Source organism: Oncorhynchus mykiss, chromosome 3 (assembly GCF_057628025.1).
Source record: "Oncorhynchus mykiss isolate SJ-2025 chromosome 3, ASM5762802v1, whole genome shotgun sequence".
Classification (NCBI taxonomy): domain Eukaryota; kingdom Metazoa; phylum Chordata; class Actinopteri; order Salmoniformes; family Salmonidae; genus Oncorhynchus; species Oncorhynchus mykiss.
In genome coordinates, this window is record NC_143024.1 from 22,648,707 (window position 1) to 22,769,343 (window position 120,637).

Genomic DNA, 120,637 nt, shown 5'->3' on the forward strand with positions numbered 1-120,637 from the left:
AAGAGAGACAGACGGGAGAGAGAGAGGAGAGGATAGAGAGACAGACGTGAGAGACAGAGGAGAGGATAGAGATAGACAGACGGGAGAGAGGGAGGAGAGGATAGAGAGACAGACGTGAGAGACAGAGGAAAGGATAGAGATAGACAGACGGGAGAGACAGAGGAGAGGAAAGAGAGACAGATGGGAGAGACAGAGGAGAGGATAGAGAGACAGGCGGTAGAGACAGAGGAGAGGAAAGAGAGACAGACCGGAGAGACGGAGGAGAGGAAAGAGAGACAGATGGGAGAGACAGAGGAGAGGAAAGAGAGAGAGAGAAAGAAGGGAGAGAGGGAGGAGGATATAGAGAGACAGACGGGAGAGAGGGAGGAGAGGATAGACAGAGACAGACGGGAGGAGAGGGAGGAGAGGATAGAAAGAGACAGAAGGGAGAGAGGGAGGAGAGGATAGAGACAGACATAAGGGAGAGAGGGAGGTGAGGATAGAGAGAGACAGACAGACAGGAGAGAGGGAGGAGAGGATAGAGAGAAACAGATGGGAGAGAGGGAGGAGAGGATAGAGAGAGAGAAGGGAGAGAGGGAGGAGAGGATAGAGAGAGACAGGCAGGAGAGAGAGAGGAGAGGATAGAGAGAGACAGAAGGGAGAGAGGGAGGAGAGGATAGAGACAGACAGAAGGGAGAGAGGGAGGTGAGGATAGAGAGAGACAGACGGGAGAGAGGAAGAAGAGGATAGAGAGAGACAGGCAGGAGAGAGGGAGGAGAGGATAGAGAGACACAGAAGGGAGAGAGGGAGGAGAGGATAGAAAGAGACAGAAGGGAGAGAGGGAGGAGAGGATAGAGACAGACAGAAGGGAGAGAGGGAGAAGAGGATAGAGAGAAACAGATGGGAGAGAGGGAGGAGAGGATAGAGAGAGAGAAGGGAGAGAGGGAGGAGAGGATAGAGAGAGACAGGTAGGAGAGAGGGAAGAGAGGATAGAGAGAAACAGAAGGGAGAGAGGGAGGAGAGGATAGAGACAGACAGAAGGGAGAGAGGGAGGTGAGGATAGAGAGAGACAGACGGGAGAGAGGAAGAAGAGGATAGAGAGAGACAGGCAGGAGAAAGGGAGGAGAGGATAGAGAGACACAGAAGGGAGAGAGGGAGGAGAGGATAGAGACAGACAGACGGGAGAGAGGGAGGTGAGGATAGAGAGAGACAGACAGGAGAGAGGGAGAAGAGGATAGAGAGAGAGACAGAAGGGAGAGAGGGAGGAGAGGATAGAGACAGACAGAAGGGAGAGAGGGTGGTGAGGATGGAGAGAGACATGCGGGAGAGAGGGAGGAGGGGATAGAGAGAGGCAGACGGGAGAGAGGGAGGAGAGGATAGAGAGACAGAAGGGAGAGAGGGAGGAGAGGATGGAGACAGACAGAAGGGAGAAAGGGAGGTGAGGATAGAGAGAGACAGACAGGAGAGACAGAGGAGAGGATAGACAGAGACAGAAGGGAACAAGATATATGCTCATGGAACCATGTGTATTCATGTCTCCTGTGTGTGGCTGCATCTGCACTAGGACAAATCTGTGTGTGCATGTGTGTGTGTGTCAAATTAGAATGCTGGGAGCAAAAGAGAGAATGAGGACATAAGAGAGAGATAGCGGGAGAGAGGGCAGAGAGAGAGAAGTAGAAATTGGGTCAGTGATCTAAATACCAAGTACCATGTCAACGGCATTTCATTACCATCCATCCATCTCTCTCTCTCTCTCTCTCTCTCTCTCTCTCCCTTTGTTTATGCCTATTATTCATCTTTGGTTCTTTCCAATCTTACTCTCTTCTTGTCTTTATCTCTCTTTCATTGTGTCCCTCTCTTTTTCTCTGCCACCATTTCAGTCCCATCCCCCTTTCCTTTCTACATCCCTCTAGCCCTCTCTCTCTCTCTCTCTCTGTCTCTCTCTCTCTCTCGGTCAGTGTTAATGCATTGCAGTGTCCACTGCTGTTTGTTAATGTGTGTTTATTATTGACTCATTCTCCTCCCCCATCCTCTATAACTTCAGTACCTACCTCTCTCTCCCTCCCTGTTCCTCACCCTCCCTCTCCCTTCATTCCTCCTTCCCTCAGTATAGTGAGTGGTAATGTAAAGACATGTATGCCTCCTCCTTCCCTCAGTATAGGGAGTGGTAATGTAAAGACATGCGGGCCTCCTCCTTCCCTCAGTATAGTGAGTGGTAATGTAAAGACATGCGGGCCTCCTCCTTCCCTCAGTATAGTGAGTGGTAATGTAAAGACATGTATGCCTCCTCCTTCCCTCAGTATAGGGAGTGGTAATGTAAAGACATGAGGGCCTCCTCCTTCCCTCAGTATAATGAGTGGTAATGTAAAGACATGTGGGCCTCCTCCTTCCCTCAATATAGTGAGTGGTAATATAAAGACATGCGGGCCTCCTCCTTCCCTCAGTATAGTGAGTGGTAATGTAAAGACATGCGGGCCTCCTCCTTCCCTCAGTATAGTGAGTGGTAATGTAAAGACATGTGGGCCTCCTCCTTCCCTCAGTATTATGAGTGGTAATGTAAAGACATGCGGGCCTCCTCCTTCCCTCAGTATAGTGAGTGGTAATGTAAAGACATGCGGGCCTCTTCCTTCCCTCAGTATAGTGAGTGGTAATGTAAAGACATGCGGGCCTCCTCCTTCCCTCAGTATAGTGAGTGGTAATGTAAAGACATGCGGGCCTCCTCCTTCCCTCAGTATAGTGAGGGGTAATGTAAAGACATGTGGACCTCCTCCTTCCCTCAGTATAGTGAGTGGTAATGTAAAGACATGCGGGCCTCCTCCTTCCCTCAGTATAGTGAGTGGTAATGTAAAGACATACAGGCCTCCAGTTCATAATGGACATAAGCTGTATTAACCGTCCATTGTGTTGTGTTGTGGGGCAGAGGGCAGGAGAGGGAGCAGTAATAGAAGCTGTGTGATTGGCTGAGAGGGGTGAAGGGGAGGGAAAATAGAAAGTGTGGGTTATTGTTGGCAATAGAAACAGCGGGGGAAGTTTTGTAGTGAAGTCGTGTTCCGTGTCACAGCCCTATGGAACACATCTGGTAATGTGTGCCAGAGACATGAAAGATGGATGGAACAATTCCCTTTTCTCTCCACTCCTCTACCAGTACTTCTTCTCTCTCTTTCTAACCCCTTTCCTCCTCTCTTTTCCTTTTTCCTCATCTTTCCTCCTTTCTCCTCCTCTCTGCTCCTCTCTCCTCCTCTCTCCTCTCTGCTCCTCTCTCCTCCTATATCCTCCTCTCTCATCTTCTCTCCTCCTCCCTGCTCCTCTTTCCTCCTCTCTCCTCTCTTGTCCTCTCTCCTCCTCCCTGCTCCTCTTTCCTCCTCTCTCCTCCTCTATCCTCCTCTCTGCTCCTCTCTTGTCCTCTCTCCTCTCTGCTCCTCTCTCCTCCTCTCTCGTCCTCTCTCCTCCTCACTGCTCCTCTTTCCTCCTCTCTCCTCTCTTGTCCTCTCTCCTCCTCCCTGCTCCTCTTTCCTCCTCTCTCCTCCTCTCTGCTCCTCTCTTGTCCTCTCTCCTCCTATCTCCTCCTCTCTGCTCCTCTCTCCTACTCTCTCGTCCTCTCTCTTCCTCTCTCCTCCTCTCTGCTCCTCTCTTGTCCTCTCTCCTCCTCCCTGCTCCTCTCTCCTCCTATCTCCTCCTCTCTGCTCCTCTCTCCTACTCTCTCGTCCTCTCTCGTCCTCTCTCCTCCTCTCTCCTCCTCTCTCCTACTCTCTCCTCCTCTCTCCTACTCTCTCGTCCTCTCTCCTCCTCTCTCCTACTCTCTCGTCCTCTCTCCTCCTCTCTCCTCCTCTCTCCTACTCTCTCCTACTCTCTCCTCCTCTCTCCTACTCTCTCCTCCTCTCTCCTCCTCTCTCCTACTCTCTCATCCGCCCTCCTGTCTGTCCCTTTTCTTCTTTCCTCTTTTCCACTAGCAAGTTCTCTCTCTCTCTCTCTCTCTCTCTCTCTCTCTCTCTCTCTCTCTCCCTGCCTGCCTGCCTGCCTGCCTCCCTCCCTCCCTCCCTCCCTCTCTCTCTCTCTCTCTCTCTCTCTCTCACACTCTTTCTCCATCTCTCTCCCTCTCTCTCTCTCTCTCTCTCTCCCTCCCTCTCTCTATCTTCCCACCCGTCTCCGACTTCACGCCTGTGTCTGAGAGTAGATCTGTGCTCTTCCAGACAAGTGAGAACACAGGAAGCCTTTTATCTGTTTAAACATCTCCCCTGTCTCTCCACGTCTCCTCTATTCCCTCTCTCTCTTTTACTGTCTCCCTGTACACATGCATTCTCTCAAACACACCCACAGACGCACGCACACACACACAGACGCACACTCACACACACCTCTTGTCAACCTTTGGAGGTGGTAAATGCTGGTGAAAAGGTTATCTAAATAAGGTCAGAGGACATGAGTGGTGTTCACCGCAGCAGAGCACTCAGACCACCATGTCCAAGGACCGTCTCACACACACACACACACACACAATGACAGATATACACACACACACACATACACACACATACACACACACACACACACACACACACACACACACACACACACACACACACACACACACACACACACACACACACACACACACACACACACACACAATGACAGATACACATGCCTTTTTCTTTCTCTCTCTTTATCTTGTTCTGTGTCTGTCTCATAAACCCCCCTAGTTATCACCTAACATAATGAACAGACCATGCTAAAAGTGTTCGGGGGAATATTTTCAAGAATAAAAAAACAACGTTTTTATACGATCTCATATGACTCATAACACAATGTCTCTCTCGCTCTCTCTATCTCTCGCTCTCTCTCACTCTCACTCTCTCTCTCGCTCTCTGCAACAGCAGACTCTTATTAGACAGAGACATGCACTCTTCAAGTCTGAAACAGCATTCATAGACACACTTACTGTAGGTGTTCTGTTACTCTCTGACTCGTACAGACTCTGTCTCTACACACAGACTGAATCAGAACCGTAGAGACACTCAGGGCCTGACTCTGCTTGAGAAGACATGTCGTTCACTGTGCAGTGTGCACACTCCTAGGCAGAATCAGACACTGTCCTAGGCGATCTCAAACACTCAGGGCCCAGCTCTACACTTAAACACGGCCTTACAGTAAGTGCATTCTAGGAAACAAGGCAGAATCTCTCAGTTCAGAGAGAGCTACAGTATAGGCAGAATCTCTCACTACATTACCGTCACGACTTCCGCCGGAGTCGGTCCCTCTCCTTGTTCGAGCGGCGATCGGCGGTCGACGTCACCGGCCTTCTAGCCATCACCGATCCACTTTTCATTTTCCATTTGTTTTGTCTTTGTTTCTACACACCTGGTTTCAATTCCCCCATTACATGTTCATTATTTAACCCTCTGGTTTACTCCATGTTTGTGTGCGTGTTTGGTTTATTTTTCAGGTTGGTATTTTGTTGCCGGGTTTTGTTATTATGCCCGTTTATTTCGTGGTACCGGTGGTACCGGTATTTTTACCGCACCAGAGCATTGTGTTAATACTGGTGTTATCTTGTATTAAATACCTTGTCCACGCATCTCAGCTCTCTTGCGCCTGACTCCTTTCACCAGTTACCCACAGCCTTGACAATTATAGTAAGTTCAGAGAGCGCTACAGTATAGGCAGAATATCTCACTGCATGACAGTAAGTTCAGAGAGAGCTACAGTATAGGCAGAATATCTCACTGCATGACAGTAAGTTCAGAGAGAGCTACAGTATAGGCAGAATATCTCACTGCATGACAGTAAGTTCAGAGAGAGCTACAGTATAGGCAGAATATCTCACTGCATGACAGTAAGTTCAGAGAGAGCTACAGTATAGGCAGAATATCTCACTGCATGACAGTAAGTTCAGAGAGAGCTACAGTATAGGCAGAATATCTCACTGCATGACAGTAAGTTCAGAGAGAGCTACAGTATAGGCAGAATATCTCACTGCATGACAGTAAGTTCAGAGAGAGCTACAGTATAGGCAGAATATCTCACTGCATGACAGTACGTTCAGAGAGAGCTACAGTATAGACAGAATATCACACTGCATGACAGTAAGTTCAGAGAGAGCTACAGTATAGGCAGAATATCTCACTGCATGACAGTAAGTTCAGAGAGAGTTACAGTATAGGCAGAATATCTCACTGCATGACAGTAAGTTCAGAGAGAGCTACAGTATAGGCAGAATATCTCACTGCATTACAGTAAGTTCAGAGAGAGTTAACCATATTTTAAACAAGTAATTTAATGATTTTATCTGTCTATTATTCAATATTAAGGGCAGACAGTGGAATGTTGAGGTCACAAGTCACTGGTATATTCATAAAACAACACTCACATTGATATGACTGAAACTAGGCCACAAAATGACAATTGTGATTTATTAAGTCTAGCGGTTTTCTTTTGAAGCAGTCGTTTAGTCAGCTGAATCTTATTCAGAGTGTCGGCAACTAATAATGTTATATTTGGAATAGACAAGTAGAGTATGATCTGTACAGCATAAATACATTACATTTAATTTAATTGATTATTGTTCACTAACATATGTTGTGCCTTACTTTCTAAGCCCCTTTTGTCTCCCCCCTCTTTCTCTGTCTCTCTCTGACATCACTCATTCTCTCTATCTGTCCCTGAGACAGGATCATGTGTCAACAGGAGTTGATGAGTGCTGTTTTAATGTGTTGATCCTGGAACTAGTACTGACCCAAAAATGTGTCTTTCTCACTCTCTCTTTCTCTCTCTCTCTCTTTCTCTTTCTCGCTCTCTCTCTCTCTCTGTGTGTGTCTCTCTCTCTCTCTCTCTCTCTCTGTGTCTCTCTCTCTTTCTCTCTCTCTCTGTGTGTCTCTCTCTCTTTCTCTCTCTCTCTCTGTGTGTGTCTCTCTCTCTTTCTCTCTCTCTCTCTCTCTCTGTGTCTCTCTCTTACTCTCTCTCTCTCTGTGTGTGTGTGTCTCTCTCTCTCTCTCTCTTTCTCTCTCTCTCTGTGTGTGTCTCTCTCTCTTTCTCTCTCGCTCTCTGTGTCTCTCTCTTCCTCTCTCTTTCTTCCTCTCTCTCTCTCTCTCTCTCTCTCTCTCGCTCTCTCTCTCTCTCTCTCTCTCACCCTGTCGCTCTCTCTCTCTCTGCAGAATGTCCAGTGGGGTACTTTAAGTCGGTGTTGGGTTCGGTTCCGTGTTCAGTGTGTCCGTCTAACAGCAGGACCAGTCAGGAGGGATCGCGTGTGTGTGAGTGTCGCAGCGGCTTCTACAGAGCACCAGCCGACGTCAACTCCTCCGCCTGCACAAGTGAGCTGTGTGTGTGTGTGTGTGTGTGTGTGTGTGTGTGTGTGTGTGTGTGTGTGTGTGTGTGTGTGTGTGTGTGTGTGTGTGTGTGTGTGTGTGTGTGTGTGTGTGTGTGTGTGTATGTGTGTGTGTGTGTGTGTGTGTGTGCGACACAGATTAGCTACATGCACTAGCAGCATTACGTAACAAATAGATCTGTCTGATTGAAAAGCTATATATATATTGAGTCATTTAGCCAATGCTTTTATCCAGAGATAAGTATCTACTTCAGCACATATAATATACACAGTGCTTTCAGAAAGTATTCACACCCCCTGACTTATTCCACATTTTGTTGTGTTACAGCCTGAATTCAAACTGTATTCAATAGATTTTTCTCTCTCACCCATCTATACACAGTACTCCATAACGACAGTGAATTTTTGTAAATACAGAAATATGTCATTTACATAAGTATTCAAACCCCTGAATCAATGCATGTTAGAATAACATTTGGCAGTGATTACAGCTGTGAGTCTTGGCACAATATTTGAGGCTTATAATATTTGCACATTATTCTTTTTAAAATTCTTCAAGATCTGTCAAGTTTGTTGTTCATCATTGCTAGACAGACATTTTCAAGTCTTGCCATAGATTTTCAAGACGATTTAAGTCAAAACTGTAACTACACCACTCAGGAACATTCACTGTGTTCTTGGTGAGCAACTCCAGTGTTAGGAACACCTTCCTAATATTGAGTTGCACCACCCTTTTGCCCTCAGAACAGCCTCAATTAGTTGGACGGGGCATGCTCTCTACAAGGTGTTGAAAGCGTTCCACAGGGATGCTGGCCCATGTTGACTCCAATGCTTCCCACAGTTGTCATGTTGGCTGGATGTTCTTGGGTGGTGGACCATTCTTGACCACACACAGGAAACTGTTAAGTGTGGAAAAACGCAGCAGCGTTGCAGTTCTTGAAACACTAAAATCGGTGCGCTCGGCACCTACTACCATACCCCGTTCAAAGACACTTAAATATTTTGTCTTGCCCATTCACTCTCTGAATGGACTCTCACAATCTATGCATCAATTATCTCAAGGCTTAAAGATCCTTCTTTACACTGATTGAAGTGGATTTAACAAGTGACATCAGTGATGTGTTGTGTTTGCCCCATAGATAACACTTTGTATTCAGGACATGAAGTAATTTTTTTGCAGTTTTACTTTAGTACCTTGTTGCAAACAGGATGCATGTTTTGGAATATTTGTATTCTGTACAGGCTTCCTTCTTTTCACTCTGTCATTTAGGTTAGGATTGTGGAGTAACTACAATGTTGTTGATCCATTCTCAGTTTCTTTTCCTGTCATTAAACTGTTGTAAAGCCACCATTGGCCTCATGGTAAAATCCCTGAGCGGTTTCCTTCTTCTCTGGCAACTGAGTTATGAAGGATGCCTGTATCTTTGTAGTGACTGGGTGTATTGAGACACCACCCAAAGTGTAATTAATAACTTCACCATGCTCAAAGGAATATTCAATGTCTGCTTTTTTACCCATCTACCAAAAGCTGCATTGGAAAATCTCCCTGGTCTTTGTGGTTGAAATTCACTACTTGACTGAGGGACCTTACAAGATAATTGTATGTACGGGGTACAGTGATGAGGTAGTCATTTTAGAAATCATGATAAACACTATTATTGCTCACAGAGTCCATGCAACTTATGTGACTTGTTAAGCAACATTTTACTCCTAAAGTTTATTTAGGATTGCCATATAGGCCAGTGACTCAATTGTATACATTTTAAATTCAGGTTGAAACACAAGAACATGTTGAAAAGGTCAAGGGGTGAACTTTCCGAAGGCACTCATCCCTCTAATTTGCCCTTTTCTTTCCTTCCATCTTTCTCCCTCCCTTACTCTCTCTCCTTCCTTCCCTTCTTATCCATCTCTCTCTTCCTCTCTTCCTACATGACATTTAAAGATTATTATTAGATTATTGTTCACTAACATATATTGTGCCTTACTTTCTAAGCCCCATTTGTCTCCTCTCTTTCTGTCTCTCTCTGACATCACTCATTCTCTCTATCTGTCCCTGAGATATGATCATGTGTCAACTGGAGTTGATGAGTGCTGTTTTAATGTGTTGATCCTGGCACTAGTACTGACCCAAAGAGGTTCAAAATGTTTAATCTCTCACTCCCCCCCTCTATATCTCTCTCCCCCCTCCAGGCTCTCCCTCTGCTCCGACCTCTGTCTCCTGGGAGTATGAGAGTGGTGATGGTGGGGTGTCTCTTCGCTGGCGCCCTCCACTGGACATGGGTGGTCGTAGCGAGGTGTGGTATGGGGTGGTGTGTAGGATCTGTCCCTCGGCCACCTTCACCGCCCCGGGGGCATGCTCCTGGTGTGGAGAGGCGGTCACCTTCACCCCATCCCAGACGGGCATCAAGCAGACCAAGGTCACCCTCAACAACCTGCTCACCAGAGTCACCTACCTTATACAGGTATGACTACAACTCCCATGAATACTAGAGTTAACTATCTCATACAGGTAGAACTACAACTTCCCTAATCACCTAGCCCCTATAGACACTACATTTCCCATCACCTACATCATACAGGTATAAAACTTGTGCATTAGAGTCACCTACCTCATATAGATACTGGATTAAATGTACACCCACTTAGTTAACCTAACTTTGTCTTACGTTTTGCTGCTGTTGATTGACAGGTGCAAGCGGTCAATGATGTCTCAGCTCTGAGTCCTTTCCCGCCTCAATTCATCAGCATCAATTTCACTACTAGCCAATCAGGTGAGAGCATGAGTCAGGCTTAAAGGGCCCTTCTGCCACTTTTCATCTCCAGCACCAAACCAGTGTCTACATACATGAAAACAGCGTTTCTATGATCTGTGGTTAAAAGGCTTCTCTGTAACATTACACTGTAGGATTAAAAGTCATTTTCAAATCCTGCAAGAAGTTTCTAGTCTTGCTCCCCACGTCACCGTGAATCTCATAGTGTTTGAAAATCACTTTTTATTTTATTTTTTATTTTTTAAACTTTTTAGCTTCATATTTTTTTCAACAAAATTTAGAAATGCGCCGTTTTCACAAACTCAGAACCCTGTCTTTCAAAGATAATTTGTAAAAATCCTAATAACTTCACAGATCTTCATTGTAAAGGGTTTAAACACTGTTTCCCATGCTTGTTCAATGAACCATAAACAATTAATGAACATGCACCTGTGGAACGGTCGTTAAGACACTAACAGCTTACAGACTGGCAATTAAGGTCACAGTTATTAAAACTTAAAGAGGCCTTTCTACTGACTCTGAAAAACACCAAAAGAAAGATACCCAAGGTCTCTGCTCATCTGCGTGAACGTGCCTTAGGCATGCTGCAGGTAGGCATGAGGACTGCAGATGTGGCCAGGGAAATAAATTGCAATGCCCGTACTGTGAGACGCCTAAGACAGCACTACAGGGAGACAGGACGGACAGTGGCAGATCACAGTGGCAGACCTCGCAGTGGCAGACCACGTGTAGCAACACCTGCACAGGATCGGTACATCCGAACATCACACCTGCGGGACAGGTACAGGATGGCAACAACAATTGCCCGAGTTACACCAGGAACACACAATCCCTCCATCAGTGCTCAGACTGTCCTCAATAGGCTGAGAGAGGCTGAACTGATGGCTTGTAGGCCTGTTGTAAAGCAGGTCCTCACCAGACATCACCGGCAACAACGTCGCCTATGGGCACAAACCCACCGTCGCTGGACCAGACAGGACTGACAAAAGTGCTCTTCATTGACGAGTCGCGGTTTTGTCTCACCAGTGGTGATGGTCGGATTTGGGTTTTATCGTCGAAGGAATGAGCTTTACACCGAGGCCTGTACTCTGGAGCGGGATCGATATGGAGGTGGAGGGTCCGTCATGGTCTGGGGCAGTGTGTCACCGCATCATCGGACTGAACTTGTTGTCATTGCAGGTAATCTCAACGCTGTGCGTTACAGGGAAGACATCCTCCTCCCTCATGTGGTACCCTTCCTGCAGGCTCATCCTGACATGACCCTCCAGCATGACAATGCCACCGCCATACTGCTCAGCCATACAGTGCATGATTTCCTGCAAGACAGGAATGTCTGTGTTCTGCCATGGCCAGCGAAGAGCCCGGATCTCAATCCCATTGAGCATGTCTGGGACCTGTTGGATCGGAGGGTGAGGGCTAGGGCTGTCCCCCCCTCCCAGAAATGTCCTGGAAGTTTCAGGTGCCTTGGTGGAAGAGTGGGGTAACATCTCACAGCAAGAACTGTCAAATCTGGTGCAGTCCATGTGTGTGTGTGTGTGTGTGCGTGCATGCGTGCGTGTCTGCATCAGTTTCTTTGAGTATGGGTGTCTATCTCTCTCTCTTTTCTGCTCTCCATCTTTTCCGGTCCTGCTCTCTGAACTCAATATCACATTATGCTCAGAAGAGAGATATAAAGAGGGACGGAGAGAGTGGGAGAGAGTTTACAGACAGACAGTTTAGACAGACAGTTTATAGACAGACAGTTTAGACAGACAGTTTATAGACAGACAGTTTATAGACAGACAGTTTATAGACAGACAGTTTATAGACAGACAGTTTATAGACAGACAGTTTATAGACAGACAGTTTACAGACAAACAGTTTACAGACAGACAGTTTAGACAGACAGTTTAGACAGACAGTTTATAGACAGACAGTTTAGACAGACAGTTTATAGACAGACAGTTTATAGACAGACAGTTTATAGACAGACAGTTTATAGACAGACAGTTTATAGACAGACAGTTTATAGACAGACAGTTTATAGACAGACAGTTTATAGACAGACAGTTTATAGACAGACAGTTTATAGACAGACAGAGAGAAACCTGTAACTTTTAATTAGCTATTTTCCTCCTTTTGAAAATAAATCATTTCTTATAGCCAATTATTTTTAATTCCCCATACGGGCAGAGATCTGCTAATAAAGGTATTATTATAACCTCTATTTGTGTTGCCTTCTGTGAGTTAGAGAAAGCATTTGGGGTTGTGAAATGACATGAATTCTAATAGATATGACCATTGTAACCACAGAGTCATACTGAGCCTGTTCCCAGCCGTGGTGACACAGCTAAGTCTGGCAGGCAAGTCCATACCACAGATAGAACAATGAGACAGATATTTCAAAGTATAAATGGGAAGCATCTGGTTGGCGTTTCAACTCTACCAAATATGGTGATTTGAGTAAGCCCAGTGGCTGAGAATCTGCTCATTTTCTCATCGATTAAACATTTGATCTCCATACAGTTTTCCGTTTCCAAAACAATAATATGTAACAAACAGTGGAGTGCGTTTTGTAGACTTTACCCTTTGCCAACGTTTCTAAAAATTGCGTTGTTTAAGAGTGCAAGGGCTAATTTAGATATTACAGACAGGCACTTCAGAGTAGGTGTTCCCTAACATAAATATGCAAATAAATGCTAGAACGCTCCAATAGGATTTCACTAGCTTGTGCTTAGCTCTGCCTACAATGACCAATTTGCTCCCATTGGAAACGACAGGCTTTGATCTGTCTTGGGTTAGTTATACAAGTCTTTGGCCATACAGCACTCTACAGAGCTGGCTCATTCACTAGTCTGTGTCATGCTGCCCCCATCTGGTCAATGCCAGGTCGCAATTGTAAATGAGAACTTGTTCTCAACTTGCCTACCTGGTTAAATAAAGGTGAAATAAATAAATAAATACAGAAATTACATGATCTGGCAAGGCCAGCTTGTGTTCTCACACCTGTTCCTCTTTCTTCCTCCCTCTTCTTTACAAAACTCATATATCTCTCTCACCATCTCTCTCTCTCCCAGTACCCTCTCTGGTCCCTAGCCTGCACCAGTTGAGTCGAGCCCCAGACTCCATCACCCTGTCCTGGCCACAGCCTGACAGACCCAATGGAGACATACTGGAGTACCAGCTCAGATACTATGACAAGGTACAGGCTACACACACATGCATGTAGACACAAGTACATACACAAGTAAATACACCCAGAGACTGAGCCACCCCCCCCCCCCCCCCCCCCCCCCCCCCCAGGGTTCAGATGAGGACAGTGCAGTGAGTGTGTTCAGTGAGACCAACACAGTGACCATCAACTCTCTGGCTCCTGGCTCCATCTATGCCTTCCAGATCAGGGCCCGCAACGAGAGGGGTTATGGCCCCTACAGTCATACTGTCTACTTCACTACATTGGCCCTGGGTAACTCACACACACGAATGCACGCACCACACACACACTCACATACACACAGTCAAACACACCCTCTAAATCGCTCTCTGCTTCTCACTTTTTCTTTCTCAGAGGAGAGTTCTAAGCAGATCCAGAATCGGCTCCCTCTATTGGTTGGTTCTGTGATGGGCGGGGCAGCCTTCCTCCTGGTCGTTGTGGCGATAGTGGTCGTTTTTGTGTTCCGCAGGTGAGTGTGTCCTTAACTCCTATCCACACATACATGATCATGTCATACACACACACACACATACACACACACAGTGCAATGTTCTGAAACACTGGTTTGTTGTCTTTACTCAGTAAGAGGAGGGAGAGCCCCTACAGTGACAGACTCCAGAGGTACATCAGCCACAAAGGTGAGTCAGGGTGTATGATGGCTATTATTACCATTCTGTCTGTAATATTCTCAGCTGCACATACAGTATATGCTACTTCTATGGTGTTGTTGACATGTTGGTGCAGAGGAACGTGTCTAATGCCCATTACCATCATAACCCCAAGGGCTTGTGGGAGAAAGAGGGGGGAGGGAAAGAAAGAGAAGAAGAGAGGGACCGCATGAGAAATGTGATGTGTAGAGAGATAGAGGGAAAAAGACATGGACAATGAGAGGGATAAGAAGAGAGAAAGATGAGGAGAGGAAGAAATAAATTGTATTTTTATTTAATGAGGGTGCCATTATCCCTCTGGGCTCAGTGTTCTGCCATCATGCAGCATGTCACGCAGCATGGCTTGACCCAGACATGTCCAAGTCTAGGGCCAAATACTGTACATCAACACTCCACAGGCCCTATTTTGTAGTTGTACTGGTTCACTACAGTCATCCCTGCTCTGTGTGTTCCCTCTGTCAGGGGGGGTGAAGTACTACGTAGACCCTTCCACCTATGAGGACCCCAGTGAGGCGGTCAAGGAATTTGCCCGTGAGATCGACCCCTCTCACCTCAAGATAGAAGAGGTGATTGGTGCAGGTAGGGGTCCTGGTTTGATTCATGCTTGTAGGGATAGTTCTGTAAAAACAAAATGTGTTTTCATATGTTGGGCCAGGAGTCAAGCTGGGTCCAAACTCAACGCATAACATCTCTCTCTCTCTCCCACCCTTTCCCCCACCCCCTCCAGCCCAGTTTGGGGAGGTGTCTCGGGGGCGCTACCGGCCCCTGGGTCGTAGGGAGGTGCTGGTGGCGGTGAAGACGCTGCGCTGGGGCGTGACAGACAGAGAGAAGGCAGTGTTTATGACCGAGGCGGGGGTGCTGGGACAGTTTGACCACCCCAACGTGCTGAAGCTGGAAGGGGTGGTCACCCACAGCCCACCAGAGAGGATCATCACTGAGTTCATGGAGAATGGACCACTGGATGCCTTCCTCAGGGTGAGAGCTACAACAGCTACACCATGTTTGACAAAGAACTACAACTCCCAGCCACACCATGTTAGACCAAGAACTACAACTCCCACCTACACCATATTAGACTGAGAACGACACCTCCCATCTACACCATGTTAGACTAGGAACTACAACTCCCAGCCACACCATGTTAGACTAAGAACTACAACTCTCATCTACACCATGTAGACCAATAACTACAACTCCCATCTACACCATGTTAGACTAAGAACTACAACTCCCATCTACACAGTAACTAACTCCTCAGGGTGAGACTGAGAAAACAGTAGATTATGGTCAGTTAATGAAATATAATGTATCTCTCTCCATCTCTCTCACTCCCCAGGAGAATGAGGACCAGTTCAGTGTTCTCCAGCTTGTAGGGATGGTGAGGGGTGTTGGGGCTGGGATGAGGTACCTCTCTGAGAGGAACTTTGTCCACCGGGACCTGGCTGCCAGGAACGTGCTGGTCAACTCTAACCTGGTGTGTAAGGTGTCTGACTTTGGGCTGTCGCGGCTCATGAGGGGCCTGGACCATAACATGCCCACCTACACTGCCTCACTGGTACATGCTGCTGGGAAATTTCAGTTTTCATGTTGATATGCTTCTGTGTTTGTTTAATGATGATTAGTCTTGTATTTCCACTCTAAAAGACTACTTATGTTAATAGAAGATCACAACATTCACAGTCCTCAACCACTCAGCCCTCTCTCTCCTCTCTCAACCACTCATCCCTCTCTCTCCTCTCAGGGCAGTAAGATTCCTGTCAGGTGGACAGCCCCGGAGGCCTTCCAGCATCGCAAGTTCAGCTCAGCTAGTGATGTCTGGAGCTTCGGAGTGCTCATGTGGGAAGTGATGTCATATGGCGAGCGGCCATACTGGGACATGAGCAATCAGGAAGTGAGTTGTGGGAGGGTTAAGCGAGAGCCAAACAGTGACTAAACACACTGACAGCTGAACAGAATGGTTAATCATCTCTAAGTCCCTCTGTACTGATGGGACCTCTCTATATAGGGCAACTTGTTAACATCCAGATGGTTACTAATACCCTTCCTCCTTCCTTCTCTCTCTCTCTCTCTCCCTTTGCTTCTCTCTCTCTCTCTCTCCCGCTCTCTCTCTTTCTTCTTGCTCTTCCTCCCTTTGCCTCTCTCTCTCTCTCTCTCTCCCTTTGCTTCTCTCTCACTCCCTTTGCCTCTCTCTCTCCCTGCCCCTGTCCCTCTTCTTTCTCCCCTACCTCCTCTCTCTTCCCTCCCTATAATACAGGTAATGAAGGCAGTAGCAGACCAGTACCGTCTCCCAGCCCCCCATAACTGTCCTCCAGCTCTCCACTCCTTGATGCTGCAGTGTTGGCAGGCTGAGAGGGGCGACCGGCTAGGCTTCGACTCCCTCCTCTCCTCTCTGGACAGGCTCATACGACACCCTGCCTCCCTCAAGGCAGAGCAACCCCGGTGAGACTACACTTCCCATCTGCCTTTTCTTCCATATTTTACACAGCAGACGTAATGGATCACATTCCCAAACAGTGATCTTAGGAGAGCATGTATTATGTTATCATGTAAATGTATTGAATCATTGCTATGTTAGGCCAATCATTTTCGATCTCGATCTTTCCCTCTGCAACTCAAGCTCCACCCAGCCACTGCTGAGCCCCACCCCCACAGACCTGTCGTCGGTGGCGACGGTCAGTGAGTGGCTGACAGCATTAAGGATGGACAGGTATAAGGACCAGTTTGAGAGGGCACATTTGGACACACTGGACCGAGTCAGCAGGCTAACCATAGAGTGAGTCCTGGGCTTCCATTTCAATATAAATAAAGACATGTTCATATAATGCAAATCGTTCCTTTAGAAGCAATGGATACTTTTCTGAACTCTCTCTCTCTCATTCTCTCCTTCCCTCAGGGATGTGCAGAACCTGGGGGTGAACCTGTTGGGACACCAGAGGAAAATCACCAATGCGGCCCAGCAGCTCAGAACCCACCTCACCCAGGGCCAGGTGGAGGTCTAGAACCCACCAATCACCTGAGAGCTTCACAGGAAGTAACAGAGGTGCACTATTGAAGCTGTAGTCCAAGGCAAAGCGAGATCTGGGAGGAGAGTTGCTAAGAAGGAACAGGGAGATTTGAGGGAGAAAAGTCTGTGTTATTTCACTTGTTTGCTGTTTACATTCTCTTTCTCTTTGCCGGTCTCTACCTCTCTTTCTCTCACTCCTCCCAAATTGTCTCACTACTGTCCCTCTTTCACTCGTAAGTTTCACTACCCTTAGTAAATTAAAACAGTGAAAATGAGTTTTTTACCCGAACACAGGGATCTCCCGTCACAAGCAATTGCATAGACAATCAAATACTGTTTTTGCTGATTAATGTTGATATCATGAACATTGTTCATGATTATTTGTTAAGTTACACCTCTTTACTGAAATCAGAAAATGCCAACCCCTGTTGACTAAACATTAGCCAATGGTTTCTCCCATCGGTCACTAGCCTGGTCACATCTGGGGATTCCATTAGACTCAAGAAATGGGGGTGTAGTTCATGTTGTGACAGAATGGAGTCACCCACCATTGAGCAGCACCCTCCTCTGTGTATATTTCAGTTCACACTCCTTTTTTTGAATAGATAAAGTCACTGGGTCATTTGAGCATTGTGAATGTGAAATGGTTTAACTGGACTATGTGATCTGATTGCCCATTGAAGTAAGGAAGGTGATGTTATGCTTCGTGAGTGTTCTGTGTCTGTTTGTGTTCATGTATGTATGTATGTATGTTGTATGAGGAGTGGTGTCCACACTCCCAGGGTTCGGGAGGAACGTCCCTCCCCGGTGAAAGCCTCAGATAAGGTGTGTTCGACTCCTTTGATAGCCCACAGATGGTCAGCCATCCAAAGAGTGTCATAAATTGGAATTTTGTCATCACTCTGGACCTCGGCGCCTACAAGTCTCCAGTAATGAGTTTCACCTTCTCTCATTCTTGTGTGTGTGTATGAGTGTATCCACATGAGTAAGTATGTTAATTTGTATTTGTTCACCACTATTCCACTATTGTGCAAATTTGTAAAATAAAGAATATGATTTTATTTAAATCACTGCATTGAGCCTGTTATGTGTCTGACACATAAAAACAGTTTAATCACCAGGGGCACTGGTGATTTTAGCATGTAAATATTGGTGGGGCAAACTCAATTTTTATTTTATTTTATGCATGCCAGCAAAGCCACTACACAACACTAAGCAATACATGAACTGCACTATAACTGTGAAAAATGACACAAACTGTCTTTTCAGCACCATGCAGGGGATCCTTACCACCGCTACACCTGGCTATCAGCGGAGCCTTGTCTGGCAGCCAAACAGTTCATTCAGCCTCATTTACTGCCTTTATAAAAAACATAGCTGTTGTGGCTGACTTGTTTAAACAAATGTGGTTTCTACTAACAATTGAGATGTACAGTACAAACTATGGCATAAGGGAACGGTGAGTGGATCAGGGGGGCTAGCCGTAATTTTGATTATGACATTAATGAGCAAGCTAAGACGGACGTAGTCAATATAACTATTTGTTCAGCACTTTTAAAATGTACAGCGACAGAATTCAGAACATGGGCCGTTCTTACAGTATTCTCCCTGTACACCAAGTCAGGACCGTAGGATCAATTCATGGGGCATATAAGCAGACAATGAAAACTCTTACAATATTTGAAGACATTTCTCTAAAACAGGCTATAGGCCACATGTGCACCACCAAGTCAGAACAGTAGGCTAAGTTTAGAGGGGGAAAGGGACCAAATTATTAGGGTGAGGCAGATAGGCTGCTAACAGCCACAACATACATTTAGTATTACTATCTTATCTACAGTATACATATCTCCCTGGCATATTGCAGCAGCATACAAGACAGTTTAGGACTCACTGTTGTGCTGTGCTCACTTGAACAGGAAGGTGGCACGGCAGTCCTTCTTGTAGGAAAATTTTGTCATGAAGCTTTGTCATCAAAGTCTGGCATTCTTTGGATTTATGGTGCTTTTAAGACAACTGGGAACTTGGGAAAAAACAAGGTTGAATTATGACGTCAGTGATCTTCAGGTCGGAGCTCTAGAAAGAGGCCAGAATTCCCAGTTAGATGACTGCTCAAAATCTTTTTTTCCTGAGTTCCCAGTTGTGTTGAACTTACTGAAGTCTGAGATTTCCAAGTTTCCAGTTGTTTTGAACATGGCAGAAGTCATGCTGGATTGACAGCATGGCCAATGTATTCAATCTTCTCTGGCCCATGGTGTTGCGTGTGAATGTTTATCCTTTTAAGCTTGGAAAAGAAACGCTTAAACCCAGACTTGGACCACACACCCTCTCCACCGAATAGCAGGTAGGGGAGCAAAATAGTGATTGCTTTGCAATGCTTGCAGTTAGCCACTGATTCCTTCCAAACCACTCATTGTTGCATTTGCGATTGTTGAACTTGCTGTGTAACGTTTATGTCCAATGGCCGATGATCACTGATACATTTTATCTATAATTTCTCTTCATATGACAAGGATTGAAAAGGATTTGCCAGTAGACTGTCAACGTGATTCATGACAATGACTGCTTGTCCAACTTGCTAGCTAAGATTTTGAAAGTATGATGTTGACATGAGTCAGTCCAATCAAAGCTACGGTAGATATAACGTGATTTGACATCATTTTACCTGTGGCCAATGACCTTGAGCCTTCTTGGATGGGCATTTCTAATGTAAATCTATGGCAGCACCAAAGGGGGCTTGAAATTTCTAGCTCTCCCTGTAGATTTCAAAGTGACAGAACACTGAGCCAATCACGATGCAACTAGAGAAGATTACCAACCCCTACGCTCTGTATTGTCCGCTAGCTGCCACCACAGAAAGAACTGAGCTAAGCTGAAACACCTGTGTTTTGGAGCTGCCTTACTCAATAAACCTAAAAAGAGACCATGTTAATATGCAGCTTTATTAACTCAATAAATGTTTTAACTTGTTAGCAAACTGATATGCCCCACCTGCCCTGAATGACGGGTTGCCACTGACCAGGGGGCCTCAACTATAAACATTCCATATGCGCAAAATATGCCCAAAACACGTTTGCCAATTTTTACGCAAAAGTTAGCATTTATAAAAACTGAAATTGAGGTGAGAATGTGCTTATCCCCCCGCAAACTTTAGATCATGTGTATGCACAGTTTCTAGTGGTTGAAGTATTGCATTGCAAGAAGGCTAAAATAGCCTAGTAGCCTTGTGCAAATGATATCATGACTCATGATATGACCCAGATGCAGACACAGGAGGAGACAAAGGTCTGTGAGATGAAGGTTTAATCCGATGCTTCAGATCCGAAAACACCTGGTCAGCAGCTGGGGACCACGTGAACTGAACCTTGGGAGAGGTGAGAGCAGAGAGGGGGGGGAGAACCACGAAGAGTTACCTCAAGTAAAGAAAACAGTAGCTGCCTCCACTATACCAGCTCCATTTCAACCTAAACATCTCAACATCATCAAATCACCTATGCTTAGTCTAATACAGTAACAACTAAAAGATACCAAAAACAAATTAGTCCAATCAATGTAAGCTAAATGTGATGTGGCTGTCCATTGTACTGGTGTGTGTGTGTGTGTGTGTGTGTGTGTGTGTGTGTGTGTGTGTGTGTGTGTGTGTGTGTGTGTGTGTGTGTGTGTGTGTGTGTGTGTGTGTGTGTGTGTGTGTGCGCGCGCGCGCGCGCGAGCAAGTTAAAAAAAACATGTCGACTCACCCTAATTGTAGGGAGAGTCAAAACGGTCTATGACTGTCATACAGTACACACTTTTTGTTTCTTTTGTCCTAGGCTACCTGGCTAAAATGCTTGCTCGCTAGCCTAACTTCCTTTCATAGACAACGATGAGTCGGCTAGTTAACATTAGCCTACTATATCTAGCTACATATTGAACTTCCATCCTCTCAGGCCAGTGGCACAATGTATGAATTTATGGTTGGATCAGAATTTCTGATATAATCATTGGCCAGAACGGAGAATTACGTAAAACTACGGGTCCAAATCTCTATCCCTATCCATGGCTAATTTAGGAAAGGGACAATTTTAGCTAGCAAGCTAGCCAGCCACTGAAGGACAACGAAATGCAACAATTCCATTTTTTTCTGTCAATGACGTTTGGCTTCAGATGTGATGTAATTGGTGTGAAGCAATATTCAAACTGGCTTCCCTTGACACTTTATTTTTTGGTGTGCCCAGGACCATTCACAGTTGAGCTCTCTCAGTTTATCTCAACGCCGATTGGCTATTATTTTATTTAAAATAGGGATGACAAATGCTAGCTGTGTACCCTTGCATTCAATGCTATGGGTGGCAAAAATATCATACTCCCTTTGACCAAACAGAATCAGATAGATGGGCTACACATACAGAGAGAGAGGGGCGCTGTTTCGCTCGCTAATATGTTTTCTCCGGTGAGATACAGTTTACATACACTTAGGTTGGAGTCATTAAAACTCGTTTTCAAACTACTCCAGAAATTTCCTGTTAACAAACTATAGTTTTGGCAGGTTGGTTAGGACATCTACTTTGTGCATGACAGAAGTAATTTTTCCAACAATTGTTTACAAACAGATTATTTCCTTTATAATTCACTGTATCCCAATTCCAGTGGGTCAGAAGTTTACATACACTAAGTTCACTGTGCCTTTAAACAGCTTGGAAGATTCCAGAAAATTATGTCATCAAATCAAATCAAATCAAATTGATTTATATAGCCCTTCGTACATCAGCTGATATCTCAAAGTGCTGTACAGAAACCCAGCCTAAAACCCCAAACAGCAAGCAATGCAGGTGTAGAAGCACGGTGGCTAGGAAAAACTCCCTAGAAAGGCCAAAACCTAGGAAGAAACCTAGAGAGGAACCAAGCTATGTGGGGTGGCCAGTCCTCTTCTGGCTGTGCCGGGTGGAGATTATAACAGAACATGGCCAAGATGTTCAAATGTTCATAAATGACCAGCATGGTCTAATAATAATAAGGCAGAACAGTTGAAACTGGAGCAGCAGCAGGGTCAGGTGGACTGGGGACAGCAAGGAGTCATCATGTCAGGTATTCCTGGGGCATGGTCCTAGGGCTCAGGTCCTCTGAGAGAAAGAAAGAAAGAGAGAATTAGAGAGAGCATATGTGGGATGGCCAGTCCTCTTCTGGCTGTGCCGGGTGGAGAATTATAACAGAACATAGCCAAGATGTTCAAATGTTCATAAATGACCAGCATGGTCGAATAATAATAAGGCAGAACAGTTTAAACTGGAGCAGCAGCACGGTCAGGTGGACTGGGGACAGCAAGGAGTCATCATGTCAGGTATTCCTGGGGCATGGTCCTAGGGCTCAGGTCCTCTGAGAGAGAGAAAGAAAGAGAGAAGGAGAGAATTAGAGAACGTACACTTAGATTCACACAGGACACCGAATAGGACAGGAGAAGTACTCCAGATATAACAACTGACCCTAGCCCCCCAACACATAAACTACTGCAGCATAAATACTGGAGGCTGAGACAGGAGGGGTCAGGAGACACTGTGGCCCCATCCGAGGACACCCCCGGACAGGGCCAAACAGGAAGGATATAACCCCACCCACTTTGCCAAAGCACAGCCCCCACACCACTAGAGGGATATCTTCAACCACCAACTTACCATCCTGAGACAAGGCTGAGTATAGCCCACAAAGACCTCCGCCACGGCACAACCCGGGGGGGGGGGGGGGGGCGCCAACCCAGACAGGATGACCACATCAGTGAATCAACCCACTCAGGTGACGCACCCCCTCCAGGGACGGCATGAGAGAGCACCAGTAAGCCAGTGACTCAGCCCCTGTCATAGGGTTAGAGGCAGAGAATCCCAGTGGAAAGAGGGGAACCGGCCAGGCAGAGACAGCAAGGGCGGTTCGTTGCTCCAGAGCCTTTCCGTTCACCTTCCCACTCCTGGGCCAGACTACACTCAATCATATGACCCACTGAAGAGATGAGTCTTCAGTAGAGACTTAAAGGTTGAGACCGAGTTTGCGTCTCTGACATGGGTAGGCAGACCGTTCCATAAAATGGAGCTCTATAGGAAAAAGCCCTGCCTCCAGCTGTTTGCTTAGAAATTCTAGGGACAATTAGGAGGCCTGCGTCTTGTGACCGTAGCGTACGTGTAGGTATGTACGGCAGGACCAAATCAGAGAGATAGGTAGGAGCAAGCCCATGTAATGCTTTGTAGGTTAGCAGTAAAACCTTGAAATCAGCCCTTGCTTTGACAGGAAGCCATTGTAGAGAGGCTAGCACTGGAGTAATATGATCAATTTTTTTGGTTCTAGTCAGGATTCTAGCAGCCGTATTTTTTTCCGGGTAGCCGGAAAGTAGAGCATTGCAGTAGTCTAACCTAGAAGTGACAAAAGCATGGATTAATTTGTCATGAATTTAGAAGCTTCTGATAGGCTAATTGACATCATTTGAGTCAATTGGAGCTGAACCTGTGGATGTATTTCAAGGCCTGCCTTCAAATCAAAATAAATCAGCCAAGACCTCAGAAGAAAATTGTAGACCTCCACAAGTCTGGTTCATCCTTGGGAGCAATTTCCAAACGCCTGAAGGTACCACGTTCATCTGTACAAACAATAGTACACAAGTATAAACACCATGGGACCATGCAGCCGTCATACTGCTCAGGAAGGAGACGCGTTCGGTCTCCTAGAGATGAACGTACTTTGGTGCGAAAAGTACAAATCAATCCCAGAACAAACAGCAAAGGACCTTGTGAAAATGCTGGAGGAAACAGGTACAAAAGTATCTATATCAACAGGAAAACAAGTCCTATATCGACATAACCTGAAAGGCTGCACATCAAGGAAGAAGTCACTGCTCCAAAACCGCCATAATAAAGCCAGACTATTGTTTGCAATTGCACATGGGGACAAAGATTGTAATTTTTTGAGAAATGTCCTCTGGTCTGATGAAACAAAAATAGAACTGTTTGGCCATAATGACCATCGTTATGTTTGGAGGAAAAAGGGGGAGGCTTGCAAGCCGAAGAACACCATCCCAACCGTGAAGCACGGGGGTGTCAGCATCATGCTGTCGGGGTGCTTTGCTGCAGGAGGGACTGGTGCACTTCACAAAATGGATGGCATCACGAGGTTGGAAAATTATGTGGATATATTGAAGCAACATCTCAAGACATTTGTCAGGAAGTTTAAGCTTGGTCGCAAATGGGTCTTCCAAGTGGACAATGACCCCAAGCCTACTTCCAAAATTGTGGCAAAATGGCTTAAGAACAACAAAGTCAAACTATTGGAGTGGCCATCACAAAGCCCTGACCTCCTTCCTATAGAATATTTGTGGGCAGAACTGAAAAAGTGTAGGCGAGCAAGGAGGCCTACAAACCTGACTCAGTTACACCAGCTCTGTCAGGAGGAATGGGCCAAAATTCACCCAACTTATTGTGGGAATCTTGTGCAAGACTTATTGTGGGAATCTTGTGTAAGACCTGAAATATTTGACCCAAGTTAAACAATTTAAAGGCAATGCTACCAAATACGAATTAAGTTTGTGTACACTTCTGACCCACTGGGAATGTGATGAAAGAAATAAAAGCTGAAATAATTCATTCTCTCTACTATTACTCTGACATTTCACATTCTTAAAATGAAGTGGTGATCCTAACTGACCTAAGACAGGGAATTGTTACTAGGATTAAATGTCAGGAATTGTGAAACTGAGTATAAATGTATTTGGTTAAGGTGTATGTAAACTTTCGACTTCAACTGTACATTTAACCTCTTGCAAATTGAAGGAAAATGCAGAAACACAGAGAGACAAAAGATCAATTGTTTAGTATGTTTTTATTGTTTTTTTATACATTTTTGGGGGAAGCCTGGCTTTCCTTGGCATCTGTGAATACACGCCACTGGGCCTAAGCCTACAACAAGTTAGGATGTGCTACAATTCATCCCATCTCTCATTTAATTGGACCCAGTTCACAGTAAATAGATAAGCTATTTCAAGTATTTTGCTCTATGCAATATGCGATGCAGTCTGCAACTGCACATTGAGCGCAGTTTAACGGTAGAACAGACGGTTCACCTTTTCTGATGACTTACATAGGCTACGTCTGAAAACTGAATCAAATCAAATCACATTTTATTTGTCACATACACATGGTTAGCAGATGTTAATGCGAGTGTAGCGAAATGCTTGTGCTTCTAGTTCCGACATTGCAGTAATAACCAACAAGTAATCTAACTAACAATTCCAAAACTACTGTCTTGTACACAGTGTAAGGGGATAAAGAATATGTACATAAGGATATATGAATGAGTGATGGTACAGAGCAGCATAGGCAAGATACAGTAGATGGTATCGAGTACAGTATATACATATGAGATGAGTATGTATACAAAGTGGCATAGTTAAAGTGGCTAGTGATACATGTATTACATAAGGATACAGTCGATGATATAGAGTACAGTATATACGTATGCATATGAGATGAATAATGTAGGGTAAGTAACATTATATAAGGTAGCATTATTTAAAGTGGCTAGTGATATATTTACATCATTTCCCATCAATTCCCATTATTAAAGTGGCTGGAGTTGAGTCCGTGTCAGTGTGTTGGCAGCAGCCACTCAATGTTAGTGGTGGCTGTTTAACAGTCTGATGGCCTTGAGATAGAAGCTGTTTTTCAGTCTCTCTGTCCCAGCTTTGATGCACCTGTACTGACCTCGCCTTCTGGATGATAGCGGGGTGAACAGGCAGTGGCTCGGGTGGTTGATGTCCTTGATGATCTTTATGGCCTTCCTGTGACATCGGGTGGTGTAGGTGTCCTGGAGGGCAGGTAGTTTGCCCCCGGTGATGCGTTGTGCAGACCTCACTACCCTCTGGAGAGCCTTACGGTTGAGGGCGGAGCAGTTGCCGTACCAGGTGGTGATACAGCCCGCCAGGATGCTCTCGATTGTGCATCTGTAGAAGTTTGTGAGTGCTTTTGGTGACAAGCCAAATTTCTTCAGCCTCCTGAGGTTGAAGAGGCGCTGCTGCGCCTTCTTCACAATGCTGTCTGTGTGAGTGGACCAATTCAGTTTGTCTGTGATGTGTACGCCGATGAACTTAAAACTTGCTACCCTCTCCACTACTGTTCCATCAATGTGGATAGGGGGGTGTTCCCTCTGCTGTTTCCTGAAGTCCACAATCATCTCCTTAGTTTTGTTGACGTTGAGTGTGAGGTTATTTTCCTGACACCACACTCCGAGGGCCCTCACCTCCTCCCTGTAGGCCGTCTCGTCGTTGTTGGTAATCAAGCCTACTACTGTTGTGTCGTCCGCAAACTTGATGATTGAGTTGGAGGCGTGCGTGGCCACGCAGTCGTGGGTGAACAAGGAGTACAGGAGAGGGCTCAGAACGCACCCTTGTGGGGCCCCAGTGTTGAGGATCAGTGGGGAGGAGATGTTGTTGCCTACCCTCACCACCTGGGGGCGGCCCGTCAGGAAGTCCAGTACCCAGTTGCACAGGGCGGGGTCGAGACCCAGGGTCTCGAGCTTGATGACGAGCTTGGAGGGTACTATGGTGTTGAATGCCGAGCTGTAGTCAATGAACAGCATTCTCACATAGGTTCAGTGAGGATCTCTGAAATGTCACATTTCTCCAGTAGACTATTTCATTTATAAACAAAATACATTATACATATATCATAACCGTTGCAGAATAAATTCCTCATCAGTTCATATTCCCGATCAATACAACAAATTCCCATGAGCATCATTGATTGGGCCTATTAGATAGGCTATTATACAGTGCCTTGCGAAAGTATTCGGCCCCCTTGAACTTTGCGACCTTTTGCCACATTTCAGGCTTCAAACATAAAGATATAAAACTGTATTTTTTTGTGAAAAATCAACAACAAGTGGGACACAATCATGAAGTGGAACGACATTTATTGGATATTTCAAACTTTTTTAACAAATCAAAAACTGAAAAATTGGGCGTGCAAAATTATTCAGCCCCTTTACTTTCAGTGCAGCAAATTCTCTCCAGAAGTTCAGTGAGGATCTCTGAATGATCCAATGTTGACCTAAATGACTAATGATGATAAATACAATCCACCTGTGTGTAATCAAGTCTCCGTATAAATGCACCTGCACTGTGATAGTCTCAGAGGTCCGTTAAAAGCGCAGAGAGCATCATGAAGAACAAGGAACACACCAGGCAGGTCCGAGATACTGTTGTGAAGAAGTTTAAAGCCGGATTTGGATACAAAAAGATTTCCCAAGCTTTAAACATCCCAAGGAGCACTGTGCAAGCGATAATATTGAAATGGAAGGACTATCAGACCACTGCAAATCTACCAAGACCTGGCCGTCCCTCTAAACTTTCAGCTCATACAAGGAGAAGACTGATCAGAGATGCAGCCAAGAGGCCCATGATCACTCTGGATGAACTGCAGAGATCTACAGCTGAGGTGGGAGACTCTGTCCATAGGACAACAATCAGTCGTATATTGCACAAATCTGGCCTTTATGGAAGAGTGGCAAGAAGAAAGACATTTCTTAAAGATATCCATAAAAAGTGTTGTTTATAGTTTGCCACAAGCCACCTGGGAGACACACCAAACATGTGGAAGAAGGTGCTCTGGTCAGATGAAACCAAAATTGAACTTTTTGGCAACAATGCAAAACGTTATGTTTGGCGTAAAAGCAACACAGTTCATCACCCTGAACACACCATCCCCACTGTCAAACATGGTGGTGGCAGCATCATGGTTTGGGCCTGCTTTTCTTCAGCAGGGACAGGGAAGATGGTTAAAATTGATGGGAAGATGGATGGAGCCAAATACAGGACCATTCTGGAAGAAAACCTGATGGAGTCTGCAAAAGACCTGAGACTGGGACGGAGATTTGTCTTCCAACAAGACAATGATCCAAAACATAAAGCAAAATCTACAATGGAATGGTTCAAAAATAAACATAACCAGGTGTTAGAATGGCCAAGTCAAAGTCCAGACCTGAATCCAATCGAGAATCTGTGGAAAGAACTGAAAACTGCTGTTCACAAATGCTCTCCATCCAACCTCACTGAGCTCGAGCTGTTTTGCAAGGAGGAATGGGAAAAAATGTCAGTCTCTCGATGTGCAAAACTGACAGAGACATACCCCAAGCGACTTACAGCTGTAATCGCAGCAAAAGGTGGCGCTACAAAGTATTAACTTAAGGGGGCTGAATAATTTTGCACGCCCAATTTTCAGTTTTTGATTTGTTAAAAAAGTTTGAAATATCCAATAAATGTCGTTCCACTTCATGATTGTGTCCCACTTGTTGTTGATTCTTCACAAAAAAATACAGTTTTATATCTTTATGTTTGAAGCCTGAAATGTGGCAAAAGGTCGCAAAGTTCAAGGGGGCCGAATACTTTCGCAAGGCACTGTATCTGAAAGGGAGCAAGATGAATAACATACAGTAGAATTTAACTGGAGAACAGACAGTGTGTAGGCTACCACTGTAAATAGGCCTACTATAGTTGAGATTTATTTTTAATGAGTAGGCAATGTTACAGAATTCTCGGGCAGTGCAGCATATTTAGGTCGGGTAGATATAAAACAATATTGAATTCTATACGATCTGTTTACAGGTCCACAACAATTTGTAATTGTTTTTGTCTTTCAGAAATGGTCAAATAGGCCAACAGCAAATTTAACAGCAAAATAAAACATTCTGCCAACACTTCCAGAGACAGATTGTTCTCACGTTTGTTCTCGCTATTTCCTTTATAAAGTGCCTTGGCCTAATTCCAATACTTTCACTGTGTACAGCAAATAAGGACGTTTTAAATGCTTGTTCATGCGCACACAGTTTTTTAGGATGAGTCTGATTAATACCTGGAAACTTGCTATGTATGTGTGCGCCAAGTTTATAAATCTCTATCTGCAAATATTTGAAATGACATGTGGTTTAATGTAGTGAGCTTTGAAATTATGGATGTACAGTACCAGTCAAAAGTTTGGACACACCTACTCATTCAAAGGTTTTTCTTTATTTTTACAATGTAGAATAATCGAAGACATCAAAACTATGAAATAACACATATGGAATCATGTAGTAACCAAAAAAAGTGTTAAACAAATCAAAACCAATTTTATATTTGAGATTCTTCAAAGTAGTCACCCTTTGCCTTGACAGCTTTGCACACACTTGGCATTCTTTCAACCAGCTGAGGCAGTCACCTGGAATGCATTTCAATTAACAGGTGTGCCTTGTTAAAACCTCTTTATATTTTTGCCTAAACTTACATACCCAAATCTAACTTTCTGTAGCTCGGGCCCTGATGCAAGGATATGCATATTCTTAGTACCATTTGAAAGGAAACACTTTGAAGTTTGTGGAAAAGTTAAAGGAATATAGGAGAATATAACACATTAGATCTGGTAAAAGATAATACAAAGAAAAAACAACAGTTTTTTTGTACCATTATCTTTTATCTTTGAAATGCAAGATAAAGGCCATAATGTATTATTCCAGCCCAGGTGTAATTTATATTTTGGCCACTAGGTGGCAGCAGTGTATGTGCAACGTTTTAGACTGATCCAATGAACCATTGCATATCTTTTCAAAATTATGTATCAAGACTGCCCAAATGTCCCTAATTTGTTTATTAATAACTTTTCATGTACAAAACTGTGCACTCTCCTCAAACAATAGCATGGTATTACTTCACTGTAATAACTACTGTAAATTGGACAGTGCAGTTAGATTAACAATCATTTAAGCTTTCTGCCAATATCAGATATGTCTATGTTCTGGGAAATATTCTTGTTACTTACAACCTCATGCTAATCACATTAGCCTACGTTAGCTCAATCATCCCACAGGGGATCCACCAATCCTGAAGAAGTTCAAAGTTAATTGGTGGAATTTCTTTTTATTCTTAATGCTTTTGAGCCAATCAGTTGTGTTGTGACAAGGTAGGGGTGGTATACAAAAGATAGCCCTGTTTGGTAAAAGACCAAGTCCATATTATGGCAAGAACAGCTCAAATAAGCAAAGAGAAATGACAGTCCATCATTACTTTAAGACAGGAAAGGAAGACCCAGAGTTACCTCTGCTGCAGAGGATAAGTTCATTGAAGTTACCAGCCTCAGAAATTGCAGCCCAAATAAATGCTTCACAGAGTACAAGTAACAGACATATCTCATCATCAACTGATCAGAGGGGACTGTGTGAATCAGGCTTTCATGGTCAAATTGCTGCAAAGAAACCACTACTAAAGGACACTAATAAGAAGAAGAGACTTGCTTGGGCCAAGAAACACGAGCAATGGACATTAGACCGGTGGAAATCTGTCCTTTGGTCTGATGAGTCCAAATTTGAGATTTTTGGTTCCAACCGCCGTGTCTTTGTGAGACACAAAGTAGGTGAACGGATGATCTCCGCATGTATTGTTCCCACCATGAAGCATGGAGGAGGAGGTGTGATGGTGTAGGGGTGCTTTGCTGGTGACACTGTCTGTGATTTATTTTGAATTCAAGGCACACTTAACCAGCATGGTTACCACAGCAATCTGCAGCAATACGCCACCCCATCTGGTTTGCGCTTAGTGGGACTATCATTTATTTTTCAACAGGACAATGACCCAACACACCTCCAGCCTGTGTAAGGGCTATTTGACCAAGGAGGAAAGTGATGGAGTGCTGCATCAGATGACCTCACCTCCACAATCACCCGACCTAAACCCAATTGAGATGGTTTGGGATGAGTTGGACCACAGAGTGAAGGAAAAGCAGCCAACAAGTGCTCAGCATATGTGGGAACTTCTTCAAGACTGTTGGAAAAGCATTCCAGATGAAGCTGGTTGAGAGAATGCCAAAAGTGTGCAAAGCTGTCATCAAAAGCGAAGGGTGGCTACTTAAAGAATCAAAAAATATACTTGTATTTATTTTTGACTTTTTTGGTTACTACATGATTCCACGTGTGTTATTTCATAGTTTTTATGTCTTCACTATTATGTAGAAAATAGTAAAAAAATAAAGAAGAACCCTTGAATAAGTAGGTGTGTCCAAACTTTTTACTGGTACTTTATGTCCATTTAAAAGTGGTTACAATTCATGAAATGTTGATGACGGTAGCATGATAAACTAAAGCAAATGTACATTTTCATTAACTTTTTAACCTTTTTTTATATCAATTTTAACCAAAATACCCCAATATCTCATAATTGATAAGTAGATGCAAAAATGTAATTTTAGTCTGTGGTGCCTGGCCTTAAAAAGATACTTTGGGATTTTGGCAAAAAAAAAAGTCCTTTATCTACTACCCCAAAGTCAGACTAACTAACATTAGTGCAATTGCTAATTAGCATCAGCGCTATGACTGGAAGTCTGTGGTAACAGCTAGCATGCTCGTAGCGCTAACACTAGTTAGCATCGGGCTCACGAAGCTCCCTCTAACTTCCTTCATACTGGATGCAGAGACATAACAATGGTATCAATGAGCTCATCTGACTCTTGGAAAGTAGATAAAGGAATACTTCGGAATGCTGGCAATGAATCCCTTTAAGTGCAATGTATTACCAATCTAGGGTTAGTGTTAGGGTTAAGGTAACCCAATTTGACATAAAACAGAAAAGTATCCACACTAAAACCTTTCCATCAAACAGAATGAACTTCATGTTCTCCCATGTCTGATAGGATTTGACAGATCAGCACATTTCACCTGAATCTGTTGGAGATCTGTTGACTTCAGCATTAGAGAGAGGACAAGACACCTGTCTCCCAGATCTGGTGGCATCAGATAGGATCTGACCTGAGGGCCTCTTACACAACCACCATGTCCATTTCACCTGATCATCAAATTAAGATCTAATATCTGTATATAAAGACTCATCTAGAGACTTAAGTAAAAAAGAAAAACTCCTCTCATTCTCAACTCCTTGTTCCTGTTCTGCAAAATATTCCCAAGGTTATCATGTGTAGGGGAGACCGGAGTTGGTTGTCGCACTTCTTACTCTCATGTCTATTTCTCAGCACCAGTATATCTTACAAGACTCTTTTCAATATTAGGATAAAGACTAAGATCTTGGATTAAAATGAGGACCGTTTTTACTCTTTTTAACTCCAACATGGAGTTATAAATCATCAAACACACTGTATATCTTACAAGACTCTTTTCAATATTAGGATAAAGACTAAGATCTTGGATTAAAATGAGGACCGTTTTTACTCTTTTTAACTCCAACATGGAGTTATAAATCATCAAACACACTGTCCACTTGTGACAACCAGCCCAATCGCTGGGTTGGTTGTCACAATGTTCACTAGTAACTTATTCCTTTTGTATCAGGAAATGAAGAAAAATAACAAACAGCCTTAGAAATAGCTAAGCCTTTCTTTAATTGAACAAATTACAGCATTTTATGCCTTGAGAATAACACATGACAATTTGAGTACATTTTTGTGTGTATGCGTGCCTGCGTGTGTATGTATCTATGTGCGTGTGTGGGTGCGTGACAGGAAAAATATGTGTGTCAGAGAGAGGCAACACTAATGCTAGTTAAGATATTACTTACCACATGGCTTGACCTAGGAACTCAGAAATTGGTTTGAAACATAGCTCTCCCTTTTCTCTGTTCAACAAACATAATTATTTATGGATACTCCCATAATTCAAACATTTACAAAGAAAATACCAATATATATAATTTTTTTACTTTCACCTATGAAAATCACATACATTCCCCTCACCTCAATGTTTTGTCATGCTGACATGAATTGACCAGTTGTGACAGCTAACCCATGAGACAACCAACCCAGGTCTCCCCTACTGAGCTTATAAGGAGAGCCAGTCCAACACACACACACACACACACACACACACACACACACACACACACACACACACACACACACACACACACACACACACACACACACACACACACACACACACACACACACACACACACACACTGCAATGGAACCTTGTTATTGTGCCTAAATAAAGACATTATGACAATTGAAACCACTGGTCTATATGGCAGCACTCTGGTGTCTCACTACAAGGCGCTGTAAATAGCTATTATCAAGACAACACAAGATGACTGGCTCAGTCAGAACCATTACCCAGGCCTGTCTGATATAAACCTGCATTGAAACCCTTTAACACGCTGTGGGTAACCAACATGTTACTCACGACCTATACATGGTACACACAAACACCTGAATACACACACCAAACCATGGCATTTGGAAAGTGTTTTGGGTGTCTGGGTTGTTATGTATAATAAATAGATGGTCATCAAATATGTGGAAATTAAAATACTGTATATCAGTTTAGACTATTTGCTTTACTGCAGAAGAGGTTTGATTCGTAAGAAATCAAATGTACCATCAAGTCTTTTTGTCAAAAGGAAAAACATAATGCTCATAGGATTACACTAAGTACTCAAGTATTATAGTCTTTGTATAGTAACAATTATCATGTTCGTGAGCAATGCTGTTGACAGTTCAGTCAAACACACATTGTGAAAACATGATTTACCCCAACTAATTGGTTGAACAAGAACCCTTAGATTAGCATGTACTGTAGGTGTTGACTGGTGTCGGACTAGAATGTACTTCTAGATCACAGCCAGTCAAATCTAGTTTCTATAGACCTGACAGGTAAGGTGTCTATAGGATCGTACAGCTGAATCAGCAGATACTTGTCCAGGTAGACAAGCTCACCTCAATATGAGCTTTTTGATTACACACCAGCATTGAGACAATTGAAAGGTAGGCGACTTTCGAACCAGTTATCTGGACGGTTCACTGAGAATAAAGACCAAAAAGTGTTGACTGTCATGATGTTGACATTTTTTACATGGGGGTGATGCAGGGGCAGAGCACTCTTTAGTGTTCGAGACATTTTAGAAAAATGTCAAACGGCCTTGGTATACTGCAGTAAATTATTCCAATAAAATGATGGATCTTTCCAAAAGATAATGCTCAATTTAACTACTACTCCTTTCCACCATTTGTCCCCTCCCTCTCTCCTCCCTTCTCTTTCATCCATCCATCCTCCTCTTGACCTCCTCTCCTTTATCTCCTCCCTCTCTTATCTGTCTTGTCTGCATATATATAGATCCCCACCTGTGAATCCTCCTTCTGTTTCTCAAATCAGCTTGGTGTCACATGTTGTCGTAGTACCTGATTGTCAATTAGGAGTAAAGGACTAACTGTTTTCTTTCATAAAGGTAAGTGGGTCACTCCACAAATTCAGTGCCTGTTGAAAAGTGTAACTTGGTCTAATTGTTTGGGGGGATTTCACCTAATATTAGCATTCTGTCATAGAATGCAAGCTTCACAAAAACAAATGCATTGTTATCTATGGGTAATTGTGTTGACGTGTTATGCTCGACCCGCTCAGTTTTCCACCTCAAAACACCAGAAAATGTTTGGTCTGTGGGATTGTGCTGACCTGAACAGCTCACCCATTCTAGTTTTGATTTTAGTACCATTTTTATGAGCTGCGTCTGATGGTACAGTCTGGTCTCAGACTAGACGTAACATAATACATTTAAATCCAGGCTCCTCAAATGAGTATGATATGTTACATTTGGTATGGTTACATAAGACAAATGTTTAATTGGTTGGGGTGGAAGGGTTGGCTTATAACGCCAACATCTAGCAATCCAAAGGTTGAGAGTTCGAATCTGATCATGGACAACGTTAGCATTTTAGGTAATTAGCTACTTTTCGACTACTTACTACTTTTGATCTACTTTGCAACTACTTAGAATATTAGCTAACCCAATCCCTAACCCTAACCTTAACCCTTTTAGCTGACCCTTCCCCTAACCTTAACCCTAACCCCTAACCCTAACCCCTAGCCTAGCTAACATTACCCAGCTAGCTAACGTTTGCCGCCTAGCTAGAATTTGTACCATTTCATACGTTTTGCAAAACTGTAACATATAATAAGTTTTGCAATTCGGAACATATTGTACGTCACCTAATATTAACATTCTGTCATAAATAACATGTTTTCCCATATCAAGAGGTTAAATTTAAATTAAATAAAAAATACTATAGTAAGTGCCTATTAAATGCCCAATAAAGTAACAGTTTTGCTAAACCATAACATAGAGTACGTTTGCAAATTCGTAATATATTGTGCGTTTTGGAAATTAGTAACATATAATTCAAATTGTAATTCGTAATATAGCATACGAAATGGGTGATAGAGATCAATAAATTAAAATACATGCCATTCGAAATGTAACATATCACACTAAATGGAGTGTCTCGGATTTACTTACAGAATCAAACTAAATGCTCTGAGACCATGTTGCAGGATAGCTCACGGTTTCTGACACTTAATTTCTCACACATGCAAATTTCTTTCTCATCTCAGCCGTTTCAAATAGACTCACCCTATGAGAGGATGGCCCCGCCCCTGGCAAGATCTGCTCCAGGTGAACTCAACCATTGGTGGAGCCAGCTCAGGTTCCGCCTCCAGAACAGGAAGGGGTGGAACGAGATGCTTGATGAAACATTTTTGCTGCAGAACAAAAGGTGAGACTCCTATTGGTAAACAAAAAAAACAGCTACTGACAAGTATTGGTTGTTATTATGCTGCGTTCATAACAAGTGAGAAACTCAGAAAATACTACTTGTAATCTGGGAGCATCAGTTGTGTGTTCACATGCTTTTTACTAATTGAGAATGCAGATTAGCTGATGACAAACAAGCTGCATCAACCATAAACTAAAAGTACAGCTATCATGCTTGAAAACAAAATGTAGTGTTCAAAAACCCTTTGAACAATTTGGTTCTTATGAAAATTGTTTTGTTGTTGGATTTAACTGCTGTAATCGAGGTCGTTTAATAAATATGTGACATCAGAGCTCAGTATGTGGGGGAAGTCTGAGCTCAGAGATTATAGACCGTTTCCCACTAGTAATTACCAGCTGGAGGGGCGTTCAAGTAGATTTTTCCCAGTCGTATGCTGATATGCTGATTACAACATGTTATGAATGCAGTGTTTGAATTCTAACTTGCAAACACACTCTTTCTCCCATAGGACAAATGACATCCCTCTCTTCTTTGCGGCCAAAGAGAACAGTGCAGGTTGCATTAAGAAACTTCTGGACTGTGCATCCACTAACATCTTTGAGAGAGGTGCTCTGGGGGAGACAGCGCTGCATGTGGCAGTACTGAATGATAACATGGATGCTGCCATAGCTCTGATGGACGGAGCACCTGAACTCATCAATGAGCCCATGACCTCTGACCTCTTCCTTGGTACATATCGTCTCACACACAATGGACAAATTCATTATAATATCATAAAACTCACACAGATATTTAATCAAACAATAATATATTCTCTCTCTTACTCGCTCTCAATCAGGCATGACACCTCTCCACATTGCTGTGGTGAATCAGAACTTTAACCTGGTCCGCAGTCTGATTGGTAAAGGGGCGGATGTGGCCACGCCCAGAGTCACAGGCCTGTACTTCAGGAAGAGAAGAGGAGGGCTGCTCTACTATGGTAAGATGACTGTTTGTGTTCTGTAAGGAGTATAAAAATGCATTCTAGGAAATGTGGGTATTTTATTCCATTTGCTTTACTTTAGGTGAGCACATCCTGGCATTTGCGGCCTGTGTGGGAAATCAGGACATAATCTCCATGGTGATCAACGCAGGAGCCAGCACCAGGGCCCAGGACTCCATTGGTATGAAACATTCCTCTTTCTTCTCCTCCCCCTCCCCCTCTTCTCTCTTCTTCCGTTTTCAGCGTTTAATATCTCCATCTCTCCCCCCTAGGTAACACAGTGCTCCATATTCTGGTCCTGCAGCCCAATAAGACTTTAGCATGCCTGGCGTTGGATCTGTTGTTGGCACATGACGTTGAGCTGGACCAGACTGTGCCACTGGACATGGTGCCCAACTATCGTGGCTTAACGCCCTTCAAACTGGCTGCCAAGGAGGGCAACCTTGTGGTGAGGATGGATAGAGGGATAGAGAAAGAAACAGGAGACAATGTATGAGAGGAGAAGAGGGATAATGTTTCCCCTATTATCTTTAACTTAACCTTCTCCTCCGTAATATTCTTTATACAGCATATGTTGTTATTAGAATGTCTTTAACCTACAAATTAATTGTGCTGCATTTCTAGGTTTCTAAGGCATTTCTATCTCTCTCCCAGGCCTTCCAGCACCTGGTCAACCGGAGGCGAGTCGTCCAGTGGGACCTGGGACCACTGACCTCTAACCTCTATGACCTCTCAGAGATCGACTCCTTGGTCGCCGACGACGACCTCTCTGTGCTGGAGCTCATCGTGGGCAGCCAGAGGAGAGAGGTACATTACAGAACACAAACATGATACGGTCTAATATACCCTACAGGGAAACTGATGATGAGGATGATCTCTTCCCTCAGGCAAGAAGGATACTGGAAGTGACTCCTGTTAGGCAATTGGTCAGTCTCAAGTGGAATCTCTATGGAAAACACTACTTTAGGTAACCACACATACAGTGGATTATGTTCTGATGTTGTGTTTGAGATGCTGTCATTTGTTTATGTCTACTATTGTAATTTTATTATTGTGTTGTGTACAGATTGTTGCTGCTGCTGTACCTCCTGTACATTGGGACCTTCACACTGTGTTGTGTGTATCGCCCTCTAAAGGACGCTCCAGAGAATTACACTGTATCTGACATGGACAAAACCATCCGCGTGCAGAAAACTCTGAAGGTGCGGGAGACATGAAGGCATCTTCATATGACAGCCTGTGTGCAAACCTCAATCAGAGGTGTTCATATGAACCCTTTGTGATCCACGTGCCCTGTTCTCTGTCCCTGTAGGAGAGTTATGTGACCTATGGGGACAACTTGCGTCTGGCAGGAGAGATGATCAGTGTCCTGGGTGCCCTGGTTATTCTGCTACTGGAGGTAAAACATACATCACCCAATAGTTTTTCATGTCACTTATATTTACACTGTAGATTAGATCACATTATTGGCTGTCAATATAATCTGTGTTCTTCCCAATTCCTAAGATCCCAGATATGCTGAGAGTGGGGGCCAAGCAGTACTTTGGACAGACGGCCCTGGGGGGACCCTTCCATGTCATTCTGTAAGTCAACCTTGGTGCCTATGTAGCCTTTATTACCTGCCTAGTGATGTTGTTGTGTTATGTCATGTCTATGTAGCATTTATAACCTGTGTAATAATCTGTGTTTCCTCCCCAGTATTGCCTATGCGTTCCTGGTGGTGCTGCTGTGTGTGTTCAGGGTCAGTGGGGTGCAGGGGGAGGCAGTTGTCATGGCTGTGTGTCTGGTGCTGGGCTGGAGCAATGTCATGTTCTTCGCCCGAGGCTTTCAGATGCTGGGACCTTATGTCATCATGATACAGAAGGTATGTAAGGGAAGCAGACACACACACGTGAATGCACACACACACAAGCATTAGCATGACGTTACTGTAGAATGTATGGTTTTGCTGTTTTGATTCCCATGTTAAACTGTTGTGGTGTTTTGTCTAATTTCATCCTAGATTATATTTGGAGACCTGACCAAGTTTATGTGGCTGAGCTTCATCGTGCTCATGGGGTTTTCCACCTGTAAGTACATTCTGTTTAAGAGAAACTGCATTAGCAAATCTTGCCGTTTCAAATAAGCAAATTGTATAAATTGTATAAATAAAAATCCTATTTTTATACCCTGGTTGTTGTTGTCCCTCTTTCCCTCCCTCCCTCCCTCCCTCCCAGCCCTGTGGATGGTGTACATGACTCAGGACCCAGACTCTCTACCTGCGTACCGCTCCTTCCCCATCACTCTGTTCTCCCAGTTTGAGCTGAGTGTGGGTCTGATAGACCTGCCAGTGGACCACACTATCACAACGCCCCCTATTGTCCATGTGCTGCACTGCACCTTCTCTGTGGTCTCCTACATACTGCTGCTCAACCTTCTCATAGCCATGATGAGTGATACACACTGGAGAGTTGCCCAGGAGAGGGACGAGCTCTGGAGGACACAGGTGTGCATCAGTGTGACACACACATGCACACACACACACACAAGCACACATTTTCTATTACAGTGCCTTCAGAAAGTATTCACACCCTTTGACTTTTTCAACATTTTGTTGTGTTACAGCCTGAATTTAAAGTTGATTAATTTGAGATTTGTTGTCACTGGCCTACACACAATATTCCATAATGTGAAAGTGGAATTATGTTTCTCGAAATGTTTACAAATGAATTAAAAATGAAAAGCTGAAATGTCTTGAGTCAATAAGTATTCAACCCCTGTTATGGCAAGCCTAAATAAGTCCAGGAGTAAAAGTGTCTTTAAAAGTTACATAATAAGTTGCATGGACTTATTTGGGCTTGCCATAACACAGGGGTTGAATACTTATTGACTCAAGACATTTCAGATTTTTATTTTGTGCAATAATAGTGTTTAACATGATTTCTGAATGACTACCTCATCCCTGCACCCCAATCATCTGTAAGGTCCCTCAGTTGAGTAGTGAATTTCTAACACAGATTCATCCACAAAGACCAGGGAGGTTTTCCAATGCCTTGCAAAGAAGGGGACCTATTGGTAGATGGGTAAAAATACAAAAATCAGATATTGAATATCCTTTTGAGCATGGTGAAGTTATTCATTTTGTTTTGGATGGTGTATCATTACACCCAGTCACTACAAAAATACAGGTGCTCAGTTGCCGGAGAGGAAGGAAACCGTTCAGGGATTTCGCCATGAGGCCAATGGCGACTTCAAAACAGTTACAGAGTTTAATGGCTGTGATATGAGAAAACTGAGGATGGATCAACAACATTGTAGTTACTCCACAATACTAATCTAAATGAAGGAAGCCTGTACAGAATACAAATATTCCAAAACATGCATCCTGTTTGACAACAAGGCACTAAAGTACTACAAAAGAAATGTAGCAAAGCAATTCACTTTTTGTCCTAAATACAAAGTGTTATGTTTGGGGCAAATCCAATACAACACATTACTGAGTACCACTCTCCATATTTTCAATCATGTTGCTGGCTGCATCATGTTATGGGTATGCTTGCAAGCGTTAAGGACTGGGGAGTTTTTCAGAATTAAAAGAAAAATGGACTGGAGCTAAGCACAGGCAAAATCCTAGAAGAAAACTTGGTTCAGTCATCTTTCCACCAGACACTGGGAGATTAATTCACCTTTCAGCAGGACAATAACCTAAAACACAAGGCCAAATATACACTGGAGTTGTTTACCAAGAAGACAGTGAATTTTCCTGAGTGGCCGATTTACATTTTTGACTTAAATCTACTTGAAAATGTATGGCAATACCTGAAAATGTTTATCTGTCAATGATCAACATCCAATTTGACATAACTTGAAGAATTTTGAAAATAATAATGGCCAAATGTTGCACAATCCAGGAGTGGGAAGCTCTTAGAGACTTACCCAGAAAGACTCACAGCTGTAATCTCTGTCAAAGGTGCTTATAGAAAGTCTCAGGGGTGTGAATACTTATGTAAACTAGATATTTCTGTTTATCATTTTCAATAAATATGCATTTCTAAAAACATGTTTTCACTTTGTCATTATGGGGTATTGTGTGTAGTTGGGTAAGAAATAAAATATATTTAATCAATTTTGAATTTAGGGTGTAACACGACACAATGTGGAATAAGTTAAGGGGTGTGACTACTTTCTGAAGGCACTGTGAATACTCCATAAAAATAGAACCATGATGAAAGTGTGTACAGCATCCCAATCAGTGCCATTCTAATGATCCTTACATCCTTTGTCCCTGCTCACTGTGTGTAGGTGGTGGCCACTACCCTGATGTTGGAGAGGAGGTTGCCCCGCTGCCTGTGGCCCCGGCTGGGGGTGTGTGGACTGCTCTACGGCCTGGGGGAGCGGTGGTACCTCCGGTAAGACAACAACACGTCATCTAACTGGCCTATTACTGTACTCTCTGTCTTAGGTGTGGTGGTGTTAACAGTGTTTCCCCATCCCCATCATATACAGACTTTGTATTATAATGGCTATCTTAATGTCTCCATTGCAGGGTTGAGGATCGCAATGACCCACTGGTGCAAAAGATGCGTCGCTACGTGCAAGCCTTCTCTAAGGATGAGGACCAGAGCAAGGAGCGGGAGGAGATGGAGAACACTGACATGTCAAAAGGACCTGGAAGCCCTCTGATCAGACCCAAACACAGGGGTGGGATAGATGGAAACAGGAAGTCCCTGGCATGCTGGCAGATGATTCGCCACAGCGCTCTGGGTTTAGATGTGGAACAGGAAGAGCCTGAGGATGACCAGGAAGTAAGATACGTCTGAGGGTTAAGACAGCAAAACAGATCATTATATTGTTATCATATAATATATGTGTGATGCAATTATGTATGTATGCAGTATTATTTGTCGAAAACAAATGATTGTATTGTAGTAGCTAGTGTATATGGGCAAGACTGGGTTGAAATGTAGACTCGATTCATTTTCAGTGTTTTTGGACCATGTATGTCACTTCCAAGTAAAGCACGTCAATATTTTTTTATTACAGATTTTACAAGACAGTATATTAAACTTAATTTTTTACTGGAAACCTTTTTTTTCAGGATTGTAAATCCAAACAGAAAACCAAATGATTGGTTAATGCACATAATCATGTAGATCATTATTAAAGTCATTAAAAAAATATCTCACCAAAACAAGCAAATAAGTGCAAGATATTATTCATCTTTTACATTAGTGCAGATTCTAACTGAAACTGGCAGGCTGACTTGATTGTTCTTCACACGGCATAACTAACTATAATGTGATTTTATTTACCATCATTGGTTATGCCTGGATGTCTAATGAATTATAACATAGAATTAGGTCATACAGTGTATAATAATGGTTTAAAAAGGCTATTGATAGAGATGTGTAATCGTGGTTTAAAAAGGCTATTGATAGAGATGTGTAATCGTGGTTTAAAAAGGCTATTGATAGAGATGTGTAATCGTGGTTTAAAAGGCTATTGATAGAGATGTGTAATCGTGGTTTAAAAAGGCTATTGATAGAGATGTGTAATCGTGGTTTAAAAAGGCTATTGATAGAGATGTGTAATCGTGGTTTAAAAAGGCTATTGATAGAGATATGTAATCATGGTTTTAAAAGGATATTGATAGAGATGTGTAATCGTGGTTTAAAAAGGCTATTGATAGAGATATGTAATCATGGTTTAAAAAGGATATTGATAGAGATATGTAATCATAGTTTAAGGGGCTCTTTTCCAAGTTTAAAATGAAAAACATTCAACATTGGCCATGCTGTCAATGAAGCCTGATTTCAATTGATTAACAACTGTTAACTCGGAGGCAGGAATAAATGAGCTCTGATTGGGAAAATATGTTTTGAACGGTCATCCAACTCGGATTGTAAATTCGTCCTATTTCTAGAGCTACGGCCTGAAGATCAATGACGTCACCATGATTCAACCTTGTTTTTTTCCAAGTTCCCAGTTGTTTTGAAAGCACCATAAATCCAGAGAACTTTGATGACAAAATTTGCCAACAAAGGACCACCGCGCCACCTTCCTGTTCAAGTGAGCACAGCACAACAAGTTGAGTTAAAACATTTATTGTGTGCTGCTGCATAAATTATGTAATATGCCAGGGAGATATGTATATACTGTAGCTAAGAAAGTAATACTAAGCGTATGTTGTGTAGTAAGATGTTAGTAGTCCTCACCCTAATAATTTGGTCTATTTACCCCTCTCAATTTCGCCTGCTGTTCTGACTTGGTGGTGCACATGAAGCCTATAACCTGTTTTATAGAAATGTAATCATTGAATATTGTAAGATGTTTCATTGTCTGCTTACAGTGCCTTGCGAAAGTATTCGGCCCCCTTGAACTTTGCGACCTTTTGCCACATTTCAGGCTTCAAACATAAAGATATAAAACTGTATTTTTTTGTGAAGAATCAACAACAAGTGGGACACAATCATGAAGTGGAACGACATTTATTGGATATTTCAAACTTTTTTAACAAATCAAAAACTGAAAAATTGGGCGTGCAAAATTATTCAGCCCCTTTACTTTCAGTGCAGCAAACTCTCTCCAGAAGTTCAGTGAGGATCTCTGAATGATCCAATGTTGACCTAAATGACTAATGATGATAAATACAATCCACCTGTGTGTAATCAAGTCTCCGTATAAATGCACCTGCACTGTGATAGTCTCAGAGGTCCGTTAAAAGCGCAGAGAGCATCATGAAGAACAAGGAACACACCAGGCAGGTCCGAGATACTGTTGTGAAGAAGTTTAAAGCCGGATTTGGATACAAAAAGATTTCCCAAGCTTTAAACATCCCAAGGAGCACTGAGCAAGCAATAATATTGAAATGGAAGGAGTATCAGACCACTGCAAATCTACCAAGACCTGGCCGTCCCTCTAAACTTTCAGCTCATACAAGGAGAAGACTGATCAGAGATGCAGCCAAGAGGCCCATGATCACTCTGGATGAACTGCAGAGATCTACAGCTGAGGTGGGAGACTCTGTCCATAGGACAACAATCAGTCGTATATTGCACAAATCTGGCCTTTATGGAAGAGTGGCAAGAAGAAAGCCATTTCTTAAAGATATCCATAAAAAGTGTTGGTTAAAGTTTGCCACAAGCCACCTGGGAGACACACCAAACATGTGGAAGAAGGTGCTCTGGTCAGATGAAACCAAAATTGAACTTTTTGGCAACAATGCAAAACGTTATGTTTGGCGTAAAAGCAACACAGCTCATCACCCTGAACACACCATCCCCACTGTCAAACATGGTGGTGGCAGCATCATGGTTTGGGCCTGCTTTTCTTCAGCAGGGACAGGGAAGATGGTTAAAATTGATGGGAAGATGGATGGAGCCAAATACAGGACCATTCTGGAAGAAAACCTGATGGAGTCTGCAAAAGACCTGAGACTGTCTTCCAACAAGACAATGATCCAAAACATAAAGCAAAATCTACAATGGAATGGTTCAAAAATAAACATATCCAGGTGTTAGAATGGCCAAGTCAAAGTCCAGACCTGAATCCAATCGAGAATCTGTGGAAAGAACTGAAAACTGCTGTTCACAAATGCTCTCCATCCAACCTCGCTGAGCTCGAGCTGTTTTGCAAGGAGGAATGGGAAAAAAATTCAGTCTCTCGATGTGCAAAACTGATAGAGACATACCCCAAGCGACTTACAGCTGTAATCGCAGCAAAAGGTGGCGCTACAAAGTATTAACTTAAGGGGGCTGAATAATTTTGCACGCCCAATTTTTCAGTTTTTGATTTGTTAAAAAAGTTTGAAATATCCAATAAATGTCGTTCCACTTCATGATTGTGTCCCACTTGTTGTTGATTCTTCACAAAAAAATACAGTTTTATATCTTTATGTTTGAAGCCTGAAATGTGGCAAAAGGTCGCAAAGTTCAAGGGGGCCGAATACTTTCGCAAGGCACTGTATATGCCCCCTGTATTTATCCTACGCTTCTGACTTGGTGTACAGGTCGAACACTATCAGAACGGCCCACGTTCTGAATTCTGTCACTGTATATTTCAAAGGTACTAAACAAATAGTTATGACAACGTACATCCTAGCTCGCTCAGCAATCTCTTAATGGAAATTATGTGTTGCCTCTTATCCGCTTGTCATCCTCTTATGCCATAGTTTGTACATCTTAATTGACATTAGAAACCACATTTGTTTTTAAGCAAGCCAGCCATATCAGCTGTTTTTTTAAAGGCAGTAAAGGCTGAATGAACTGTTTGGCTGCCAGACAAGGCTCCGCTGATAGCCAGGTGTAGCAGTGGTAAGATGTTGGGACTGCTGTTGGGACAGCTTTTGTGGGCACCGTTTGTCACTGTTATAGTGCAATTAATGTATTGTTAAGTGTTGTGTTGTGGCTTTGCTGGCATGCATCCCACTTTAAAGCTGTTTTATCTCACCAAGATTTACATGCTAAAATCCCCACTGCAATATCTCAGGCCATGCAAGTCTTGCTGGCTTTGTCTCATGGCCATCTTTGTCCCATTCTATTCAATCAGCGCGACCCTTCTGCATTGTAACCAGTAGTGGGAAAAGTACCAAATCGTCATACAGGAGTAAAAGTCAAGTAAAAGTGAAAGTCACCCAGTAAAATACTACTTGAGAAATACAAGTATTTTGTTTTAAATATACTTAAGTATCAAAAGTAAAAGTATAAATAATTTCAAATTCCTTATATTAAGCAAACCTGTCACGTTCTGACCTTAGTTCCTTTGTTTTGTCTTTGTTTTAGTTTGGTCAGGGTGTGAGTTGGGGTGGGCTGTCTAGGTTATTTTTTCTATGATTTGGTATTTCTGTGTTTGGCCTGGTATGGTTCTCAATCAGAGGCAGCTGTCAATCGTTGTCCCTGGTTGAGAACCATACTTAGGTAGCCTGTTTTCACCCTTGAGTTGTGGGTGATTATTTTCTGTTCAGTGTTAAACTCACATTATGCTAGTTTGCAAAGTGATGTGTAATTCCTATTGAAATCCAGCCAGATGGGGATATACAACAACTGGAATATTTAAGTCACCCCCAACCTGCATTCAGAATGACTGACAGTGCTAGGGTTGGGAAGACTAAGATATTAGACTACCTTAAACATCTAAACTGGGACAACAATTTCAGTAATGGGTGCAATAAATCCAAGTAACATATTGGAATTGTTTAGAAAAATGTATGTTATTTATATTTGAGTAGCAGAAGATTAATTAATCAATCAATGTACGTGAAAAACATACATTTTGAAAAAATGATTAAAAAAAATAAAAAAAATCCACCTTCAATAGAGCATGCTGGAAAATATGATAATGATGGGCGTGGTTATGGTTCAACTCTGGTTATTAACACCAACACTGGTGCTCTTTTACACCACTGAGTGTTAATTTAACTCTCTACAGTGTTGAACTAGATCACAGCCAGTCAAAACTAGTTTCTATAGACCTGACAGGTAAGGTGTCTATAGGATCCTACAGCTGAATCAGCAGATACTTGTCCAGGTAGACAAGCTCACCTCAATATGAGCTTTTTGATTACACACTAGCATTGAGACAATTGAAAGGTAGACGACTTTCGAACCAGTTATCTGAACGGTTCACTGAGAATAAAGACCAAAAAGTGTTGACTGTCATGATGTTGACATTTTTTACATGGGGGTGATGCAGGGGCAGAGCACTCTTTAGTGTTCGAGACATTTTAGAAAAATGTCAAACGGCCTTGGTATACTGCAGTAAATTATTCCAATAAAATGATGGATCTTTCCAAAAGATAATGCTCAATTGAACTACTACTCCTTTCCACCATTTGTCCCCTCCCTCTCTCCTCCCTCCTCTCTCATCCATCCATCCTCCTCTTGACCTCCTCTCCTTTATCTCCTCCCTCTCTTATCTGTCTTGTCTGCATATATATAGATCCCCACCTGTGAATCCCCCTTCTCTTTCTCAAATCAGCTTGATGTCACATGTTGTCGTAGTACCTGATTGTCAATTAGGAGTAAAGGACTAACTGTTTTCTTTCATAAAGGTAAGTGGGTCACTCCACAAATTCAGTGCCTTTTGAGAAGTGTAACTTGAAAAAATATATATATTTCACAAAATGTTAACATTCTGTCATAGTATTTTTTTCCCATCTCAGGTGGTAAAATTAAATTAAAAATACAACACTAAGTGTCAAATAAAGTAACAAGGTTGACGATTTCATCTTAAATCAGCCATGAATCCCCTTGTGACAGGCAGAATTGAAGCTTGTTGTTTGCAACAGGGAGTTGCAATTGAATACAAGCTTCGCAATAAAAGTGTAATTGTTAAAACATTTCTAGCCTGTCAACCTATGGGTAATAGTGTTGGCGTGTTGAGCTTGACCCGCTTAGTTTTCCACCACAAAACAACATAAAATGGCCAAAAAGAGTAGAACCAGCTCACCTGCTTTTACACTATGATTTGACTATTAGATGTCAAATGTTTCTTCAGAATTTTTTTTTTTAAAAGGAACAGTTCACAGTTTTGAATTCAGTTCACACAACAGGGTGGACCTTAAAATGAGGGACAGACATTAAATAAATAATCATTTTCAGAAATGACTTTGTCATGACTGCAGTCATGGCGAAAACGTAGAGAAATGTTTGGGTTAAGTGGGTAGCAATCTAACTACAAGTCACATAGGGGGCACAGAGGGACATGTCAAAATACTGAATTTGGGCACTTTAGCAAGACTTTATTCATATAAAAAATCTGATTTATTGAATTCTCCATGTGGTATGTATTAAAGCGATAAGACAAGGAGAGAATGGCCTTTCTAAGGCTGTGTCCCAGATGGCACCCTATTCCCTGTTAAAGAGCACCACTTTAGACCAGGGACCATAGGGCTCTGGTCAGGAGTCGTGTATTACATAGGCTATGGGGTGACATTTGGGACACAACCTTGGATATGTGAGCGGTTGTTTTCTCGAAGTGTATCAGTTCATTTTGTGTGTTGCTCAGTTGGTAGTACATGGCGCTTGCAACGTCAGGGTTGCTGTGGGTTCGATTCCCATGGGGGGAATTCAGTACAAAATGTATGCACTGACTACTTTAATTCGCTCTGGACAAGAGTGTCTGCTAAAACAAATAAAATGTAAAAAAATATGTTTTTAAATGTCAAAGGCACTTCATTTAATATAACAGGCTCTTAAAATGCAATATTGGTGCACAATTTCTATTTGAAATATTGAAGGGATGCAAAAGGAACTCTTTTTTTGTGGAACGATAAGTATTTACCTTTTACGTTTTCCAGAACTGTTTAGAATAGGATAGAATAGAGAAAAACAACGTTATTGTGGACATGACTGGAATGAGTAGGTCTGTATCTGGTTCAGCTCTGGTCTGTGGGATGGTGCTGACCTGAACGATTTGTCAGTTAGTTTGCTGACAGCTCTCACATTCTAGATTTGATTTGAGTCCCGAGTACATAAGGAGAAGGATGTATTTCTTTATGCGTAAAGTCTGACGGTGGAACATATCTCTGTTTCTGACAATCAATTTCTCTCACACACATGCACGTCTCTCTCCTCCCATCCGTTTCAAATAGACTCACCATATGAGAGGATGGCCCCGGCCTTGGCAAGATCTGCTCCAGGTGAGCTCAACCATTGGTGGAGCCAGCTTAGGTTCCGCCTCCAGAACAGGAAGGGGTGGAAAGAGACGCTGGATGAAACTTTTTTGCTGCAGAACAAAAGGTGAGTTTCCTATTGATGAGTTTCCTATTGGTTCCACTTAATTTCAACCCAATAAATCTATGTGATGACATTGAATCCACATGGAAAACTTATTGGATTTGGAAAAAGTCATCAACATAAGGGCATTTCGTCTTTTAGCCTAACTAAATCCAATGACATGGCAACATTTCTTGTTGATTTCCTGTTGAATTCACAATAGTTGACAACTAAACCAAATGTAAATCAAAATTAGACGTTGAACTGATGTCTGTGCCCACTGGAATGTGACATCAGAGCTCAGCATGTAGTAATTACCAGCTGGAGGGGCGTTCAAGTGGATTTTTCCCAGTCGTATGCTGATAATTACGACATCAAAATCAAATAAAATGTATTTGTCACATACACATGGTTAGCAGCTGTTAATGCGAGTGTAGCGAAATGCTTGTGCTTCTAGTTCCGACAATGTAGGTAATGTAGGTATGTAAATAAAGTGGCATAGTTTAAAGTGGCTAGTGATACATGTATTACATAAAGATGCAGTAGATGATATAGAGTACAGTATATACATATACATATGAGATGAGTAATGTAGGGTATGTAAACATCATATTAAGTAGCTGTAACGCTCGTCTTCTTCCTCTGAGGAGGAGTAGGAGAGATCGGACCAATGCGCAGCGTGGTAAGTGTCCATATTGATAATTTATTATCACGAGAACACTAAACAAAATAACAAAGGAGAATGAACGAAATGAAACAGTCCTATCTGGTGTAGACACAAAACAGAAAACAATCACCCACGAAACACAATAGAAAACAGGCTACCTAAATATGGTTCTCAAGGGACAACGATTGACAGCTGCCTCTGATTGAAAACCATACCAGGCCAAACACAGAAATAACAAATCATAAAAAAACTAACATAGACAACCCACCCAACTCACGCCCTGACCATACTAAAACAAAGACATAACAAAAGAACTAAGGGCAGAACTTGACAGTACCCCCCCCCAAAGGTGCGGACTCCGGACGCAAAACCTGAACCTATAGGGGTGGGTCTGGGTGGGTGTCTGTCCGCGGTGGCGGCTCTGGCGCGAGACGTGGACCCCACTCCACCATAGTCTTTGTCCGCCTCCTCAACCGCCTCCGTGGCCTCTTTCGAGCAGCGACCCTCGCCGCCGACCTCGGACTGGGTACCCTAGCAATGGGTCCCAAATGGACGCGAGATTCCAGCAGCACCGAACAAACGGGAGATTCCGGCAGCACAGGACAGGCGGGAGACTTCGGTAGCTCCGGAGTGAAGGGCGATTCCGGCAGCTCCTGGCTGACGGACGGCTTCGGCAGCTCCTGGCTGACGGACGGCTCTGGCAGCTCCTGGCTGACGGACAGCTCCAGCAGCTCCTGGCTGATGGACGGCTCCGGCAGCTCCGGCAGCTCAGGACAGACGGGCGACTCCGGGCAGCTCAGTACAGACGGGCGACTTTGGCAGCTCAGGACAGACGGGCGACTCTGGCAGCTCAGGACATACGGGCGACTCTGGCAGCTCAGGACATACGGGCGACTCTGGCAGCTCAGGACAGACGGGCGACTCTGGCAGCTCAGGACAGACGGGCGACTCTAGCAGCTCAGGACAGACGGGCGACTCTGGAAGCTCAGGACAGATGGGAGACTCTGGCTGCTCAGGACAGACGGGAGACTCTGGCTGCTCAGAACAGATGGGAGACTCTGGCAGCTCAGGACAGATGGGAGACTCTGGCAGCGCTGGGCAGGAGGAAGACTCTGGCAGCACTGGACAGACGTGAGCACCTGTAGGAAGGAGACAGAGAGACAGCCTGGTGCGGGGGGCTGACACTGGAGGGCTGGTGCGTGGAGATGGCACCGGATAGACCGGACCGTGAAGGCACACTGGAGGTCTCGAGCACTGAGCCTGCCCAACTCTTCCTGGCTGGATGCTCCCCGTAGCCAGGCCAGTGCGGGGAGATGGAATAGCCCGCACTGGGCTGTGCTGGCGAACCGGGGACACCATGCGTAGGGCTGGTGCCATGTACCCTGGCCCGAGGAGACGCACTGGAGACCAGATGCGCTGAGCCGGCTTCATGGCACCTGGCTCGATGCCCACTCTAGCCCGGCCAATACGAGGCACTGCTATGTACCGCACCGGGCTATGCCTGCACACCAGGGACACCGTGCACCTCACCTCACGGCATAACACGGTGCCTGCCCGGTCCCCCTCTCTCCACGGTAAGCACGGGGAGTTGGCTCAGGTCTCTTACCTGACTTAGCCACACTTCCCGTGTGCCCCCCTCAATACATTTTTGGGGCTGCCTCTCGGGCTTCCAACCGCGCTGCCGTGCTGCCTCCTCATACCACCGCCTCTCGGCTTTCGCTGCCTCCAGCGGCGATATTCTCCCAGCTGTGCCGAGGGTCCCTTGCCATCCAAGATCTCCTCCCATGTCCAGTAGTCTGGAGATCGCTGCTGCTGCTGCTGCTTGGTCCTTTGGTGGTGGGTGATTCTGTAACACTCGTCTTCTTCATCTGAGGAGGAGTAGGAGAGATCGGACCAATGCACAGCGTGGTAAGTGTCCATAATTTATTATCACGAGAACACTGAACAAAATAACAAAGGAGAATGAACGAAACGAAACAGTCCTATCTGGTGTAGACACAAAACAGAAAACAATCACCCACGAAACACAATAGAAAACAGGCTACCTAAATATGGTTCTCAATCAGGGAACACGATTGACAGCTGCCTCTGATTGAGAACCATACCAGGCCAAACACTAGCTAACTAACAATAGCTAATCATATAAAAACTAACATAGACAACCCACCCAACTCACGCCCTGACCATACTAAAACAAAGACATAACAAAAGAACTAAGGTCAGAACGTGACAGTAGCATTGTTTAAAGTGGCTGGTGATATATTTTATGAATGCAGTGTTTGAATTCTAACTTGCAAACACACTCTCTCCCATAGGACAAATGACATCCCTCTCTTCTTTGCTGCCAAAGAGAACAGTGCAGGTTGCATTAAGAAACTTCTGGACTGTGCATCCACTAACATCTTTGAGAGAGGTGCTCTGGGGGAGACAGCGCTGCATGTGGCAGTTCTGAATGATAACATGGATGCTGCCATAGCTCTGATGGACGGAGCACCTGAACTCATCAATGAGCCCATGACCTCTGACCTCTTCCTTGGTACATATTAGAGGTCGACCGATTAGGATTTTACTGATTATTGGAGGACAAAAAAAAGCCGATACCGATTAATCGGCCGATTTTTACAATTTATTTGTAATAATAACAATTACAACAATAATGAATGAACACTTATTTTAACTTAATATAATACATCAATAAAATCAATTTAGCCTCAAATAAATAATGAATCATGTTTAATTTGGTTTAAATAATGCAAGAACAAAGTGTTGGAGAACAAAGTAAAAGTGCAATATGTGCCATGTAAGAAAGTTAACGTTTCAGTTCCTTGCGCAGAACATGAAAACATATGAAATCTGGTGGTTCCTTTTAACATGAGTCTTCAATATTCCCAGGTAGGAAGTTTTAGGTTGTAGTTATTATAGGAATTACAGGACTATTTCCCTCTATACCATTTGTATTTCATATACCTTTGACTATTGGATGTTCTTATAGGCACTTTACAGAGCAAGGGGAACAACTACTCCAAGTCTCAGAGCGAGTGACGTTTGAAACGCTATTAGCGCGCACCCCGCTAACTAGCTAGCCATTTCACATCACATCGTTACACCAGCCTAATCTCGGGAGTTGATAGGCTTGAAGTCATACAGCAGAGCTGCTGGCTCGAAAGTGCTGTTTGAATGAATGCTTATGAGCCTGCTGGTGCCTACCATCGCTCAGTCAGACTGCTCTATTAAATCATAGACTTAATTATAACATAATAACACACAGAAATGCGAGACTTGGGTAATTAATATGGTCGAATCCGGAAACTATCATCTCGAAAACAAACTTTTATTTCAGTGAAATACGGAACCGTTCCGTATTTTATCTAACGGGTGGCATCCATCAGTCTAGATATTCCTGTTACATTGCACAACCTTCAATGTTATGTCATAATTACGTAGAATTCTGGCAAATTAGTTCGCAATGAGCCAGACAGCCCAAACTGTTGCATATACCCTGACTCTGCGTGCAATGAACACAAGAGAAGTGACACAATTTCACCTGGTTAATATTGCCTGCTAACCTGGATTTCTTTAAGCTAAATATGCAGGTTTAAAAATATATACTTCTGTGTATTGATTTTAAGAACGGCATTGGTGTTTATGATTAGGTACACGTTGGAGCAACGACTGTCCTTTTTCGCGAATGCGCACTGCATCGATTAAATGCAACGCAGGACAAACTAGTAATATACTCAACCATGTGTAACTAGTGATTATGATTGATTAAGTTTAATGCTAGCTAGCAACTTACCTTGGCTTCTTACTGCATTCGTGTAACAGGCAGGCTCCTCGTGAGGCAGGTGGTTAGAGCGTTGGACTAGTTGCAAGATTGAATCCCTGAGCTGACAAGGTAAAAATCTGTCATTCTGCCCCTGAAAAAGGCAGTTAACCCACTGTTCCTAGGCTAGAAACCCACTGTTCCTCATAGAAAATAAAATAGGGTTCTTAACTGACTTGCCTAATGAAATAAAGATTAAATAAAGGTGTAAAAAAAAAAAAACTGAAAACTTGAAATCGGCCCTAATTAATCGGCCATTCCGATTAATCGGTCGACCTCTAGTACATATACTCTCACACACAATGGACAAATACACTATAATATCATAAAACTCACACAGATATTTAATCACACAATAATATATTCTCTCTCTTACTCACTCTCAATCAGGCATGACACCTCTCCACATTGCTGTGGTGAATCAGAACATTAACCTGGTCCACAGTCTGATTGGTAAAGGGGCAGATGTGGCCACGCCCAGAGTCACAGGCCTGTACTTCAGGAAGAGAAGAGGAGGGCTGCTCTACTATGGTAAGATGACTGTTTGTGTTCTGTAAGGAGTATAAAAATGCATTCTAGGAAATGTGGGTATTTTATTCAGTTTGCTTTACATTAGGTGAGCACATCCTGGCATTTGCGGCCTGTGTGGGAAATCAGGACATCATCTCCATGGTGATCAACGCAGGAGCCAGCACCAGGGTCCAGGACTCCATTGGTATGAAACATTCCTCTTTCTTCTCCTCCCCCTCCCCCTCTTCTCTCTTCTCCCGTTTTCAGCGTTTAATATCTCCATCTCTCCCCCCTAGGTAACACAGTGCTCCATATTCTGGTCCTGCAGCCCAATAAGACTTTAGCATGCCTGGCATTGGATCTGTTGTTGGCACATGACGTTGAGCTGGACCAGACTGTGCCACTAGACATGGTGCCCAACTATCGTGGCTTAACGCCCTTCAAACTGGCTGCCAAGGAGGGCAACCTTGTGGTGAGGAAACAGGAGACAATGTATGAGAGGAGAAGAGGGATAATTTTTCCCCCATATCTTTAACTTAACCTTCTCCTCCGTAATATTCTTTATACAGCATATGTTGTTATTAGAATGTCTTTAACCTACAAATTAATTGTGATGCATTTCTAGGTTTCTAAGGCTTTCCTATCTCTCTCCCAGGCCTTCCAGCACCTGGTCAACCGGAGGCGAGTCGTCCAGTGGAACCTGGGACCACTGACCTCTAACCTCTATGACCTCTCAGAGATCGACTCCTTGGTCGCCGACGACGACCTCTCTGTGCTGGAGCTCATCATAGGCAGCCAGAGGAGAGAGGTACATTACAGAACACAAACATGATACGGTCTAATATACCCTACAGGGAAACTGATGATGAGGATGATCTCTTCCCTCAGGCAAGAAGGATACTGGAAGTGACTCCTGTTAGGCAACTGGTCAGTCTCAAGTGGAATCTCTATGGAAAACACTACTTTAGGTAACCACACATACAGTGGATTATGTTCTGATGTTGTGTTTGAGAGGCTGTCATTTGTTTATGTCTACTATTGTAATTTTATTATTGTGTTGTGTACAGATTGTTGCTGCTGCTGTACCTCCTGTACATTGGGACCTTCACACTGTGTTGTGTGTATCGCCCTCTAAAGGACGCTCCAGAGAATTACACTGTATCTGACATGGACAAAACCATCCGCGTGCAGAAAACTCTGAAGGTGCGGGAGACATGAAGGCATCTTCATATGACAGCCTGTGTGCAAACCTCAATCAGAGGTGTTCATATGAACCCTTTGTGATCCACGTGCCCTGTTCTCTGTCCCTGTAGGAGAGTTATGTGACCTATGGGGACAACTTGCGTCTGGCAGGAGAGATGATCAGTGTCCTGGGTGCCCTGGTTATTCTGCTACTGGAGGTAAAACATACATCACCCAATAGTTTTTCATGTCACTTATATTTACACTGTAGATTAGATCACATTATTGGCTGTCAATATAATCTGTGTTCTTCCCAATTCCTAAGGTCCCAGATATGCTGAGAGTGGGGGCCAAGCAGTACTTTGGACAGACGGCTCTGGGGGGACCCTTCCATGTCATTCTATAAGTCAACCTTGGTGCCTATGTAGCCTTTATTACCTGCCTAGTGATGTTATTGTGTTATGTCATGTCTATGAAGCATTCATAACCTGTGTAATAATCTGTGTTTCCTCCCCAGTATTGCCTATGCGTTCCTGGTGGTGCTGCTGTGTGTGTTCAGGGTCAGTGGGGTCCAGGGGGAGGCAGTTGTCATGGCTGTGTGTCTGGTGCTGGGCTCGAGCAATGTCATGTTCTTCGCCCGAGGCTTTCAGATGCTGGGGCCTTACGTCATCATGATACAGAAGGTATGTAAAGGAAGCAGACACACACACGTGAATGCACACACACACAAGCATTAGCATGACGTTACTGTAGAATGTATGGTTTTGCTGTTTTGATTCCCATGTTAAACTGTTGTGGTGTTTTGTCTAATTTCATCCTAGATTATATTTGGAGACCTGACCAAGTTCATGTGGCTGAGCTTCATCGTGCTCGGTATGTAAGTACATTCTGTTTAAGAGAAACTGCATTAGTTTGACGTTTCAAATAAGCAAATTGCCAACAAGTGTATAAATAAAAATCCTATTTTTATAACCTGGTTGTTGTTGTCCCTCCCTCCCTCCCTCCCTCCCTCCCTCCCTCCCTCCCTCCCTCCCTCCCTCCCTCCCTCCCTCCCTCCCTCCCTCCCTCCCTCCCTCACTCCCTCCCTCCCTCCCTCCCTCCCTCCCTCCCTCCCTCCCAGCCCTGTGGATGGTGTACATGACTCAGAACCCAGATTCTCTACCTGCGTACCGCTCCTTCCCCATCACTCTGTTCTCCCAGTTTGAGCTGAGTGTGGGTCTGATAGACCTGCCAGTGGTCCACACCATCACAACGCCCCCTATTGTCCATGTGCTGCACTGCACCTTCTCTGTGGTCTGCATGCTGCTGCTCAACCTGCTCACAGCCATGATGATTGATACACAACGGAGAGTTGCCCAGGAGAGGGATGAGCTCTGGAGGATACAGGTGTGCCACACGCACACACACACTCAGGCACACACACACACACACACACACACACACACACACACACACACACACACACACACACAGTTTCTCCTATATCAAATAAAAAATTGACATACTCCATAAAAATAGCTTAAAACCATGATGAAAGTGTATACAGCATCCCAATCAGTGCCATTCTAATAATCCTTACATCCTTTGTCCCTGCTCACTGTGTGTAGGTGGTGGCCACTACCCTGATGTTGGAGAGGAGGTTGCCCCGCTGCCTGTGGCCCCGGCTGGGGATGTGTGGACTGCTCTACGGCCTGGGGGAGCGTTGGTACCTCCGGTAAGACAACAACACTTCATCTAACTGGCCTATTACTGTACTCTCTGTCTTAGGTGTGGTGGTGTTAACAGTGTTTCCCCATCCCCATCATATACAGACTTTGTATTATAATGGCTATCTTAATGTCTCCATTGCAGGGTTGAGGATCGCAACGACCCACTGGTGCAAAAGATGCGTCGCTACGTGCAAGCCTTCTCTAAGGATGAGGACCAGAGCAAGGAGCGGGAGGAGATGGAGAACACTGACACGTCAAAAGGACCTGGAAACCTGCCATTCTGGCAGATGATTCACCTCAACTCTCTGGGTTTAGACATGGAACAGGAAGAGGATGACCAGGAAGTAAGATAGATCTGAGGTTTAAGACAGTAAAACAGATCATTATATTGTTATTATATAATGTATGTGTGATGCAAGTGTCATGACGTTGGCCTCTTTGGGTATAGCAAGCTCCATCCCCCTCTCCCTGCCTCCCCCTTTCCTCTTTCAACTAGGTTGCTGTGGTCAGAGAGACGTTGTAAATTCCTAAGGATCTCCTCATGGACACACAGTATTGTTAGGAAAATTATGATTAAAAGTCTGAACAAATTATTTTAAATGGAACTGTAACTAAGTAAACTTATACTCTGTTTTATTATATCTGATTAACAATATGAGTTCATAAGAAGGGATTGTGTGACACGGACAAGGAGTAATTAAAGTTAATGAACACCATTCCAACTAGGAAGAAAGGAATGGTTTGTGGATTAAGTAAACAGATAAGGTAGTTAACCTATGATTGAACCGACGAAACTGAGCTCTGGGGTGTTTTAGATAAGGCAGTGAGTGCATTCCTAGGTTTTCTGTTAATTAGAACTGTCAGCTAAGTGGTGATCGATAATGGTGAGGAGTCAAAAGTTAATTCAGTTTTGTTGTGTGTCCTGTCTATGTGCTAGGGGGTCAGAATGAACTTTGAATTAACTTTTAAAGTTCCCTTTGTCCCGGTCTGGAGGAGGAGATTCATTTTTTAAGCAATGAAATGACGTCATGTTATTGTATATAAACGGTTGCTCGTGGTAACGTGGCTGCGTGCTCCGAGAATAAATTCTGTTACCTATTATTGAAAAGACTGGTCTCCGTCTATTGTATAAAAACACAAATCTTACAAATTCTCATAAAATAGATTAAGGGAATTCAATTAATGAAAACATATTGGAATAACTAAATTACAGTAACAAGTATAGAGAGAGTACATTTTCATAGAGGACAAAGGAAATCCTTCCACCTCACGGAACTTGAGGTACGAACAAATTTCATGTTCCGGAGAAAGTATAAAAGATCGATGAAGAATCCAGCTACGAACTGGTCCGTTTGTCACAACTTGGGGGAGCTCATGGGAGACGTTGTGGCCACATTACCATAACACTGTTTATATAATAGCCTCAGATATGAGGTTTACATCTAATTGTTGTATAAGATGAATGAGTGAGTATGTTACTGTTTGTATAATTGTGTAATATATTTTGGACTGTTTAATGAAGAAAAATACAATTCCCTTTTGATTTGAACTAAATCAGAGGACCGCCCCTGAGCCCAGTTAGGGTCAGGCCTCCTGGGACAGTCCTTTTTCGGCCCTTCCGAATAAAACCCCCACTCGGGTTTTCGATCAGCAGACGGAGCTTACCTCAATTACGAGATGGCTAAAGGTTGCAGACCATGTTTTTCTCCATTAGGGGAGACAAAGGTTGTAGACCATTGCTGAATCTTTTAACCATACCACGTGGTTAAACTCTTAGACTATCGATACCGACTAAGAATAAGAACAAGTCTTTGATATTAATTACTAGTCTGCAGCTAGGAATTCGGTATCATTGAATGCGAAGAACGACAACCGCCGAAACATCCATCCATGACGAAATGAATGAATGTCACTCTGAACTATCCACTATAACCACGACACAGAGAGAGAGAGAGAGACGGACAATTCTACAAAAGAAACAAACTTTTCACCAGCGATCAAGACGACACACTGAACGTAAATATATATATTGATTGCAATTGTTCCCGAATGAGTGAGCGTTCATGTGCAAGGGATTAGCATTTCAATTGTTATAATTATCACTCTGTAGTGACTTCTTAGTCGACCCCCACTTTTGTCTAACAAGCCGCCATGCCGGTTTAGCCCACTAGGGCACATTCTCCTATCATTTCTTGTAACCATATTTACTGTTTGTTTATGCACTTCTGTGAATTACTTAGTTAGTAATAAATAAATGATTTAAGACAATTGATGTATGGATGACTGATAGTGAAGACTGGGTTCGTGCAGATAACCAACAATTTATGACGTTTTGAATGAGACTAACGTGAGGTAAAGTAAATAATTCATTAATCAGAAGACTATGGATCAGATATGAAAATATTTGAAAAGTTATTTTAGGAAATGATAACTTTGTAATCTGAATATTTTTCCTTGGTGCCCCGACTTCCTAGTAATTACGGTTACATGATTAATCAGTCTAATAGCGTAATACTTAATTACAGAGAATCTTTGATAAAAACTATAAGTCTTCAGTTAATGATAGTAGAGACACGACACAAGCATGAATGCAGAGGCGTCATACCTATACGGCACAAACACATTTTGACACACACACAAGCAAACACACACTCAGGCACACACATATAGTCTCTCCTTCATACTCCATAATAATACCTGAAAACCATGATGAAAGTGTATACAGCATCCTAATCAGTGCCCCTTCCCCCCATACACTTCATAGTAAGTGGTTCCTTCCTAGGTGAACCACTAAGCAAATATATGTGTGAAGACAGTATCATGAGTGGAGGAGGAGAGAGAGTGTCTAGTGACACACAGAGTTTCATCTGATTTTAGCTGCCGGTGATGGGCAGGACTGTTTCTAAATTAACATTGTTGATTCCTTCTTGACGAATAAATAAAACAAGCATTAAAGAAGTGCACCTTCAGAGGGGATGCTGATGACACCGACGAAGGCTGAGACATTTGTCTATCTAAACCCCCCCTTGAATGAAATAATGAAATAAATACTCTAAATAAACCTTGAATCTCTTTTTTGAGTGCGGACCAGATAAACAATTTAGGAATTATATTTCATTTTGCTACCGGAACCTGTTCTGAGTGCCGTGGTCACAATAAGTTTCTCTGTCATACTAGCCACCTAGCAATTTTATTTAAAAAAATTTAGCTAGCCAGCTAGATGGGTTCCCAATCTCACAATCTCGTAACTAGCTACCATGTCATTTCAGGCTATCAATTAGGTTAGAATTGCTTGTCTAACCAGCTTAGCTGACATGCCAGCCGGCAAGGTTGCTAGACTTTAGAAAATACAAAAATTGCTTTAATTCTTGTCTTATGATACCATACACACCACATGGCCAAAAGTATATGGACATGCCTTCAAATTAGTGGATTAGACTATTCCAGCCACACCCGTTGCTGACAGGTTTATAAAATCGAGCACACAGCCATACAATCTCCATAGACACAAATTGACAGTAGAATGGCCCGTACTGAAGAGCTCAGTGACATTCAATGTGGCACCGTCAGAAGATGCCACCTTTTCCAACAAGTCAGTTCATCAAATGTCTGCCCTGCTAGAGCTGCCCTGGTCAATTGGAAGTGGTGTTATTGTGAAGTGGGAAAGTCTAGAAGCAACAATTGCTCAGCTGCGAAGTGGTAGGCCACACAAGCTCACAGAACAGGGCCGCTGAGTGCTGAAGCACGTAGCGTGTAAAAATGGTCTTTCCTCGGTTGCAACACTCAATGCCGAGTTCCAAACTGCCTCTGGAAGCAACATCATCACGATAACTGTTCGTCGGGAGCTTCATGAAATGGGTTTCCATGGCCGAGCAGCCGCACCCAAGCCTAAGGCACCGTCAGAGGATTACACCTTTTCCAACAAGTCAGTTCATCAAATGTCTGCCCTGCTAGAGCTGCCCTGGTCAATTGGAAGTGGTTTTATTGTGAAGTTGGAAAGTCTAGAAGCAACAATTGCTCAGCTGCGAAGTGGTAGGCCACACAAGCTCACAGAACAGGGCCGCTGAGTGCTGAAGCACGTAGCGTGTAAAAATGGTCTTTCCTCGGTTGCAACACTCAATACCGAGTTCCAAACTGCCTCTGGAAGCAACATCATCACGATAACTGTTCGTCGGGAGCTTCATGAAATGGGTTTCCATGGCCGAGCAGCCGCACCCAAGCCTAAGATCACCATGCACAGTAACAAGCGTCAGCTGGACTGGTGTAAAGCTCGCTGCCATTTGACTCTGGAGAAGTAGAAACGCGTTCTCTGGAGTGATGAATCATGCGTCACCATCTGGCAGTCCGACGGACGAATCTGGGTTTAGCGGATGCCAGGAGAACGCTACCTGCCCGAATGCATAGTGCCAACTGTAAAGTTTGGTGGAGGAGGAATAATGGTCTGGGGCTGTTTTTCATGGTTCGGGCTAGGGCCCTTAGTTCCACTGAAGGGAAATCTTAACACTACAGCATACAATGACATTCTAGATGATTCTGTGCTTCCAACTTTGTGGCAACAGTTTGGGTGTGTTTGGGTGTTTTTCATGTCACTTATATTTACACTGTAGATTAGATCACATTATTGGCTGTCAATATAATCTGTGTTCTTCCCAATTCCTAAGGTCCCAGATATGCTGAGAGTGGGGGCCAAGCAGTACTTTGGACAGACGGCTCTGAGGGGACCCTTCCATGTCATTCTATAAGTCAACCTTGGTGCCTATGTAGCCTTTATTACCTGCCTAGTGCTGTTATTGTGTTATGTCATGTCTATGAAGCATTCATAACCTGTGTAATAATCTGTGTTTCCTCCCCAGTATTGCCTATGCGTTCCTGGTGGTGCTGCTGTGTGTGTTCAGGGTCAGTGGGGTCCAGGGGGAGGCAGTTGTCATGGCTGTGTGTCTGGTGCTGGGCTCGAGCAATGTCATGTTCTTCGCCCGAGGCTTTCAGATGCTGGGGCCTTACGTCATCATGATACAGAAGGTATGTAAAGGAAGCAGACACACACACGTGAATGCACACACACACAAGCATTAGCATGACGTTACTGTAGAATGTATGGTTTTGCTGTTTTGATTCCCATGTTAAACTGTTGTGGTGTTTTGTCTAATTTCATCCTAGATTATATTTGGAGACCTGACCAAGTTCATGTGGCTGAGCTTCATCGTGCTCGGTATGTAAGTACATTCTGTTTAAGAGAAACTGCATTAGTTTGACGTTTCAAATAAGCAAATTGCCAACAAGTGTATAAATAAAAATCCTATTTTTATAACCTGGTTGTTGTTGTCCCTCCCTCCCTCCCTCCCTCCCTCCCTCCCTCCCTCCCTCCCTCCCTCCCTCCCTCCCTCCCTCCCTCCCTCACTCCCTCCCTCCCTCCCTCCCTCCCTCCCTCCCTCCCTCCCTCCCTCCCTCCCTCCCTCCCAGCCCTGTGGATGGTGTACATGACTCAGAACCCAGATTCTCTACCTGCGTACCGCTCCTTCCCCATCACTCTGTTCTCCCAGTTTGAGCTGAGTGTGGGTCTGATAGACCTGCCAGTGGTCCACACCATCACAACGCCCCCTATTGTCCATGTGCTGCACTGCACCTTCTCTGTGGTCTGCATGCTGCTGCTCAACCTGCTCACAGCCATGATGATTGATACACAACGGAGAGTTGCCCAGGAGAGGGATGAGCTCTGGAGGATACAGGTGTGCCACACGCACACACACACTCAGGCACACACACACACACACACACACACACACACACACACACACACACACACACACACACAGTTTCTCCTATATCAAATAAAAAATTGACATACTCCATAAAAATAGCTTAAAACCATGATGAAAGTGTATACAGCATCCCAATCAGTGCCATTCTAATAATCCTTACATCCTTTGTCCCTGCTCACTGTGTGTAGGTGGTGGCCACTACCCTGATGTTGGAGAGGAGGTTGCCCCGCTGCCTGTGGCCCCGGCTGGGGATGTGTGGACTGCTCTACGGCCTGGGGGAGCGTTGGTACCTCCGGTAAGACAACAACACTTCATCTAACTGGCCTATTACTGTACTCTCTGTCTTAGGTGTGGTGGTGTTAACAGTGTTTCCCCATCCCCATCATATACAGACTTTGTATTATAATGGCTATCTTAATGTCTCCATTGCAGGGTTGAGGATCGCAACGACCCACTGGTGCAAAAGATGCGTCGCTACGTGCAAGCCTTCTCTAAGGATGAGGACCAGAGCAAGGAGCGGGAGGAGATGGAGAACACTGACACGTCAAAAGGACCTGGAAACCTGCCATTCTGGCAGATGATTCACCTCAACTCTCTGGGTTTAGACATGGAACAGGAAGAGGATGACCAGGAAGTAAGATAGATCTGAGGTTTAAGACAGTAAAACAGATCATTATATTGTTATTATATAATGTATGTGTGATGCAAGTGTCATGACGTTGGCCTCTTTGGGTATAGCAAGCTCCATCCCCCTCTCCCTGCCTCCCCCTTTCCTCTTTCAACTAGGTTGCTGTGGTCAGAGAGACGTTGTAAATTCCTAAGGATCTCCTCATGGACACACAGTATTGTTAGGAAAATTATGATTAAAAGTCTGAACAAATTATTTTAAATGGAACTGTAACTAAGTAAACTTATACTCTGTTTTATTATATCTGATTAACAATATGAGTTCATAAGAAGGGATTGTGTGACACGGACAAGGAGTAATTAAAGTTAATGAACACCATTCCAACTAGGAAGAAAGGAATGGTTTGTGGATTAAGTAAACAGATAAGGTAGTTAACCTATGATTGAACCGACGAAACTGAGCTCTGGGGTGTTTTAGATAAGGCAGTGAGTGCATTCCTAGGTTTTCTGTTAATTAGAACTGTCAGCTAAGTGGTGATCGATAATGGTGAGGAGTCAAAAGTTAATTCAGTTTTGTTGTGTGTCCTGTCTATGTGCTAGGGGGTCAGAATGAACTTTGAATTAACTTTTAAAGTTCCCTTTGTCCCGGTCTGGAGGAGGAGATTCATTTTTTAAGCAATGAAATGACGTCATGTTATTGTATATAAACGGTTGCTCGTGGTAACGTGGCTGCGTGCGCCGAGAATAAATTCTGTTACCTATTATTGAAAAGACTGGTCTCCGTCTATTGTATAAAAACACAAATCTTACAAATTCTCATAAAATAGATTAAGGGAATTCAATTAATGAAAACATATTGGAATAACTAAATTACAGTAACAAGTATAGAGAGAGTACATTTTCATAGAGGACAAAGGAAATCCTTCCACCTCACGGAACTTGAGGTACGAACAAATTTCATGTTCCGGAGAAAGTATAAAAGATCGATGAAGAATCCAGCTACGAACTGGTCCGTTTGTCACAACTTGGGGGAGCTCATGGGAGACGTTGTGGCCACATTACCATAACACTGTTTATATAATAGCCTCAGATATGAGGTTTACATCTAATTGTTGTATAAGATGAATGAGTGAGTATGTTACTGTTTGTATAATTGTGTAATATATTTTGGACTGTTTAATGAAGAAAAATACAATTCCCTTTTGATTTGAACTAAATCAGAGGACCGCCCCTGAGCCCAGTTAGGGTCAGGCCTCCTGGGACAGTCCTTTTTCGGCCCTTCCGAATAAAACCCCCACTCGGGTTTTCGATCAGCAGACGGAGCTTACCTCAATTACGAGATGGCTAAAGGTTGCAGACCATGTTTTTCTCCATTAGGGGAGACAAAGGTTGTAGACCATTGCTGAATCTTTTAACCATACCACGTGGTTAAACTCTTAGACTATCGATACCGACTAAGAATAAGAACAAGTCTTTGATATTAATTACTAGTCTGCAGCTAGGAATTCGGTATCATTGAATGCGAAGAACGACAACCGCCGAAACATCCATCCATGACGAAATGAATGAATGTCACTCTGAACTATCCACTATAACCACGACACAGAGAGAGAGAGAGAGACGGACAATTCTACAAAAGAAACAAACTTTTCACCAGCGATCAAGACGACACACTGAACGTAAATATATATATTGATTGCAATTGTTCCCGAATGAGTGAGCGTTCATGTGCAAGGGATTAGCATTTCAATTGTTATAATTATCACTCTGTAGTGACTTCTTAGTCGACCCCCACTTTTGTCTAACAAGCCGCCATGCCGGTTTAGCCCACTAGGGCACATTCTCCTATCATTTCTTGTAACCATATTTACTGTTTGTTTATGCACTTCTGTGAATTACTTAGTTAGTAATAAATAAATGATTTAAGACAATTGATGTATGGATGACTGATAGTGAAGACTGGGTTCGTGCAGATAACCAACAATTTATGACGTTTTGAATGAGACTAACGTGAGGTAAAGTAAATAATTCATTAATCAGAAGACTATGGATCAGATAAGAAAATATTTGAAAAGTTATTTTAGGAAATGATAACTTTGTAATCTGAATATTTTTCCTTGGTGCCCCGACTTCCTAGTAATTACGGTTACATGATTAATCAGTCTAATAGCGTAATACTTAATTACAGAGAATCTTTGATAAAAACTATAAGTCTTCAGTTAATGATAGTAGAGACACGACACAAGCATGAATGCAGAGGCGTCATACCTATACGGCACACACACATTTTGACACACACACAAGCAAACACACACTCAGGCACACACATATAGTCTCTCCTACATACTCCATAATAATACCTGAAAACCATGATGAAAGTGTATACAGCATCCTAATCAGTGCCCCTTCCCCCCATACACTTCATAGTAAGTGGTTCCTTCCTAGGTGAACCACTAAGCAAATATATGTGTGAAGACAGTATCATGAGTGGAGGAGGAGAGAGAGTGTCTAGTGACACACAGAGTTTCATCTGATTTTAGCTGCCGGTGATGGGCAGGACTGTTTCTAAATTAACATTGTTGATTCCTTCTTGACGAATAAATAAAACAAGCATTAAAGAAGTGCACCTTCAGAGGGGATGCTGATGACACCGACGAAGGCTGAGACATTTGTCTATCTAAACCCCCCCTTGAATGAAATAATGAAATAAATACTCTAAATAAACCTTGAATCTCTTTTTTGAGTGCGGACCAGATAAACAATTTAGGAATTATATTTCATTTTGCTACCGGAACCTGTTCTGAGTGCCGTGGTCACAATAAGTTTCTCTGTCATACTAGCCACCTAGCAATTTTATTTAAAAAAATTTAGCTAGCCAGCTAGATGGGTTCCCAATCTCACAATCTCGTAACTAGCTACCATGTCATTTCAGGCTATCAATTAGGTTAGAATTGCTTGTCTAACCAGCTTAGCTGACATGCCAGCCGGCAAGGTTGCTAGACTTTAGAAAATACAAAAATTGCTTTAATTCTTGTCTTATGATACCATACACACCACATGGCCAAAAGTATATGGACATGCCTTCAAATTAGTGGATTAGACTATTCCAGCCACACCCGTTGCTGACAGGTTTATAAAATCGAGCACACAGCCATACAATCTCCATAGACACAAATTGACAGTAGAATGGCCCGTACTGAAGAGCTCAGTGACATTCAATGTGGCACCGTCAGAAGATGCCACCTTTTCCAACAAGTCAGTTCATCAAATGTCTGCCCTGCTAGAGCTGCCCTGGTCAATTGGAAGTGGTGTTATTGTGAAGTGGGAAAGTCTAGAAGCAACAATTGCTCAGCTGCGAAGTGGTAGGCCACACAAGCTCACAGAACAGGGCCGCTGAGTGCTGAAGCACGTAGCGTGTAAAAATGGTCTTTCCTCGGTTGCAACACTCAATGCCGAGTTCCAAACTGCCTCTGGAAGCAACATCATCACGATAACTGTTCGTCGGGAGCTTCATGAAATGGGTTTCCATGGCCGAGCAGCCGCACCCAAGCCTAAGGCACCGTCAGAGGATTACACCTTTTCCAACAAGTCAGTTCATCAAATGTCTGCCCTGCTAGAGCTGCCCTGGTCAATTGGAAGTGGTTTTATTGTGAAGTTGGAAAGTCTAGAAGCAACAATTGCTCAGCTGCGAAGTGGTAGGCCACACAAGCTCACAGAACAGGGCCGCTGAGTGCTGAAGCACGTAGCGTGTAAAAATGGTCTTTCCTCGGTTGCAACACTCAATACCGAGTTCCAAACTGCCTCTGGAAGCAACATCATCACGATAACTGTTCGTCGGGAGCTTCATGAAATGGGTTTCCATGGCCGAGCAGCCGCACCCAAGCCTAAGATCACCATGCACAGTAACAAGCGTCAGCTGGACTGGTGTAAAGCTCGCTGCCATTTGACTCTGGAGAAGTAGAAACGCGTTCTCTGGAGTGATGAATCATGCGTCACCATCTGGCAGTCCGACGGACGAATCTGGGTTTAGCGGATGCCAGGAGAACGCTACCTGCCCGAATGCATAGTGCCAACTGTAAAGTTTGGTGGAGGAGGAATAATGGTCTGGGGCTGTTTTTCATGGTTCGGGCTAGGGCCCTTAGTTCCACTGAAGGGAAATCTTAACACTACAGCATACAATGACATTCTAGATGATTCTGTGCTTCCAACTTTGTGGCAACAGTTTGGGGAAGACCCTTTCCTGTTTCCGCATGACAATGCCCCTGTGCACAAAGCGAGGTTCATACAGAAATGGTTTGTCGAGATGGTGTAGAAGAACTTGACTGGCCTCCACAGAGCCCTGACCTCAACCCCATCGAACACCTTTGGGATGAATTTGAAAGCTGACAGCCAGACCTAATCGCCCAACATCAGTGCACAACCTCACTAAAGCTCTTGTGGCTGAATGGAAGCAAGTCCCTGCAGCAATGTTCCAACTTCTACTGGAAAACCTTCCCAGAAGAGTGGAGGCTGTTATAGCAGCAAAGGAGGGACCAACTTTAAATTAATGCCCCTGATTTTGGAATGAGATGTTCGACGAGCAGGTGTCCACATATTTTAGGTCATGTAGTGTACCAGTGTAGCAGTTGTACTAAACTCCTTAAGCATAAAAAGTTTTTAAAGAATCAATGTGCATCATTAATTAAAATGACAATTGAACAGGTAAAGAGGCATAATAACTATGGCTCTAGATTGCAGGAAAGCACTGTTTCAGGTGTAAAAAAAACCTACATTCTCCGACTTCCGAAGAGGGGCTGACCCCCCACCCCTGCATCCTCACGTACTTCTTGTCCCTTCTAAAATAATGGGTGCATGGCGTCACTGCATGTACAGTACCATTCAAAGGTTTGGATACACCTACTCATTCAAGGGTTTTTCTTTATTTTTACTATTTTCTACATTGTATAATGATAGTGAAGACATCAAAAATATGAAATAACACATATGGAATCATGTAGTAACCAAAAAGGTGTTCAAATCAAAATATCTGTTTATTTGAGATTTTTCAAGTATTCACCCTTAGCCTTGATGACAGCATTGCACACTCTTGTCATTTTCTCATCCAGCTTCATGAGATAGTCACCTGGAATGCATTTCAATTAACAGGTGTGCCTTGTTGAAAATTTGAATTTGGAATTTCTTTCCTTCTTAATGCGTATGAGCCTATCAGTTGTGTTGTGTTAAGGTAGGGGTGGTATACAGAAGATAGCCCTATTTGGTAAAAGACCAAGTCCATATTATGGCAAGAACAGCTCAAATAAGCAAAGAGAAATGACAATCCATCATTAGTTGAAGATATGAAGGTTAGTCAATCCGGAAAATTTCAAGAACTTAGAAAGCTTCTTCAAGTGCAATCACAAAAGCAATCAAGCGCTATGATGAAACTGCCTCTCATGAGGACCGCCACAAGAAAGGAAGACCAAGAGTTACCACTGCTGCGAAGGATAAGGTCATTAGAGTTACCAGCCTCAGAAATTGCAGCCCAAATAAATGCTTCACAGGGTTCAAGTAACTGACACATCTCAACATCAACTGATCAGAGGAGACTGCATGCCTTCATTGTCGAATTGCTGCCAAGAAATTCGAAAGGACACCAATAAGAAGAAGAGACTTGCTTGGGCCAAGAAACACAAACAGGAGGATATCTGTCCTTGGTCTGATGAGTCCAAATTTGAGATTATTGGTTCCAACCGCCTTGTCTTTGTGAGACGCAGAGTAGGTGAACAGATGATCTCCACATGTGTGGTTCCCACCGTGAAGCATGGAGAAGGTGTGATGGTGCTTTGCTGGTGACACTGTCTGTGATTTATTTTGAATTCAAGGCACACTTAACCAGCATGGCTACCACAGCATTCTGCAGCGATATGCCATTCCATCTGGTTTGCGCTTAGTGGGACTATCATTTGTTTTTCAACAGGACGATGACCCAACACACCTCCAGGCTGTGTAAGTTATTTGACCAAGGAGGAAAGTGATGGAGTACTGCATCACATGACCTCGGCTCCACAATCACCCGACCTCAACCCAATTGAGATGGTTTGGGATGAGTTGGACCGCAGATTGAAAGAAAAGCAGCCAACAAGTGCTCAGCATATGTGGGAACTCATTCGAGACAGTTGGAAAAGCATTCCTTATGAAGCTGGTTGAGAGAATGCCAAGAGTGTGCAAAGCTGCCATAAAGGCAAAGGGTGGCTACTTTGAAGAATATAAAATCTATTTAGATTTTTTTAACACTTTTTTAGGTTACTACATGATTCCATATGTGTTATTTCATAGTTTTGACATCTTCTCTACTATTCTACAATGTAGAAAAGAGTAAGAATAAAGAAAAACCCTTGGATGAGTAGGTGGGTCCAAACTTTTGACAGGTACTGTGTTTATACAGTTTTACATGTCAAAAACAAAATATTTGTACATGGGTATGACTGGGTTGAAATGTAGACTAGATCCATTTTCAATTTTCTTGGACCATATATGTTACTTTATCATTCCAAGTAAAGCACATGAACACTTTTTATGAAAGATTTGATGAGACAGTATAATAACTGATTCTTTATTACAGGGACAAATGATATTAAACGTTTGTTTCTTTCAGGATTGTGAATCAGTACTTAAAACATAATGATTGGTTAATGCACATAATCATGTAGGTCATTATCACATTCAAAGGCATTGAGAACACATATAGAAAACATCTCAGCAGAACAAGCAAATGAGTGCAATATACAGTGTTAATCTTTTACATTAGTGCAAACTCTAACAGAAACTGGCAGGCCAACTTGATTGTTCTTCACAAGGCATAACTAACTGTAATGTGATTATATTTACCATCATTGGTTATACCTGGATGTCTAATGAATTATAACATAGACTTAGGTCATACAGTGTATAATCAAGGTTTAAAAGGCTGTTGATAGAGATGTGTAATCATGGGATAAAAGGCTATGGAATAGGACTGAATGATAGAAGTCAAAAGAGAATCCGTATTGACAGGTTTCTTAGTTGGAATATGGCAGTGGCCACCAACCCTGCTGACCTACATGGTGTACAACACTTAAATGATTCAGCTAATCAAGGTGATTCATTGACTAGCTAAATCATGTGTCTTACTGCTGGGCTGGAACAAAAGCCTGTACATCGTATAGCTCTCCAGGACCAGGGTTGGTGACTGCTGGCAGATGGTGAAGTCTGTCCTTTAGCGCCCCCTCTGGCAGATGTAGAAGCTGTACTGGTCACATGATGTGGAGCTCCAGCTTCTCTCAGGAGGATCCCTTCCTGTCAGTAACCCACAATCCCCTTGTCTGTTGGATCCTGACCAGTAACTACCAATGAGAGGAAAGGGAACAACAGCTCAGTACTGTCCATACTAAAATATTACACTTGTTTTCATTTCTGGATAACAAAGTCTGTTTGCCATCTTGAAGGCCAATAAACATCATCATCGGTTGTCTCACCTTTGTCCCAGTGCAGTGTTGTTGACCCAAACCCAGTTCCTGGTTCTCTGTCTCAGGCCGATCCAGTACATCAGGTTCCCCTTCTTCGTTAGAAAGGTCTGGGAGAATGCACAGTTTTTATTGGACTATTAGTAACCTTCGTCAATCCAACTGTTATGTATGGTTGTCATTCAATGATGATAGCAACGCAACAGTGATTGTATGGTCACTGTTATACAAAGAAGAGAAACAAGAGGTAGAGAGGAGTAACAATTGTAGTAGAACCACCTGCACTGTTTTGTTTGTTATGACAGCCAGATCTGCCCCTCTCTTCTTACACTCGTCCCTGCTCTCGTCCCAGTTCATTCTGTCTCTGGAGAGGAAGTAGCAGGAGCTCTCAAAGTGCAGCCAGCCTTCATCACACATGTGGCAGGCAGGGACTGGAGGAAAGGAGGGAAATTGCTCTTCAAGTACAACATGTAGTTCAGTTAATATATGTAGGTTCAATAATTATTATTAGCATTATTATTAGCATGGTATGAAGTCAACGAGAAAACATTGTAGTGGTACAATACATCTCAAAACATTAGATCGATACATTGACAATATGTAGAGCGATATAGTTTAACAGGTTACATTGGACTCACCCTGGCTCTGTTGTTGGAAGTATTGTGCTTGGCATGTCTGCAGGCTGCACACCTCAGTGGACTGGAACCTCTCCTCTTTAGCCTCAATCCCTTTTTCAGTCACACTCCCCTTCTCTTTAGCCTCAATCCCTTTTTCAGTACCATGACAGACTTGAGGCTGGAATGGAACTAGAGAATAATGAAGAAAGAAAGAATAATAGAATGGAATCATATTACACATTTGTTTTGTTCTTTCTTGCATAGAAGGCTGTTTAAACCAACATGCTGGATATTCTATCAAAATAAAATAAAACAATTTTATTTAACCAGGCAAGTCAGTTAAGAACAAATTCTTATTTACAATGACGGCCTAGGAACAGTGGGTTAACTGCCTTGTTCAAGGGCAGAACAACAGATTTTTACCTTGTCAGCTCGGGGAATTGATCTAGCAACTTTTTGGTTACTGGCCCAACGCTCTAACCACTAGGCTACCTGCCACCCCTAAAAGGAGTATTGCCTGTTTCTAAATCACTATTCTAGAATAGAATGTCTATGATACTCACATTTGACACAGAGGATGATGATGACGAGCAGTAGAACCAGACAGATGACAGACAGTAGTAAACACACTGCGCGGTACAGACCAACGTTCCCCAGGACCTGCAGGTCTAGACAAGGAAAGAATAGTCTTAAGGGCCATCCACACCAAAGACGATAACTATAACGATAACAATAACATTATAATAACATTATACACTGAGTGTACAAAGCATTAGGCACAACTTCCTAATATTGAGTTGGATCCCCCTCAATTGTCTCAAAGCTTAAAAACCTTTCAAAGCTGACAGCCGTTTTGCACTGTTTCACTGTGGTTTTAGTCATCAATCTAGCAAGAGGTCAATATTTTATTAATGTAGTAGTGTTCCCCCCCTAGATAGCTATGACCTTTGGCTTTCACCTGGAATTGTTTATTTATGTCTGAGAAAATAACACTTTTCAACCCATATGATCTAGTACACACTACAAGTATAATAAAACATATACAAATATGATAATATGATTTATTTATTTTTTTGTGAATGAATAAGCCTTTTATATTTTATAATATGTCCATATATAGTTATAATCTGTTTTAGGAACATCTACCCAAAATATTTCACCTTCTTTATTACATTAATGATAGTCTTTAAACAGCTTGCGTCTCTCCTATAGACACGGGGAGAAGGGTCATGTAAAGGGCTCGATTTTGTCATTCTGAACACATGCAATGTATCTATCTGCCTCTGACATAAAATGTTTGACTTCTGACTTATAAATGATGGGAAATCAATAAAATAAGTAATGTAAGCATACATATGTTTTAAGTAATTCTAGTGCCCGATTTGGAAAGAGCAGGTGTTCCTAATGTTTTGTACACTGTGTATAAAAATGTATATATAACTTCAATAACCGCTAATAAGCCTTTCGTTTTGAATGCCAGTTCCATTTTGAAATAATAATAATCTAGCCTGGGCCATTTCGATCAGTAATGGGTCTTTTCTCAACAGTTTACAAGGTTCCCAAAAGGCACATTAGCAGGCCAGTCAGAGTGTTTATTTATCCGGATGTATTGGCATTAACATATACAGTTCCTGTCAAAAGTTTGGACACACCTACTCATTCAAGGGTTTTTCTTTATTTGTACTATTTTCCATATTTTAGAATAGTGACCCAACACACCTCCAGCCAGAAAGTGCTCAGCATATGTGGGAACTCCTTCAAAACTGTTGGAAAAGCATTCCTCATGAAGATGGCTGAGAGAATGCCAAGAGTGTGCAAAGCTGTCATCAAGGCAAAGGATGGCTACTTTGAAGAATCTCAAATATCAAATATATTTTGCTTTTTTGAAACCTTTTTTGGTTACTACATGATTCCATGTGTTATTTCATAGTTGATGTCTTCACTATTATTCTACAATGTAGAAAATAGTAAAACATAAAGAAAAACCCTTGAATGAGAAGGTGTGTCCAAACTTTTGACTGGTACTGTACCATCGGAAAATATGGCCTTATAATAATGATATGGGCTGTTTGTCATGGATCATCATTCTCCCAAGTCGTCCTATATCAGCAGTGGTGAAAAAAGTACTGAAATATCATACTTGAGTATAAAAGTAAAGATACCTTAACAGAAAATGACTCAATTAAAAGTGAAAGTTAATCCAGTAAAATACTACCTGAGTAAAAGTCGAATAGTATTTGGTTATAAACGTACTTAAGTATCGAATTAAAAGTATTAATAATGTCTAATTCCTTAAATTAATCAAACCAGACGGCACAATTTGTATTACATTTTTTATTTACGGATAGCCAGAGGCACACTCCAACATGAATTTACAAATGAAGCATTTGTGTTTAGGTAGTCCGCCAGATCAGAAGCAGTAGGGATGACCCGGGATGTTCTCTTGATAAGTGCTTGACCTGGACCATTTTCCTGTCAAAATGTAACGAGTACTTTTGGGTGTCACGAAAATGTACGAAGTAAAAAGTTAATTATTTTCTTAAGGCAGATTTACTGTTCCCTCCTCTATGAGCAGCCTCACGCAGCTAGAACCAATAACGCATTTTGAATTGTTTGTTGTTGTTTTATCGTCAGAGGGACAGGGGAAAATCGCTCAGAAAGTGACCGCAAACAATATAGATATATCTCGTTATCCACTGCTTTTGTAGTTATCGTTGTAGTGTGAACGCCCCTGTTCACTTGAATTACAACGATTTGAATTGTTTGATGTTATACTGTAGTTCGTTATATGTATCGTTCTAGGATGGCCCTGGCTTTGTTATGTGGCATATCGCACAATCAGACATTTTAAAAGCAATCACTACGAGCAACAATTGAAATCCTGCTTACCTTTCCCTTGCTGCTTCTTCACTTCAACCGAAAACTTTGCGTTTGCCTCATCTGGTAATTTGACATTCCCTCCACTTCCTACAATACGGCAAAACTTGATATACATTGCTGCTGTTCCTGACCCACCGACTGCGACTGTAAAGTACTGTGAAGGCTAAATGCACTGTGGTTTTAAAAAACCTCCCTCTCCGTCTCTATAGCAACGTGCCCCTTTTAGATTTATAATTAATTCCTGTAACACAATACTCAGTCTGTCCCAAAATCCGTTTGCTGCTGCTTCTACTCTCTATCTCTGCTGTGTGTGTGATAAGAGACAGAGTTCTGAACAACTGTCTGGAGAGATATCTAGTCCTTGGAGAGATATCTAGTCCTTGGAGAGATATCTAGTCCTTGGAGAGATGTCCATTCAGCCAGGCTGTGTTTCTCAACAATAGATTGGGCTTCTGCTTGGAGGTCTGCTATTATCATGTCTCAGCCTTGATTGTGAGACAGACAAACAGGCCCTTCCCTGCCAGATGGCTTTCATTATGTTACAAGCTAGATAATATTCTCCCCTAAAACTAGACATTTTGGAACATTGACGTTCTGTTTTTGTTATAACAACCTCACCTGTAACATGCAAACTGCAAGCTGCACTCCACACACAGCATTAATAGTAGGCTAGACCAAGGAAATGTGTCATAATCAAAATTCGGAAATGGGAAAACTCTACTTTCACTGTAGTACTGACAACTATTTTTCTCACTCACACACAATCTTTCAGTCTCTCTATATTCCTCTTGTTCCTCTATTCTTCCTCTCTTGCGTATTAAAAGTAGAAATAATGTATTTCACTTTAATAGGACATTTTAGACCTCCATTTATTTAGGATTAGTTCAGACGTATGTAATAATCATGTAATAATATTATAATTATAATAATATTTGGGGTTTAGGCCAGGCATCTGTAAAGCACTTTGTGACATTTTCTTATCTAAAAAAGGGATTTATAAAATGTATTTAATTGATCAAATTTGATGAATAATATAATAACGGTGCTGTAGCCACCTGTATCTGACGTACCTGGTCTGTCTTTGGCACAGGGCTGGCCAGGAGAAGCTTCAGCAAAAATGTCCTCAGATGAACTCTTCAGTTTGGAGTAGACTGTAGATTCAGCTTCCTCGACTGACAGACATGCAGACACACAAATATGTGGAAGCTTAGGACCAAATTAATCATCTCAGAACACAACAAAAAATTGCATATAGCCTAAGACATTTTTTTTTAAAGGATTAAACCTACAGTAAGAGAAATGAAAATATGCTGATGTATTCCGAGGAAAGCGGTGCAAATTTACCCCAGTAGCTGAAGTTTGGTGATGAAGATGTTCTCTTTCTTTACCTGAGGTCTCCAGAATTATCTGCCTCTCATCCACTTCCACAACTTTTTCCTCCTCTCGGGGGTTTCTTGTATCTCCATGATTCTCTCGTTTTTTGTCTGGGTCTCGAACTTTCTATTTCCCTGGAAAGCCTATAAGCCTGTTCAGCAAAAACTCCAGAAAGTTACTTGTGTAGCAAGTCTCCCACACACAAACCAAATATGTCTATTTAAATTATCTCCTTAGTCTCTGTAGCTAGTGTCACTTGAATACAAAATAAACCATGTGCAAAGTGATCCCTCCTGTCATTTACAAGTTACACTTCCTCACTGATTTATATTTGGCTCATTCACTCTTTTTATTTTTATAAAAGATGATTTGTCATTCCCATTCGCCATTACTGAGTCTCAGCAATTTATGTGAATTGGGATATTTCTGGGAAATGAGACAAAATGAATTGCACAGTATATCCAAATGAAACATCTTAGAACTTCTGTAAAAGACAAATGTCTTACATTCACAACTTGAGATGGGATGGGGACAGTTTGTGAAGTGATATTGTGATGTGAAAACACACATGCGCACACAAACTTGCTTGAATAAAACGTTTTTTTTTTTTAAATGACAAACTGCAGAACTAGCAAACCATGCATTTTTTATTTTATTTTCCACAAAAACTCATGATATTAATTTACAAAAAAATACAATTTGCATTAAATACAGATGACTGGCTGAGAAAAAAATATGGAAATCAAGAGCTTTCCACTTAACACTCTTCTTTTACTGAAATCTCTTTTTCACTCCCCCTATTACCAACTACCCCGTTATTTTTCAAATTCAGAATGGCTTACCATGGTTTAGAGTATACTGCCACAGAATATAATCACCCCAAAAATACTGACAAAATGTATAAAAACCTTACCCACTGTCCTCCCCACCCTCTCTCCTCCCCACAGCCATCTCCTAAATAGTTAAGAATAATAGTGGTGAAATATTACAAAGAGCTCTCTCCCATCTCCTCTCTTCATCTCCTGTCTTTCTCTCTCTTTCCTCTTTTTTGTCCCGTCTCAGGCACCGTAGACACTCTCGTTACTGTAGGTCATGTATAGGAACAGGTCCTCTTCATGGTGCTCCTGTGAGAGACCGGGGAGGACAGGGACAGGGAGGGAAATAAGGATTTAAATGGCAAAAGCAGAACTGTTGATAATAACTGAAGTATGTACACTGAATAAAACATGATATTGTAATTGTTTATAAAATAGGCAAAACTCACGCAACACAATATCAATGTAATGGAGTTGTGTCACTGATAGTGAGGGAATGCCTGGCATCTGGATCTGGCGTTAGGGGGTCATGGGGGTAGGATACAAGGTTGTGTCAGTGTGCATGTGTGTTTACCTCATAGACAGCGGAGAGAGGAGAACTGGATGGGGGAAGGGAGTTGTTGACGAAAAAGAAGAGAGCCTCCTCAGGTCTCATAGACACACGCTGTCGGATCAGGAAGCACAGTTGACCCACTGAGAGAGAAAAATAGAGAGATGCTCAGGCAGAGACTTACAGAACAAAACTAACACATTATATAGACTTTAATTTCAAAAGAAGAGGAAGAGTGGCGCTATAGTGGAGAAAATAGGGAAGGTGGAGAGAAGGAAGAGAGGGAAGGGAAGAGGGTGAGAACAAGGTCATGAGTTGGGAAAGAGTTAATAATTGTGAGAAAGACAGACATCTCGTCAGTTTCACCTGTGAGGTCAGAGGGTACGAGGTACTTCTTCTTGTCCAGGTCAGGAGCTCTTGACCTGGCAGCCCTCTCCACAATGATCTGGTTTAGGAGGGAACACAGTACTTGGTCAGTAATTACACACTGCACCATCATGTCCCATTCAACTGGAGCCAAGAAACTTGGCATCTGACCTTAATAATACCTTACTAGCTTCCTTTCCCTTCATCCTATGCCAGGATCACTTATCAGCTGATAAAAAGGATGGACAGGGTTTTTAGGCCCTGAAAATTCATTCACAATCACATGAGTGTGATGTCCTTTCAGATCAGTGGCCAATGGTCATAAGAGAAAGGAGTTAAGGAGAGGAAGCTATTCAACACTACTGGCATTTATTCTGTTCACACTCACCGGTATCTTGTCAGGATGCTTGGCTCGCACCCTCTCACCCTCTGCCCTCCTCACCTCCAGTGGTACAGAGCGCTGGTACTGACTGTCCATCTACAGAGACACACAGGGACGGGTCAACAGTGGTTAACATTTGATAATACATCACATGCATGCACCGTTATCATTGCAACACCACTGTATCTGTATATTGTTGTTATTTGCAGTTGTGCATATAATAATGCCATATAAAATATGTTAATTGATGTTCTTAAAACAACACCTATTCTAATGTGTATAGTCAATTTAAAAGTAAAATATAGCCTAGCCAGCTCTGACTGTATGTGTGAAGACTGGAGCCACTTATCAGCTGTAAACACCACCCTGTCTTGATATGAAGGTACACATGACCATGATGACATAATGGATCAGGTACACAAAAACAAACTCGTCAGGGAGAGTTAGATAGGCTATTTTATTAGGTCTTGACAACTCAATCATTTAAATAATGTATTGTATGTAGACGGGCCTACAATGTTTATAACGTTTCTCTATTTTCTTTCAACTTTATAAATGTGATATCCATATATAGTCTTATATTTGCTCTTGTTGGTAAACTAAATATTGAGATTAGATATGAAATTGTACTATTTAGTCTACATTACGTGAACACACTGGCTTGCTTTCTAGTGGATACATTAATTAGCTACACAGTTTATTTACAAACATCGTGTGATAGCTAAAAATATATTATCATAATAGCTACAGTTTGAATTCTGCATAGCCCTGTTTCTATCACAGCCAACTACAGTAGCCTACTGTTGTGGTTTTTCAGACAATGGCAAGGTAGCCACGTCATTATTTACAGTTTTGGGCTTGGTCAGCTGAGTAGGCGAAGGTTAACGTCAGCTGCCTCCAATAGCTAGTTTATGTTGCAAGCGGATGTTATGACGAATCCTTATCGCTGGATGAAAAACGTATTCACAATGGAATCCAAAAGAGAGCCAATACCTGCCAACAAATCTTTCGAAGCCAATTAGATATGTTTTGCGAGATTGAGGAATATGCTGCACGATGTCAAAGCGAAGACAAGGAATATTAAACAGTCAAGACACTCACCTTCTTTGGAAAAACGTAATAAAAACAAATATAAGTGAAAATTCCACACCGATCTTTCCCACCGACTCTTCACGTAACCAACGCTATCATATAATGAGTACGGCGAACAGTACTTTTGTATTAAATTATTTAAACGAAATATATTCTTAAATAGCCGACTGTTCTAACTAGCTAGCTACTTCTTGACCCAGAAACAACAACAAATACAGTCACGCCCAATTTGAGTTATTTAGACCAACGAACGTCCTTCGTGTTGATGGACAACGTTTTTAACCACTCGGGCAGAGTTGGGGGACGGCGTTCATGTTTGTTTACAATGCTCCCATTGGAGTAATAGTGCTGTTTCCCGCCTCCCTGACTCGGTTTTTGCTTGAATTGCGTTTTAGTCAACCAATTAAATTGTTGAAAAACTGGGCCAGGAGCTGTTTCCTCTACGTGCCAGACGAGGCATTCAACTTGTCCTGTAAAAAGTACACCTTAAGTCAGAGCTGTAAACGGATCGAAGCGAACTCTTTCAGTGGAAATGGAGTCCCTAGAGAAAGCAAGAACAACATGGTTGTCAGGAGTAGTGCAGTATTATCATAAGGAAACGTATACTTGGAATACGGCGGAGGAATGGAGGGAAAAAGAGAGGGAGAGGAGGGTGAGCTTGAGTCGGATAAAAATGGTGGGGAAAAGGGAGATTGTTTGTTAAAGAATGGTAGAAAGTGTAAGCAGAGGGAGCTGAAGACTGGAGGAGAAATTGAAGTGAATGAGGGTGAAGTATCGGAGGTTGTAGGTGTGGTGAAGTTATCAGAGACCGAAGTATGCACAAAGGATCAGGAAAAAGAGGAGTTTGGGACAGGAGTGAAGTTTATGGAAAAAGTGGACTCTTTCCTTTTGGCAGATCCATGTGTGGTTTAACAGTGGTTGAAAAAAAGAGTTGGGTAATGTGGAATCGGTGAGGGTAACCAGAAGTGGTCTAGTGATAATTGTTTGTGTTTCTGTTGGTCAGAGGGGAAATGCGCTCGGGAATAAAACAAATGAGAGCAAGAAAAGTGAATTGTTTAACTCTCAAGAAAAGGGCACCAATGAAAGGAGTGATTCCTGGGGTAGCAGTAAATGTAAAAGTTGACCAGCTGAGGGGAAAGATTTCCGGTGTATGTGATGCTCGTCATTTGATGCGACGCAGACAGGCTGGCAAGAGTGGGGAAACAGAGTCATTGTCTGTTCTTTTGAGTTTTGAAGATGAGTCTTTGCTCGAAAAGGTGAAGTTAGTTATCCTGTGCAAGCGTATGTGCCTAATACGTTACAATGTTACAGGTGTCAAGTTTATGGGCATGTGGCAGCAGTGTGTAGGAGGGAGGGTCCAAGGTGTGGAAAAATGAGCCGAAGGGCATGAGACAAAGGAATGTGTAGCATTGGGGAAAGTAGTGGTATGTGTTAATTGTAGTGGTGCCCATTGGGCTGGGGATCAGAAATGCCCCGTGCGGTAGAGGCAGGTTGAGGTTTCCAGGGTTAGAGTAGTGCAGAAGTTGTCATGCTGCGGCAGTGATGAAAGTAGAGGAAGATGGGTTAAGGGGGAGGAGTGGTGAGAGTACTAGAGATATACCAGTACAGGGGGATAGACCAAAAAGTTAAATACATTTCAGTAAGATTGGATTTTTAGCATTTATAGCAATGGTTATCAACTGTACTGCAGGGATGTAATGTAAGTCACAGAAAATTGAGGTTGTGGTGGCAGCTGCAGAGAGGTAATTGGGTGTGTAAGGTTTGACATCAGAAGAGTTACAGGATGTGTTAAGTGGTAATGCCCCATCCTTTCATGACGATGGCATGAGGTAGGAATTAATACATGTAATTAGTGGAGTAGGTGGGTGTCAATTTTATTTGATATCATTTTGAAATTAGTGCACTGTTAGTGAGTGTAGTGTTGGGAAAAAAAAGCAACACAATAAGACTGAGGTATGGAGATGTTGTGTATTCCCACAACCAATCAGGAAGTGGGTGGTTCTGTCTTCCTTACCGTCGCGGCTCTGCTGGTGGACGAGAATGACCTCAGCCTTCTCCAGGGACAGCTCATCTGGTTGGTGGGCAACGAAGGCTCGGACGCACTGCGTCTGTGTGAAGTCTGAGTGGCAGAGAGGGTCAGAGGTCAAATACAGCAGGGTCAAGATGTCCCCATTGTTTGGCCATGCTAGGCTGGATGGCAATATAGCAATTTTCAACCCACCTTGTTCTGCAGAGTAGTCAATAACAGGATGGGGCCCGGAGACAGCTGAGATCCAACACAATTTATAATTTTGAAATTAGTGAGTTGTTAGTGAGTGTAGTGTTAGATTTAATTAGTACATTTTTATTTTTCAAGCAAAGTATAAGGGAGTTGTACTCCAGTCTAGTAGGTGGCGGTAATGCAACAAATTGGATGTCACCCGCCGTTAAGCCTCATAGAAGAAGAAGGGCTGTAAGTTGTGTTCAGTCCTTTGACCAGGGTCTACGATTGATTTTAGCCCTAAAGTCCGTGGCGTAGGCCAAGTTCTCCTGCTGTTCCAATTTCACTATTTGCTATCAAAAACAAAAGTCAGAAAAGGAAAAATGTATTTCACATAAGCCTACATTGATTTACAGGTGGAGGACAAGTAATATTCATGAGTATTGTCATTTATTTCCAAAGCATACTTTCTCAGTCTCCTCAACACAGACAGAACTGCTTATTTTGATCATTGCACCTCTTTTTCATAAAATCAAATTGTGTAGGCTACATGCACAGTCCTGGAAATGTATTGCACTTACAGCCCTTTCAACATTCTTAACAATGTGCATACAAACTCTCTTTATCTCATAGTCTTCTGTATCTCAAATGGGATTAAGTATCCTTGTCTGGCTACTCAAACTCTTTGCTCCAGCCAAATGCTACTCCTTGCCCACAGACATTAGTTTCTTCTCCGGATCTGAATCTGAGTACCTCCCTGACGATTTCTAGAAAGCAAACACATTCTAACCGTTCTGATTGGTCCCAGAAACCAATGGGTTGGGCCAGATCCAGTGCACACGTCGTTAAAGCGGCGTTTTAAAACATTTGTCATTGGCTTTGATACTCTGATTGGTTAAAGCTGATTCATTTGTTTTGTACAACACCCCTCATTTAGACGTCACCACAAACGACTTCAACGATGGCAGTCTTACTTAGACTGAAGTATGTAGTAAACATAGAGCAGCAGAACTATTCAATTTGAGCCGTCAGCAAATATGTACCCCATAAAAGTACTTTATGAAAATCTTTGTAATATACACAAATAATACATTTCCCTGAATATGTAGAAACATTTTCTTCAAATACAATAACCTCTATTGCAAAACACATACCATGTCTTATTTTTGTTTTTGTACTTTTTACCCCTTTTTTGTGATATCCAATTGGTAGTTATAGTCTTGTCTCATCGCTGCAACTCCTGTACGGACTCGGGAGAGGCGAAGGTCGAGAGCCAGGCGTCTTCCAAAACTGCTTGCTTAACCCAGAAGCCAGCCAATGTGGAGGAAACACTGTACAATTGGCAAACGAAGTCAGCGTGCAGGAGTCACTAGAGCACAATGGGACGAGGACATCCCAGCCGGCCAAACCTTCCCCTAACCCGGACGACGCTGGGCCAATTGTATGCCGCCTCATGGGTCTCCCGGGTCGTGGCCGGCTGTGACAGAGCCTGGGATCGAACCCAGGTCTGTAGTGACCTGTAGCGGCCTTAGACCGCTGCGCCACTCGGAAGGCCCCATACCATGTCTTTTTAAAGTCCCCAAGTAAAGTAGTTATGGAGAAACTTCTGTCCTTCTCCGGGGCCACAGGTCCTCAATCCACTGATGTTCTTAGATGGCTGATTTCCAATAGATCCTGTAACAGTCAATCGGCATTCATTCGCAAGGTTTGATTTACAAGGCTACCCTAGACACTCCCAGACACCTCCAAAACCCTTCCAATAATTTACGTTGACACTCCTGTAAGTGTTAAAGGTATTCATGTCAGTCCAGTGCCTCTCTCTAAGGCACCCCCTCTAAAGCCATTCATCCCCTTGCCATTCATCCCCAATAAGCAGGCTGAGGCCGGGAAGGCCAACTCCAGAAACACTATGTTTCATCCACTGTCCAAATCCACATGTCCCCAGTAACTCCACCACATTGATACACAGTGACTAGGATTCCCCCAGCGCAGTCAGACAGTGGATGGTTTGTCATACTGCAGCCGTGGCTGTGGTAATTTTTAGAGCATCCAGCAGGTTGCGCTGTCGGACCCTGAGGCTGGCTATGGTTTCCAAATGGGACTCAGGAGTCCATCCTCTGTGTCTGTCTGACAGCCTGGTCCCCTCCACCCAACCTGAAGAATGACAGATAGAGGGAGAGAGAAGCAGGGAGGGGGAGAGGAAAGAGGAGGGACAGAAGGGAAAGAGTTTTAACAAAAAGCAACTAAAAAAGCAACACATTTTAAGCACTCAATAATGCTGAGGTATGGAGATGTGTATTCCCACAACCAATCAGGAAGTGGGTGGTTCTGTCTTCCTTACCGTCGCTGCTCTGCTGGTGGACGAGAATGACCTCAGCCTTCTCCAGGGACAGCTCATCTGGTTGGTGGGCAACGAAGGCTCGGACGCACTGCATCTGTGTGAAGTCTGTGAGTGGGAGAGAGGGTCAGAGGTCAAATACAACAGGGTCAAGATGTCCCCATTGTCTGGCCATGCTAGGCTGGATGGCAATATAGCAATTTTCAACCCACCTTGTTCTGCAGAGTAGTCAATAACAGGATGGGGCCTGGAGACCGCTGAGATCCAACGCAGTTTATCACCTCTGAAAGATCACAAGAAAACACACTTTTTTACACACAATAAGACACACCTGTGGATTAAACTACTCTCATTCTTTGTAACACACTCACACACAGGCACACACTCACACACACACACAACCCTCTCTGTCTTACTGTGTGTCGGTGCTAAGTAGCAGGGCTTTCTTGTTAAGGTGGAGGCGGAAAAGGTTCTTCTCTAGAGAGTGCAGTTTGACCCGACAGTTCTCAGCTCGCAGTTCTGACACTGGAGCATGGTCTATCACCGTGAACCTGCCCCCTCTAGAGCGAGGGAGGAGAAGAGTGGAGAGTAAATAATGCCCAATGATGAGAACATAAAAAAACTTCAACGTCAATAGAAAGTCCTATCGGTCTAGATTTCCTAATGCTTGGTTTGCTTTGGTTCGTTGTGTGAGTGTGTTTGTCTGAGGGGACTCACTCTTTGTTCAGCGACAGCAGCAGGTAGTCATTGAAGAGGTGAAGGTAGACGCTCCTCTCTGTCTCCTTCAGAGAGAAATCCATCATCTCAGTCACCGGTCCCTCTCTCACCAGCCTACGAGACTGACTGACCAGGGGGAGAGTCTACAACACACACACATAGGTTAAACTTGTACTTGTATTGTAACTTTTTATTGTGATCAGTTCAACACATGTTCAAGGGACAGCATGTAAAGCAGGGGATCGTGGGAGATGTAGTTTATTACACACCCTGCATTCAAAGTCCACTCTGGCACTGAGAGAGACCAGCGACTCAATGCTCTTCATCTGAGTAATACTGTCATTGCTCTCCTGGATCAACTGAAGGACAGAGGGAGAGAAGAGAGATGGTTAACAGTTATCTCTTGGCTACATCATGTAACAGTGCACCACCAGAAGAAGGGGGGGGGGGGGGGGTGTAACATACCCTCTCCAGTAGCTTCATAGCTTTGATGGCCTGGACCTCCTCCTCTGTGCCTTGGGCTGTTCTCTTCACAATGTTCTGAGGCAAAAATACAGAGAGAAATGGGGAGAATGAGACCGAGTCGAAGAGAGGATTATAAGGAGTTGCGTACTTCGATTGTGCACTTAAAACATACACACAGTCACACAAACACACCTGCACAAGGAGTTTGATTCGTGTGATCCTCTGGAAGGGGAGGATGAGGAAGGAGCGAAGAGGAAGGCGCTGACACACTGGACTGCGTTCCAACTTCTCCACTACCCGCCTGAACCCTTGGTTCTCATCCCTGCAAGGCAGACAGAGAGAAAGAAGGTGCTGTTTGTAAGTCAACGTAAACACATATAAATGTGCAGTAATACAAAGAGTGTCAGAAAGAGTCTGTCCAGTAAGTGAACCCTGGGGGAGGACTCACATGAGTCTCTGGTAAGTGGCATCCTGATATGATTGGTTGGTGAGGTAGGGCACGTAGACCTTCTTGAAGCGTTGACAGTGGCGAGCGATGATGTCACACACGGTGAAGTGCATCATATCAGATTCCACCCTCTCTTCCAGCTTCGACAGAAAACTACGAGAACAACAAATACAGAGAAAGACTACGAGGTAAACGTTGACAGAAACAATATATAAAGAGGGGCATAGAGAGGCCCGTGACATTCAGCCTGTGGGTTTGCTAGTTTGAGGAACAAACAAATAAGTCCCAGTCCTCTCACCTGTGGCTGATGGCTCGGACATCAGCCAGCCTGGAGAACAGCCAGCTCCTGTCCTGAGTAGTCAACAGCTCCCCGAGCTGCTTAGACTTGACAAAGTGATCCACCACAATATCCAGACTACGACAGTATGACGCTTCTGAAGTTACAACCTCAAACTGCACCTGACAGGAAGAAGAAAGGAAGAGGAGAGGGGGAGATTACAGGCACTGTTCCAACTACCCCAAGGACCCATAGATCCAGGCTCTAGGAAATCAACATTAGCTACTAGGCCCCTGGCAAATGTCATCATCGACATCGCTGGTTGAAGGGTCAACTGTTTGTTTTTGTTTACCTCCTGCAGGCGTCTCTGGTCGTTAGTCAGCTCCCCAAACGCAGCACTGTTCCTGACCTCAGGGATCTCTTGCCACAGGCTGGGGGACTGGGTGAGGGAGATGGAGAGGCGGGGAGAGGAAGGCCTGGCCGGGGGGGGCTGGGGCGGCTGTGGTACGGGTAGGAACTTGGCACTGGTGCCACTGGAGGTAGAGCCAGAGTGGGACAGAGAGTGGGGGTGGATGACTGGGGGGAGACAGGGTAAGGGCCTGCGTGCCGGAGGAAGCGAGGGGGCCAGAGAGGGGGGTACGGGGGACAGGGGGACAGGGAGCTCCTCGTAGATGGAGAGGGCGTCAGAGCAAGACTGACTGAGGATCTCCCTGTTCTGAGCCGTCTCACTGTACTCCTGGTAGAGCTGTGAATCTGAGAGGGGGTGAGGGAGAGGAGGGGAGAGGGAAAAGCGAAAGGAGGGGAGGCAAAGAGAGGTGACGAGAGAGATGAGTAGAGTAAGAGAGAGAGAAAAGTTAGACAGGGACAGAATGGGTGTTAATGAAGAGGACAAGTGAGAGAGAGGCAGAGAAAGAAAGCAAAGGAGAAAGTGGAAGACAGTAAGAAGACAGTGAGAAGAAAAACAGAGTTAGGGGGAGAAATATCAAGAGAGGGAAAGGTAGAGAGAGACAGAGAAGTGGGTTAGCCAGAGTGTATGGTTTGCATTTTACACTTCATGAAATGCTATGCTGTAGCAGCAACAGTTGATATTAATTGGCGTTAAGAGATATGAATACCTGCACAAACCTGCCTGTGGCCCTGGAGCGCACGCACACACACACGCACGCACACACACACACCTGCCCCATTTCATACAATTTCACCATGACTCATAGACCTGCAAACCTGCTGCCATGTTGGTATGTTTAAACGATTGGGTTGGAAAGTAGAACTGAAAATGAAATCCTACAGTTTATAGGTTCCGTGGAAGAAACCTACAACATGTTTGAGCTGGAAAACAATCTGGGAAAATACAGAAAGGGATCAAGCACACACTGTATACATGATTAAGCCATTCACAGGAATAAGTCTGTCTTGGGACTCACAGTACACTGCTATACAGTCATATCTAGTCTCAGATTCAATCTGTCTGTGGACACGTTTGTTTAACAGTACCTTCACTGGCAGATGATTTCTGTCTGTGGAAGTATCTTGTTTGATTTTACTGACTTTTTCATTTCAAATTACAAGGAGCGTAGTCAACCTAGAAATACATGTGCCTTCACAGATTCCATACCTACATAGCCATAAACACAAGACTAGCTCTCTCTGCTCATTGTAGCATAAAAGGTGCTATTGAACTAACATTACTATCATATTATTACATATAAAATACATGTCAGAGAAGTGGATGTGTGAAAGTGGATGTGAGTGCCTCAGGGATGAAGGAGAGAAAAGAGAGGCAGAGCAGTAGAGGAAGAGGAAGAGGTAGAGCAGTAGAGGAAGAGGTAGAGCAGTAGAAGTAGAGCAGTAGAGGTAGTGCAGTAGAAGTAGAGCAGTAGAAGTAGAGCAGTACAAGTAGTGCAGTAAAGGTAGTGTAGTAGAGGTAGTGCAGTAGAGGTAGAGCAGTAGAAGTAGAGCAGTACAAGTAGTGCAGTAAAGGTAGGTAGTAGAGGTAGTGCAGTAGAAGTAGAGCAGTAGAAGTAATGCAGTAAAGGTAGTGCAGTAGAAGTAGTGCAGTAGAAGTAGAGCAGTACAAGTAGTGCAGTATAGGTAGTGTAGTAGAGGTAGTGCAGTAGAGGTAGTGCAGTAGAAGTAGAGCAGTACAAGTAGTGCAGTAAAGGTAGTGTAGTAAAGGTAGTGCAGTAGAGGTAGAGCAGTAGAAGTAGTGCAGTAAAGGTAGGTAGTAGAGGTAGTGCAGTAAAGGTAGTGTAGTAGAGGTAGAGCAGTAAAGGTAGGTAGTAGAGGTAGTGCAGTAGAAGTAGAGCAGTAGAAGTAATGCAGTAAAGGTAGTGCAGTAAAGGTAGAGCAGTAGAGGTAGTGCAGTAAAGGTAGGTAGTAGAGGTAGTGCAGTAAAGGTAGGTAGTAGAGGTAGTGCAGTAAAGGTAGTGTAGTAGAGGTAGAGCAGTAGAGGTAGTGCAGTAAAGGTAGGTAGTAGAGGTAGTGCAGTAAAGGTAGGTAGTAGAGGTAGTGCAGTAGAAGTAGAGCAGTAGAAGTAATGCAGTAAAGGTAGTGCAGTAGAAGTAGAGCAGTACAAGTAGAGCAGTAGAGGTAGTGTAGTAGAGGTAGTGCAGTAGAGGTAGTGCAGTAGAGGTAGTGCAGTAGAAGTAGTGCAGTAGAAGTAGAGCAGTACAAGTAGTGCAGTAAAGGTAGTGTAGTAGAGGTAGTGCAGTAGAGGTAGAGCAGTAGAAGTAGTGCAGTAAAGGTAGGTAGTAGAGGTAGTGCAGTAAAGGTAGTGTAGTAGAGGTAGAGCAGTAAAGGTAGGTAGTAGAGGTAGTGCAGTAGAAGTAGAGCAGTAGAAGTAGAGCAGTAGAAGTAGAGCAGTACAAGTAGTGCAGTAAAGGTAGTGTAGTAGAGGTAGTGCAGTAAAGGTAGTGCAGTAAAGGTAGTGTAGTAGAGGTAGTGCAGTAGAGGTAGTGTAGTAGAGGTAGTGCAGTAGAGGTAGTGCAGTAGAAGTAGTGCAGTAGAAGTAGAGCAGTACAAGTAGTGCAGTAAAGGTAGTGTAGTAGAGGTAGTGCAGTAGAAGTAGTGCAGTAGAGGTAGTGCAGTAGAAGAAGAGGTAGTGCAGTAGAAGTAGAGGTAGTGCAGTAGAGGTAAAGGTAGTGCAGTAGAAGTAGAGGTAGTGCAGTAGAAGTAGAGGTAGTGCAGTAGAAGTAGAGGTAGTGCAGTAGAAGTAGAGGTAGTGCAGTAGAAGTAGAGGTAGTGCAGTAGAAGTAGAGGTAGTGCAGTAGAGGTAGTGCAGTAGAGGTAGAGGCAGTGCAGTAGAAGTAGAGGTAGTGCAGTAGAGGTAGAGGTAGTGCAGTAGAGGAAGAGGTAGTGCAGTAGAAGAAGAGGTAGTGCAGTAGAAGTAGAGGTAGTGCAGTAGAGGTAGAGGTAGTGCAGTAGAGGTAGTGCAGTAGAAGTAGAGCAGTAGAGGTAGTGCAGTAGAGGTAGTGCAGTAGAAGTAGAGCAGTAGAGGTAGTGCAGTAGAAGTAGTGCAGTAGAAGTAGAGCAGTAGAGGTAGTGCAGTAGAGGTAGTGCAGTAGAGGTAGTGCAGTAGAAGTAGTGCAGTAGAAGTAGAGCAGTAGAGGTAGTGCAGTAGAGGTAGTGCAGTAGAAGTAGTGCAGTAGAAGTAGAGCAGTAGAGGTAGTGCAGTAGAAGTAGTGCAGTAGAAGTAGAGCAGTAGAGGTAGTGCAGTAGAGGTAGTGCAGTAGAAGTAGAGCAGTAGAAGTAGTGCAGTAGAGGTAGTGCAGTAGAAGTAGTGCAGTAGAAGTAGTGCAGTAGAGGTAGTGCAGTAGAAGTAGAGCAGTAGAAGTAGTGCAGTAGAGGTAGTGCAGTAGAAGTAGTGCAGTAGAAGTAGTGCAGTAGAAGTAGTGCAGTAGAAGTAGAGCAGTAGAAGTAGAGCAGTAGAGGTAGTGCAGTAGAGGTAGTGCAGTAGAAGTAGTGCAGTAGAAGTAGAGCAGTAGAGGTAGTGCAGTAGAAGTAGAGCAGTAGAGGTAGTGCAGTAGAGGTAGTGCAGTAGAAGTAGAGCAGTAGAGGTAGTGCAGTAGAGGTAGTGCAGTAGAAGTAGAGCAGTAGAAGTAATGCAGTAGAAGTAGAGCAGTAGAGGTAGTGCAGTAGAGGTAGTGCAGTAGAAGTAGTGCAGTAGAAGTAGTGCAGTAGAGGTAAAGCAGAGATACTCACTGTAAAATTTGGAGTTCCTCCTAGCCATTCTGATGGTATCCGTGACATTCCTGGACAGAGTGAGAGACAGGAGTCAAGTCAGGGAATCGTCCACACTTCATCTACAGAAGTAGTGTGGTACATTTTATCTCTACTATTTTAACTCAGGCACTAGCTAACACAGCCTAGTGTTAGGGTTAAATTGCAGACAACAGATCTAACGGTACTTATTGCATGCATGACATCAAAAGACTATACATGGCAAGTGGCCATGTAAAACACACAGTCACTGTGGTAGCCCAGTGCACCTACATTACATGTGCCCCCTCCCTCCCCCTGCTATCTTCTACTCACCTCAGATCCACATCTCCCCAGTTGAAGTTCACCTCCTCCTCCTCATCATCATCTGGAAGCAGAACATATTGGTTCCAGTGTAGTCCAGAGAGGTAGAGCAACATAACCCAATAATGTAATATACTGTGGCTGAGAACAGCTCAGCCCAACATGGCCTACAGAACAGGCAGAGCTGTTTTGGTTACAGAAACAAGGATGGGTTTGTTTGCAGAACTCCCCTAGCTGTGTTCCACTCTAGGTGGTGTGCTGTAAACAGAACTACTGAACTGACAACAGAGCTGGGATAGAATGGCTAGAAGAGTCATGGAGGAGGAATGAGTTCTGGTTCCAGACAGTCTAACCCTGCCTATTTATTGCGAGATTCTGTGATTGCCACTCTGTCCCCACCTCCACTGTCATCCTCCATTTCCCCCACCTCCTTCCCCCATTTCAGTGACTCAGCTGATGGCAGTTTCTTATAAGTATCTGCATAAAATCACTTCAATGAACTGATGATGAAATTCACACCTCAAGATAAGGAAATTTAAACAGCAAAACAGAATTCCACAGTTGTGGTAAGGTTGGGTTAGTTAGCATCAGAGGTTGGATCTCATTAAGATTTTTGTGAGATCCCACATGAAAAAAATACTACAGTTTACTATAGAATATTACAATGTTGTAACATACTGTAGCATACTATAGTAAATACTACAGTAATGTCCACAAAAACACTACAGTCAGCAAAAACACTCCAGTAAATACTACAGTATATTACAATTCGCAAAAACACTACATTAATTACTTTTGTATATACTACAGTTATTTTACTACAGTATTTATACTATAGTTAACTGTAAATACTACAGTAAATATTCCAGTATTCTGCAAAAATACTACAGCGAATACATAAGCAAATTAGGCCCGATGGGTAGTGGTATATGGCTAATATACCAAGGTTATGGGCTGTTCTTATGCAGGACGCATCGAGGAGTACCTGGATACAGCCCTTAGCTGTGGTACATTGGCCATATACCACAAATCCCTGAGATGCCTTATTGCTATTATAAACTGGTTACCAATGTAATTAGAACAGTAAAAAGTACTTTTTTGTCATACCAGTGTTAGACAGTCTGTTATACCACGTCTTTCAGACAATCAGCGTTCAGGGCTTGAAACACCTGGTTTACAATATAGTATTTATACCATAGTATACTATAGTATTTTTTCATGTGGGTATCAATAACTAATAATTAACATTTGTTTATATAACTGTCTTCAAATGAAAACATTTGAACTCTTCTGTCTGGCGTTCTAAAAGGTTTGGTTAGGTTGACAAAATGAGATGATTTGAGATGATCATGAAATGAGTTGAGTAATACGATCATAATTAGGATATTGTAATGTTAATCTGTGTTAGGTGTTGAGTATTAAGATCATAATTAGGATATTCTAATGTTAATCTGTGTTAGGTGTTGAGTATTAAGATCATAATTAGGATGTTCTAATGTTAATCTGTGTGAGGTGTTGAGTATTAAGATCATAATTAGGATGTTCTAATGTTAATCTGTGTTAGGTGTTGAGTATTAAGATCATAATTAGGATATTCTAATGTTAATCTGTGTTAGGTGTTGAGTATTAAGATCATAATTAGGATGTTCTAATGTTAATCTGTGTGAGGTGTTGAGTATTAAGATCATAATTAGGATGTTCTAATGTTAATCTGTGTTAGGTGTTGAGTATTAAGATCATAATTACGATGTTCTAATGTTAATCTGTGTTAGGTGTTGAGTATTAAGATCATAATTAGGATGTTCTAATGTTAATCTGTGTGAGGTGTTGAGTATTAAGATCATAATTAGGATGTTCTAATGTTAATCTGTGTGAGGTGTTGAGCTGCTTTTCTCTTGATTTATTCCTCCATCTCTTTCTGTCTGTCTCACCTGACGCCTGGAATATTCTTGTTCTGCGATCCCTCGCATCTCCTCTTCCTTCTTCTTCTTCCTCGTTTCTTCTTTCTGTTGTCTTGCGGAACCCCCGCCTCCTATACCGAACATCGGTGCCCAAATCTTGGAAGCTACAAGTGCTCTTCACCCCCCCTCCTCCCGTTTTTTTACTCTCTTCCTTGCCCTCCCTCATCCTCTCCTCTTCCCCTCCTACCCTCTTCTCCTCCTCCCTTTCCACTTTCCTTTCCTCAGTCGCCTCTCCCACTTTCCCAATGTCCTCGGTCCCATCCTCGATCCTTCTTTCCTGCTTCCTCTCTACCACACTATTCTCTTCCCCATCTCCCACAGTCCTCTCTTTCTCCCCTTCTTCCTCCGTCTTTTCCTCTGTGGTGGTGATAGGTTGTTCTGAATCAGGGTTGTATATAAGGCTGGGGCAGCTGGTTGGTTTGTACAGGGTGTTGCTCACAGAGAGAAACAGATCTTCCTCTTTCTGGGAATTCGCTTCTTTCTCTGCATCCAGTATATGAACCTCGTCCCCAACTTCGACCCCTTTCTCCATCTCACCCTCATCCTCTGTCACCATCTCTACCTGGATATGTATATGACTGTCTGTTTGTCTGTCCGCACACACATTGTTACCCTCCACCTCCTCTCCCTGTGTGTCTGTAGGTGTGTCACCATGAGTATTGTGTAGGGTCAGAGCAGCATGCATGTCTATGGGTTTGCCATCACCAAGCATAGCTGTGAAAGCCTCAGCATGCACGTCTGTTAGTTTCTCCCCTGTACCTCTCTCATCCTCCAGCTTCCCTGGCTCTGCCTCCCGTTCAACCAGCCTCTCCTCCACCGACTTCCTCCCACGCTTCTTCCTCTTCTGAACCGTGGCGTAGACGGTTGAGGCTCCTCCCCCCTCTAGCGTCTCATCCTTTTCTTCCTCTAGCTCCTCTTCTACCCTCTCGGTCCCTCTCGCAGTCTGGCTGACCTCTTGACTTCCCTGTGACTCTGGCTGGGGGTTGCTGAGGGCTGGTTCCTCCGAGCTGCCAAGGATTTCGCTCAATACGTTCTTGGCCCACTTCATGTGTGAGGGCTGGGAGTGGCGCTTGGCCTCCTCTTCTGTGCTCCAGGCTTCACTTATACAGATTTGGATGGCCACAGCTTCCTCTGGGCTCATCACTCCAGGGTCATTTTGGTCAGAGGTGGCTTGGTCAACTACAGGGATCCCATGGTGGTGGTACTCTCCACTGGGATGTGAAGATGGACCTATCTCTGGTTCTGTCCTCCTCCTGTCTGTTGGGTCCCTCTCTCTTGTTTCTGTGTACTCTTCATGTCTTTCTCTCCACTCTTTGAGGAGTTTTTCGGTCTCAGAGTTCCTCCTTCGCTCTATCTCAGCGTATGGGTTCTCCTCCATGACCTTCAGTCGTTCTCCGCTCTCTTGTTCTAGGGTGGTGTGACTGACGTCCACTATGGAGCTCTCTTCTGTGTCTGTTCTCTCCTCCTTTGGCACATGGATCTCATCCCTCACTATTTTTCTCTCATCCTCTGCCCCTTGGTCTCCATCTCTGGAAGGGTTCTCATGAGGGAGGTGTGTGATGTCATCACTGTCCCTATGACCATATCCAGGATTTTGATTGGTCCGCTCTGATTCCATGTCACCCAAGACTGCTGTCTGATTGGGTTTTGACCTGGGCAGTGTTTGCCCAATCACACAGAATACATAGGTTGGTTGCTTCTTCCCCTTTCCATCATTCACCTCTCCCACCACTGCATCATCCTTTTGCTCTGTCCTCTCTTCTGTTCTTTCTCTCTCTCTTTCATGTCTTCTCCCTCCACCTCTCTTCATCTCTCCCTCGCTCCCCTGAAAGCTAACAGGTTGCCTGGTAACATGAATAGCAACCCCAACTTCCAAGAATTCCTTGCAGTCCTCAAACTCCTCTTCTCCACCACTGGACACAGTGATAAAGCCGTCCTCAGAGGAAGCGATTCTATCCCTCCCTCCTTCCCACTCTCTATCACTTCCTCCATCGCTCTCGAAGAGTGTATATCTATCACTTCCTCCTTCTTCCTCACTGTCACCTTCTGTGTTATCTGTCACATTCTCTCTCTCCGTCTCCCTGTCCCTCTGCCAGCGTTCCTCTCTCTCTCCATCGCTGTAAGTCTGGTGTTCCTCTCCTCTGCTATAACTCCTCCAGGCTTCTGTCTCATCGTCTTCATCTACATTTAACCCTCTCTCCAAATACCTCTCCCTCCCTCCCTCCCTCTCAGCTTCTCTCTCTTCGTCTATGGACTTTCTTTGTTCCACCGGCCTATCCTCTTGTCCTTCTCCCTCTGTCTTCCTCTCTTTTTCTCTGCCTGTCCTTTGTTCCACGGATCTGTCCTCTTGTCCTTCTCCCTCTGTCTTCCTCTCTTTTTCTCTGCCTGTCCTTTGTTCCACGGATCTGTCCTCTTGTCCTTCTCCCTCTGTCTTCCTCTCTTTTTCTCTGCCTGTCCTTTGTTCCACGGATCTGTCCTCTTGTCCTTCTCCCTCTGTCTTCCTCTCTTTTTCTCTGCCTGTCCTTTGTTCCACGGATCTGTCCTCTTCTTCACTTCTCTCTCTCCATCTGTTAGTGTGCCTATCTCTTTCTCGCTCTATAACCTCATCCTCTAAAGAGGAGTCTTTGTTATATCTGACCCTCTGTGGTAATAACCACATCCTCCTCTGCTCAGGGCGCTTTGGTATCGTCTCTTCCTTTCCTTCTTCTCTCCCCCTCACTCTATCTGGTCTCTCTCTTTCACTACAGTCTCTCTGCCCCCTGTCCACATCCTTCTCTCCCTCTGACTCCTTCTCTTCATGACTTTCTCTTCCTCTTCTCCATTTTCTTTCCTTCTCTATGTCACTGCTCCATTCTCCGCTGCTCTGGACTCGTGGTGGCACCCTTGGGGCTGTCTCGCTCAGCGATCGACTAGCTCCGTCTGCTCCTCCCTCCCTTTTGAGATCTGTCTCTCTGTCCCTCTTCTCCCTGCGCCTCCTCTCTTCATCCTCCCCCTTGGAATATCTCTCCCTCTCTCTGAATCTCTCTCCATCCATCCGCTTCCTTCTCTCTCCAGTTACATTGGGCTGTGTTCCCACCCTCACTTTCTCTAGGTCCCTCCTTTCCCTTGGTCTGTCCTCTCGCCTGCCCCCTTCTCTCACCTCATCCCTCTCTCTCTCCACTTCCCTCACTTTTCTCCTGTCCCTCTCTCTGTATCTCTCCATGTCACTCTTTCCATCCCTGTCCCCTTCCCTAACTCTCTCTCTATAAGCATCTCTCCTTCCATCCCTCTCTCTGTATATCTCCCCCCCTCTCCATTTCTGTCTCTCCTTCTCTTTCTCCCTCACTCTATCCCATGCTGCGTTCCCCTCAGTGTCCCCCTCACTTTTACTGTGCAGATGTTTCAGTTCTCTTCTGTTGTCATCTCTCACTCTCTCTTTCCTCTTCTCTCCATCACTGTCTCCCTCACTCCTGGTGTCCCTCTGTCCCTCTGTATTTCCTTCCCTCCTTCCATCCCTGCCCTCTCTATCGGAATAGTTCTGTGAATCTCCCTCTCTTCTTCCATCCTCTCTTTCTCCCTGCCAGAGTTTTGACCTCTCTCTCTCTCCATCCATATACCTCTCTCTTTTGCTCCGTAGGTCATTACCCTTTGAGTCCCTCTCTCTTCTCCTCTCTCTGAAATCTGGCTCCGCTTCCCTCGCTCTCTCCCTCCGTCTCACTGTCTTATCCTCCATGGGCTTTCCTCCATTTCTCTCTCTGTCCTCCTGTGCCCCGATTCTCTCCTTCTCCCTCTCCCTCTCTCTGTGCCTTTGGAAGTCCCTCTCTGCATCTCGATACCGCTGTATCTTTGCTGCTGTCTCTCGTTCTCTCTCCCAGTCGTCCATCTCTGTTCCCTTCGGTCTCTCCAATTGTCTCATTCCTTCTTTCCCCACATCTTCCTCCACAAATGCACGTATTCTTCTGTCTCTCTCTTTGCTATGTTTTACCATTCTAGGAAACGTGTCTCCTTTCTTTCTCTCCTTTTCTCTGTCTCTGTGGTTCCTGATCTCCAGATTTGAAGTAGGTCTTCCATTGGCACGTCTCTCTCCCGCTCCCCCCCTTTCTCTCTCTCTCCATTCCCTTTCCTCCTCCCTCCCTCTGGATATGAGGGCACACTCCTTCTCTCTGTTCCTCTCTCTTGGTCCGGGTTCCATCTCTTTTCTTCTATTTCTTGTTTTGTCCTTCAATCTCTCCATTTCTCTTTCTCTCCTCCATTCCTCCTCTTGGATCCTCTCCCTGTCTCGGTCTGTCCGGGCCACAGTTCCAGGTCTGGGACTTGTTTCGCGGTAGATCTGGCTGATTGGCTGAGGGTTCCGGTAGGAAGCGCTTTGATTGGATGGATCAAATGTATCAAAGGGAGTCAGACTGGGACGTTTGGTCCCCATGGTAACATACTTTTTTTAGAACCTGAAAGACGGTAATATTCATTAATGTATAATTCATCACAATCTGGACATTCTGCAAGGATACTGCTACAACCAATAGAATCACTTGAAGTAGAAACACTTTCAATCACTAAATGGAGATAAAGGAATGTTGAGATCAATGAAAATGGAAGGTTAACAACAGCATTAGGCCTATTGTGGTCCTCAAACACTGAAGCTGAATAGTGTCTTTACCAGCCCTGACCAATGCTTCACTATGCATTTATTCAAATAGGTAGTCAAAAACATGTCAATTACAAAAAGGTGAAAATACTAACTATAATACAACACAAGTCCAATGTGTTATAACTGTAGGTGTTATGATGATAAGAATCACAAGCAACAATGTGTTTATGCGATCAGTTTGAGACCACAGCATCACAACATAGTCAGACAACAATTAACCCTGTAATTCAATACACTTTAACTCAATAGATTCTACTGCTAACTGCTTGAGTTAATTTAAAGGGAAAATCCACTAATTTTCCCTTTAATAAGCACCAAGTATATATACAACAATAGAGCCAACAGCAAAGTGTTGTAGATAATGACAGAAACAGCCTAGCAGATTATGTGACACCTGGGAACAGTGATTTACTGAACACAGCACAGCACACGTCTGCATAGCACAGTCCACATAACATCGCTCAACACACCAACTAACCCTAAAACAGGACTCTCTTACACACAATGAAAACACATGTAACACATAAACCACCAGACAAATTAGCCATGAATTAATGTTAGAACTGTAGAATGACTGGTAGATCAGTAGAGAAACACAGTAAAGAGATCTGAGGGACTCACCTGAGTTTAGTACGCTAGAGATGTCCAGTCTCCCTTCTCTCTGCAGCTCTCAGTTAGTTCAGTAGTGTAAACTAACAACGATTGCACAACACAAGCAAGGGGGGGGGGGGGGGGGTGTCAGAATGGCGAACAAAATTATATTTCAACTTTAATCCAATCCTGACCCTCTGTCTCGCTCCGCATCGGTTTCCTTCTCGGTCTGTCTGTCAACCTCTCCCCTCTGCTCTTCTCCCGGTTGCTGTTTCACCCCTCCTCCCTCCTTCCCTGCTCAAATTCCCAAACAAGTCTGAACAGATTGACACTTATCTTCCCCCTCCTCTTTTTGTCTCTGTCTTGTCTTCACAGCCGCTGTTAATGAACAGAGGAATCTGGACAAAGCAAATGAAAGGCTGCGGACTGTATCTCACAAATCAATCTGTTCTCCTTCCTCCAACACTGACGTGATCAGTTACTGTTGACCCCGAGATAAAGCTCGCTGACTCACTATCTCTCTCTCACTCTCTCACTCTCCTGCTCCATTCCTCTCTCACCAAATACAGGAAGTACACCTCCTGGGTGTCTCTCCCTTGTCTGTGATTGGTTGAAGCAGGATTTCCGGGTGTGTCTGCATAGCACACTTAAGGCAGGTAAGGGTTGTAGATTCTAGAATCAAGGAAGGGGGAGGGGAGGCAAAGAGGAGTGAGAACACACTCACACAGTGATTCAGCAAACAAACCACCAACACAGCCTACAGCAGGCTTATAAAAACTTCCCTAACAATTCATGGAGAAGTAGTAAATTGGGAAAGGAAAGCTAGTTCTTCAGATCACAGTAACAGGATTGGGCAATGACAGAAAAGGAAGGACTTATATATATATGTCAGCTGTACTGTCAGCGTTGCTAGCGGCCAGGAGTTTACCCTGACCACGTGACCTAATTAGGAAATATTGGGGCCCGAGTCATTACAAATACCAATGATTTAAGTATGTAAACAGAGTATTTTTATTAACCATGAGGAATGACTGGAATCTATAAGATCACTAAATCATGTAAATCCATAAGATAAGGTGTCAGATAGATGTATTGTAATGCTCCTTTCCTCTGGTATTTTCAGGCCTGGGGTTCAATGAGGGTGGGGTGTCAGAGTGGAGGGAAGCTACACCCCCTCAGGATGGGAGACAGCAATCAATGGCAATTGAATGATGAAAATAATTTTTGGGGGAAAGAAACTAATCGAGTCTGTTGAGAAATATTTGTGGAGAAGAAACTGTAGTTTCACATCTGTCCGTTCCACCTGTAGATAATCCTATTGTACCCTCATCCCAAGATCAAACATACCTGGAGTGCAGGCACTCTGTTTAAACCAATAAATGAAGTGGTGGGCTACCTCTAATCCTTTCATGTAAATGCACGAAGGAGGATGACAATTAGGTTAGTGACAATCAGACAGAGAAAACAGGTTTGGACTATATCACCATCACCACTCCACACAGTGATCAGTGAAGAAACATTGTTGATCCTGGAACATACTTTTGTCTATTCCATTGTGCGCTTGATGTAGTTATTTCACTGTCAGCTGAGTTGAGGTTCCTCGGAAGAGTGGGAAGAATGGTCATCATGTTGAATTTAGTGACACATTCAGCCATGGTAGACATCCATGTGACTTCCACCCACATCAAATCAAACATCTCTCCTGTTTTAAACTGTGTGTATGGTATCAGACCTCTGATCTGTGTGATGATGCACATGACTGGTCCATTCAGGCCTTAAACATATGATTTATAAATAAAGACAGACGGCCTTATTGTATTTTAGATCCTATATCAACTATATCATCCTAAACCTATATCATCTTTTAAGCTTCTGCTACTGTTTATTATCTATGCTTGGTCACTTTAACTCTACCTACATGTAAGTATGACCTCAATTACCTCGACTAACCGGTGCCCCCTGTATATTGCCTCGCTATTGTTATTTTACTGCTGCTCTTTAATTATTTGCTACTTTTATTTTTTACTTATCTATTTTTTACTTAACACCTATTCTTCTTAAAACTGCATTGTTGGTGAAGGGCTTGTAAGTAAGCATTTCACTGTAAGGTCTACTACACCTGTTGTATTCGGCGCATTTGACAAATACAATGTGATTTGATTTGAAGCTGTGCATTGCTGAAGCCATCAATGTCGTTTCACTGATTTACACTGGCTAAAGTCATGGGAAAACACGAGAGAATGGCGAGGGTTTAAATTCAGAACATCACTTACTGTGTGATGTTCGTTCGTTCTTGCCACCCTTACCAAGCACTTCCCAACTACAAATTCCCAAATCAGCTGACAGGGTTGTGAAGCCGTTGAAGGAGGAATATGACCACTATTGTGCTGCTTCACAGCAAGCGAAACAAGGAATCGGGAGAAAGAGAGCGCGCTTGTTTGAAATGGAAAAGCGTTGCGGTAGCTTTGATAAAGAAGAACATCAAGATAAAACAGCTGCTTTACAAGCGGGAGGCACTGTTGAGTGCTACATCCAGAGGGGTTTGTGCTGAATGTTCAGAGATTGTTACAGACAGTTAAATGGCGTACCTTGACAAGGCAAGAACAAGATGTATGTCAGAAGTGTAGTATTATCAAATCAAATGTTATTTGTCACATGGGCCGAATACAACAGCTGTTACCTTACCGTGAAATGCTTACTTAAAAGCCCTTAACCAACAATGCAGTTCAAGAAATAGAGCTTAGAAAATATTTACTAAATTAACTTCAGTAAATGTAGGACAATAAAAGTACACAACAATAACGAGGCTATATACAAGGGGTACCAGTACCGAGTCAATGTGCAGGGGTACAGGTTAGTCAAGATAGTTTCCACATGTAGGCTGGGGTAAAGTGACAATGCACAGATAATAGACAGCTAGTAGCAGCAGTGTAAAATCAAATGGGGTCAATGTAAATAGTCCAGGTGGCCTTTGATGAATTGTTCAGCAGTCTTATGGCTTGGGGGTAGAAGCCTTTTGAACCTAGACTTGGCGCTCTGCTACTGCTTGCTGTGCGGTAGCAGAGAGAACAGTCTGACTTGGGTGACTGGAGTCTTTGACCATTTTTTTCTGCCTTCCTCCGCCTAGTATATAGGTCCTGGATGGATCTGGGTCCCATGCCAAATCTTTTCAGTCTCCTGGGGGGGAAAGGGTGTTGTCGTGCCCTCTTCATGACTGCCTTGGTGTGTTTGGACCATGATAGTGTGTTGGTGATGTGGACACCAAGGAACTTGAAAATCTCAACACACTCCACTACAGCCCCGTCGATATTTCCTGTAATCCATGATCATCTCCTTTGTTTTACTCACATTGAGGAAGAGGTTGTTGTCCTGGCATCACACTGCCAGGCCTCTGACCTCCTCCTTATAGGCTGTCTCATCATTGTTGGTGATCAGGTCTACTGTTGTGTCGTCAGCAAACTTAATGATGGTGTTGGAGTTGTGCTTGGCCACGCAGTCGTGGGTGCACAGGGAGTACAGGAGGGGCCTAAGCACGCACCCCTAAGGGGCCCCGGTGTTGAGGATCAGTGTGGCAGATGTGTTGTTGCCTACCCTTACCACCTGGGGGTGGCCTGTCAGGAACTCCAGGATCCAGTTGCAGAGAGAGGTGTTTAGTCCCAGGGTACTTAGCTTAGTGATGAGCTTTGAGGGCCCTATGGTGTTGAACGCTGAGATGTAGTCATGAACAGTATTCTCACATAGGTGTTCCTTTTGTCCAGGTGGGAAAGGGCAGTGTGGAGTGCGATTGAGATTGCGTCACCGTAAGGAGACTTATACTTGGAATACAGAGGAGGAATGGAGGCAAAAAGAGAGGTAGAGGAGGTCTAAGAGAGGGAGGGAGGGAGGAAGATGGTGAGCTTGAGTCAGTTAAAAATGGTGTAAACTTATTTTGTTTTGATGTTGAGTCTTTGCCCGACAAAGTGACGTTAGGATATATAAGTTATCCTGTACGAGCTTTTATTTGGTATACATTACGTTGTTACAGGTGTCAAGCTTATGGGCATGTGGCAACATTGTGTAGGAGGAAGGTTCCTAGGTGTGAGAAGTGTGCAGAAGGGCATGAGACAAAGGAATGTGTAACATTGGGGAAAGTAGTGGTATGTGTTAATTGTAGGGGAATCAGAAATGCCCCGTGCGATAGAGGCAGGTTGAGGTTTCCAGGGTTAGAGTAGTGCAGAAGTTGTTATATGCTGAGGCAGTGAAGAAAGTAGAGGAAGATGGGTCAAGTGGGAGGGATCCTAAGAGGAGAGGTTCTGAGTAGAAGATCTGTACCTGTACAGAGGGATAAACCAACAAGTGATATGTTTCAGTAAGATTGGATGTTGGTGATTTTATAGCAATGGTTATCAACTGTACTGCAGGGATGGAATTTAAATCGCAGAAAATTGAGGTTGTGGTGGCAGCTGCAGAGAGCTATTTGGGTGTGCAAGGTTTGATGTCAGAATAGTTACAGGGTGTGTTAAGTGTTGGTGTCCCATCCTTTCAGGCTGTTGGCTTGAAGTAGGACTAAATATATTTAAATAGTGGAGAATGGAATTTTTAGGAAAAAAATGTAGTACTTTTTTTTTGTGAGTTTAGTGTTAGATGGTAGGGTATTTGTTTGTTTTTTTCCCAGGCAAAGTATAAAGGAGTTATACTCCAGTCTAGTAGATAGTTATACTCCAGTCTAGTAGATGGCGGTAATGCAACATTTATTGGATGCCAACCGCTGTTAAACTTAATCGATGAAGAACAGGGTAGTGAAGAATCAACTAGTTCCGCTCGTTACAACTACAGTCACTTGCTTTGGCTATGTTAACTTATGTTTCCCATGCCGAAGGAGGCCAAGATGGCGGCTTTTACCGAGCTCCGCACCAGACTTCAGAAAGATTGTAAAAAAAACAACAAGTTTACAGTCACTACTATTACTGTTTTTTTTTGTTCAAGATATACCAACTTTCCTGTGACTGGAATAAGAATTGGATCATTTATTTTGGCATGTCCATGTGAAATTGTGACAAAAAAAGAAAGGAAGAAGTTATCCGTTCTATTGCTAATCAACAAGAGAAACGTGCTTATAGACAACTGCCATAACTACGCTTGGCCTATGGATAATATCATGCTGTTGAAGATGACGAATTCCCCTGTTTACCGGTTACTCCATGCAAACCTCCACCCTCCAAAAAACCCAACATGAACTCTGACATCGTGGCTACCCTCTCCTTACTCATCAACTCCAGGTCTGACGCCATTGAGAAAATGGTAGGCGCGAACACCATGGTTATCGAAGGCTTGAAAAAGACTGGAGTTTGCATGTGGTGAAATCAAGGATGTGAAAACGAGAGTGGCAAAAGTTGAAAAAAGTGTAGAAAATAATAATAATGTCTACCATAGACGTCTCACTGATCTGGAACAATACACAAGAAGATGGAACCTGAGACTCTACGGCTTGCCAGAGGTGGAGAATGAAGATGTGCGAGGAGAGGCTATCCGCATCTGCCAAGAAGTTATGCCTGCAGAGAAGAACAAAGTTGGTGATGCCATCGACGTTGTGCATCGCCTCGCCAAGAAGCAACAGCAAAACGATTCAAGACCAAGGGGTATCATCATCCTCTTCACTGCCAGATTCTATAGGGATGCTGTTTGGAAAGCTGCTAGGAAGAACGCCTTCCTTCAGAGGCATGGTATGTGTTTCGCCGAGCATCTCAGCCCGGAGGACATAGAAAGAAGGAACAGGTTGTGGCCAACGATCAAGATAGCACGAAATGAGGGGAAGGCTGCTTACTTCGTCGGAGGACGAGGCTTCATCAACGGTTCAGAAATCCATATTCCTCCCTAAAATCTCACCAGAAGGAACAGGTTGATGGTTTCAGCCATGGTATTCTCATTTTCCTTATATTGTTTACCTAACAAGCATCAGGTGACTATTTTTATTAGTTTGTTCTTGTATGACCAGAAGACCTATTTTGTTTAGTAACTTACGAAGAAGACTGAAAGTTGTATTTATATTTGATGTATACAGTAACTAAGATACTGTTTTAAAGGGCATACAGGTCTGCTCTGACTTTACACGGTTATTGTTCTATTTAGTTATTAATACTTATTTCCAAGTGAAAAATGTCTTAGGAACATGTAACATTTTTTATTCATCTTTTTTAATGATCAGTTTTCACATGCGCTAAAATAGTAGGTACCCTTTTATTGAAATTATTATTTTGTATTTTATTTCTCATCCTACTACAGTTTATACTTTTATATAATCTTTGCTGTTTTGTCTTTATTATCTCTTAATGCTAGGGGGTTACGAAACAGTGTGAAGCGCAAGGCCTTATTTTTGATTTGCTAAACAGTTTCAAACAGATTTTTGCTTTTTTCAAGAGTCTCACTCGATTTTGGCTGATGCCAACTTCTGGAGGTCACAGTGGGGCAATGATATTTGGCTTTCCCATGGATCTGAACGCTCTGCTGGTGTCACTACAATGAAAAATACCTTTGGTGGTAATATTCTACACTCGGAATGTGACCCCTTTGGTCACTTTATTTGTCTTGTGATCAGTTACAATGACATTACACTCATTACTGTAAACTTCTACGGGTACAACACCAAACATGAGAATGATAAGTTACAATGACATTACGCTCATTACTGTAAACTTCTACTGGTACAACACCAAACATGAGAATGATCAGTTACAATGACATTACACTCATTACTGTAAACTTCTACGGGTACAACACCAAACATGAGAATGATAAGTTACAATGACATTACGCTCATTACTATAAACTTCTACTGGTACAACACCAAACATGAGAATGATAAGTTACAATGACATTACGCTCATTACTGTCAACTTCTACTGGTACAACACCAAACATGAGAATGATGAGTTGCTTGAATCTATAGAGAAACATATACTTCATTGGTTATCTAAATTTCCAATTCGTTATTATTGATAGGAGGGGACTTTAACATTACTATAGATAATTCAACTGATAGATGGCCCCCAGGTAGGCCAACCAATCAGAATGTGGGTTTAATACTTTTTATGGAAAAGTTTGATCTTACTGATATATGGAGAGAGAGGTTTCCGGCCGAAAGATCATTCACTTGGAGTAACAAAACAGGTTCCAGACAATCCAGAATATATTTTTGGCTTATATCCAAATGTATTGATAGTGAGTGTGTTACTACAAATATTTGTACTACTCCCCTCACAGACCATAAGGCTATTTACATTGATATCAAAATATTTACCCCTGATACGAACCTTGGTAGAGCATCCTACTGGAAGCTAAATAGCTCATTATTAAATAATGATATAGTTAAGTTTGAGGTTAAAGATCTGCTTTCACACTTTTGGGAAAGGGCTTGTGAAGAAAAATCTTATTTCAAGAACTGGGAGCTGCCTCCCGGGTGGCGCAGTGGTAAAGGGTGCTGTACTGCAACGCCAGCTGCGCCACCAGAGACTCTAGGTTCTCGCCCAGGCTCTGTCGTAACCGGCCACGACCGGGCCACGACCGGGAGGTCCGTGGGGGCGACGCACAATTGGCCTAGCGTCGTCCTGGTTAGGGAGGGTTTGGCTGGTAGGGAAATCCTTGTCCTTGTCTCATCGCGCACCAGGCGCAGTGCGCGCTAACCAAGGTTGCCAGATGCATGATGTTTCCTCCGACACATTGGTGCGGCTGGCTTCCGGGTTGGAGGGCGCTGTGTTAAGAAGCAGTGCGGCTTGGTTGGGTTGTGTATCGGAGGACGCATGACTTTCAACCTTCGTCTCTCCCGAGCCTGTACGGGAGTTGTAGCGATGAGACAAGATAGTAGCCACTAAAACAATTGGATACCACGAAAATTGGGGAGAAAAAGGGGTAAAAACTCTTTAAATTTGAGGTGTCCAAATACCTTAGAAAATATGGTAGTAATCTTGCTGAGACCAGAAGAGCTGAGGAGGAAAAGGTGATTCATTAAGATAACTTCCCTTTCTCAGAGGTCCCCAGCCAGCCTTTCGGGGAGGAGAAGATGGAACTGATTGAGTAACAAAATAAACTGGATAATATATATACAGTGCCTTGCGAAAGTATTCGGCCCCCTTGAACTTTGCGACCTTTTGCCACATTTCAGGCTTCAAACATAAATATATAAAACTGTATTTTTTTGTGAAGAATCAACAACAAGTGGGACACAATCATGAAGTGGAACGACATTAATTGGATATTTCAAACTTTTTTAACAAATCAAAAATTGAAAAATTGGGGTGTGCAAAATTATTCAGCCCCCTTTACTTTCAGTGCAGCAAACTCTCTCCAGAAGTTCAGTGAGGATCTCTGAATGATCCAATGTTGACCTAAATGACTAATGATGATAAATACAATCCACCTGTGTGTAAACAAGTCTCCGTATAAATGCACCTGCACTGTGATAGTCTCAGAGGTCCGTCAAAAGCGCAGAGAGCATCATGAAGAACAAGGAACACACCAGGCAGGTCCGAGATACTGTTGTGAAGAAGTTTAAAGCCGGATTTGGATACAAAAAGATTTCCCAAGCTTTAAACATCCCATGGAGCACTGTGCAAGCGATAATATTGAAATGGAAGGAGTATCAGACCACTGCAAATCTACCAAGACCTGGCCGTCCCTCTAAACTTTCAGCTCATACAAGGAGAAGACTGATCAGAGATGCAGCCAAGAGGCCCATGATCACTCTGGATGAACTGCAGAGATCTACAGCTGAAGTGGGAGACTCTGTCCATAGGACAACAACAACAAGTATATTGCACAAATCTGGCCTTTATGGAAGAGTGGCAAGAAGAAAGCAATTTCTTAAAGATATCCATAAATAGTGTCGTTTAAAGTTTGCCACAAGCCACCTGGGAGACACACCAAACATGTGGAAGAAGGTGCTCTGGTCAGATGAAACCAAAATTGAACTTTTTGGCAACTATGCAAAACGTTATGTTTGGCGTAAAAGCAACACAGCTGAACACACCATCCCCGCTGTCAAACATGGTGGTGGCAGCATCATGGTTTGGGCCTGCTTTTCTTCAGCAGGGACAGGGAAGATGGTTAAAATTGATGGGAAGATGGATGGAGCCAAATATAGGACCATTCTGGAAGAAAACCTGATGGAGTCTACAAAAGACCTGAGACTGGGATGGAGATTTGTCTTCCAACAAGACAATGATCCAAAACATAAAGCAAAATCTACAATGGAATGGTTCAAAAATAAACATATCCAGGTGTTAGAATGGCCAAGTCAAAGTCCAGACCTGAATCCAATCGAGAATCTGTGGAAAGAACTGAAAACTGCTGTTCACAAATGCTCTCCATCCAACCTCACTGAGCTTGAGCTGTTTTGCAAGGAGGAATGGGAAAAAATGTCAGTCTCTCGATGTGCAAAACTGATAGAGACATACCCCAAGCGACTTACAGCTGTAATCGCAGCAAAAGGTGGCGCTACAAATTATTAACTTAAGGGGGCTGAATAATTTCGCACGCCCAATTTTTCAGTTTTTGATTTGTTAAAAAAGTTTGAAATATCCAATAAATGTCGTTCCACTTCATGATTGTGTCCCACTTGTTGTTGCTTCTTCACAAAAAAATACAGTTTTATATCTTTATGTTTGAAGCCTGAAATGTGGCAAAAGGTCGCAAAGTTCAAGGGGGCCGAATACTTTCGCAAGGCACTGTAGATTAAAAGCAGAAGGAGCCTTTATTAGGTCTTGGAAAAATGGATTGAGGAGGGAGAACAGAATTCATCCCATTTCTTTAGACTTGTGAAATTTCACTCTACAAATAACACTATCCATAAGTTAAACATTGATGGTGTTAATACAGATTACCAAAAATGTATCGCTAAATACTGTAGCAATTTTTACTGAAAATTGTATAGCTCTACGTACTGTCAGGAATCCACAGATATGTTTTTTAACTCACTGAATAATGTTCACTCTATCAGTGATATAGAATCTAAACAGTGTGATGAACCCATCAAAGTTGAAGAGATTATAGAGTCTATCAAACATCTAAAGAACAATAAATCACCAGGTGTTGATGGAATTACATCAGAATTTTACAAATTATTTTCTGAACAAGAACCCTTCCTATTTGAAGTCTTTTTAGAGAGTATTAAAAACAATGTTCTCCCTCCTACAACGAGTCAGGGGTTAATAACACTGAGCCTAAATAAGAAGTGCTGCTCATCGATAACTGGCGTCCAATTTGTCTTCTTAATAATGACTATAAGATATTAGCCTCACTACTTGCAAAAAGAATTAAAGAAGTCCTGGAGGCAATCATTGATGAAACACAGTCTGGCTTTATGAGGAACAGACATATTTCTAACAATGTCAGACTAGTATTAGACATACTTGACTACTCAGACCTAATAACTGAGGATAGTTTCATATTATTTTTAGATTTTTATAAAACATTTGACACAGTAGAGCATCAGTTTCTCTTCCACTCCCTTGAACGACTTGGCTTTGGGGATTTTTTCTGTAAGTCTATTAAGACTCTCTATACAAATGGTAACAGCTCTATCAAATTGAAATAAGGGCACCTCACCGAGATTTGAGTTAAAGAGAGGAATTAGGCAAGGTTGTCCTATCTCTCCGTACCTGTTTTTATTAATCACCCAACTTCTTACAAATTCTTTAAATAATAGTCCTGTACAAGGTATCTCCATAGCTGGTAAAGAAATTATTATAAGCCAGCTGGCTGACGATACTACACTTTGTCTGAAAGACGCTAACCAAATTCCCATATCGATCAATGTGATGCAATCCTTTTCCAAAGCATCTGGTCTATATTTTAACATGCATAAATGTGAACTCATATCTTTCAAATATTGTGTGACACCTTTATATTATGGTATTTCAGTAAAAGAAGAACTTACATATTTACGCATAACCATTACAAAGGATCAGAAGTCTAGAGGCTTACTAAATTTTAACCCTCTTATTTAAAAAAAACAGAAGAAGCTAAATCAACGGCTACAGAGGGACTTATCTTTAAAAGGAAGAAAAAGTCCTAATAAGCAAGGCTGAAGGTATCTCTAGACTAACATATGGTGCTCTATCTTTATGTCGTGATGGTAAAATAAGCAAGGAGATAGACCAGATGCTTTTCAACTTTCTGTGGAGAAACCATACCCATTACATTAGGAAAACTGTTGTAATGAACACTTATGAGAATGGTGGGCGGAATTTTCTGGACTTTACTACCTTAAATAATACTTTTAAGATCAATTGGATAAAACAATTCCTAAGAAGACCCACTTCTATGTGGAATTGTATTCCTCATCATGTCTTCTCTACTTTTGGTGGACTTAACTTCATGTTGGTTTGCAATTATAATATTGACAAAGTTCCAGTGAAACTTTCTGCTTTTCATCGGCAGGTTTTCTTGTCATGGTCCTTAATTTATAAACATAATTTTTCTTCACGCAGATATTATATATGGAATAATCATGATATAGCGTATAAAAATACTTTTGTTTTTAGAATATTGGTTTCTGAAATAATATCCTATTGGTGAGCCAACTGGTAAATGCAGAGGGTCTTTTACTCAGTTATAAAGAATTCTTATCACTTTACAAGGTCCCTGTAACACCTAAAGATTTTGCAATTGTTTTAGATGCCATTCCCTCAGGAGTTGCTTTATTATTCAGGAATGTGTCAAGACCTGACCCTTAGCCTACCTTCCACTGACCCTGTTGACTCATCAGTAGGAAAGATTTTTCTCTTTTGGTCCATTCAACAACAGAGCGATACGATCCTTGTTTCAGCAGGATGTTGTATACCTTATGTCATGCCTTATTGGAATGGATTTATTGATCATATCTGTTGGAAAAAAGTTTGGATGTTGCCACACACATACCTACTTGTTAACAAACTTAACAAAATTATTCATAAATATTATCCAGCCAACCACTATATGAAGAAGTTTAAGGAAAACATCAACTCAAATTGTTCCTTTTGTAATGACCACCCAGAAACAGTGTTGCATCTTTTTTGGCATTGTATTCATGTGAGAAAACTGTGGCAAGACATCAGTAGATTTATAATTTAACACATTTATGAAGAGCTTACACTATTGCAGAGAGATGTACTGCTTGGATTCTTTACCTACAATAGAAATAAAATAACCTGAAACATTTTTATGTAATTAATTTCATTATTTCATATTCACAAATGTAAATTTACAAAACAAAACACCACATTTTCTTACCTTACAAAAAGAAACTGAACTGTATTTTAAGACAATGAAATACTCTACTAACAAAAAAGCTGTTAGAATTATAAGCCTATGCTTGTCCCTTAACGTCCTTGTGTAATGTGATATTGTACCCTCTAGCCCCGCCCCCAGCCCAATTGTCCATTGGATATTATTTATATATACTTGTGTTCCCACATGTACTTCATGTATTGATTTGTTGTTGATAAAAACATTTTTTAAAAAAATGTTTCCCATGACAATAATGCCCCATGAATTGAATGGTTAGAACAATGAGAGTTATTTCACTGGCTGTATAAATGTGAAAAATCCTCCCCACTGGGAGAAGATGGAACGATATGGAATTTTGCCGAGATCCTGCAATATTATCATCAATTAAACATTTGATCTCAATACATTTTTATGTTCCCAAAACTAGAATCTGTTATGAACAGAATGGACTACGTTTTGTAGACTTCACCCTGTCATGATTTTTTTATTTTTTTTATCGCGCTGTTTAGGAGTGCAAATGAGAATTTGGTTATTGCACACACTTCACAGAGTAGGCGTGCCCTAACGTAAATATGCAGATGTATACTAGAACGCGCCAATAGGATATCGCTAGCACGTGCTTAGCTCTGCCCTCTACGACTCATTTGATACCATTGGAAACGACAAGCTTGTGGTGTGTCTTGATTTAGTTAAATCTTTGCTACAGTCAAATGCGTTTCCTTGTTTAATTCCACTTCCGCATCTGACATAAAGTAACGCTAGACGCTGTATAATGATTTTATAGCATAAATAGTTTGTATTAAAGTACATTTTATAGCGGACTGTTAACGAACATGGTTTTGTAATTGTGCGTGATCGAAATTGATTACCAGGTGTTAGTCTGTTGCATTTGCATGACAAAACAGGCGACACGGTGTGCCATTTAGCTAGCTTAGCTTGCTTTTGCTAGCTACTTGACCAGACCAGCTAGATTGTAGCCACTTCAACCTACACTATTCATTGGCTACGCTAACGGAATAGCTGGCTACATCTTTTCAGAATGAAGGTATGTCTAAAAGTTGTTTGTGTTACAGTATCAGCCGGGCTAGGGGTGTATTCAGGATGCGTAACGTTCTACAGCGTTTCAAAAGTTGCATGACAGCTGCTTTGTTAATTACGGCCTTACCTATTTCGCAATGATTTACGACATCTACCACGGTGTTCATGTCAAGCTCGTTTCTGTAATTGAACGTTCAATTCAACACAGTTTATGTTCGACAGTTTTGCCTTGAGCGCTCACGGAACGTTGCAGCAACCATCCTGAATGCACCTAGGTCAGGGGTGTGCAAGTCAAGATGGCGGGATAGTTTCATTTCCTCCTGCAAACAGAGATGTTATGCCGCGTACTAAACAACTGACCTCAGAAATTTCGGCAGCGTAGCCTAGTGGTTAGAGCGTTGGACTAGTAACCAAGTTCATATCCCCGAGCTGACATGGTACAAATCTGTCGTTCTGCCCTTGAACAGGCTGTTCCTAGGTCGTCATTGAAAATAAGAATTTGTTCTTAACTGACTTGCCTAGTTAAAAAGGTTTTAAAAGAGCGTTCAAGACAACAGGAAACTCTAAGAAACGAGCTCCGATCATTAAAAAAAAGTCCTAATTCCAACGCGGGCCTCTAGAGCTCCGACTTTCCGAGCTATAAATCAGTGACGTCATGATTTGACCTCGTATTTTTCCGAGTTCTCTTGAACGCACCATTCTTGTAAACCGCTTTGCTGCGTAATTTCTTTCATATGGTCTGACTCGCTGTTGTAGCAGAGTTTTGTCTTGGTAGGCCTACTTGCACATGATATGTATCTCATGTCTTGGGAATCACAGAAATGGTGACAGTGTACAAAACATTAGGAACACCTTCCTAATATTGAGTTGCAACCTGCTTTCCCCTCAGAACAGCCTCAATTCTTTGGGGCATGGACTCAAAAGCTTTCCATAGGGATGCTGGCCCATGTTGACTTCAATACTTCCCGCAGTTGTGTCAAGTTGGCTGGATGTCCTTTTGGGTGATTGACCATTCATGATACACACAGGAAACTGTTGAGCTTGGAAAAAGCCAGCAGCGTTGCAGTTGTTGACACTCAAACCGTTGAGCCTGGGCACCTACTACCATACCTCCTTCAAAGGCACTTAAATATTTTGTCTTGCCCATTTACTCTCTGAATGACACATACAATCCATGTGCTTAAATCCTTCTTTAACCTGTCTTATCCCCTTCATCTATATTAATTGAAGTGGATTTAACAGGTGACATCAATAAGGGATCATAGCTTTCACCTGGTCAGTCTGTAATGGAAAGAGCAGGTGTTCCTAATGTTTTGTACACTCATTGTAAATATCACACGGCAGGTGTTTTTTCTCAGTAGTCCTACTACAGCGTTAAAAGTGCAGCACTCGTTTACTGCTTTTATCGGTGTCACTGTGTCAAATGAATTGGTTAGGCAATGAATCAGTCATGCAGTGAAACAGACCAAATAAGCCTTACTAAGTATATTATTTTAATCGTGTACCATTATATATTTCCCCCAGGTGTCCATGTCCCCCCCACACACAGCGACGTCTGTGCGGCTGTTAGTTCTGGCTGTTCAGCTGGTCCTGTTGGTGTGTGGAAGCCAGGCCCGTGACGACACCAAGAGGTGTAAGCTGTTCTCTGAGTCCCCGACAGAACGGAAGGTCCTCAGTCTTCTAGAACCACTCACTAACAAGAAGTAAGGAATTACCGTTTTAGAAAGTGAAAACATAAAAATATCCGTGGTATATCCTATTGCTTTACCAGGTGAGGGATATCAAAGCAAGGGTTATCAGAAAAAAGTAAGACCACACACACTGACGTCCATTGCTTGGGGAGGTGAAATTATACTTTGTCAGCTGTCACAGAAATTAGCTTTGCATGATGGTATAAAAAGGTTATTGTTCAGCAGTCAGGAGGCTACATTAAGCTTGGAAACTCCCTTAGTTTTAATTTTTCAGAGATTGTTAATTTTAGTCTACATCACTCATGTAACATCACACGTAACACTTATACAAGGTAACGTTACCACAGTTTTTTTTCCACGGTTCCCTTGGTTACAGTTTCTCTGTGGCGACGACAAGCGGCAAGGAGAGCTACACGTACCAGTTCCAGGTGTGTGGGGATGCGGGGAAAATGGTAGGAGCGGGACTCGTTCAGATCGACCATACGGAAAAAGAAAGTGAGACAGTGCTTGGCCTGTACACTGCAACACAGGCTATCGGAGGAAGTAAGAATGTCCAGTTCTTTATCTTTTCCTTTGGAAAAGTCATGTGCCGGTCTTATCAGTGTGTTACGGTATATTATAATATCTCTGTAAGTCAGCTCTAGCATGACCAGATATAGTGATGCCCTTTCTCTCTCCCCTTCCATCTCTCTCTCTCTCTCGCTTTTTCTCTCTCGCTCTCTGCTACCCATCACCCCCTACAGGTGACTGGGTGATGTTGATCTACAGCAACGGCACCAAGTATGACGGCCACTGTTCCAAGGAGATGAGGAAAGCCATTGTCATGATCTCCTGCAACAGAGGAGTGGAAATGGTGAGAGAGGGAAGGGAGGGTTTGGATCACTGTTGTGTGGTGATTTGACATGCCCCTCTCCCTGTCACACATTGACGCACACCTCTCTACATCCCCTCCTTATCGTCCTCCCTCTTGCTCAAACCTCTCTCTTTCTCTCTCTCTCTCCCCATGTATCTCTTAGGGGAAGCTGGAAGTGGTGTTGGAGGAGAGGGAGAGGGACAGGGACTGTTTCTATCTGTTTGAACTGGACTCCAGTGCGGTCTGTCCCGCTCTGCCATCTCAGCTCAGTGCAGGCTCCATAATACTCATCATGTTAGTACTAAGATTATGCATCCTTCCTGATTACACACATTCCGGCAACTACAGAAATACTCAGACTTATCCCCAACCCGCTGACTGGCACGCAGGGTAGCAACCAAAGCTCTCCATTTCTCTCTCCAACAAATACTCAATGCCCTATGAAATGGACTTGTCATTTGCTCACAACGAACAAAGCTACAAGACCAAGCAAAACAGATCATAAATATTACATATTTATTGGTATTCATTATGATAATGGTCTCTTATTTCCTCAACGCTTAACAAAACAGAACACCAGAATAATTATCACTGTGAATCATTGTGATGTTTGTTCATGTGTTAATTAATGGGATGGGTTTCCAACTGGGGATTCGACACCTTTTTAAAATGTTTATTCATTCCTCTGTCCCAGTGGGTTCGTCCTCTTGTCAGTGTACCTCATTTGTGGATTCCTCTACCAGCGTTTGATTGTCGGGGCCAAAGGGTTGCAGCAGTTCCCCAACTATGTCTTCTGGACGCAGGTTGGCAACCTGGCAGCGGTGAGTGTTTGTAGAAGTCACATCACTGTCTCACGTCAGGCGGCGTCACTACTACGTGAAGCTCGTCCCTCAACCGTTCTGTCTTGTAGGACGAGGACCTAATCGGGAAAAAAATCTAGTTTTTGTTCATCCGCCTAACACTAATTCCGATAATCGCTCCTCCCTTGGTAGCTATGACGTACTGGCTACTACGGCAAATTATGCTCGCTCAGTTGCGCAAACTTGCTCCAGCTAGCTGCCCAGTGCAAGGTGTTTGAATGGCCATACAGTAGCTAGTTTGCCAGCTTATTGATGAGGTACGGCAGCAAAGTTCTGGGACTGTTCTCAGAAATCAGCATGTATCTGACTCGGACAGATAGCACTGTGCCTCGCTACTTTGGAACATTTGGCCAACGCGATAATGTCCCAGAGAGCAGTCATCTGTGCCCTAGAACTCTGCGCGCTAATCACGGCAGAACAGATATCATTAACTCATTTATCCATTAGCTGGAACTTCACTACACTAGCTAGCTAGAGGGATTATTCAGCATGGAGTGTGTGAACTGGCATTATTAACATTCCGGCCTTTCATTTCATATGGATTTATTTGAGACTGGTTCAGTAAGCAGACAGCTAACAAATTTCTGTGCACATTTCGAATTTCATAAATACTGATTCTACCACCACAAAATACCTAGCTAGAGAATTAGCTAGTGAAGACTTGCTCATGAAAAAACATCAATATTAGCTACAGGTTTATTGTTTTTGGTAATATTAACTCTTGACTCTTTTGAAGGTGAAAGGGAGTTTAGTGGACGATGTCACTTTGGTAACATTTCTGAGCTTCTTTCTAGCTATGCCATGAGTTTTTGCGAGTTATCAGATAGCACAACGGCCATCTGCACTGAACTATCTAACGTGAGACTATGGATGTCACATATCTCTCTGGTACAATCCCAAACCCTATCCCCTATGAGTGTTTTAGGTTGGAAGAGGTTATATGGGTTGATTTGGGATTCAGGGTCTGTTGAAGGAGGGTATATGGGTTGATTTGGTATTTTAGTGTCTATGTTTGGGGTGGCAGGTAGCCTAGTGGTTAGAGCATTGGGCCAGTAACCGAAAGGTTGCTGGCTCGAATCCCTGAGCTGACACGATAAAAAATCTGTCATTCTGCTCCTGAACAAGGCAGTTCCTAGGCCGTCATTGTAAGTTAGAATTAGTTCTTAACTGACTTGCCTAGTTAAATACATTTTAAATCAAAATAAAATGTTGGAGGGTATATGGGTTGATTTGGGATTGTGTCTATGTTGTGCATTACTTGAGGGCACTTCGTTGTTCTTTTGAGGGCTCAGATTGGCTGGTCAGTCATAACTCTTCTCACTCTCTCTCCCTCACCCTCAGGATGGATGTAATTTTGTGTGTAGGACACAGGGCCCCGAAGAGGAACCTCCCACATACAGGGGTGTGTCCACAGAGCCAGAGGAGCAACCAGAAGAGAGGGATGACCACTTGCTTCCCATGTGATCTGATGTCAGTAGTGGGAGGGATCTATCCCGTGTGAAGCTTTTGATACTTCGGATAGATATTGCCCTTAGGCACAGATCTAGGGTCATCACTTACTCTCTCCAAGTCTGGAGAAACATAAAACTGACCTCAGTTCAGTGTCTAGGTGCAACTTCATCCTAGTTCATTTTGACAGTTTCAGGGATGAGTTTAGAGGTGGGCACACTAGTTTATGGAAGGCTGGAGGATCTAAGTGTTTAGGATCTACTCCTAAACACTTAGTTTGTTATATTAGATGGTAAGTCACCTGCCCTGGTTTGCATGGCCCAGGAGTCATTATTTGGAGGTGGCAACAAAAACCTGGATACACTTTTCTTTTTTTTCCTTTCATGAACTGGAGTGGCCACCTCTGGATGGAGAGTGACGTCTCAGACTCTGTTACATCTGGTTCATCTGGCACAATAGGTGTCGTTACTAGTTAACACTGCCACAAAGTCATGAAACCCGTCTATTTCTACAATTTAAAATCTGATTTTTAAACCTAACTAACCTTAGCCACACTGATAACCTGATGCCTAAGCCTGACTTTTAAATTAAATTTCATTAATTTTCATGATAGAGCCAATTTTGACTTTGTGGCTGTCTAATCTAGTGGAAACCGTAAGGCCTTTCTGACGTGTTAGTGCTGACACAATGCAACCATAGAAGCTGTTCCTAACATGTGACTCCCATCCAGTTTGTTTCAGTAGCTGATGGCTGTGTACTGACTCGTAGGTCACACTTTATTTGAAGGTCTGCTTATACACTGCTTAGAATAATTTTTACATGGTAATATTACAGTAAGTGAATACGCAGGCTTTTGTTCATGATGTATATGCTTACAGGTCATTGTAATTAAATGGTTTATACATTTAAAATGGTTAGCTATATTTACGATTGTTAAGAAATAATAAACACTCTTAGCCTAAAGTTTTCGACTGGGTAAAAATATGTAATAACGACCTTCAAATGAAGTTGTACCACAATATAGTACAGAGCCATTTCATCCAATGCACTGCTAGACACACATTTAGTCCGTATTGCTGTTTTAGAGTAGGATGCTGACTGGGCCTTGACCAAAATGTACTTTTGACCCGTTCTACCTTTTCCTTAGCTATTTGAAGAGTAGGGTTGGAACCAATTCCATTTTAATTCTGTTCCCATCAGTTCACTTCCTATGTTGACAAAATTGAAAATGCATTGACCCAAACCATGGTACTGAGTAGTAGCCTACTGTTATGCTGTGTTCATAACCAAGTGGGAAGGTGGTAATTACCAGTTGTGAAGTTGTTAATACTAGTTGGATGCATTTTACGTTCTTTGAAATCGTTGAGAAACACTGATTGGCTAATGGCCAACAAGCAGCGTCGACTGTAAATTAAAAGTACAGCTTTCACACTTGTAAACAAATTATAGTGTTAAAAAAACATATTAATGGATTTTTATAAATGATGTTTTGTTGCATTTAACAGCCAAAATATGCTGTTATCGAGGTAATTTTCTTATAGGTGATGTCAGAGGTCACCATGAGGGAGAAGTCGGAGCACAGGGATCATAGACAATTTTCCCACTAGTAATTACCAGTTGGAAGGGTGTTCAAGTGGATAAATCCCAGTCGTATGTGGTAAATACCACCTTCCCACTTGGTTATGAATGCAGCATTAATGATCCTGAGGACATTGATGATGATTTTGTAATATAATGCTGTGATTGAACAGGTCCTTTATAAGGCAACAGAAGGCACTTTGTGTTCAACAGTAAAATGGAGGAACTTAAGTAGTTTATATAATCAAGAAAAATACACATGTACTATCTGTGACATGTGGGTGAATGTTGTTTTTTAATTTTGTTTTTGCTTCTTTATGGTGTTTTTAAAACAAAAAAAAACTTGGCCCATGGCACTCGCTTAGTTCAATCAAGACCTGAAAGATGGCATTAGTTAGACCCGGCCCGGGACAACAGGCCCCAATGAGATGTGGCGAAATGGATCAGAACCAAACCAGGTCTGGGTTCAATGGATTTGGCTAGTTCGGTCTTTGGCTTTAGTTTGTGATGCTATTTGTACTTGCAGATGAGGGGAAGAGTAAAAGAGAATTTGTTTAGTTTGTTTTGCGCTTTTGCATCAAAATTAAATATGAATAAAGTGTTTGATTACAGTTCTGAATCTGTCATGTATGACACGTTTTAGTGTGCTGGCGTGTTAGCAGGGGCAATTACCTCCCTAAGCAACACAATGTAAAACATAATAAATATATTTTTTAAAACAACTGCTCTCTGTATGTACTGATAAAATATGATTCATATTTAACCAATATACAACTGGTAAGGGCTGTTCTAATGCACGGCGTGAAGCAGAGTGCCTGAATACAGCCCTTAGCCGTGGCTGAGAGGCTGGACTGAGGGCTTGTAGGCCTGTTGTAAGGCATGTCCTCACCAGACATCACAGACAACAACCCACCGTCTCTGGACCAGGCGACTGGTAAAAAGTGCTCTTCACTGATGAGTCGCAGTTTTGTCTCACCAGGGGTGATGGTTGGATTTGCGTTTATTGTCGAAGGAATGAGTGTTAAACCAATGCCTGTACTCTGGAAGGGGATCGATTTGGGGGTGGAGGGTCCGTCATGGTCTGGGGCGGTGTGTCACTGCATCATTGGACTGAACTTGTCATTGCAGGCAATCTCAACGCTGTGCGTTACAGGGAAGACATCCTCCTCCCTCGTGTGGTACCCTTCCTGCAGGCTCATTCTGACATGACCCTCCAGCATGACAATGCCACCAGCCATACTGCTCGTTCTGTGTGTGATTTCCTGCAAGACAGGAATGTCAGTGTTCTGCCATGGCCAGTGAAGAGCCCGGATCTCAATCCTTTTGAGCACGTCTGGGACCTGTTGGATCGGAGGGTGAGGGCTAGATTCCCCCAAGAAATGTCCGGGAACTTGCAGGTGCCTTGGTGGAAGAGTGGGGTAACATCTCACAGCAATAACTAGCAAAGCTGGTGCAGTCCATGAGGAGGAGATGCACTGGCAGTAGTTAATGCTGCTGGTGGCCACACCAGATACTGACTTTTGATTTTGACCCCCCCCCCCCCTTTTGTTCAGGGACACATTATTCCATTTCTGTTCGTCACATGTCTGTGGAACTTGTTCAGTTTATGTCTCAGTTGTTGAATTGTATGTTCATACAAATATTTACACATGTTAAGTTTGCTGAAAATAAATGCAGTTGACAGTGAGAGGACATTCGTTTTTTTGCTGAGTTTAGATAAAAATAAATTAAGATTTTCCAGTTTAATAAGTCATATTACTGACATATCTGTATCATGCTCATGTGCATCATGAGCTATACTTTTTTTTTGCAATCTAGAGTCCCTAACTGTAAACACTTCATTGATGAATGACTCATTTTGTATGATTGACAAGTTTTTCAGGGCAAGGATGAAGAGTCCATCAAGGCATTTTCCATTGAGGACACTACCGTGGGGATCTACATTATCAAAGACCAGGGGTGGAATCAGAGGACATGATATGGCCCAGACCAAGATAATGAAGCTGGTACCGCAGCAATGTCTTCCCTCTCCTTGTCTTTCCTTCTCTCTCTCTGTCTCTGTCTCTGTCTCTCTCTCTGTCTCGCTTTCTGTCTCTGTCTCTCTCTCTCTCTCTCTCTCTCTCTCTCTCTCCTTTCTCTCGGTCTCCCTCTGTCTTATTTGGCATCTGTTTCTCTCTTGTATTTGGAGGGCTGTGGCATGTGGAGACTCGTTGTAGAGGAGAAGCCATGAAACCTTGAATAAGGGTTTCAAATTTGGGGAAATGACACTCTCTAATTGTTTTATATTTTTTACATTTTGTCAGGAAATGCAGCTCTGTCTCAGGTTCTGCTGTGGTGCAGTGGTTGCACAGCCTTTCCTCTACAGGGAGCCAGGTTTTCCTGTGTCTACCCTTCTCAATGGCAAGGCTGTGCTCACTGAGCCTGTACTTTGTCAAGTAGACTATCATACTACCACAGTTATTGAGGTTGAGTTTCCCTCTGGAATATGAGGTTGTGGAGGGCTAAGTAGCAAGCCAACACCTCCACCTGGAGTAGGGCCCTCATCTTGTCTATCAGCCTGGACAGAGGGCTCTATCTGCAGGTAACTCCAGCGGAAGTCCCTGGGAGGGTCCCCTCCCTGGTGGTAGTGTCTCACAATCATCACTGCTCTCTTCGTCTGAGAACACTTTTCTACCTCCCCCTCCCTATTCAGAATGTACATGTAGGTCTGGACCTGGTAGCTGTACTGGTGACTGTTGGGGATTTTAGTGACCAGTTTCCCAACCATGTTGCCGGTAGTGCATTTGCATTCGATCACGAGCCGCTCACGTTTCTTCTTTTCAGCCGCCTTTCTGTTTTTTAGAGAATTGCCCGTCTGGATTTGGGGCAGGAAGTCCAACCTTCCGCTGAGGAATCCATACTCCACCTTGTTGCCTTTGGTGTATGATGCTGTCCTGGTTCCACCTGACCCGCCCTCTCCCAGCTCATGAAAGAACTTGAGCATTTCCAACTCATCTGCTTCATTCTGGAAGAACATACCGAACCTCCAAGGCCCGGGTGACACTCCGTTCCTCCAAAACACTGACTTGTCACAATACTCTTTGCTTACAATGTCTTTCACATTCACTCTGGTTCCTTTAGTCACTATCGAAGACACCTCCCCCACCTCCAACCTAGCCCAACTCCTGGTGGCACTGGTGTACATAGCCGGTGTTGAGACAGCCGTATCACTATTCCTCAGCCTGAACCCTCGGCCTGTGTTGGTCTTGTTCTCCCTCCAGTGTTTCCTACTCTGCTCTTTATCATCCTCTTGGTCAAAGAAGAGGAGTTTTATGATTTGAAGGACCTGATTGTCCCTTTTCATGGACAGAAAGTTTTTAACCTCCCGGCAGCCCAGTCGAGGAACGGCTTTGAACCGGATGTTAAAGTGTTCCAGGTCTGGGATGATGGCCTGGACATCCTGGATTCTGCTCTCCATGTTAGCCAGCTCAATCATCTGGGGTTAGGACACCTTCAGGGAGCCTGACGCTCAGTGATTTCATCAGCTGGAGGTAGTCCTGCTGGGTTAGATGTGAGTCTTCTCCTGTTCTTCCACCAACCACAGCGCTATCTCCAGCTTCAACATCTCCTCTCTGTCCTACCTCATCCTCACCCCTCCTCCCAATCCAGCTCCCCCTTCACCTCTTACACCTAAACTTCCATCACCTCTCCCACCCACCCCTCTGTTCACTCTTACTCTCTTCTCTATCTTCAGTTCTACTGGTTCTACATCTCCCTGGCCTAGACCGTCTCTATTTGCAGCCCCCCCCCCCCCCCTTCCTCTCCCTCGTCTCCCTGGACCTCCGTCCCTTACTTTGAGTTCTTCGCCATTTTCTATCCCTTCGACCTTTCCATTCTCTCTAATATTCCTCTTTCCATTTGTTCCTTTGACATTTGTGACACTTATAACCGATTTGATTACTAGCTCTGTACTTCCGCCTGCAACTCCCCCCCCCCCCCCTGTATTTACTCCATGCTGCTCCTACTCTGCCTCCCCCCTTTCCAACACCGGTCTTTGCAACCTTTCCTCCAATATTTTCCTGACCGACCTCCCTTCGCTTCTCTTTCCCTTAACTGGAGGTCTTAATTCCTCACCCCCTTCGGCACTACCTCCTTTTCCCCTTGTCTGTCGCTCCTTCACTCCTCTGTTTTCCCTTCTTCCTCCTCTGCCAAAGCTACGATCTCATGTGGAAGCCTGTCATGTTGGCAGAGTTGCGGTCAGAGACTAGCCTCTGTAGTGGATGGAAATGGAAAAATGAAAAGAAAGACCAGTTGGTTTGGTGCTTTGTTGAAGTGACTCACAATCAGACATGCCTCAAAGTAGAAAAGACTGGGATCTGCCAGCCCACTATTTCACAATATCCTCTCTCATTCTTGTCAGTTTGTTTTCTCCATGATAGTGGTGTAATCATTGGCATATGCCTAAAAGAGGCAACTGTTAAAGATATTGAAAAGGCCCCAAAGCAGTTACAAATTAGCAACATATTGTAGAAATTGGTATTTGTAACATTACACAAATTGCAGGAAAACATATTTTTGCAGGATGTAAAATATCATACGAAATGGATGAAGTTATACACAATTGTGCACAATTTTCGGGGACCTGTTTTGGCTCGTGAGCTCTACTTTCAAAACTACTGGCTGAAATTATACAAAATCTTTATTACGCATCTGTTATTCTACAACAAATAATTATATGGGCTCACTGTCTTTTTCAAGTGGCTTCATTCAAGTCTTCCAGGTCTTTTATTTGGACCCTTGCTGAGAACAGTAGCCTTTCTGAAATGTACTAC

General features: G+C 43.1%; 8 protein-coding genes across 10 annotated transcripts in view; 5 read left to right on the forward strand and 3 right to left on the reverse strand.

The window, feature by feature from the left end:
• The window catches only part of ephb6 (eph receptor B6), a 75,083-nt gene extending 57,080 nt beyond the window's left edge, over nt 1–18,003 (forward strand). The window contains exons 6-19 of one of the 3 annotated variants that reach the window (XM_036968791.2): nt 7,131–7,286; nt 9,491–9,762; nt 9,990–10,071; nt 13,128–13,252; nt 13,354–13,516; nt 13,619–13,733; nt 13,847–13,902; nt 14,395–14,511; nt 14,660–14,907; nt 15,269–15,487; nt 15,674–15,823; nt 16,187–16,371; nt 16,550–16,705; nt 16,826–18,003. In XM_036968791.2, coding sequence (XP_036824686.1) covers nt 7,131–7,286; nt 9,491–9,762; nt 9,990–10,071; nt 13,128–13,252; nt 13,354–13,516; nt 13,619–13,733; nt 13,847–13,902; nt 14,395–14,511; nt 14,660–14,907; nt 15,269–15,487; nt 15,674–15,823; nt 16,187–16,371; nt 16,550–16,705; nt 16,826–16,931 — 2,150 coding nt within the window. In that variant the 3' untranslated portion in view covers nt 16,932–18,003. The remainder of the gene's footprint in view (nt 1–7,130; nt 7,287–9,490; nt 9,763–9,989; nt 10,072–13,127; nt 13,253–13,353; nt 13,517–13,618; nt 13,734–13,846; nt 13,903–14,394; nt 14,512–14,659; nt 14,908–15,268; nt 15,488–15,673; nt 15,824–16,186; nt 16,372–16,549; nt 16,706–16,825) is intronic. The other 2 variants (XM_036968793.2, XM_090225135.1) reach the window with 2 other exon arrangements.
• A 16,026-nt stretch (nt 18,004–34,029) lies between these two features.
• On the forward strand, nt 34,030–41,615 carry trpv6 (transient receptor potential cation channel, subfamily V, member 6). The gene is made up of 16 exons (XM_036968807.2): nt 34,030–34,142; nt 35,303–35,463; nt 35,972–36,192; nt 36,302–36,442; nt 36,528–36,626; nt 36,718–36,893; nt 37,100–37,252; nt 37,333–37,412; nt 37,512–37,647; nt 37,758–37,844; nt 37,952–38,028; nt 38,144–38,309; nt 38,448–38,514; nt 38,662–38,930; nt 40,727–40,833; nt 40,971–41,615. Exons 2-16 carry the CDS (start codon nt 35,333–35,335, stop codon nt 41,242–41,244), a joined length of 2,184 nt encoding a protein of 727 aa, XP_036824702.1. The 5' UTR covers nt 34,030–34,142; nt 35,303–35,332; the 3' UTR covers nt 41,245–41,615.
• An 11,336-nt stretch (nt 41,616–52,951) lies between these two features.
• On the forward strand, nt 52,952–57,128 carry LOC110520909 (transient receptor potential cation channel subfamily V member 5-like). The gene is made up of 13 exons (XM_036963852.2): nt 52,952–53,159; nt 53,245–53,343; nt 53,435–53,610; nt 53,794–53,946; nt 54,027–54,106; nt 54,206–54,341; nt 54,452–54,538; nt 54,646–54,722; nt 54,838–55,003; nt 55,142–55,193; nt 55,441–55,706; nt 55,928–56,034; nt 56,172–57,128. Exons 1-13 carry the CDS (start codon nt 53,021–53,023, stop codon nt 56,380–56,382), a joined length of 1,749 nt encoding a protein of 582 aa, XP_036819747.2. The 5' UTR covers nt 52,952–53,020; the 3' UTR covers nt 56,383–57,128.
• Nucleotides 57,129–60,699: 3,571 nt separating this feature from the next.
• On the forward strand, nt 60,700–62,559 carry LOC149984458 (transient receptor potential cation channel subfamily V member 6-like). Its single transcript, XM_090230564.1, has 6 exons — nt 60,700–60,722; nt 60,883–61,048; nt 61,187–61,238; nt 61,490–61,755; nt 61,977–62,083; nt 62,221–62,559. The coding sequence occupies exons 1-6, from the start codon at nt 60,700–60,702 to the stop codon at nt 62,429–62,431; spliced, it is 825 nt and encodes a 274-aa protein (XP_090086690.1). The 3' UTR covers nt 62,432–62,559.
• A 6,434-nt stretch (nt 62,560–68,993) lies between these two features.
• LOC110509113 (C-type lectin domain family 6 member A) lies at nt 68,994–73,890 on the reverse strand. The gene is made up of 6 exons (XM_021590085.3): nt 73,403–73,890; nt 71,077–71,181; nt 70,535–70,702; nt 70,176–70,327; nt 69,909–70,006; nt 68,994–69,776 (listed from the first exon to the last, which is right to left on the reverse strand). Exons 1-6 carry the CDS (start codon nt 73,506–73,508, stop codon nt 69,650–69,652), a joined length of 756 nt encoding a protein of 251 aa, XP_021445760.2. The 5' UTR covers nt 73,509–73,890; the 3' UTR covers nt 68,994–69,649.
• Nucleotides 73,891–75,396: 1,506 nt separating this feature from the next.
• On the reverse strand, nt 75,397–78,252 carry LOC110509134 (gamma-aminobutyric acid receptor-associated protein-like 1). The gene is made up of 5 exons (XM_021590107.3): nt 77,982–78,252; nt 76,887–76,976; nt 76,499–76,577; nt 76,157–76,275; nt 75,397–75,891 (listed from the first exon to the last, which is right to left on the reverse strand). Exons 2-5 carry the CDS (start codon nt 76,974–76,976, stop codon nt 75,826–75,828), a joined length of 354 nt encoding a protein of 117 aa, XP_021445782.1. The 5' UTR covers nt 77,982–78,252; the 3' UTR covers nt 75,397–75,825.
• A 2,353-nt stretch (nt 78,253–80,605) lies between these two features.
• LOC110510606 (uncharacterized) lies at nt 80,606–96,721 on the reverse strand. Its single transcript, XM_036968814.2, has 15 exons — nt 96,148–96,721; nt 90,870–95,323; nt 88,951–89,002; nt 88,618–88,667; nt 84,770–85,170; nt 84,439–84,599; nt 84,141–84,293; nt 83,885–84,014; nt 83,693–83,767; nt 83,497–83,586; nt 83,228–83,370; nt 82,927–83,070; nt 82,723–82,793; nt 82,514–82,618; nt 80,606–82,326 (listed from the first exon to the last, which is right to left on the reverse strand). Exons 2-15 carry the CDS (start codon nt 95,299–95,301, stop codon nt 82,184–82,186), a joined length of 6,150 nt encoding a protein of 2,049 aa, XP_036824709.1. The 5' UTR covers nt 95,302–95,323; nt 96,148–96,721; the 3' UTR covers nt 80,606–82,183.
• Nucleotides 96,722–108,889: 12,168 nt separating this feature from the next.
• Nucleotides 108,890–116,548, forward strand: m6pr (mannose-6-phosphate receptor (cation dependent)). The gene is made up of 7 exons (XM_021590118.3): nt 108,890–109,402; nt 110,920–111,098; nt 111,463–111,629; nt 111,830–111,939; nt 112,103–112,233; nt 112,634–112,760; nt 114,141–116,548. Exons 1-7 carry the CDS (start codon nt 109,397–109,399, stop codon nt 114,261–114,263), a joined length of 843 nt encoding a protein of 280 aa, XP_021445793.1. The 5' UTR covers nt 108,890–109,396; the 3' UTR covers nt 114,264–116,548.
• Nucleotides 116,549–120,637: the final 4,089 nt, after the last annotated feature.

Excerpts from the sequence above, each read along its gene's own strand:
- trpv6 (XM_036968807.2), top strand. The coding sequence starts at position 35,333 with ATGGCCCCGCCCCTGGCAAGATCTGCTCCAGGTGAACTCAACCATTGG. Across the intron at positions 35,464-35,971 it reads TTTTTGCTGCAGAACAAAAG|GACAAATGACATCCCTCTCT; the intron begins GTGAGACTCCTA and ends TTTCTCCCATAG. Across the intron at positions 38,310-38,447 it reads ATGTCATCATGATACAGAAG|ATTATATTTGGAGACCTGAC; the intron begins GTATGTAAGGGA and ends ATTTCATCCTAG.
- LOC110509134 (XM_021590107.3), bottom strand. The coding sequence starts at position 76,976 with ATGGACAGTCAGTACCAGCGCTCTGTACCACTGGAGGTGAGGAGGGCA. Across the intron at positions 76,578-76,886 it reads AGCATCCTGACAAGATACCG|ATCATTGTGGAGAGGGCTGC; the intron begins GTGAGTGTGAAC and ends CTCCTAAACCAG. Across the intron at positions 75,892-76,156 it reads CTCTCTCCGCTGTCTATGAG|GAGCACCATGAAGAGGACCT; the intron begins GTAAACACACAT and ends GGTCTCTCACAG.
- LOC110520909 (XM_036963852.2), top strand. The coding sequence starts at position 53,021 with ATGACACCTCTCCACATTGCTGTGGTGAATCAGAACATTAACCTGGTC. Across the intron at positions 53,160-53,244 it reads AGGAGGGCTGCTCTACTATG|GTGAGCACATCCTGGCATTT; the intron begins GTAAGATGACTG and ends GCTTTACATTAG. Across the intron at positions 54,723-54,837 it reads GGACCCTTCCATGTCATTCT|TATTGCCTATGCGTTCCTGG; the intron begins ATAAGTCAACCT and ends TTTCCTCCCCAG.
- LOC110509113 (XM_021590085.3), bottom strand. The coding sequence starts at position 73,508 with ATGTATATCAAGTTTTGCCGTATTGTAGGAAGTGGAGGGAATGTCAAA. Across the intron at positions 70,328-70,534 it reads CTTCCAACAACAGAGCCAGG|TCCCTGCCTGCCACATGTGT; the intron begins GTGAGTCCAATG and ends CCTTTCCTCCAG. Across the intron at positions 70,007-70,175 it reads TAACAAACAAAACAGTGCAG|ACCTTTCTAACGAAGAAGGG; the intron begins GTGGTTCTACTA and ends GCATTCTCCCAG.
- m6pr (XM_021590118.3), top strand. Across the intron at positions 111,940-112,102 it reads GCAACAGAGGAGTGGAAATG|GGGAAGCTGGAAGTGGTGTT; the intron begins GTGAGAGAGGGA and ends TGTATCTCTTAG. Across the intron at positions 112,234-112,633 it reads GGCTCCATAATACTCATCAT|TGGGTTCGTCCTCTTGTCAG; the intron begins GTTAGTACTAAG and ends CCTCTGTCCCAG.
- LOC149984458 (XM_090230564.1), top strand. The coding sequence starts at position 60,700 with ATGCTGAGAGTGGGGGCCAAGCA. Across the intron at positions 60,723-60,882 it reads CTGAGAGTGGGGGCCAAGCA|TATTGCCTATGCGTTCCTGG; the intron begins GTACTTTGGACA and ends TTTCCTCCCCAG. Across the intron at positions 61,239-61,489 it reads GCTGAGCTTCATCGTGCTCG|CCCTGTGGATGGTGTACATG; the intron begins GTATGTAAGTAC and ends CCTCCCTCCCAG.
- LOC110510606 (XM_036968814.2), bottom strand. The coding sequence starts at position 95,301 with ATGGGGACCAAACGTCCCAGTCTGACTCCCTTTGATACATTTGATCCA. Across the intron at positions 83,587-83,692 it reads CTATGAAGCTACTGGAGAGG|TTGATCCAGGAGAGCAATGA; the intron begins GTATGTTACACC and ends TCTGTCCTTCAG. Across the intron at positions 82,619-82,722 it reads TGACTACTCTGCAGAACAAG|ACTTCACACAGATGCAGTGC; the intron begins GTGGGTTGAAAA and ends TCCCACTCACAG.